Genomic DNA, 136,969 nt, shown 5'->3' on the forward strand with positions numbered 1-136,969 from the left:
CCACTAACATTTTGGCGTGTATCATTCCAGCCTTTTTCCTAAGAGCCTAATTTTATTTGTGTAAAATTGCGATCCAGTTCTGCAGCCTATTTTTAAATTTATTTTATAAAACACGTTTCTTTTTTTTTTTTTCAACATTTTTTATTTATTTTTGGGACAGAGAGACAGAGCATGAACGGGGGAGGGGCAGAGAGAGAGGGAGACACAGAATCGGAAACAGGCTCCAGGCTCCGAGCCATCAGCCCAGAGCCTGACGCGGGGCTCGAACTCACGGACCGCGAGATCGTGACCTGGCTGAAGTCGGACGCTTAACCGACTGCGCCACCCAGGCGCCCCTATAAAACACGTTTCAAATCACCATCAAATAATCTCCGAAAACATTGTTTTTAACTAATGCTTTTTCTTTGACCTTCTTTATCTTATTTCACTAATCCCCCCCCCTTTTATTTTCTTAATTTAGTTGCTTGTGTTATGAACAATGAAAGGGGCAGCAATATTCTTGTCCTTAATAATCAGTTCTCCGATGATTTCTTTAAAACATGTTGTTAATTTGGAACTACGGGCTGACGATACCCGTATCTTCAGGACCTAATACACGTCGCAAAAGTGTTTTGCATTCATTCATTCTGTGGATGCGTGTTATATGTGCCAACTGCTGCTAGGAGCTGTGGATAACACAGCACAGGTTGGGACAGGGGTACCCCACGCCCCTCTCGAAAATGCGGTATCATTTATTTCATCGCCTTTGGAGCCAGCTCCTGCACGCATGTCCCCAAGCCCCTCTATGAGCACAGGGCTCCTTGTGCAGAGAGGAGGGACCATATCTCCAACTCTAGGTGGGGGGAGGGGGGCTGCTCCAGGGTGTTTTCTGGGGGCCACTCCCGTGTGGGGACAGCTGGGGCCACACGATGCCCCATTCCCCTGGATTCCAACGGTGCTTGTCCTAGAGGCCCCGGGGACATCTGAGCATCTGTTCACAGAACCAGACACTGAGGACACCCAGGGCACCGTCCAGCTGGGGTGAGGGACGCTGAATAAAGCAACTACAAGTCATGAGAAATTTCGCTGGGGGTAACTTCTCCAAAGGGAAGAAGGGGATTCTGGGGCTCCTTTATATTTCATAGGAGACTGGAAATTCCCGGAGCACGGAGCACGCGATGATAATACACTTCTCAACAGCTTATTCCTGCCCATGTCCTATGCCAAGTGCCTTCCTGTACGTTTCCCATTTAATCTCCCCAACAGCTCTCTGAGTAAGGACCTTTGTGATCTCCATTTTAGTTATTTATTTATGTATTTATTTATTCATTTGCATGTTTATTTTTTTAATGTTTATTTATTTTTGAGAGTGAGAGAGACAGAGTGCGAGTGGGGGAGGGTCAGAGAGAGAGGGAGACACAGAATCCCAAGCAGGCTCCAGGCTCCGAGCTGTCAGCACCGAGCCCGACGCAGGGCTCGAACCCACAAACTGTGAGATCATAACCCGAGCCGAAGTCGGGAGCTTAACCGACTGAGCCCCCCAGGTGCCCCTGTTTATTTTACTTTTGAGAGAGACAAAGAGAGAGAACCGACAGGGGAGGGGCGGAGAGACGGGGGACAGTGGATCCAAAGCAGGCTCCACCCACACTGACAGCAGAGAGCCCGATGTGGGGCTCGAACCCACGAACCGTGAGATCACGACCTAAAATCGGACGCTCAACTGACTGAGCCACCCAGGTGGCCCGGTGGTCTCCATTTTAAGGAGGAGGTAACTGAGGCCCGGGGTCAGTAATGAACTTTCCCCATCAAGATCATGGCAGTAGAAATGGAAGGGTGCACTTGTCCGGCCTCAGTTTGGGGCCTGCAGAATTCAGTGTTTGGGGACTGGATCAAAGAGTAAGCGAGCTTCCCCAGAGGGCAACCTCTGTGATGACAGGGCCCAGCCTGTCTGGTCACCATGGGCTCCCGGGGCCTGGTGCCTGGCTGTCACATAGAACAGTCTGGGTGAAGCAGGTGCGAGGCCAGTCGTCCGCCCAGCCGCCAGCCAGGCACTCAGCCCTCCCGCCCTCCCTGTGACTAGCCTGGTGGCAGCCGCACATCCAGCCCCCTTCCATCGCCCCCTCAAAATCAGCGGCAGAGTGCGGCAGCCCAGCCTGGCCCCGAACGCCTTTTATGCCACCAAGAATCACTGTTTTACATTATTAATCACTCCTGACAACAGCACAGTTTATCCTTCACGAGAACAGAGACACAGAACACTTCTTCTCGGGTGTGTCTGGCCAGTAAAAACGGCTGGAACGACGCACAGTCCTTTCTGGAAGCGCGTTTCCGACGCGAGTTGAATACGTCTGAACGCGTTGAATCTCCTCTCAGCCTGTGAGAGAAAGGCCTGCATATTAAGTTATGGACGGTACCCAGAGACCCTGGACCTGAGCCTGGAGTCAAGAGCAGGATCCCGGCTCCCCTGGGCATTTTACCGGCAGCTTGACTTGGCCAAGTCTGGTCCTGGCCCGGGCCTCAGTTTACCCATCTGCCAGAAGCCAGGATTTGGCTCTAGTGTTTCCTTCTGTCCTTTCCTTCTGCCCACCCTTCTTCTCCCTGCCTGGGTCCCAAAGCCCTGTCTTCTCTGTGCGACCCAGTTCTCCTAGAACCCGGAAAGACGAAAGTGGATGGGAGAAAAGAGACGTCCGCCCTGGTGGGGGGGTGCTTCTACGGCCAGTTCAGCCAGCCGTCTTCGGCTTGCTGCGGGAGAGCTCAACCACGTGACATGGGTCCCGGAGCTAAGCTCCTGCGTCAACACCTAAGCACACACGACACGACCAACAAAACACACAGCCCGCGCGTACCTGCCCTCCCCCCAGCACGGGTATGTGCCCCACACATGAACCCACAACCCACAGCACACAGTCTACCCCGCCCCACCCCCAGTGCATCCTTATGGCTGGGACTTCTGGTTCCAGGCAAGGAGTTGTTCTCCTTGGCGGGCGCTGGCCCAGGCTTCTGGCTTCCGGATACTTAGCTAGAGGCTTGTCCAGGATGGGCATCCATCCACCTGAGAGGTGCAGGTGTGGGGGGTGCGAGCGAGCGGGGAAGAGACAGTTGTCGGCAGGTAAGTAACAGAGGCAGCCCCGAGGGTGACTTGCGGGTTGCGATGTGTGGGTGCCACTTACCCCACCGAGACTTGCCAAGTGCCCGCTGCCTGCCAGACCCTCGTCACTCACCCGCCAGGGGTGTAGACCCAACCGGTTCTCCAGAATCGTCACGTGGAGACAGGCCACGAATGCGCCACCACATGGGGCCGCTGCCACTCGTCCCTGGGCTGAGGACCTGACACGCACACCACCCCTCACTGTGAAATTCTGGGTCCACCCCTCACTGAGGGGTGGGGGGGGCAGGCTCAGCGAGGGGAGGCCGCCTGCCAAGGCCACCCATGCCGGGTTCTGGCAGCAGGTGTCCCTCTGAGTTCGGTCTTCCCCTCCCCCCACCTCCGCTAACTCCTGCCCCCTGCTCCCCACAAAAGTCAGCTGCTCCTCGGCTTCCGAGGGCAGGAGGAGCCCAGGGGAGCCTCCAGGAAGCCCAGGGAAGAGCCCAAAGCCCATTGGCGAAGGCCACGTGGCAGGGAAGAGCCCAGGCAGAGGTGGGAAGGGGGCTCAGGCTGGAGGAGAGGAGCGGAAAGCCTCTTCTGCTGAGGCTTAGACTTGGGCTCCGGGGCCCAAGGAGCTGTATCCACACCCTGCCCCGCCTCACCTGCGGGTTCCCACGCCTCCGTGCCCCCATCTGTCAAATGGAAATAATAATACTAGCTCAGACCTCCTGGGGCTGTTGTAGGGACCCAGGGAACTCACTGTGGATCCCCACACGTATTTGTGGCATGGCGACGAAGTGTCTAGGGCAGGGCCCGGTTCCCAGGCTGTGTCCAAAAAACATGAGCCCTGATTAGTGTTTGGAAACAAAACAAGACCCCCCGAGGCGGGAAAACACGAGGTCCAAAGACACTAAACTGGGAATATTGGAAGGCTGATTACTCCACACGCAGGATTTGGGGGAGAAGTGGCTCCAGCTGGAAGGAGTTTCCCAAGGCGGTTAGTCAAGAGGTGGGGTTGGTTGTTCAATCACTCGGGGGCTGCACTGAGCTGCTTCTGAGGAGGTGAGGGGCAGGGCTGGACCCGAGGAGGCTGGGATCTGCCTTGTCCCCACTGCCCACAGCCAGAGCAGGCCCCGCGCCGACTCAGCAGGGCACTTTGCACAATGCCCAGGGGACACAGGACACGGCCAGCCACCCTCGGCCCCACCAAAACCCACACAGGCTTCTCCCAGGCTTCCCGACTGGCTGCCAGGGCAGGCCTGGCCCCCAAGCGGCAGGGCCCCCTGGTTCCAAAATTATTCATTATTAAGAACTTCAAGACGGTGACAGGAGAGCATTAACCTAAGCTTGGGGCCCTTCTGTGAGAGGACCCCCCTCCCCCCCCGCCACCGGTACCTACACGGGTCACACTTGTGAAGCTGGCCACAGGCCCAAGCCCAGCCAGCAGGGATGTGCCTCTAGCAGGAGGGCCTCCTTGCTGGCGTGGACAGGACCTTTTCTCTCTAAAGAGCCCCTCTGGTGGTTCCAAAGCCACACTCAGGGCGGACCGCAGCACTGTCCTGTCTGGAGGCCCTGAAAGGCCCGTCCTGCCGGTCACCCGAGGACATACACCCATTTCACAATCCTACGCCCCGTAACCGGGCTGGGCACTGGCTGCTCCTGGCCTGGGACTCCCGTCTCGCTGTCCCACCTGCCCAGAGAGGCCACTTCTTGGGCTCCAGCTGCATCCAGACCAAGGCCCTTTGTATTCCTTTTTTTTTTTTTTTTTTTTTAACATTTATTCATTTTTGAAAGACAGAGAGAGACAGAGCGCAAACGGGGGAAGGCTAGAGAGAGGGAGACACAAAATCCGAAGCAGGCTCCAGGCTCCGAGCTGTCAGCACAGAGCCTGATGTGGGGCTCAAAGCCACGGACCACGAGATGGTGACCTGAGCCGAAGTCTGCCGACTGAGCCCCCCAGGCGCCCCAAGGCCCTTTGTATTCTTTCCAGCTTTGCAGTCAGCGCCTCTCTGAAACCAACACCCGGACTTCTGTGTTTCTCCATTTGTCGTCTGTTTCGCCTGCAAGAAAAGGAGCCCCAGGAGGGAAAGGGTTTGTTTGTACCTGGCTCTAGGAAGATTCCCAGTAACTGTGAATTGAATGAAATGCCACCTCCTCAGGGTGGGCTTCCCTGACCACCAACCTGGCCTCTAACTCATCATCACCGTATCTGAAGGGACCTAGTTTAACTATGAATTTGTCTGTGAGTCTGTAGCCTCTCCAGTCCTATCCCATGTGACCCCCCCATGTCGCATGAGGGTGGAGACTTTTTTTTTGAAGTTTATTTATTTTGAGAGGCGGGGGTAGGGGGATGGGGGGGGTGTGGAGAGACAGGCGGAGAGGGAGAGAGAGAGAGAATCCCAAGCGGGCTCTGCCCTGTCAGCACAGAGCCTGATGCAGGGCCCAATGTCACAAACCCAGAGATCACGATCTGAGAGGAAAACCAAGAATCAGACGCTTAACTGACTGAGCCACACAAGCGCCCCGAGGGTGGGGATTTTGTTTTGTTTCTTGCCCTGTGCCTGGTACACAGCAAAGAGCCTGGCACTGAATTGGAACGCAATATTTGCTGAATGAATGAATGAAATTTTTCCCCCTGATTTATGGCCTCCCTCCCACAGACTCTTGTCCAGCAGATTTGGTCCACCCTCCAGCACCCACACACCCCGTAGGGTGAGTGCTCCCACGCTGCACCATTCACACCTTGGCCCTGCAGCATGACCCTGGACAGAATCAGTGAGCTTTGAATTCTTCTTCCTGTGCCTGGTCTGGCAGTGGGCACTGTCCTCCTCCTCACCGAATTCCCAGGGCCACAGTGCCGGGCACGCACAGGGCAACCAGATTTAGCAAATAAAAACACAGGACGTCCAGTCAAATTTGAATTTCAGATAAGCAACACACGAATTTTTAGTATAAGTATATCCCAAATATTGAACAGGATATACTTATACTAAACGTTATTTGTGGTTTATCCGAAATTCACATTTATCTGGCAGCCCCAGGCACACACGAAGCTTCCCATGCGTGTGGCTTCTCGTTTATGCTTCTTCCAAAGGAATTCTGTCCTTTCCTAATACCCACCTTAGCCGAGGACCCCGTCATGGGGTGAAGCCTTCCCAGTTGACAATCCTCTCCTCTGTAAACAGGAAGACCCTAACCCTAACCCTGACCCTGACCCTGACCCTGGACCTTAACCCTAACCCTATCATCCCGGACAACGACATCATTCACGATGCCATTTTGCAGAGGAGGAAACTGAGGCAGTAGTGGTGAAGGTACTTGCCAAGGTCACGTGTCCCACTCATCTTTGGAGATGGCGGTTGTGACCACCATGCCTGACGCCCCACTTTTGGAACCAGGGCACAGACCACTAAACAGTCCCTCCCAGGTGCCACCATTAGAACAGCCATGTCACACTGTAGGCGCTCAATAAATGTGGCCACGGCCGTTGTCCCAGGAAGATCAACCAGAGGTCAACCTTGTGGGTAAGTTGTTGCCGTTGTTTTTAATTAATTGAATTCACTGGTTATTTTTTGCCTGCTGGTGGTTCAGCCTCAATTGTGTAAATACTGCTTCATTTCCAAGACAATCAGAGCGCCCTGATTTCTCACTGCCAGACAGCCCAGAGCCTCTGCAAGAGACTTAGAGGACAGGGTGGTTCCTGGTGTCCTGAATCCCCAGCACCTGGGGCTGGAGCTCCTGAGAGTTTGTGGATAGAGTGAAACAAGGAATAGCTGAAAGGGGAGGCTATGACAGTGGTCTTTTTTGGCCCAGGAGATGAGTGGGACCCATGGTTATCCCCAAGCCCAGCCTCCATTTTTAGGGTCCCCCAAGCAATGATCAGGACCCTCCAGCTTTTCCTCCAAGCTGCAGAAGCCAAATTATAACAATGGGGCACCTGGGTGCCTCAGTTGGTTGAGCACCCGACTTCGGCTCAGGTCATGATCTCACGGTTCGTGGGTTCAAGCCCCACGTCAGGCTCTGTGCTAATGGTTAAAAAAAAAAAAAGTCCAATGAAAACAAAGAAGATGAATTGGAGGAAGACGTCCCCCGACCCCAGATCTGCTGGCGAAGTCCATCCTGCCTCAAGGTCGGGGCTGAGACTGTCCAGCCCATTGCCGGGGAGCCCGCCATACAGGCCCTGAGCACTGCCTACCTCCCTGTCCCCAGGGTTGGGCACAGCTCCGAGAGTCAGCTTCTCTTCCCAAATGATGGTCAGTGCCTTTGAAACTCCTTCTGTGCTGGACACCCTTGGACTCCTCCATAAACCCCGAAACCCCCACTCACCCCTGAGCTGGGGTCTTCCACAAAGTTTTCTGCCTGCCCTCTTAAGAGAACAAGAGACATCACTGTGACCAGCTGCCCGGAGAGATGTCACCCACTCCCCGGGCTGGCTTTCTCAAAGTTCTGCAAGTCTCTGGGCGGGTTACCATCTATTAAAAGGAAATAATAATTTTTAAACACCTCTCCTACCCTCGCCCAATACAAAAGGAGCCTCTGCTCATGCCTAAACTCCAGCAATTGAAGGGATACGTAGAAATGTAAAGAAGAAGAAAAATATGGGGGGGGGGGGGGCGGGGGTGCAGCTACCCCAGGGACCTGGCTTGTGTAAGAGACTTGTGTCCTCCTTCGTATAGCCCTAAGCAACCAACTCCCCAGGCCAGGCCAGTTCCCACGTCTGGAAAATGGGGATAAACATTTCTGCCCGGGGGAATAGGTATCAGGTTGAGTTAATATTTGGTAAGTTTCTGGCACAAGGTAGGCGCTCCATAAGCGCACGTAAACCAGAGACTTAGGCAGCGGTCTAGGAGAGGGCACACCAAATTGTGGAGAGTTTGGAGACGTGCCAGGGAGAGGGCCTCTGACGTAATATTTTAATATCTTTTTAACCAGGAGAATGTGTTCTTGCAGCCCTCGTGTAATTAAAACTTAATGAAATAAAAGTACACCCCCGCACTTCCTCGCCCACCTTTGAACTCCGGAGGCGCCCCCCCCCCCCCCCCCCCCAGCCAGCGGCCCCTCGGGCAGCAGACAATGGGAGTGGATTCGCCCCGGGCCCTGCGGGCTGGGACAGTACACAAGTCCCCGACACGTATTTACATGACAAGGGCTCCCGGGCGTTTCTCCGGGCTGTCCGGGGCGTGTCTAAGCGAATTCCAGTCTTACCCAGTCGACCTCCTTGGGGTCGGGTTAAAGTGCGCAGGGGGCGCAGGGGGCTAGAGGCCCCGTGAGGCCGCAGACCTGGAGGCGGGGAGTTTCCTGCGAATCAGGTAGGGAGCCATCGGGAGGACTCCCCCCATCTTCTCCAGTTCTCCTACCCGGAGTCTCAGGGACCTCTCTGTGGCGGCGGGGGGTGGGGGGCAGGCTTCCCCCAAACCCGGGTCAAGAACCCCGGGGGCCCAGAACGCAGCCGCAACGGGCGGGGCCGGGGGGGGGGGGTTGGGGTGAGCCCGGGACGGAGTGTGTGCCGCGCGGGTGTTCCAAACTGACCCCGGTAGGGGCGGGGACGCTACGCCCCTCCTCCGCCCCGCCGGTCCCGGGTCTACGCGGGCCGCCAGGCTCTGGCCCTTTAAGAGCCCGCCCCCTTCCCTGTCACCCCCGCCCCGCGGCCCGGGGAGGGGGGTGCGGGGGAACCTCGGCGGGGATTGGCGCAGCGCGCGCCCCCTCCCCGGCCCCCGCGCGGTGGGAACCGGCAGCCCCGTCTAGCGCTGACGTCAGACCGTCTGCCTGCCTCCGACCGCGGTCTCGGAGCGAAACCCGATCTCCTTGGACTTGAATGAGGAGGAGGCGGCGGCGGCGGCGGCGGAGGCGCTCGGCTGCGGGAAGCCAGCAGCAGAGGCTCAGCCCAGGCGGCAGCGCGCGCCCCGGCTGCCGGCCCATTTCCCGGACGCCACCCGCGGGCACTGCCGACGCCCCCGGGGCTGCCGAGGGGCGGCCGGGGGGCCCAGACGAGCGCGGCCCCGCGCACTGAGTCCCGCGGCGCCCCGGGAACTTGGCGGCGCCCCGAGCCCGGCGAGCCGGGGTGCGCCTTCCCCGCCGCGCGCCTCCTGCATGCGGGGCCCGAGCGCCGGGCGCCGGCCGGAACCCCCCCCGGCCGCCCCCGTGCCCCCTGCGCCCCGCGCCGCGCCGCCGCGCCGTCCATGCACCGCTTGATGGGGGTCAACAGCACCGCCGCCCTCGCCGCCGGGCAGCCCAATGTCTCCTGCACGTGCAACTGCAAACGCTCTTTGTTCCAGAGCATGGAGATCAGTGAGTGACCCCGCGCCCCCCTCCCTTGGGGCCCCGTCGGGCTCGGACCCCGAGTCCCCGCGCAGCTGCGGGCGGGGGCCCGGGCCGTGCGCGCCCCCTCGGGCCGTGCGCCCTGCGCCCCGGGCGCGCCCTCCTGGCTCGCGGCAGCTGGCGGCCGGCCCGGCTTTGTCCCGCGGCGCGGCGAGCCTGGCACGGCCCCCGCTGCCCGCGCCCCGCCCGCTGGGACTCGGACCCGGGGTCGAGCGGCGCGGAGGGCGGCGGGGCGCCCGGCGCGGGAGGGCTGGGGCGGTCGGATCCGCGAAGTTTCCATTTTATTTCCCTCAGGGGCAGTCTCGATGGAGCAATGAGGCCGGCTCTTGATCAACTTTGGCCGGGGGAAGGGGGGGGTGGCGGGCGTGTGAGACACTGTCTGGCCTGCGGGGTGTCTGGGGCCCCGGGTGTGTGTCTGGAGTGTGCGCGGCGCTCACGTCTCGGTCTGTGTGAGTGGGTCTCCTTGCGTCTGTGTGCGTGTCTGTGTGTCTGTGTCTGGCGCGTCTCCGTGTCTGTGTGTCTGCGTTGCAGTCTGTCCCGGGAATATGAAGTCTTCCTGTGTCTCTGCCTGCGTCCGGCTCTGGGTGCGTCTTTTGCGTGCGTGCATCTGTCCGGGGGCTCGGGGGACCGTTTGTGTCCAGGTGTCTGAATCCAGGGCTCGGCGCTGGTGGGTCTGGCCGAAGGTGGATCTGGAGTGTGTGTCTCATTGTGTGAGTGTCTGTGTCCCCGACGCACCTATAAATAGCCTCTGTCTGGACAGCTTGGCTCAGCCTGGCTGGGACCGTGGTTACAAATGAGTCAAAGTTTGGGGCTGTCTGTGTTTGGGACTGCCTTGCCCTGAAAGGAGGACGGAGACGAGGGTGGGGAGGGGGTGTTCGAAGATTGGTACCAGCTCGCCCCACACGTCCAGAAGTTCAGACAAATAAGCCTCAGATTGCCCGTGCGTAGCCCACTCAGGTGGGGGTCGGGTTGGGTGGGGAATGGACTGCCGCTCCCTGGGGTCTGCCTTCTAACCGGTGCCCCGTCCCCCAGCCCATCCTCTGGGGGGGGACCTCTTGCCCCTCCGGGCTTCCCGTGTCTCCGCCCTCGCCTCTCAGCACCCCAGGCGAAGGGAGCACACTGCGCTTGTCAGCAAGGGCCAGCCTCCTTCCAGCTGGGACCTGGAGAGGCAGACACCACAGAGCAGGGCAGTCACCGGGTGACTCATAAGCCAGTTTCCGCAGGCGGCTGCCACAGTTGTGGCCCCTGAGCCTGTACAGTGAGGCACAAGAGGTAAAAATAGCCCGTGACCGGCCCTGCTGGGGCAAGCTGGCCAGTTGTGGTGGTGGGTCCTTCCACCCATGACTCCCCCACCCTCCCTCCAGTCCAGGAATTGAAAGCCTTGTCCCCCCCCCCCCCGCAAGGTGCCCCAACCCCCCCCCACCCCCCAGGTGCCCCAACGCGCCAGGCCAGCGAGGTGCCTGGAGAACCTGCCAGAGCCAGCGTTTGCGGAACTGAGTTGCATTAAACCAGATTGTTTCCCAAAGGCCCTTTGTGAACTCAGGAGGCTAATGAAATGCACGGGGATATTATTAAAATATGTTCGCACATGTTTGGAGAGAGCCTCGCCAGTGCTGAATGGATTGCTGCTTAAGTACCCTCAGTGCCTCATTTCTCCCTCTCTTCTGGAGAGCCGCCTTAGTGGACTCCCCACGGAGGGGTCCGCGCTGTTGTGTCTAACTTATCATTATGAGGCCTGGGCACAGGCGTTTCGCTCTTGTCCTTTGTGTGGAGGACTTTAGAAAACATCCATTCTTACTCCTGCCCCTTCTTGGGCTGTTCAGCCCTCATGATATTCTGGCTGACACCGAGGTGTTGTTCAGTCCCATCGCCTTCGACCTGTGCGCTTCCCACGGTGGGGCTTCTGAACGGGACCCTCGAGGGGAGCCCCTGGAACCCTGGCCTGCTCCAGCTGGCCCCAGGATGGGACATGAGTCACCGTGTTCTCCACACGGCCCCCTACTTACTGGAAGAAAGCCCAGGGCAGGAAAGGAAGTGATCTTTAAAATGCACGTATAGTATAACAGTTTGTTGGAAGTGCTAATCAGATCTCCCCCCCACCCCCCCCCACCCAAAGGGTCTCGGAGGAAGCTCTCAAGGCCTGGAGGTTCTTCATACAAGAAGATGGGGAGGAAAAATTCAAAGGTGGAAGGAAGGCCACATTTCACAGGACAGGAGTTCAAGATGGTTTGCAAGTAGGACGTTAAAGATGCATTTGGAGCTGGGCTGCACAGGGGCGTCCGGTGACTTCTTTGTAGAGGAGAGGAAATTGTTCTTGGTAACTTCCTCAAGCCACTCGAGTTTCCTCATCTGAAAAATGAGATCCTGATGGTTGAAATTTGGAATTCCACCATGTTTTAAGATGGGGCCTCTGCCTTCCAAAGCCTGGCTGGAGGCTTCAGGGTCAGCACTGGCTCCCCTCCCCTCTGATAGTGCTGGGTCGCTGCTGTGGGGGTCTGTTGCCCTAGATTTCAGAGCTGGGTGGAGCGTTGGCCAGCTCGGGCTTTATAGATGAGGGAAGGTGGCAGTGAAAAAGCTTTGCCCCGGGTCCCCAAGCCACGCCAGACCCAGACCCCGGAAGCACACACACACCGTCTTTGGAACTTAGAACTTGGGCCCCACGGTGGGTCTACCTTGAACTTGGGGGTTGGAAGAAATCAGCAGCATCCCCGTTGCACCTGGGAGGGTGGGAACCGGGCTGTGTCTGGGGAAGCCAGGTCTCTGGGATGGTCTCGACTTTCATAAGATACTGCCACCATACTCTGGGGTCCCCCATCCACCCTGAGAGTCAGGAGGTGAGGGATGCTTTCTGATGGGAATGCACTCTTCCCAAGACACCCCACAGAAGAATACGCTATTCTTTAAAAAAAAAAAAAAAAAAAAAAAAAAAGCCAGGGGTCTTGGGGTTAAAAACGGCCAGCTCAGGTGACAGCCCCCAGAGCCGACAGTAGGGAGTTGGCTGGGCGACTTTTCAGGAAAGGATTCCTCGCTGCACGCGTGTTTCTTGACATTCTTGTTGGCCTCTTTACAGGTCTGTGTCTCGTAGAAATTAGCCCCTGCCTTTCTCTTCCAGCTTCTGCTGCGGCTTTTGGGGGGCAGACGGATGCCTGCACAGACTGACTTGTGCCATGCAGCTGTTGGTGCCTGGGCAGCGTGTCTGGAGGGCCCTGCCCCGGACCCACCCTGGACCCCTGCCAGTCACTATGGTGGCAGCTTTGTTCCCTAACACCACCAACGTCACTGAGCCTCTGGTTCCTCTTCTCCAGCCAGTTCCCAACAGATATCCCCCAGACTGGAGACTTGGAGAAAGAAGTCGCCGGCCACCTGGTGTAGTGATGTCTCAGATCCAGGGTATCTCACTCTGGGCACTAGGACTGCCTTGGTGTGGCGGAGGGGGAGGGTGCGTTGTGTGCTGGGTATTGAGCAGCACCCTTGGCCTCTGCCCACTAGATGCCCATTGGAGTAGGATTCCGCCCCCCCCCCCCCGTCAAGTTGTAACACCCCAACAAGTCTCCAGGCTTCACCAGATGTCCCCTGGGGCGGTGGGGCAGGGGGGCACATTGCCCTAGCTGAGCACCTGCCATTTTAATCAATTATTAGTTTCTCCGAGGGGCTTGGGGGGGGGGGGGCGGGAGGGTAGACGTGAGTTGCCAGAAACGGAACCTCGGTCTCGTTCGGCGAGCGGCCCCTGGGGAGGCCGATGGTCTTGCTCGGAGTTGGCGCCCGCCAGTCATTCCCTTGGCCTTTACTGAGCGCCTGTTGTGTGCCTCGCACTTGGGATGGGGGCTCTGCTGGAGTTCCCGGTTTTCGTCTCGGATTTGCGTTCTTTAGGAGGAGAGACTCTGGCATCGTGCGAGCTTAGGTTTCCGGACTCGGTTCCGCCTGTGGCCGACTTCGTGCCAGCTACCCTGCGGGCCGCCTCAGCAGGGACTTTTACCCCACGTGTTTTCTGACTGTCCCGGGTTTAGGCTGAGGTGCACAGGGGTTGAGTTGAGACTGGATGTCAGGGCAGACGGTTGGCCGCGGCTCCCCGGAGCTCTGGGGCAAGCCAGCCGTGCCGGCCAGTGTGACCCCAGGTCAGGGCTGGGCTTCGTGACCGTGAAGGCACAGAGTACGTCATTGGTCCGGGATGCATGCACGCAGACCCGCACGCACGTGTCCGTGCATATCCGGTGCACCCACAGCCTTGTGCGTGCACACACGCGTGCACACACGCGTGCACACACAGGCCCAGCCGCGGCCTCTCTCCGGATTGGGAATGGTTTCCCCTTCTGGGCACGTAAGGAAAACGAGGGCAGGTGTGCTCGCCTGCGTAGCGTGCCCTCTGAGTTGTGCAAATTTATGCTCTCTGCCTTGGAGAGAGAAGGGGAGTGGATGGGTGTGTGCAGCTGCCCAGGAGAGGAGGCTGTTGGGGAGGATGGGGCGGCGGCAGCTTTTTTAGGACCTCAGGGGGTGGTCAGCCCGGACACCTGCTGTCTCCGTGTCCCGGCCCAGGGCCAGGCCGCGTCTGGTTCCGGTTTGGTGAGTTGTTAAAGTGGAAGAAAGTCTCCTAGAGGAGGTGCCTCGCGGTGGGGTCCGCAGCAGAGGGTGCGCGAGGCCTTGCTCCTCATCGGACTTTGTCATCCGGAGACTGAGCTCGCAGGCAACTCGGGGTCTGGAATCCTGCGCAGAGACAAGGAAGTCTTTCACGGGGAACTCGGGAGGCTCTCCTCCTGCCGGCCGTGGACGCGCCGAGGAGGCCGTCAAAGCCGAGGGCCCGTTTTGTGCCTTCTGAAAGGTGTCGTGTGCACACGTGCATGCACGTGTGTGTGCGTGCGCGTGCCGGGGCACGCTTAGGGGCACGTGTGGGGGCCCCGTGGGCCGGCATGCCCGCTCCTCTCGGTGCCTGGCAGCAGTGAGCATGGCTTCCCGAGGCTGGTGAAGCGCCTGGGAAACCCAGGTTTGTCCGGCGGGGAGGGGGCTGCAGAGCCCTGGGGGTGTGAGTCCCGCCCAGGGGGCAGCCCCGCCTTTCCATTTCGGGGAAACAGACGCTGGAATTTGATGTAAAACGCCTGGCGGTTCTTTTTTTCTCTCACCTCGAGGGCCCCACCGAACCTGCTCACAGGCCCGCTCTCCCCGCGGGGTGCAGTGGGGCTGAGGGTGCGACGGGGGCCAGAGGGACGGGCCTCACTCAGCGCTGCTCCAGAACCGACTGGCCGTCCTTTGGCCCGTCTGGAACGCGGGAAGAACAACAGGTCCTGCGTGCTGGGGCGTTGTGACGCCTGCGAGGTTACCGTCGGGGAGTGGGGTCCGGTGCCTGCACGGCTCGCTGTTCATGCGGGTTGGCGGTAACTGAGGGGGGGGTCAGTCTTCAGCTACCCACTCTGCCCTGTCCCCTGGCGGTCACTGCCTGATGAGGAGGCCTTCTCCCTCCTGGGGGCTGGGGTGCTGGCACTCGCTGGGATGTTGGAGTCAATGGGCGCAGGGCGGGGGGGGGCCGTGACCCTGAAGGTGGAGGTGCTTGAATGTTTCACTTTGCTTGTCCCTGCCAGGCCCACTGCAGAGCTGGCTGGGAAACCCCCAGCAGACCTGCGCCCCCAGAAGGAAGCCCCCCACCGTCTCCTAGGGACCCCCGTGGGTTCCTGAGATCTACTGGCAGCTTCGGAAGGGGGAGGGGCTGCGTGGGGCCGTGAGGTCAACAACACCGTGACATCCAGATGCCCCACCAGGTCCAGTGCAGAAGACGACCCCGGGAACTAGAGATGGCTTGGGGCTCCTCTTTTCCTTTTTGAAAATTAACTGCAGTTTTTAACAAGTGAGGGTAGACAGGCCGTGAGCCATCAAGATAGGAGCCTGATCTTTTCTCCCCCCTCCCCGCACGGCAGGTGGGGTGGGGTGGGGTGGGGACACGTCTTCTGCTTGACTTCTCCCAGCAAGTACACGTGACCTGTGCCTGCCCCCTCCCAGGTGAGCGGCGCCCCTCCGTGAAGTCGTGACAGTCAGTCTCCCTTTCCCTTCGGGTGACACGGCAGACGTCTCTGGGTCTCGTCAGGGCCTTGTCAGGTGCTGGTGGAAACGTCTGTCACCAAGCGGAGAAGAGTCCCAGAAGGACTTGCTATCGAGAGCGGGGCCTTCAGTGGCCCCCGGACGGGCCCGGGAAGGGTTGGGGCGTCCCCAGGCTTTGCGAGAGAGCCACAGAACGGCTGTGCCTTCAGTTTCCAGGGTGACTATTGGCCTTTTGCTTGCACTCCGTCTCTTAGTTGCATGTGGGGCACTTCTCATGTGCCGGGTGCTAGTGACGCGTGTTTCTCCGTCTTAGAAGCCGCTCCGTGACAGAGCCATTGCTGTCCCCACTTTCGCAGCTTCGAAAATGGGTTCAGAGAGGGTAAGGCACTTGCCACAGGTCCCAGAGCCAGGAACTGATGCTGTGGTGATTCAGACCTGAGCGCCTTGATCCTGATTTCACCCCCCCACCCCCCTCAACACCACGCCGACTCCCTGAGCCCCAGCGTCGTCTTTGCAAGGGTCGACACGGCAGCGGTGGCTTAGATGTTTTCGCAGGACCGCAAGCCCACGTGGGACCGTTCACGAGGCAGGAATGCTAACCAATCTCGGGTGCCCCGTCGAGTCTGTTCTCCCACTCTGGCGGCACATGGGCTGTCGTCCGTCGGCCAGGTGTCCACCATCCAGGTGTGTCCCTTATCAGGCTGCCCGAGGGGCTGGCGTCTCTGCGTCCCCAGTACAGCCCGTCCGATGTTGGGGCAGGAGACAGGAGATCGCTGAGGGGCCCAGGGCTGTTCCTGGAGGGACCCTCTCTGTTAACCCTCCCCTGAATTCCAGCCTGCTGGGTAGGTTATGAGAATGCAGGCCTGACGGGGGCAGGTGGGGCACACGCAGCCCCCTTTGGGGGCCTCGGTCACACCGTGCCGTCCCAGGCGCTGCAGACGTCAGGACAGCACAGACAAAACCCTGCCCTCCGGGAGCTGCCAGTCTAGGGAGCAGACAGAAAGGGAGTTTATTTCCAGAAACGAAAACGGGGGGCGGGGGGGGCACTCTCGAAGCCCCTCTCAGGAAGGCTCCCCCAGGATCCCAGACGCCCTGTTTGGGCTCCGAGCACCCTGGGGGGCCTCCCCTGTCACAACCGTCGTGTTGGGTTGGGTGGTGTGTAATCGGTTGTCCCCTGCGTTGTTTCTGGTCGCCACTGAAGGGTTGGGGACCCTGCCTGTTTTGCCCAGTGTATCTCCCGAGCCTGTAGAAACCCCGTATGTGTATGAGGGAGGGGAGCGAGCGTGGGAAGGGCGGGTGGGCGGACTGGAAGCTGAGTCCCAACTGGACAGGACGCAGTGAAGATAAAGATTCTGAAAACCATCGGGGCGAGCGCACAGTCGGTCCTGAGCCTCGACGGGCATCTTCGCAAGATGCAGGGAAGAGTAGCACCTACTTCGTAGGTTGGTAAGACGGTTGCTGAGTATGAAAGGCGCCGGCTCGGTATTATTTGGAATGCGGCAAGGAGGTTTCTGCTGTTTGGGGCAGGGACTGTGCCTTGGCCTCCTGGCTCCCGTCGCTCTGTCAAGGTCAAAGTCGCACCGAGGGGCAGGTGCAGCGATCCATTGCACACCTGCTTCCCCTGCTTCTGCCCCAGTTGTCCCGGGAGGTCGCCCCCGGGCTTAGAGTATCAGAAAGACAAAAATCCCTGGGGATTTGTAAAATGGGGCGGGGGACCCCCTGCCCCAGGAGAAGTCCCCTGCTTCAGACCTGGAGCGTTTGGGGGCCGCTCTCCCACCTGTCGTCACCCCCCAGTGTGGCTTGCGTTCGCTCTGGTTCCAGGTGAGGTGCCAGCTTGACGAAAAGAGTTGGGTGCTTCCTGTGCCACCTGTGGAGGTATCGGGGGTGGGGGGATCTTCCTGGTGTTCCAGCAAATTCTAACACGTGTTTGTTCTCCGGTGGGTCACTTGGCTGAGAGTCGGTGCCTGCAGCAGTGTCTTGGGAGAAGCCTCGGGAAACGTCGAGTCTGAGTTTCTTTCTTCGCCTTCCGGTGGATTGTAACTAACGTCAGCGAGCGTTGTGTCAGGGGGTTTGGGAAATAGCTCTACTTGCAGAAAAGAGCTTTAATTATGGGATCTGGATGCCGGATAACGTTTGCTTCTGGCCTCTAGGAGCCGGCTCTCAAAGTTCCCCTGTCCACCAGCCACACCTGCCAGAGCTCCGTGGCACACGGCGTCGGGCTCCCCCAGGCTGGACGGACGCGGCAGTAACCTCGAACGGTCGGTCGTGCGGGTTCACCACCTCGCCTTGTACGTTGGGAGAAGGTGTCCCAAGTCTTCTGTCCCTCGTGTGCACTTCGGTGGTGCTGGGGGCGGGGCAGCCTTGCCGACCCCGGTGAGGACCGATACAGCTTTTGCAGGCTCTTGGCCCGGAGTAGATGCTCGATACGCAGTGAAACAGATGGCAAATGAACGGATCTGTGGGGTTCCTCACGTGCCCCTGTGACTGCTGGCCGCGTGCGGTGATGTCTTCTGAACTGCTGACGTATGATGGGGTCTGTCTGGAGCAGCTCCCAGCCTTTACTGTCACCAGTGGGGAGTCATCGATTCCTGGCATGCAGGTCACATCCGCATGTGGGAGAGTCTCTGTTGGTCCTGAGGTCTCCAGGAGATGATGTTTCCATGCCTGGGCTTGGGGGAGGCGGTAAAAGTGACCTATCCAGCCGTGGATTTGTTTGAGTGCCTGTGGTTAAGAACACAGAAGTGTGGGGGCGCCTGGGGGGCTCAGTCGGTGGCGCGTCTGACTTCGGCTCAGGTCACGATCTCGCGGTTCGTGAGTTCGAGCCCCGCGTCGGGCTCTGTGCCGACAGCTCGGAGCCTGGAGCCTGCTTCGGATTCCGTGTCCCCCTCTCTCTCTGCCCCTACCCCGCTCACACTCTGTCTTTCTCTGCCTCTCAAAAGTAAAGAAATGTAATATAGAAAAGAAGAATACAGAAATGTGTGCTTTACTACATAAAAACACGTATTTTTACATATATAAAAGAGACCTATTTTATGATATAAAATATGCAGAATGTTTTCTGGCTGGGAGACTTTTTTGAGGTCCCTTGACTGGATGCCACAGTGGTGGCCCTGCCTCCCATGGGTCTGCTGAGGACTGAGCCCGAGCCTTCCCCTGGCTTTGCCCCAGGCTCTACCAGGCAGGTGAAGTCAGGGTTCCCCGGCTCCGTCTTCAGAAGCAAGAGAAGCAGGGAGCTGAGAGAAGTGTTCCGGTGCATTTGGGGGAAAGCAAACTGCCCTTGCCCCCGGGTCGTTTTGCCCACAAGGGTCTGACAGCCCTGATGGGGGATGCTTGAGTACTTTCCAGAAGCTGTCCGGGAAGCCTGGCCAACAAGGTTGAACCCGAGCCCTGTGTGTGTGGGTGTGGGTGTCGGGGGGGGGGGTGATCCGTCCTTTTTCAGGGAGGCCCAGGACTTGCACGGGACCCCCGCGCACGCTATCCCTTCATTACACCCTCCATTTGATAGTAGGTAAAATAGCTTCGCGCTGAACTGTCTGCGGTTGATGTCGGTGTAGAAATCGTGTGAGCGTTTGGTTCCTGTCGACGCCGTGTTGCAGGATCCTGGCCGCAGAAGAGAGAATCTCTGTTACGCGTGCAGAACAAAAAATAAAAGTTAAAACCAAGATCTTGACCGAGACTGTGGCTGTACGTGCTTACTTCCTGTGCCTCGCTTGCGCGGCTGCGCGTGTTAAGGATTTCGTTAAGGTCTTAAATAACCCGCCAGAAGCAAGTGGAAAGTGAGGTCCCTGGGAGCCCCCCGCCCCGTTTTACAAATTCCCGGGTCGATAGGCTGCCGTACAGGACCCGGTCACGGCCCTCGTTGCCTTCCTAAAAACAATTTAGTCGGTAATAATTCTGTAAACCTATGGATCAACTTTGCGCAAACACCCTGAGTAATTTCTTTGTTCTCTTCTTTCTACTTTCTAATTGGTGTCTGTAAAAGCCAAAGGTTTGGTCTTGCGGAAGGCATGATTCATTTATTGGTGTCTGTGCCGCCCCGTTATCATTCAGTCATTTCAGAATGCCGTCGCGGGGAGCCTGGAGTGATTCATACCAGGCTGAGCCTGGCAGCCGTCGGGGTCACGGCCATCGCAGGAAACGATTTTTCCTAATCTATTTATGGGAGGGGAGAAAGAGGTGGGTGTATTGAGATGATGGAGAGGGTGTCGATCACATCGGCGAACGGAACCGATTAAGTAACACCAACAGGCCCTTTGCTGCTGGTGATCGTTAACGCCGGAGCACAGCTAAGTGTGTTTGTATCTCAGGTGTATCTCGCCCGTGTTTACGGAGCCCTGTTCCCCAGCGGGCCGACACGCGGGGACGCCCCCATCGGTGTCCTGGAGCAGAGCGTCCTTTTAAAGGCACCAATACAGAGAATGTTGCCATTAAAAAAAAAACAAACATCCATCGACTGGGTCCACCCATGGAACAGTTTATACAGGTCTAGGCTTAAGGGTCAGAGGCCAGTCCCCACCCTCCCCTCCCGTCTTTTCTCGAACAATGGCAGTTGTTAGATGTTTGCAGTTGTGAAGTCTTTCGTGACTCTGCAAAGTTTGGGGACTCGTGCGTGAAGCTGCTGTTTTGCCTAATTTTATTACTTAACTTTTGGCCCTAAATAAAATTGTCACTACCCTCCCATCTAGAGGCTAATTAGAGTTGCTTGCTGCGTGGCCCAGAGGTGTAATTACGAGCCCAGCTTCCAGTTGTCCATGTAAATCCAGGCCCTGCCTGCCGGGTCATCATCGTGTAGTTGAGGAATATTCCTCCCCGCTTCTCTGGCGACTCTCCGTCTGCGTAACTCGCTCTGCTGGATCCTGCCCTCTGCATCACCGAATGAGGAGGGCCTGTCTCTCCAGTTTGGGAATCCCCAGCTCCTGTGACCCTTGAGCTGTGGGAGAACCCAGCCCATGTTCACTGAGCGGCTTTGTGACTTCAGGGTGTGGACAGGGACGAGTGCATGGTGGCCGGTCCCGCACTGCCCTTTCCTGCCTGTGACGTTGCTAACCCACAGCAGCCTCTGCTCCTGCTGGGTTCAGACTTTCCCCAGGGTGGTCCCCTGGCCACTCCAGTCGGGGCTCAGAGAGCTCGACCATGACGTCGATGATTCTGTGGAAGGAGGCTGGGAGTTGTCCGTGCAGAGAGGTGCGGCGGGGGAAGGGACAAGGGCTACAGGGCTCCCTCCGAAGTGCAAGACAAGTCCCGGGCAGCCCCTGCTGTGAGCTCTAGGAATGTGCACCCCCCACCCCCACCGCCCCCCGCCGCCACTGCCCTTGGGTTGCTGCAGCCCCTGCCTTCTGTTCTCAGGCTTGGGTCCGTCTCCAGGCTCGTGCTTGGCGAGACCCCATCCCTGTTACTCCTTAGCTCCCCGACAGCACTCCATTTGTCCCTCTTTAAAATCAGGGTCACGAGCCCGCATGTCACAGAAGCACCTCCACTTTGCCTCGACAGCCTCTCTCCCCTTGGACATCATAGCATTCCTTTACACTCTAGTGAGAATGAGCTCTGGACCCTTTCCCCAGAATAGACTCAGGCGAGGAGGGCTGGGGCTTGGGAAGAAGAACCAGAAAGAGGAGAGGCTGGGAGGCAGGGCAGTGCTTAGGGAGTGGGCACCTGGTGCCAGCAGCTGTGTCCATCTGATCGTTTTCTGAGTGTCTGCCCGCAGTGACGTTGTGGCTGCTCCTCGTGCCCTGCCTCACTGTCCTTGTGTCAGCCCTGGTTTGCCCCTGAGGAGGTGGAGCTAGGTTGTGTGCTACAGGTGGGAGATGGCTAGGAGCAGAACAGGATTTGAACTTGGGCAGCGGGGCTCCGATCATCATCCCCTTTGCCCACCATCCCCTAAATGTCAGAACCACCTGTCACCCACCCCAAGGGTGTGTCTTCTCTGTCTTTGCCCTCAGGATTCTCTCACTACCTTGTTCAGGCCTCTCCTCCACGTCGCTTCCTGGGGGGGTCACCTGGCCGCCGTCCCTGGGACTCAGGCCCAAGAGAGCAGGAATTTGTTCAGCGCTGAGCCGCAGCTGAAGGGAGAGAGGGTCACCGTGACCTGTGGGTGCTGGGCAGGGCCGGGGGCTCCTGAGACGGCGTGGAGTGAGCCTAGAGAACATCACGTTTGGAACGCCCCTCCTGCGGCCACCTGGGGGCTCGCGAACCTGACCCTCAGGTGCACCCCAGGCCGGGCAGCCGGGCAGCCGGGATGCAGAACCCTCTGGCTGGTTCCAGGGTGTGGCCGCAGGGAAGCTGAGGCCCAGCCAGGAGGAGGAGGAAACCAGGGCCGGTTTTCAGCCCAAAGCCCTTCTGCTAATTGGAGGCGTTCTTCTGTTACTGTTGTCCTCGCAAGGATGCCCCCCACCGACGGGAACTCCCTGCACCAGGACGGCGCTGCCTCTCGCGTGGGTCCCGCCTGGGGTCAGCAGCAGGATGCAGGGTGTTCTTGATGCCTGACACAGAGCAGACCCAGTGGTTGTGTTCTGGACCAGGCGCTTGGACCAGCTGAGGGACCCCTGAGGCCTCCACTCAGCCTCGGGGGCAGGGGCGTCGCCTGGGGTTGGGTGGGCATTCGGCGTCCTGGCCTCTTGTTCTGCTCCCCGTGGCTGGCCCCATGCGGCCCTGAACCTGGGCTCGGAGGGACCCGCCCGCAACCTTCGCCTTCTGGGCTCTCAGGGACCCGTGGGAGGCCTTCTCCTCCACCAGAGGTGGCACTCGCCTTTTTGAAAAGGTTTCTGGGGGCGCCTGGGGGTCTCGGTCAGTTGAGCGTCCGACCTCGGCTCGGGTCTTGATCTCGAGGTTCAGGAGTTCGAGCCCCGCCCTCCCCGTCGGCTCTGTGCTGACAGCTCGGAGCGTGGAGCCTGCTTCGGATTCTGTGTCTCCCTCTCTCTCTCTGCCCCTTCCCCCTCCTCTCTCAAAAATAAATAAACATTTTAAAAAAAAGAAAAGGTTTCTTGGCACAAGGGCTAGCGGTGGAGAAGACAGGCAGAGACAGGGCACTGGCGGGCCCCCGGTTTTGAAGGCAGAATGTTCTTTCTGGACAGGTTTCTTGTCCCTGACCTGCCCGATGAGCCCGTGCTCGGCTCTCTCCCCTACAGTCTCCTCGTCCGTGTTCTTCTCTGTAAAATGGGCGTGATCAAACCTACGCAAGAAAGAAGACCCCATCAGACCTCGTGCGCTCCTTGTCCCTTCTCTTCCCTTAAGTTGCTCAACTTCCTCTGGAACCTGTTTTCCCCGCTGTGACATGTTTATTGAGGCATAATTTACAGACACAAAGTGCACAGCCACGGCATACACTGTGATGAGTTGTGGCAATTGTGTGCATGGGACGCCTGTCCGGATTGAGACGCGGCTCCTTCCGTCTCTGGACAAGTGCCCCTTGCCCCTTTCCGGCCTGTGCCCCACCCCCTCCCCCAGGCAGTCGCTGTGGGTCAGTCTTTCTTCGTGGAGAGTTTTGCATAAATGAAGTCCCCCCCGTGTACATGTGTTCACTGTCTGTTCCGCTTTGCTCACTCCGTCTCCCGACTTTGGGGTCCGTTGCGTAGCATGGGTCGGTAGTGATGTCTTTTTATTTGCAAGTAGTGTTCCCTGTGTGGAGGAATCTCAGAGTTGCGGTGTGGACTGGGGCAAGGGGACTGGAGATGGGCCAAGCCGGACCCAGAGGAATCCTTGTTCACTGGTGGAGTGCCAGCCGCCTCCAGGGGGAAAAGGTTTTGTAACCTGAATCTGGGCCCCATAAATGAGTCCATGAGACCCGGACGTCCGTCCAGCCCCAGCCGGGGTGGGGTGGGGGTACTCGGGGTCACAGCCGAGTCCTTGGAGACTCTGCAGGCCACACCTCTGCCCCAGCCTGGCACGGTCCCGCCAGCCACCGATGCCAGCCCGCCTGCCCGCCTCACCTGGCCTGCATTCCTCTGCGGGGAGTGAGGATGTGGGTGACCCCAGACAGGTATGAATCATGTCTGGGGGAGGCGGTTACTCAGGCCGGAGCACCGAGGCCGCGTTCCTGCCGGCTGACAGATGGCTTGGGCCTCAGAATGCTGCTGTGGGTCCCCGGGCAGAGCATGCCTCCCTGGGGAGTGTGGGGCTGGCACGCTGGGGTCCCCCCCGGCCAGCCTTCTCTGCAGAGGGGACAGAACCCGCAGAGTGGCCTCAGATTCAGGGGCCGGCTCAGAACAGGGGTTGCATCGCGGTCGTGGGTCCCCACTTGGTCTGTAAAATGAGGGTGTTCGTGTTCTCGCTTCCTTGGGCTGTGAGCGGCAGTGGTGTTCGCTGCTGGCCTGCCGTGTGCCAGGCGCCGGGCCACGGGGAGCCCCAGGGGAGCCCCAGAGGCAGCCGTTGTTACTAGACCTGTTTTTCAGACAGGACGGGCTGACTGAGGTGTAGAGGAGAAGTCACTTGCCCCAGGGCACGCTCGTCCAGGGTTAATTGGCCGAGCTGCCCCTGGATCCCGCTGAAGCCACCTGTGTCGCAACTGTCCTGCCTCGTGAGTTTGGAGAACTCGACAGGCCCACGGCAAACCGGTAGCCTGTGCGAAAATTTCCGAAGGCAAGGGGATGGGCATTTCAGATTTCGTAGTTAAGTACTTGGGCTAATGCACGTTAAATGTGTTAGGAAAAATGGAACAAGCACATCGCTGATTTCATGAGTGTTGTTGAGGACCAGGCTAGGTAGTGAGTTGAATATTTTAAGAACTTGAATTTTATTTTATTTTTTTAGAAAGTTTATTTTATTTTGAGAGGGAGAGAGAGAGGAGGAGGGGCAGAGAGAGAGGGAGAGAGAGAACCCCAAGCAGGCCCTGCACTGTCAGCACAGAGCCCGCTTCGAACCCTTTGTCCTCCTCTCTCTGCCCCTCCCCCACTGCGTTTCTCCCTCTCTCTCTCTATTTCTTAACATTAAGTAAACTTAAAAAAAAAAAAGAATTTAAATTTTAAAATTAAAATATTTAGGAATTTTACTTCCTTGAACTGGTATCTGGAAATGGCAGAAATCTGGAAGCCTGGTTGAGAGTCCTGTTCTAAGAGGTTCCTGCCAAGGACTCCTCGGGGGGGGGGGGGGGGGTCCTGAATAGCTGACTCCCGGGGTCTCCTGCAGAATGGAAGCACCTTGCTCTTTGGTCTTCTGAGGTCACCCAGCTGTTCGAAGGTCAGGGTTAACTCAATTCTAATGAGATCAAGGTCACGGGGTTACGCCCCCCCCAACCCCGAACAGAGGGGGCCCAAAGGGCAAGTTCACAGGCAGAGAGTTAGGGGTGGAGGGGGTGGGGTCAGACACGGAGCAGCGTCAGGCAGGTGATGGGACTCCTGCCTTGTTCTCGGGATGGTGCTCGTGCCGGGGAAGCCAACCCGGTGCCCGTTTGGACTCTCGGGGCGCCCCACAAAGTGTGCGGGGGGGGGGGCTGCCTGTCATCGGATCCGTGTGTGTGTTTTAACCAAGATCTCTTAAGTTCTTTTTTTGTAGTGGAAAAAACCCCTCCCTAACCGAATCGCCCTCCGGTGCCTGAAACGGTTCCATGCTTTGCGGGGTAGATCTGTGATTTATCACCTAGCCCTCCTAACGCATGTTTTTGGCTCTGGGGAGCGGGAGACGCGTTGGGAGACCAGCGAAGCAAGGGGCCCCGGTGTGTCCAGCTGGGGGGCCCCGCAGGGGTGCGTGGGCTCCTGCCAGCACCTCTGCTGACGCTGTCCACACCGCGTCACCCCTCCATCACCTGGTCACTGCTGGGAAAGCCCCCGTGATGGAGGCCTTGGGGGACGTTCTCTGGCTTGGGGTCTGGCAGAGTTTGTGCTTATGTCTACCGTTTTCAAAACCGTTTGCGTGTGACCAGTGGGTGGAGGGAGCTCCTCGAAGACCCCCCCCCCCCCCGGCCCCAGTGAACCAGACTTGAGCCTCCTCAGAGGCCTGAGTCCCTCGAGGGACCCACCGCCGGCGGCTGCCGCAGAGACCTTTGCAAGGAAGGAAGAGGCCAGATGGCTACTCCCTCGGCCCACTGGCCTGACTGGTAGGGCCGAGAAGGGCACGTGGGTGCTCGCCTCCTTGCCCTCTCCCTGCTCATCCCGGGCCCGGCCTCCTACCTGACTACCTGTCTAGGAATTTTTATGGGCAACCCACAGAGGCATTGCAGCTCGGCTGGAATGTGTAAGGTCCTGGCCGCACCGGTGGGAATGCAGGGGCGGGGGCCTGCCTGGGCTTTGTGCTGTCTCTTTGTGCCCTGATTTTTGCCTGGTTAGTTCTGGCCAGATTTGGGGTTGACCGCTTTCCCGGAGACCTTGACCCACAGCAGGGACTGAATCAGCCGGGAAAATGGTCCTGACAGCTCCTGGGCACCCCCACTGTGTCCCTGGGAACATTGCCCAGCACTCTTCTGGTGGTTTGGAACCCTACCGGCCCCCAGAGATTTCCTGTCGATAGACCCATTGCAGGGATGTGCACACTGAGGTTTAGAGGGCGCCGGCCTTAGGTCGTACGGCTGGTGGGTAGCAAAGCCAGGACTCTAGCCCTAGCGGTCTGGCTCTCATGCCCACGAATATAGCCGAGTGTGGGCAGTGGGGTCCACCAAAGGAGAAGAATCATGGCCCCTCAGGGATCTGACCTTGCCCGTCAGCTTTCGGTCACTGGGAAGGATGGTAACTCAGGGCTCCTAGAGCTCTGCCTTTCGTCTCCGCCCTGAAGAGTGTCCAGGCGAGGCCGGGAGCCCCGGGTGGATTCCGACTTCCATGGGCCACCTCGCCAGTGGGGGCCGGGCCAGCAGCCCCAGCCGGCACGGGAGAGGCCTTTCTGCCTCTTCTGCATCTGGCAACCTCCGCCCCCAGGGAGTTCGCCCTGGAGCGAGAGTGGCCATTGGTGTGCCCATCCCCCACTGGCTGCCAGGCGATACAGGTTCCTCGGAAGGAACGAGGGTCTGAGCAGAGGAGGGGTCTTCCGGAGGAGGACCAGGTCCAGAGACACCTGGCCCCGGGGATGGCGAGGTTGGGGCCTCTGCCCTTCTCTCCTGGCCATCCGTGGTTTCCTGCTTCTGGGCCTGATGGCCCCATTACCTACCCCTGCACCCCCATGAGTTCCCGGGTACATCCTGATGCCTGCAGCCTGTCGACGTCCTTGAGAAGGCCAGACCCCGTGTGTCTGGAGTGAGCAGACACGGAGGACCCAGCCCCAAGAAGCGGGAGGCAGTGGGGCGCCCGCTGTGGAGCCAGACAGCCCCCATCACTAAGGGAGCGTGCCTGGGGTTGCTTCCCGACTCTGAGCCTCTGTTTCTTCATCTGTAAAATGGGCATCCTAAGAGTCACTTCCTAGGATCACAGTGGGGATCAGATGAGACAATATGTGCTTAGCTCAGTGCTCAGTGCCTTGTAAATGCTCCAGAAATGGCAGCGTGTTCTGTCATTAAGTCCTGGCAACTCCTTCACCCTTGCCACGACCTGCCTGGAGAGAGACCCTTTGTGACTCAGCCACGAGTTACAGCCCCTCCCCCTTCAGAGCCTGCTTTGGGGACCCCAGCCCAGCCCCTCTTGTGGGTGTGCTGATGAGGCAGAAGAGCCGGGAAAGGAGGGTCCCCTTGCCCCACACCAGAGGCTGGGGCGGGGTGCATCACCCGTGATTTCGTGTTCATTTAGCAACCTTTCGGATGGGTCACTTCCCTCAACATTTTACTCCTTCATCCATGAACTCATTCAACACATTTGTTGAGTACCTACCGTGGGTTGGGCTGAACGTCCTAGAAGTATACAGCCATGAAAAAGACAAACTCAAGTATGGCCGACGGAAACTAAACAAGAAAACCACTGAATGTATGGCACGGCTTGTGGGAAGTCCTACAGGACGCGACTCGACAGGGGCACAGGCGGGCTGGGTACGACGGGACCGTCTTTCTCTCTTGGTCCTGCTTTTCCATCAACCTTGTAAGTTGAGGGGAACCCGGATCCCGTGGTGTGGACGCATCCTAATTTATCAGGTGCCACGGTTCGCTTAGATATGGAACTTTCTGAAGAGGAGACGCTTCCCAGCTTTCCTGCCGGGGTGCTGATCGAGAAACTTGGGGAGTGAGCCGGGGACCTGCATTTCCGCAATTTTCTAGGAGGAGATGCAGATTCAGGAGCCCGGGTCCTGGATCCTAATCAGCCTTGGGCAGCAGGGACGGAGGCGGGCACTTTGGTTCCCTGAGTGCTTCCTAGGACGGATTCCTGGCCGGGGATCCCGGGGCTCACCTGTGGGCCTGCTTTTCTGGCTTCTGCTGTTTCCAAGGAGGATCCCCGAGGACGCCCAGGGCAGCGCGCAGCACCCGTGCAGGGGAGAATGTGTAAATGGCTCGGTGCTTCTGAAGGTAAAAGGAGGCTTGTGCTCCTTATTTAATAAAATTTCAAAGGACTTGGTAAATGACGAAGACACAAGTCCAAATGGCTGTCATCCCATCACGTGAAGGTGGGTTTAACTTGCGGAAAGTACCCTGCCGGCCGAGCTCCAGGCCTTTGCAAGGAAGGCTGATCAGAGAGCTGGTGGCAAAGGCTGGGGGAGATGCGCCCGCGTCCCCCGCCCCCAGCAGTTTTGGGAAGGGGAAGCACACGTCCCCTTCAGGCTGTCTGCTCTGTCACAGCTGCCCGGGATCTATTCCTTGGGACGGGGAGGCCCCGTGGGGACCTCCTGCCCATCCTCTGGCACGGCTCTCTGCCCCTCAGAGTCTCGAGCTCCTTGTCTGTCAAATGGGCTGATGCCAACCGTTTCTGTCTGAGAACCAAGGTGAGAAGGACACAAGTGTTGGGCGAGGCTCTGCCAGTGCCCGGCACATAGTAAGTGACCCATCAACCTCAGCCGCTGTGGATGCACAGCCTCACTCCCCCGGGCCGCGTGTCACTGCTCTGTAGTGCTGTTTGTGTCTGTGTAATACCTCGAGCTCCCAAGCCAGACTTTCGTACACAACAAAGGCTCCTGCTGGTAAGATAAGTCTGCAAAACCACAGATGGGATTCAAGCCTTTTTTTTCTTTTTTTTTTTTACAGACAAGGGTCCCTGAGTGAGACCCAGAGAGGGTGCATAGGGGCCTGGGGCCACACAGCCAGCAGCCATGGCCAGGTATCCAGGAGCATGTCCCCTCCCCCGGGCTTGGAGCAAGGCCTTCCAGACTCAGGAAGACCCTCGAGTCCCTGCGGGGGGTCTCTCTGTCCTTGTCACGTCCGCCCAGGCTACACGTGGGAGTTTTCTAAACTGGTCATCCTGATAAATGGCTTCTGTGTATGCTTGCTGCCTGGATCCAGGGCCTCCCGTGGATTTGTTCCTTTAGTGATGGGCCGAGGGATTCCCCACTTTTCGTTTGGAGACAGCGCGTCCAGCCTTGGCAGTGACCCAGCCCGGATTCCCGGCGCGGAGCCCTGGCCACATCTGTTTTCCAGGAGGGACAGGCAGTGCGTGGGACCGGAGAGGCAGGCCCGGCTAGAGCCACCCTCGCTTCGCCCCCGCGCCCCGACCTTTCCGCCTGGGAGGCCAGGCCTCCGTCCCGGTCGTACAATGCCCCCTTCTCACGTTCAGACTGGAGGTCTAGACGCTCATGCTCGCTTTTGTTCTGCGGGGGTCAGGGGTTGGGGAGGGGCCTCAGAGAGTGGGATTCGGGCCCAGGCAGGAAGAAACCTTCCCCGAATGAGGAAGGGGGGTGGGAGTGGGCGCAGGGACAACAGTTTCAAAGGAGGCAGCCCGTTGTCCCCGCCTGCCCGTCGAGTGAGCAGTCCTACCAGCAAAGCATGCCCCGATTTGTAATGATGGAGGCAGCTCCTGACAAATGCACTGTGAAACCCAGTCAAGCTGACGCCCCCTCAGGCCTGCTTAGCTGACATCGTCTAAATAAAACCCCACAGCCTGTGCCAGTAGGTCTGGGCCGGGCTGCCAGCGGGAACCCCAGGGCCAGAGGCAGCGCTCAGCCAGGCCTGAGCCCAGGAAACTGTGCGAAGAGTTGTAGCCAGGCCACGTCTCCCGGCCTCCGCCCACTTAGGGGCCGTCTGGGTGCTTCGTAAAGGGCAGGCAGACAGAAACCTCCCTGTGATGTGAACCTCCAAGCCATCCTGCCTGTGGCCACTGGTGGCAGAAAGCTCGGGGCCACGCTGGGAGCTGGCGCTGGCCCAGGAGGGACACACAGTCTCTGGCTCGATACTCTGCTTCCGGACCCAGTCTTGACTGGCAAGGCCTGTCACCTCTGAGAGCCTCATCTGTAAAATGGGCTTATGAGGGGGCACAGTAATTGCCCACAGGGCGAACCGGGGTGGGGATTTCGTGAGCGGATCCGCGTTCCCTGCGCCGTGCAGAGTGGGTGCCCTCGCCCCTGATGGCGACTGTGACGTTGATCGCTCTTGGGGTGGGGAGGGAACACGCAGGTGCCCCTTCCGGATCCGGAGCAGGTGGGGAGCGCGGCGGCCCCGGAGGGCGGGCTGATGGCGGGGGCAGCCGCAGACGGGGCTTGTCTTGCCCAGCACTTGCTGCTGTGTGAGGTGGCCCATCGCTTGCCTCTTCGAATGGCTTGTTCCTCTCCCAGCTCTGCGCTGCTGGGGACAAGCCCCCAGAATTGGGGTGGCCCGTGGCACCGATCGCCCACGCAAGCCACCGCACCTGCTGGCCCAGCCTCGGGGAAGGGAGAGGAAGGAGAGCTGTTTCCAGTCTCTCGGGAGCCGTTTGTAAGCTCTTGCGGGGTTGAGAGGAGGCTGGGGAAAGCAGAACGGGGTCGGGAAGGGCGGGCAGGGAGGGGGCCCCGGTGGGAGCGAAGGTGCCCAGAGGGGCGGGACGCTTTTGTGGGGATTTGCCCCGATCCTGCCCTGTAGGCCTTTTCTCATTCCCTTTCAGGCCTAGGACTCTCCACGGCTGTGTCTGGGGACGAGGTGGCAAAAACATTCCCTGTGCCGGCTTGGCCGACTTGCGGGGTGGCTGGGGAGAGGGAGCCCCGGGCGAGTGGGGTCGCTGATTCCGTCCGCCCTGGTTACCAGGTGAGAGTGACAGCAGGTGTGTGTTGGGGGCAGGGACTCACACGTGCAGGGAGGAACTGGGATCTTTCTAGTGCTGACTGGGTCACCTCGTCCCTGGCTGGGGGTCCCGCTGGTAAATGGCATGCAGCTCGGCTGGCCTCTGAAGGTCCAGCTCGGGGACCGTGAGGACCTCCATTTCCCACCGCTTCGTCCGAACCCCCTTGACCAGCGAGGACGCTGTTCTGACTCCCGGGGTCCTGTCCCCCCACAGCGGAGACGTCTTCCCGAACCTCCACCCCGTGTGTCCGGGGGACCCCAGAGGTTCCGTCCACAGACAGCCGTGCCCCGCAGACCGGAGTGGAGATGAGCAGCCTTGTAAGAGCAGTTATTAAAGTGAGCGTGTGGAAACCAAAAACCAAAAAGGGGGGACATGTAGCCTGTAATCCCCCCCCTTTATTTGAGTAGTTTTCAGTCACTATAACCCCCTGGGGAGGCATCAGGATTTATGGCACCTGCACAGTGACTCCTGGTGGACTGGTGTAGACGGCTTTTTTCTGGTGTAGGCGGCTTTTCTCTGGTGTAGACGGCTTTTCTCTGGTGTAGACGGCTTTTCTCTCGTGTAGACGGCTTTTCTCGGTAGGGATCCTCATCCTGTAGGGTTTTGTTTGCACCGTTTGCCGTGTGTCCAGGCCTGGGCTCAGCTTGGAGCATGTGAGCGAGGTGACCCCCACATCGCGGCCCCCCCCCCGGGGGCAGAGGCCAGCAGGGTCTGCCCTGGTGCTGGGTTGAGGGAGGGCAGGCGAGTCTCGGAAGTAGAGGCTGCCTCCGGCAGGGACAGGCACGTGGAGGAAGTGGCCGCTTGGCCAGCACCCCAGCAGAGAAGGCAGCGAAGGCTGGTGGAGAGAATCACCACGTTGGGCTCCTGGTGGCCCCCGGGCCTCGCTCCAGAAGCTGGCGGTCCTGAACGGAAGGGACCAGAGACCCGCATCTAGGGGACCCAGCCCTCTCGGGGCGCCCCAGGTGGTAGCACCGGGCCCACCGGCCCTTGGGGACAGCTTCTGCTCCCTTTGCCCGGCCCTGCCCTGGCTGCGTGGAGGCCCAGCCCCTGGTTTAGGCTATGTCTGGGTCACGGGGTGTGTCCCAGAGATGCACCCTGAGGCCAGCCGGCCGGGTCCTGTCCTCCTTTCCCGGGGAGGGGCGATGGCCGGTGTTGCGGCAGCCCTTTTGTAAAAGCTGGGGCAAGAACGTCCCACAAAACACCAAGTGGGAGGTGACGCCGACTTCCTGCCCTCCCATTTGTTCTCCGGGTCCCCAGAGGCAGGGGGCACAAGTTCCTGCCTCCCCGCCACAATGCGTTTTATTTTAACCCCATTGCCACCCTGTTTTTAAGTGCGCAAGAGACTGCCCACACTAGGCGCCGGGAGCGTGTTGGCGCTCGGCTTCTGAGAACAAGAGTGAGAATTATTCGCCGGCCAGCCGCGGACGGGCCTGGAGCGACCTGGAACGTAGCCCAATCAGAGATGATACGTTTTCGAATTCTCCAGAGCCGCCAGTCCCCCTGCCGTCCGCCCCCCCCCCCCCCGCCCCCAGCCCCGGCCACTGGCAGACCCCAAATCAGACCGATAACTTAGCGTTTTCATTTAAGCCCATCTGACAAATCGTTTCAGACGGAGAAAGCAATATTGCGTCTTTAAATGGCTACTTTGTCAGCGCGTCTCTGGGCGCTGTAAAAAGTCCTTTGTTATCTGTCTAGACAGCACACCAGCGGGGTATTTGGTCTGTGCGAGGGAGAGAGATCTGACAAGGTTGAATTCATTTACCGGCTTATTTAAAGCAGGATTTCAAAACACTTGCTCATAAACTGTTTTCGGCCCCAGACTGCCCCGGCCTCCCCCTTGAGCCCACACTGGCTTTTCTTGTTTTATATAATTTTTTCGCCTGTTCGGGCAGCTCTCGAGGGTTGCAGCCGCCACCCTTTCCGACCATTTTGACCACCCGCCCGCCCCCTTCCCCAAACTGTTCTCTGGCGACTCTTCCGATTCTTCCCTCCCTAAAATTAAGGCGCTTCGCCTCCCGGCAGTGTGTTTGTGTTTATAACACATTTACTTGACTGTGCTAATTTTATACCATCACCAAAAAAAAAGAGAGAGAGAGAGAGAAAAGTGACATTCCTGGCTTTCTCCCCTCCCCGTGCGGGTGGGCAGAAACCCCCTCCCATCCAGCCCCTTCCCAAAACTTTCCCCACTTCTTATCACTTTTGCCTTTTTTTTTTTCGTGGCACACATAGACATCAAACGTCAGAGGTTGGCTTTTTTAAGGATGACAATATCAGGGCACCTTGAATGGGTCCGAGGTTTTACTTCTATGAAATAGATGCATTAATTAACCTCGTTGCCATGGCGACTAGGTGATTGTTGCAGGGGTGGAAAGGGGGCGGGCAGTGGGAGCGGAGGGCCCGCTGGTGGGGGGGGGGGGGCAGCCACCATTGCTGTCCCTGCAGGAACTGAACCTGCAAATGGCATTGTCCTGCCGTCCACCAGGAAAGTGGGCCACTTTGGGTTTTCTCCCGACTGCTGTGGGGAGTGGGGGGGCTTCTCAACTCCGTCCCCTGTAGGCGGCCACAGAGCCAGTGCATTTAGGAAATGGAGTTGAGTTACGGTCCGGGTGTATGTTAGGGACACTAGAAGGGGGCGCTGCAGGATGGAGAGGCAGAGACACCACGTGCCTTGCTCCCCCCCGCCCCCACTGACCCCCTGAAAACTATTGTCCTGGCTGCAAAGCCATAAATTTCCACCCTCCAGCCAGCAGGCATCAATCTGCCTCGGGGGTTTTACATCTAGGGGGCACAAAAGGTGGGGAGACGGTTGGGGGTGGGGGGGAGGGGGGGCCTGACCGGATGTCTCCTGGGATCCCTAAACTGCGTTTCATTTCTGCCAGGCCAAGCAAATCCAGCCTATCGGTCTGCTTCCTTGGGGGGGCAGCGGGGGGGCACTGGGGGGCTGGGGATTGGGCGTTTCATCTGTAGGAGATAGGACACAGAGAAAATAACGTCCCAAAGCACTGGGCTTCTTGGCCCGATTCTTTCATTTCTCCTCCCAAAACAGAAACCACAGGCAGGAGCGAACCTTGCTACTCCCATTGTGCCCGTGTGGCTCTCTTGACTATTCCCGGCTTCGTGCGGGCGGCGAAACGATGAGCTGCCGGGAGAACTCGAACCTCTTCATGGTTTTTAGCCCGAAAACCTGTAATTCCCTTCTCCCTGGAAGACAGAGGTCGGGTGGCCGAGTTTGCTCTGTTTTGAGTTAATGCAGTCACTGAGGTGTCTTTCCACTCCCCCGAGGACCACAGTGTCCATCTTTAAGGAGGAAAGTCCAAAATGAAGAAAAAGGGGCCTTTCTTTAAGAGAGAGAACAAAACAGGGGCGCCTGGGTGGCTCAGTCGGTTAAGCGTCTGACTTCAGCTCAGGTCACGATCTCGCGGTGCGTGAGTTCGAGCCCCGCGTCGGGCTCTGGGCTGATGGCTCGGAGCCTGGAGCCCGCTTCTGATTCTGTGTCTCCCTCTCTCCCTCCTGCTCATGCTCTGTCTCTCTCTGTCTCAAAAATAAATAAACGTTAAAAAAAAAATTTAAAAAAGAGACCAAAACAGCATGACCAGGTTCATGATGCCTGCTGCTGGCCCTACTCCTTCCCCGAGGTGCTGGGGCGAGAACGGGGCAGAAGAAGGATGGGCTTTTCAGGATCACATCCACGGGCTGGCAGACGTGTCTGCACTGGGATTGGGTCTGTCTGGGAGTAATTAAAGGAGAAGGATGATATTAACCCAGTCACCCGGCCAGCGGGGCAGAGGAGTGGCACTGGCCTTGATGTTCCCCTCCAAAAATTAGCCTTTCTCAGCATGTTAGGAACATACTCTTGGCTTGAGTTTGGGGGGCTATTTTTTAGTTTTTTTGCATTAAAAAAAATTTTTTTTAAGCTTTAAATGTTTATTATCGGGAAAGAGAGACACAGAGTGCGAGTGGGAGAGGGGCAGAGAGAGAGGGAGACACAGAATCCGAAGCAGGTTCCGGGCTCTGAGCTGTCAGCACAGAGCCCGTCGTGGGGCTCGAGCTCACGAACCACCAGATCATGACCTGAGCTGAAGTCGGGCGCTTAACCGACCACCAGGCGCCCCCCCCTTTTGCGTTTTCACGTTTGTATAATTGATCATGTCTCCTGGTCTTTTAAAAGAGCAGCCAAAGATACCGTTCCTCCTAATGAGATCAGCTTCAGTTTGTGCGGGGAGACGTGAGCTTTGAAAGCCCAGCTGAAGCATGTAGGTGGCCCAGATGCCCCAAGAGCCCGCAGCTTGAGAGATGAGATTTTTAAAGTCTCCTTTTTGGAGCTCAAATCTGGGAGGCCTGGCCTTATTTGTTTCCCCTGTCTGAAGAGTTGGAGAGGCCGGGGTTTTGGGGCGGCCTTGGTGTGCTGCCTTATTTAGGAGGCGAACTGGTGCTCATTTGTCAGGCAAAACAGATGTGGGGAGACAACATCTATTTTCATAATTCGAAACAAATCTGGTGAGCCGCCTTCCTTTTCAGTGGGGCCCGCTCATGCAGAAAGCCCCACTCCCAGCAGCATTTAGCAGAAATATTTATAGCTCGTCAGTTGAACTTTTCTTTCCTCCAGGATGAGTTGGTTTCTGCTGGCGACTGGGGCTGTGAGCCCGGGGCCCTCGATGGGTAATAGGTGCTATTGCAGGGAGTTGTTTTTGCTTTTGGTTTTTTTAATTTTAAAAAGAAAGGGAGCAGGGGGTCCCAGCCAGAGTGATTGTGCTTCACCTCGTCAGTGGGTCCTCTGGTCTTCCGAGTGTGGGGGCTGTTGGCTAAGGTGCCCTGTTTTCCATCATTTGTTATGGAGCAGCACCCCCCCCCCCACCAGCCGGGCAAGCAGCTGGCTCCCCCACCCCTCCGGGAAGACTTTGCTTTGGTTCGCAAGGGAATGTGAGAGTCATTTCCCCCATTTTACAGATGCAGACACCAAGGCTGAGAGAGGAGCAGCCAGCCCCAAGGCTGCGGCAAATTGATGGTGGAGGTGGTCCCCTGCCTTGGAGGCGGGGTTCAGAAATGACTTGGGTTGTCCGGACAGCTGCTGCAGCCTCCCGCTAAATGTAGCTGTGGAAACACGATAGGCAGGTTGTATCACGACAGAGGGCAGGTCCCAGTGTTGGGAAGAGGCTCACCTGTTTGTTCATCCATCAGATGGCGGAGCTCCTTTGAGCCGCCGGAGGAGCTGGGGGCGGAAGGGGATGCCTGCCCTCATGGAGCTTAGACCCCAGTGGGGAGCAGACAAACGACGTGGTTTCCGATGCTGGTGATGCCAGGGAGGAGGAGAATCGGGGTCACGTCAGCATGCGGTGGTGGTGGTGGTGGTGGCGGGGGGTAGATGTTCGCAGGGGGTCCTGATTCCAAAGGCTCTGTGGGGGGCGAGGGGAGCTGGCACATGCACGAGGCTTTGAGGGGTGGGATGAAAACCATGGGAAGCTCTAGGGTGGAGAATTTCTCGGCGAGGGGGGTTGAGAGAGGCACAGCCCTGCTGGCTGGGGACCTGGGGCAGGTGCCCACCGGGCTTCCGTCCCCTGGTCTGTAAAACAAGACTAAACAGTGTGGGAGTTTCTGGGACAGCCACAGATGATGCAGTTTTGCAAGATGCTACTGCTGGGGAACGGGGTGTGGGGTATATGGAGATCTTCTTGTGCTATTTCTTACAATTTCTGTAGATGTACAGTTACCTGAGAATAACATTTCTTTTTAAAAAAGGGAAAGCTGCTCGTTGCTGGGACCGCCCTGGTGCAGATCGTATCCTCGTTGCCACCGTAGCTCAGGAAAGGAAAACCCCGGGTAGCTTCTTTGTTTTTGTTTTTGTTTTTATTTATTTTGAGAGAGACAGTGCAAGTGGGGGAGGGGCAGAGAGAGAGAAAGAGAGAATCCCAAGCAGGCTCCGTGCTGCCCGTGCAGAGCCCGACGCGGGGCTTGAACCCGCAAAGCCGTGAGATCATGACCTGAGCCAAAAACAAGAGTCGGAGGCTTAACCAACTGAGCTCCCCCCTCCCCCCGGGCACCCCAAGTTTCCCCCTCATTGTAACCTGCGCACTGTAAGCGTGGGGTCTGGGGGGCTCGGGGAAGCTTGCGTGCGGCCCTTTATTGCCCTGGCAGGAAGGAGGCCCGTGCCGGGGTCAGGGTGTCCTGGGGTCTCAGGTGGGTTGCTGGCTTGGAGGGCGGGGTGGATCCTGGGGGCAGAATGACGTCCGGAGGCTCGGGTTTCTCATCATGCCCTGTGATTGTTCACCAAGGATGGATGGACCGCACTGGGAAGTTGGAGGCGAACGCATCGCCCGTGTGCCCGCTGGACCCTGGGCGGATGTGACTGGCCGTGGGCAGCACGCTTTCTGGGCCTGTCTGTGGTGGAAGGTGGGGTGGACGGGTGGGGGCTCCCAGGTCCAGGGCTGGTGCAAAGCCTTCTAGCTGGAGAGCTGGCAGTGAAGGGTTTCCCGGCCGGTCAGAGGGCGCAGCTTGGCCATTAGGAGGCCCTTCCAGGACCATGCAGCTGGTCCCAGAGACTGCAGGCCCTTGGTCCCTTGGGGGGTCTCGGGCTTGCGGCCTCCTGTGTACTTGGGTGAACGGGCTCTCAGATAGTAACCCTTTACCCCCCCTTTCTCCTTGACCTGAACCCCACCGATGGTCGGTTTTCTTCTCCTTCCGCCAGACAGGGGCCCGTAAACGAGTTGTGCACGCGCACAGGGCTGCCGTTCCCCTCGCTCACGCGTGTTCTTGTTGTAAGCCTTCATGAAGCGCCTACTGTGTGCCTGGCGCAGGGGATGTTTCTGTGACCGGGGGTGGGGGGCCGAGGCAACCTCAACCCCCGGCCATATCCTGCCCAGGTGTTATATGGACAAGTGGCTTTCCCCAAATCGTGTGCTTTCGAATCCAGTTTTTGGACTGGGTGGTTTTATTATTCTTTGAACCAATCGTGTGTGAGTTAAATCTTGGCTGCTGTCTCTGTGTTGGGACCTAATTAGGATCTCTTGTTGCCTGGCCGTGTTTACTGAGCAGGTATTGTGTGCCAGACACTGGGCTTGAGGCCTCGCCCGCCGCCCTACTCAGTCCAGGGTTTCTCAGCCTCAGCACCACGGATATCTGGGCAGGATCGTTCTCTTCAGTGGGGTGTCCTGGGCACGGGGGGGCCGTTCAGCAGCGCCCCTGGCCCCTCTACCCATTAGATGCCAATAGGACCCCTTTCCAGTGGGGGACAGCCACCAGTGTCTGTGGGCACTGCCAGATGTCCCTGGTGGGCAGAATTGTCCCCAGTAAGAATCATTGCTTTCACCCTAAGTTCCTGCCCTTGAGGCCGCGGAGTGAGTGTGGGCAGGCCCGGCGTCTCTTTGTCAAAAGCAGGTGATGACAGGCCTCCCCACGGCCGCTGGTCGGGAGCCTCGAGTGATAGACCGCACTGCGCAGCCTGGCTAAGCCTCAGCGGCTGACGCTGTCCCCGCTGGTGTGTCTGATGGGCAGAGAAGTCACTCCATCCACCCGTCCGACCGGGTTCGCGGGGCTTAACGGTGGGCGCGAGCCAGGCTCCAATGCCGCCAGCTGGAACCACTTGCCGAGGATGGCCAGCCCTCTGGGGGAGCCGACCCCGGCCAGGTGCCCTAGTGTGGGTGCCAGGGCTATGCTAGAGCCCCCCAGAAGACCGGGAAGCTGGCACTGGCCCTTGGCTTTTCTCTGGTCCGTCCATGTTGCGTGTGACCCGAGCCAGGGGCTCCCGAGACCCGTTGTCCAGCGGGCTGGTTCTTTTCCTAGGTTCATTCGGGACCCCAGTTGCTTCAGGGATCTCTGAACCACCCAAGGCACCAGCTGCCCGCCCTCGTCCTCTCTCTCTTTTGTACCATAATCAGCTAAATCTCAGGCTCCCTCATTCGCTTTTGCATCCGGGACTTCAGCTAGGAGTTTGTTTGGACAAATGGTTCGCCCACTGAAGGAGAGAGAGCCTGACGGAGACCGGTTAGTCTGCTGCGGGGCGCTCGTAAAAAACCCAGAAGCCTGCAGGTCGTGGGCCCCCCTCGGAAAGACGGCGATTCAGTCCGTTGGACTCGGGGGACGTGGGGCTCTGCGTGCCACGGCAGCTCTGACGTGTGGCCTTGTTGGGAACACCACGCCGGAAGGTGACACCCGAACCCTTTTCCGACTCGCATTTTCTGTGCCGCCCCTGCCCAGGCACACGCCTGCAGCCGTCGCCAGGCCCCAGCAGCTGACCCCTCCTCCTACCCGCATTCCGTCTGTCTTGCCCTTGAATGTGACCGACGTTCGCACCTCAGGGCATTTGCACTGGTCATTCATTCAGCCAGGTGCGTTCTTCCCCCCAGCTTTCCTCACCTGTCACACCTCCGAGAGGCGGTCCTGACGCCCCATCCGAGGGACACTGTGGTCACCTCCTTCCCGGACACTGTGGTCACCACCCTCTCGTGGTCTCTGCCGAGCGCTGGTACGCGTTGCTGCTTGTTGGCATGTTTGCTGGCCCAGCATCGGTCCCCTCTGGTCGGCGTGAGCCCCGTGGGGCTAGACGGCTGCTTCCGCGGAGCTAGTTTGGGGCTGAGGTGGACCCATCTCAGATGTGAGGGGCCAGCGTCCCTTACAGACCAGCTCCAGCTGAGTTTCGGGTTTCTTGAGAAGACAGGTGAGCCTTCTTTGAAAGGAGGACACTCAGGTGTCTGCAGAGAGGCCCGTGTCCTCAGAAGGTCCCTGCAGCTCCCGCCTCTTCGGTGCCTGAGGTGACCCCGGACGGATTCCCTCCCTCCCACTGGCTCTACTTTGACACGTTCCCGGTGGTCCTTTACCTTGGGGATCCAGCGACCCTCTGAGACAGCGTATTGGGGACATTTGATTGTATCGGGGCTGACACTTTATGTCGGGGGGTGGGGGGCGGTGCGGGGACCCAAGCTGCTCTCCCCCCGCCCTCGGGAAAGAAGTTGCAGGTTCTTCGCCCCGTGCTGGGGGGGAAGCCACTAGCAGCCAGTGCTGAGACGTGACTGAACTTCTCCTTTCTCCGTTTCTAAATTTTAAGTGGCGTGTTTAGAATTGAATCTTCAAACCTGGGAGCCAGACCTGCAAGTTGAAAGATGACAGCCGAGAGACGGTTTCATTTGGCTGGCCGCGGCGGCCACATGGCAGATGCCGGGAGCGGGAGACGGGAGGGAGGCTGGGAGAGGGGGAGGCGGCTTCTGTTTCAGCTCTTACCCGCCCCCCCCCCACCCCTGCAGTAAAGCACCCTCCTAGTGCCAGCCCCGGGGATCGCTTGGGGCTGCAGGCATTGCCCTCCGCCAGGGCGATGCTAGGCACCCCCCCCCCCCCATATTTTTCCTTTTTTTTAAAAAAAAAAACTTTTTTGTTTTGATACAATTGTGGGTTTGCACCATTTGCAGACAGATGAAATAGACAGAGCTTGCTTCCCCCAGTGGTGAGGCCTTCGTAGCTGGAATACAAGTATCACCTCCCGCAGACCCAACATTTGGTACGAGCCGTCGACCTCGCCCACACACCCCCACTTGATGGGCACTCACTTGGGTGAGCGTGCATTTGTACACACACACGTGCGTGCATACGTACGTGTTCGGCTCTGTGGAATTCTGTCGCGTGCCTGTCCAGACACAAAACGATCCCATCGCGAGGACCCCCTCATGCCACCCTCTTGTGGCCACGCCCACCTCCCACCCACGCCTTCGCTAACCCCCCCCCCGGCGGCAACCTGTAATCTGTTCACCTCTCTGATTTTGTCAGTTTGGAAATGTTCTATAAATGGGAGCGTTCGAGGGCAGCCTTTTGAGACTGGCTTTTGTCACCCAGGTAATTCTCCGAGGGTCCGTCCAGGCTGTTCGTGTGTCCACGGTTGGTGCCTTTTCCTCGTGCGTAGCGTTCTGGAAGGTGCGGTGTGCCACAGTGGGATTAACGGGTCGCCTGTCGACGAGCGTCTGGGTTCCTTGGAGTTCGGGGCTCTCACAAAGGAGGCTTCTGTGAACAGCCATGCGCGGGGGTCCGTGTGAGCGCGAGTTTTCCGTTGTCTGGGATCGAAGCCCAGGAGCGCGGCTGGGTCACACGGTAGTTACGTATTTAGTTTTGTGAGAGACCCTTCGTTTTTGGTCAACACCCGTGTCTTCTCCGGCCTCCGGGGAGAGGTGCGAATCCTGGGAGAGTGAACACGTTCCTGCCTGGGATGCTCGTCGGGGGCCGTGCCAGGCAGGGATTAGCCACCAGGGATGCCGTGAGAACAAGATCCGCTAGGACCTTCTCTTGGTGCTCCCTTGCTAGTGACTTGAAATCAGCAACGAACAGGCAAGCGTGTCCCTAAAGGAGGTTAGTCGGTCATGGCAGCCAACACTTACCCACGTGCCACGTGGGTCCTGGGTTCCTTTCGATCCTCAGACAGGCCAGTGAGGTGGGGCTGTCATTCACCCCAGAAGATCAAGAGGCAGAGGCACGGAGAGCCGGAATGAGACAGAGCCCAGAAAAACCCATGGGGACCCCTGTCAGTACACTGCATTGCCCCTCGTGGCTGGCACGGGCCACCAGCAGATCCAGAGGTATTTGGAACGGGGCACCTGGGATGCCTCCTTGATGCGGTAACATGGAAAGCCATGCAAAGATCCCAGGGCAAAACCGCGTGTGCAAAGGTCCTGGGGTGGGAACAGGAAAGAGACCAGCATGCTGGAGTGTAGTGAGCACGGCCTCGTAGGGTTTTAATTGGAGCATGAGTCAGTGATTCAGTTGATGCCTCTAAAAATCGTTCCGGGGGCGCCTGGGTGGCTCAGTCGGTTAAGCGTCTGACTTCAGCTCAGGTCACGATCTCGCGGTCCGTGGGTTCGAGCCCCGCGTCGGGCCCTGGGCTGACGGCTCAGAGCCTGGAGCCTGCTTCAGATTCTGTGTCTCCCTCTCTCTCTGCCCCTCCCTCGTTCATGCTCTGTCTCTCTCTGCCTCAAAAATAAATAAACGTTAAAAAAAAAAAAATCGCTCTGTCTGCTGGGTGCAGAACAGACTGGGGTAGGGGGCATCCGTGTGCCACGGGGGAGGCAAGGATAGGGGAGGACATGTAGGTAAACTCTTTGGCCTCGAGGGATGACCCCCTACGTCTTCCCCAGCTCTGCCTTGCGAGGGCGGGACCCCAGCCAGCCACCCCCTTGGGTGTCTGCAGCCCGACCTTGGGCTCCATGTGGGTTTCTCTTGCTGTTTGTCATCTCCTTGTCTCCACGCCAGCTGTTATCACACAAATTCAATTTACGTGCTCAGTATCAGCCGCTCCAGATCATTTAATAAATGAACACCGACGTCTTCTTAGCCCTGATGCCTTGCCTGGTCATGTGAGTTGCCCACTTTTTTCTTTAATGTTTTTTTCTTTTTTTTGTTGTTGTTGTTGTTTTTTTTTTGAGAGAGAAAGAGACAGCACAAGTGGGGGAGGAGCTGAGAGAGAGGGGGCCGGGGGAAACACAGAATCCGAAGCAGGCTCCAGGCCCCGAGCTGTCAGCACAGAGCCCGACGCGGGGCTCGAACTCAACCCCGCGAGGTCATGACCTGAGCCGAAGTCAGACGCCCCACTGACTGAGCCACCCAGGCGCCCGCCCACTTTTTTTTTTAATCTAACGATAGCCACCAGTTACTATTCCCTTGCTGGGTACCCGCTAGTGTTGAGGGAACTTAGTATACCTCTGCTAGCTCGCTTAGTCTCCGCGGTCCTGGAAAGTTGCACATTATGGACCCATCTTTATTTCTGATGGGGAAAATCTAAGGCAGGTGGGCCAGATGACTGCTTGAGGCCACACATACGGGATTTGAATCCAGAGCTGGACCACTCGCCTCCCACGGCTCTGCCGCGTCCCCGTCTCCGTGCAGAAAAGGCGCCTCTGTGGGCCTCTCCTTCCTTCCGAGAACAGTTGGTTAGAACCTGGGTCTTGCCAGCCGTTGGGAGTTTCTGCTTCTGGAAGATGCTGTTTCAAAAGGCAACGATACTAAGGGCTGGAATAGCCTTGCCTACGGGGTGGGGAGCGGAAGAGGCGGCTGGTGTCTGGGAGGCTCGTAACTGCCCGCTGGGACTTTGTTTTGACTGTCACCTGAAAAGAGGAAGCGCTCGTGCAGAGTCATAGGGAAAGATTTGGCAGATTTAGACCCCAGACAGTCTCTCTCTTCTCTCTCTCTCTCTCTCTCTCTCACACACACACACATGCACAGAAAACACCCAGAAACACAGACAAATACTCTGAGACACAAGCACCCAGATGATCGTAGATGGGAGACAGATACACAGACACCCCAGACTCCCGGACCCTCAGAGAGAAGCGGAGAGGGGCCATTCGCTTTCCCACGGGCTGAGGGCGTGGGTGGGGCTGCTCCAGCCGGGATGCCACTCTCCCCACCTGTGCTCCCCCCTGTCCCGGACCCTGCCCAGCCTGGGGGTCCACGCGTGGCCCGCTGCCCGTGTGTCCAGCCTTGTTTCCTGGATCCTCCCCACGAGGCTGTGAGACAGTCTGGCCGCAAGGAATGCTTCGTCGCAAGGGATCCTTCCAGCGACCGGCAAGGTGGCACTTGTGTGACCTACTCCGGTCTCTGCCGCCTCACCCCTCCTTCTCAGAGATGAGCGGAGGCTCGTGGCAAGTTAGCCGTCGGGGCTTTCGGGGGGGGGGGGGGTTGTCGATGTGGCTCGTTTGCCGAGCTTCCTGTCCACTCTGGCGCGAGAACCGTGGTTCAGATACCAGTCCCCGTGTCCCAGGCCCTGCTGCCTGCACCTGTGTGACCTGGCCGTGTTGTTCTGTATCTCCCAGCCTCAGATTCCGTGTCCCTAAAATGGGGACGCAGGAGCAGGGCCGTCCCGGAGAGCTGCGGGGAAGGTTCAGGGAGACCACAGAGGACGTGCTGGCGTCTGCTCGCGGTTCGAAGGGCCTTAGATTTCCGATCGTCGTTCGCCTGTCCCACAAACAAACCCGGCCAGGTTTCCGGGAGCACAGATTTGACTCGTTCTGCCACAGAAGGGACAAATCAGGGTAGGGTTTCAGGTGACTCACTGCCCTGGAAAGCCTCAGCTCTGTGGCCGGGCCGGGCACACAGCAGGTGCACAGGAAGTGGTGGGGTGCATCTGTGTCTCCCAGGGTCGTGCCCTTCACAACCGATGGCTGAATTCCTTACACGCAGCTGCTCTCCCTGGGCCAGGTATCATAGTCAGCTGGGAAACACCGCAGCCTGGAGGCTTGAGGAAGAGAAATTTATTTTCTTTCAGTTCTGGAGGCTGGAAGTCCAAGTTCAAGGTGCCGGCAGATTCAGTTTCTGGGGGGAGCTCTCTCTTCCTGGCTGGTAGACGGTCACCTTCCCCGAGCCATCACATGGCCTCCTCGATGTGTGGGTGCAGAGAAAGTGAGCTTTCCTGCACCTCTTCTGTTTTGTGTTTTAATTTTTTTTTTAATGTTTATTTATTGCTGAGACAGGGAGAGACAGAGCATGAGTGGGGGAGGGGCGGGGGGGGGGACTCAGAATCCGAAGCAGGCTCCAGGCTCCGAGCTGTCAGCACAGAGCCCGACGCGGGGCTCGAACCCACAAACCGTGAGATCGTGACCTGAGCCCATTGAGCCACCCACGTGCCCCCGGCGTCTCTCCTTATACGGACACCGATCCTATAAGCTCGAGGCCCCACCCTTCTGACTTCCTTCAACCTTCCTTACTTCCTTAGAGACTCCTCTCCAAATACAGCCACGCTGGGAGTTAAGGCTTCAGCATGGGCAAAGGGGTGGGGGGCACGGTCATTCAGTCCGGAGCCTGAGGCCTCCCCGCCCCGTCTGATCCAAACAGAGGATTTGGGAAAGCTGCTGACAACTGTGGGCTCTGCGGCCCTGTCCCCTGCAGGGTCTGCTCTGAGCCTGACGCCACAGGAGCCGTGTTTCCGGGGGATTCAGTCCTCGGGTCGGTTCCGCCGGTGAGGTCCCACGTGCCGGTGAGGTCGGGAGGTGGGGGAAAGAGCCCAGAGACGTGTGTGATGCATCTGGGTCGACACCTGGAGCCCCTGCCTGGCTCCTTGGTGCTTGGCTGCTAGTTGTCTTGCTGCCTGAGCACCTGTGGGGGCCCAGACACTAGGGAGAAACCGGGGGGGGGGGCACTCTGTCCCTTGGAGCCGGGAGTCCCACATGACAGTGGCCTGGACTTGGCATCATAGTCCATTGCTCTGGGGCAGCCAGGGCTGGGCTTGACCTTGGCCATCAGGCTGTCTCCCTCCCTGGCCCTGGGTGAGCCCCACAATAGCTGGGCCCCCCTCAGTCCTGCAAGGAGGAGGCCGCCCGGGGCAGCCCCGAGGCCGCGTCGGATGGATCCTCGGAGGCTCTCCAGCACGAGGCCCTCGTCACAGTGACTGAAGAGCGTGGACAAGTGGCTTTATACGACTCGCATTGTGGCTGCCGTTCCCGAGTGGCGCTGGTGGTCCAAGAGGCTTGGAAAGGGAGCCTGGGCTCACCCCCCCCCCCCCGGGGGGTTGGCGTCCCAGCTCCTGTCGGGAAACACCAGGCTCTTGAAAATCGGTAAATCAGAGAAACATCTGTGGTTTTCGAGGAGCACAGGGGCCTCCCGAGTGGCCAGGACAAGCACGAGTGGCCTTGTCGGCCACACTCGGAAACACACACACAAGCACACACACGTGCCCGAATTGTTTCCGTAAAGGTTTCAAGAATTAAAGCTACCGAGGTTTGCCGTGAAAACGCAGACAGCACAGAAAGACAGAAGGTAAGAGGCACCGGCCCCCTCTTCCAGAAGTAGTCGTGCTAACAAGTTTTCACTCTTTCTGCTCGAGAATAATTGCTAACCTCCGTCCAACGTCAGGCCTCGACCAGTAGTTCTCAGCGGGGGCCAGTTCTGCCCCCCGAGGGGACACTGGGCCACGTCAGGAGACATGTTTACTTGTCACGACTTGGGGGCAAGGGTGCTCCTGGCATCCAGTGGGTCCAGGCTGGGGAAGCCGCCAGCATGCTGTGACGCCCAGGACGGCCCCCACATTAGAGAACGACCCGGCTCAAAAAGTCGGTGATGAAACCCGGGGTAGTCGTATGTACCTTTTGAGCGGCCCCACTGGACAGCATGATGCCACGTTCCAGGCTTTCTTTAGGGGGATTTGGATGACTTCTGATTGTTCTAAGTTTTTATTTGAAATCGGGGGGGGGGGGGGGGGACGAGTGGGGGAGGGGCAGAGAGAGAAAGAAACCGAGGATTCAGCTGTGCTGAGAGCAGAGAGCCCGACGCGGGGCTCAAACTCACGAACCGCCAGATCACGACCTGAGCCGAAGCAGGACGCTTAACCGATTGAGCCACCCAGGCACCAAAATGCCCTCCCAGAAGATGATGGCCGTCGGCCCTGCCACCGGCCGACAGGTTCCCCCATGCGACCCACTCCCCATTTGTTCCCTGTTCTCCTCAATTAACGAAATGCCTGTGATTTATTTTAAAGAACTTTCCGTGGCACCTCCAATGTGACCATTGGCAGGAACGGTTCTCTTCACCGTGAATTTACTCCGTGCTGCCAATAACTCTCCAACGGTGATTGATATTTTGCTGACAGCGGGTGTTTAAAGAAGTTCGATGTCAGTAACAATAGAAAGGAAAAAAAATCTCATTAGTTCTTTCCATTTGGATAATAGCAAGAGAGAGAGAAGGCTCGGCTTTTGTCTTTCCCGAGGGAAGGGGCGTTGGGTCCCGAGGCTGTGCTGTCCCTGGGGCCTCAGCTTGCCGTGCTGGTCCCACTCACGCTTCCAGCCCTGAGCTCACCTACGGGGCAGCTGCAGCCTCTCCGAGGCCACCCCCGAAGGTGACCTCAGGACGCGTGGGTGAAGCCCCAGAAACGAATGAGCCTCCGCACCCTGCTACCCCCAGGGTGTAAAAGGCATTTTACCCACTAGCCAGAGTGACCCTTCATGAGCTAGGACAGGGCGTCTTAGCAGTTAGAAGGAGACACACGCACAGCATGGAGTGTGTCCAATCCACGAAGGAGGGTGTCGTGTCCTCTTGGCATCTCGGCATCCGAACTGCTGTGGAACAAACAGGACAAGAGAGGTGGTCGTGACACCTGCCTTCCCCTCTGCCTGGAGGCCTTTTCTAGCCTTCCCTCATCTGCCTGGCTGACTCTCTCTCTCTCTCTCTCTCTCTCTCTCTCCTCTCCTCTCTCTCTCCCTTTCGGTCACAGGCACACGCACACCTGCACACGCTTCCCTACTGGGCATCCTCTCCACCCCTCCCCCCCCACCCCGCAGCTGTTACTCACTGACTTCTGCCTAGAAGTTTGGGTTTGCGGGTGGCCCGCTGGTCCCTGGTCTGTGCAGACACAGTCACCCACAGACATAGGTGTGCATTCTGAGATTCACTTAAAAAATACACACACACACACACACACACACACACACACACACACGTTTTCTTCTAAACAAAAACAGACTCGTCCTATCTGGTGGCTTCTCTTTCTGTCTTCGGGGTGTCTTTGGTGCCAGTGCTGTGGCTTCTGGGTTGTGTCGGCCCCTCTGGGGGACGTGTAAGTGGCTCCTGGGGATTTGAGCCCTCTGGTGCAAACCGGCAGTGCCCCCTCTGGACCCTCATCTGCGCACGCGACATGCTTCATGCACGTGCTGTCAGGGGAAGGTGCTGGTCCGGGTGCGGGGGACGCACAATAAGCAAAAAGTCACCTTTGGTGACACGGGCATTCTAGTAGGGAGAGGCAGGGAATAAATGGTTAGACAGGTCACGTTAGCACTACAGAGTAGTGCTTCAGTGAAGAGGAAAGCCGGCACGGGGCACAGGGTCCTCGGGCTTGGGGCAGAGCCCTGTTCCAGGCACGGTGCTCGGGGATGCTTCTTGAGGAAGGGGCACTGCCACAGAGACCGGAAGGAAGGGAGCAAGCACGTGTACTTGGGGGACGATCATTCCAGGCAGAAATAAGGGCATGTGCAAAGGCCCTGAGGTGGGGCTTGTGCTTGGCCCTTTTACGGAACACGTGGTTAGAGCACTGTGGGCGAGTGGGAGAGAGTCCCAGGAGAAAGAACATGTGGAGAGAAAGGCCCAGAAGTTGATTTGCAAGGTCAGGTGGGCATACTTGCGTGTTTTGAGAGCTTGTTCGTTTCGCTGTCCAGAAGCGCTCCCGATGTATCCCGTCCCTGAGCTACAGCGCTGGCAGTGGGGACCCGCTTAGGGAAGCCGTGGCCAGCTGGCTGCGGATTCGGACAGCCCCAGCCCAGGTCTGTGTGAGGAGGGCGGGCAGGCGATGTCCAGAGCCTGTAAGCCTTGGTTCCAGGGCTTCCCTCCTGGAAATGTTGGCTCCAGGTTAGCCGGTGCGGCTCGTAACCACAACCGTGTGAAGAGGGGTGCGGTTCCCCCTCTTTTTTTCCCTAGATGCGGACACAGAGTCATGTGCCTGGCCAGGGTCGTGGTGAGCGGCAAAGCTACGATTCGAACCCGGGAGCCTTGGGGCCAGATGCGTCCTTAACCTGTACCCTGGGATCTTACCGTGACCAGCGGTGCGGAGAGCCTCAGTCCCCGCCCCCTCGCCAGCCAGCCTGTGGCTTCTTCCTTGAGGCTCCCCAGACAACGCCAGACAGTATCTCAGGGCTACGTGTTCAGGTAACGGGTGCCAGTCGCCCAGCTGTGTGCTTGGCACTGAGTGAGCGCTCGGTAAGCGGTTCGGTCTGTTTTTAAAAATGAGAATACTGGCCTAGATTTGCTGCCCACCTCTCAAGCCTCCAAAGAAAGACAGATTCATTTCCCACCCCCCCATATAAATGGTCTTGCCCTAAGAAATAAATGTGCCGTTGGGGGGTGTTTGAAATGGCACCAGGAATGATCAGAAAGTGATTCCTTTGACGTCTGGTTCAATTCTATTTGACATTCTAGGTGGGGAGGGAGCCGGGTTCTTATTCAAATGCAGGGAGGGGGTGGGTGGGGGGAGGGGGGGGCAGTAATGAAGTGGCTGGAACCCCAGGCAGGCTGGGGCTCTGCTGAATGACAATGAAGCCCGCCCCAGTGGGTCTCATCCAGGCAGGTCTAACAAGATTAGATTTTCATAAATTTCAGACAGGGCCAATTCCTAATTCCTTGGTGTGCGGCCGGGAGGCCAGACAGGGCCGCCTGCACGGGCTGCTTGTTAACCAGGAAGCAAACCAGCTGCCCCCTCCGCTGGGAGCAGACACAAGGGGTGGGGGGGGGTTGGCCGTGGGGGGTCGTCTGGTCTGGAAACCTCCTGTGGGCTGGCGGGAGCCGGGTGGACTCCAGCCCAGGAAAGACAGAATGAGCTCCAGTACCCAACGGCCAACCCCGGTGATTAACCGAACGCGTGGGGACAGTCACCCTCGCTTACCTGCACCGGGCAGGTGCGTCGTCCTACTGAACACGTATATACCCGCGTATAGCGAATAGCGCGTGTTAGCACAGTTCTGCACCGGCCCGCACCCCCATTGACAGCTGGGAACCGGCCGAACGGGGGTTGGAACCCGGGTTCCTGAGCTTGGTTCCGATCGAGGCTCCGTCCCCAAGAACAGGGGGCCGTGAGCTCGGAGGCGGAAGAACTCGTTGCATTTTTACCTTCACCCACCCGATCAGGAACACGGGCTCCAAACCACGGAGCCGTCAGCAGCACCTGCCACGTGGTCACCAGTGGAAACCGCGGATTTCGCATCACGTCGAAAACCTGCCAGGTCCTGTTTAATGCGATACTATCCTTGCGTCACAAAAATAATTCTGGGTGTTCTTTCCATATCACGCATCTGGTTGAGAGTTTGATAACTGCCTTAATATAGTTGGCTTCCTTTTTAAGCCACGGTTTTATTTAATTTTCATTTAAAAGCCGCATTCCGAGAGAGAGAGAGAGAGCGAGCATCCTTCCTGGCTTCCCCGGGTTGCCAGGGCCCCACCGCAGGGAAGAGGGGAATCGGGCTTGGCCTGGATTCACGACTGCTCTCTGGGCCCATGCTGCACCCCCAGGGCTGTTGTGGGAATTCAGAGAGGGAGGTCCTGTCCTGGCTGGCGCTCCGTGTTCCACAGCAGAGGGACGGTCGCCGTTCGTATCTCTCCGCAGTGCCCTGAGAGGTGCCCAGAGCTCCCCCGGAGCGCCTGGGATGACCTTCCTGACCGTCCTGTGATTTTCCTCCACCGTGGGCGGGAGGCGGGTGCCACCCGCCACGAATACCGGCTGCATGGACCGCACGGCCGGGAGGAAGGAACGGCCCTGGGTCTGTGGGTGGTGTGGTCTTCGGCCAGCCATCCCCTCCGTCAGCCCCCTCTTCCTCGTCCGCAGAGCAGGTGTAGGGGGCGGTGGGCATGTTCGTATCGGCTGCACAGAAGGAAGGTGAGGACTCGGTAAGGCGACGCTTCTGAGCGTGTGGGCCGTGCCTGGCATTTTGGGGGGCCCTGGGCACACGCCACCTCTCTCTACTGTCGGGCCAGCTGGGAAAGGACCAGAGATGGGCGTGCACACATCTCAAAGTGACTGTGTCTGTCTCCGGAGGAGAAGACAAAAGGGAGGGTCAGGCCGCTCCGATGAGGCAGACGAGCCTGTTAATTTGAAATTATTCACCAGGAAAGAAGACGCTAAATTAAATTAGAGTGACCTTACTTTGCATGCCGAAGATGGGCTTGGCCACCCCCGAGAGCCTACGGCATCCATCGCCCACCCCAAGGGGGAAATTAGGGAGAGAAATGGCACAGCCGCTCCCCCGCCCTCCCCACGGTGAGCGGACCTGACGCCCGGAACGAGATGAGGGAAACGTGTTTCTCTCCCGAAGGCTCCTGTTGGAGCTGTGCCCTCGGCACAGAAGCGGGACGAGTGTCTGTACGTCCCTCATGGCCTTGCATCCAGCTGCCAGCCGGGGTGAGCAATTTGGATCGACCTCGCCACAGATCCCCAACCCTGGGGCACCCCCCAGCCAGGCGCACCTCGGCGTCTCGAGGGCATCCGCCTGAATGAGGGTGTCAGGAATTGGGACGTGGGGACGGCGGAGTCCGCTGAGCTCTTACATTTCCCCCACGCTGGGTCGTAACGGGGACTCCACAGAGGCCTGCGTGGCCGGGGTCCCACAGCGTGTAGCTGGCAGATGCAGGGAGGCAGGACCAGGTGCTCCGGGCGTGGGGAGGGGAAACTAAGAACTTCTCAGAACAGGACTCTCAGGGAGGCTCTGGGTTGCAGACCCAGCCCTGCTCTTTCTGGGTGCACCTTCACCCTGGGCCTCAGCGTCCCCATCTGCAAAGTGCCGGTGGCGATGGCTCCCGCCTCACAGACTTAGGGGAGGTGGGCTCTGTGTGGACGTCGCGGCTGTTGGGGTCATGATAACGGCTGCAGTGACCATGGTGACCCGGGGCTATCGACCGACCCGCCCACTCCTCCCGCTCCTTGTCGGGAGCCTTTGGCTGTGGGTCCTGTGGTCACGGGAGACTTGAAAGCCAGGGAAGGGGGTGGGCAGGGGTAGGACCCGCCCCTGCGTGCACCACGCTGGGCACTTGGCCTACGGCCCCGCTGAAGGGGAGGGCTGTCAGATTGAGGAAACCAGGCAGGATCGCTGTGGCCCCGTCCCCGCCATCCGAGGCAGGTCGGTGACTTGGGCTTGTCTCCGGGCTGGAAATCCCCAGCTTGCCCGCCCTGCAGGCTTCGGTCTGCCCGGTGCTTTCAAGCCTCTTGAACGTGCTGCCAGCCGAAGGCCGGGCAGCTTCACAGGTGGTTTCTGGGTTCTGGGGAGAGCAGAGGTGTGACCGCACTGGGCCGGCCTGCCCCGGGCGCCGGCCTCTGGGGCGGCTGGGGTTCCAAGGAGTAGTGCCCGGCTAGGGGGAGCGGGCCCACGCTCCAGTCACCATGCCTGCCTGCGCGCGGGAGAGGGAAGTCGGGGTGCCGGAGCCCAGGCCACCCCCCTGAGCCCCGGGGCCCGGCAGGTGATGTCACCCAGAGCGGTGCTTGGGGCCAAGCAGAGGGCGCAGGCCTGTGCAAAGAAGGCAGCCGCGTGCAGCTGTTCCTTTGCCGGGAGGGGGGAGGGGGGAGGCTGTTGATGCACGTGGTCTCCAGTTTGCCGCCTCTCCAGCAGGTGCTGTCCTGGTTCGTTTCCTGGAGAAGCGGGCTCTGTCCCCTGAAGGCGGTGCCTCCTGGAAGGAGGCCCCCGAGTGGAAGCGTGTGGACTGCCAAGGCCAGAGCACTCAGCCCAGCGGTCGGTGCTCTGTCTTAGGGGTTGGTGCGAACCAGCTGCTGGCCGGGTCCTCTTCTGGACCCCTGAGCGCCCCCACCCGCTCGTGCCGCCGGGCCTGGGCCTGGCCTGGAACATCCAGAGCGGCCCTGCTTAACCCTCTCTTTGCCGGCTTGTGGGCATACCTTGTTTCGCTCTACCGAGGCGGTGGGGAGCCCCCCCCCCCCCCGTTAATCATGGTCCTGAGGGAGCGGCTCCCCGAGTGCTGAGCACATTGTCCACGCACAGTGCTGCCCCCAGGTGCACTTAGCCTCCTTTTACGTCGGGGGGCTGGGATGGACTCCTAGGTGAGGTCCAGGGTCACACTGGGGCCTAGGGACCTTGACGGACCTGTAACAGAGCTTAGGAACCCTTAGGAGTCTCTCTCCTCTTCTGAGCCTAGACCCAGGCCTTTGGCTTCCAGAATGTAATCAGTCACGGCTTCTCTTTTTTCTGAGAGTTTTTCCCTCTCCTCACCCGTGTGGATTTCCGGGGTCCCGGCCGTACTGGGATCACGGCCTAGGGAGACAGCAAAGGCCTAGGGTGCTCACGTAGGTGATTTTGGGAGCCCTGTGCTCATTTCTGGGGCTGATTGTCTCACTCTGGACCCCAGCTTCCGGCCCTTTTGGCCCGGCCTGGCGGGGTCAGGAGAGCCGTGGAGGGCTTGTTCACGCCCACAGGCCTGCCAGCTCTTCATCCACTGTCCCCTGGCCGCCCTGCCTCGGAAGCTGTCTCACCTTAACGTTCTGGGGCCTGGAAAACGCCAGGAGGAGGGCCAGGGCCTGGGACAAAGGCAGACCGGAGGCACGCGTCCCTTCCTTCGGGCCAGCGTGGGCAGGGCCCCTGGAGACGGCAGGGGGAGGGGGCAGAGGGGAACCCACCGCCGTGGTCCCAGCGAGGGTGAAGAGTGCACCGGGCTGGGGGAGGGGAATTGTAGGCCCCTCTGAGGAAGGAGGGCGTGGGGGTTGCACAAAGCAAGCCTGTATGTTCCCTGAATGGGCGGCTTTATCCTGGGCCCTCATAGACAGGACCCTGCCCTTAGGGAGTCAGAACAGGCTGCCGAGGCCCGACCAGCCTGTCTGGGGAGGCAGGAGGTGTGGCCACGGTTACTGGATCCCAGCAGGAAAGTGAGGGTGACCCTCCGCCGGTTCCAGGCTTGCCTAATCTTCCGGGCAGGGCCCCAGCCTTCTGGGCACTCGGGACAGTCTCCCTAAAGTCCCTGGCCAGCTCGTCCTCCCTCCTGGGCCCTCCAGGGCACGATGGGACGCAGCCCCGCCTGGGAACCAGAGCCACGGCCCGAGCGTGGACCCGTCCTTCCTTGTCGAGGGGCATCCCCATGCAATGTAGGGGGCCCCCGTCCAATTGTGACAGCCACTGATGTGCCCAGAAATTGTCACATGTCCCCTGGTGGGCAGGCTCCCTCGACTTAATAACAGCAGCAGGCATTGTAGGTGCAGCTGGGCACCCCTGTAAGGCAGCATGAGAAGGGGGGTGTCCTGGAGAGCCTGCGTGGGAGGAAGGGGGTGGCCAGGGCTTTGGAGAGGGTGTTGGGGGCTGGGGTTCTGTGTGGAGAAGTGCCCAGTGTTCTGTAAACGGTAACGTTCCCACCTAGGACGCATCGCTTTCCTGCTGGAAGCCGCAGGGAAACTGAGGCAGGAAGGAGTGGCCTCCGCAGGGCTAGAGTCCGGGTGGGCCCAGAGCCCTTGACCCGGGGCACCTCCTGCTGCCTGTTGCTTCCCGCTTCCCACCTGCCACCCGCCCCCACGCCTCCAGCGTCAGTTTGTCTCGGAGGTGGGAGAGCTGAGTCAGTGGCCCTGAGCTTGAACCTGTGCCCTGGGGAGCCCTCAGCGAATCGCTTGTTAGCGCCGGGCGTCAGGGTGCTCTGCCCCCCAGTGGGCGGCCGTGGGCTGGAGGAGGCCGGCCCAGCTGGGCCCCGGAGCTGTCCCTCGCCTGCCGTGTCACCACCCGTCACCACCCGGGTCCCCGGCTCGACCGGTGCTGGCGTCCCGCCCGTTGCTGGGGGCTCTGCTTGCACCCGGCACGGCCAGCTGCCGAGCCGCCTCGACTCGGACCCGCTTGAGTCAGCAGAAACCGCCCCGGCTCTGGCAGGATCAAAATAACCTCCTTCCTTTTCCAGTACTTGAGGGTTTTTCCGCCTTCGAGGGGAAAAACAAAACAACACTGGATGTGGTTTTTCTGAGGCCTCTCTCCCGAGAGCTGGGGGGGCCGGGGGGTCGGGTCTTCTCACACATTCCTGTCCCGTCCAGGGTGGGGAGTGCTTGGGATAGACGTGCCTGTGTGGGTGCACGTGTGTGTGTGCATGTGAGTGTGCAGTGGGGAGGGTGTGTGTGTGTGTGTGTGTGTGTGTGTGAGTGTTGGGGTGTTGCAGGGAGGTGAGTGAATGCTCGGAAGGGCTCGGCCCCCAGCCCCGGGCCTGCGTTGGGGTCCCCTCGGAAGGGCTGGGCCGGCGTCGGGGTCCCCTCGGAAGGGCTGGGCCGGTGTCGGGTCCCCTCGGAAGAGCTGGGCCGGTGTCGGGGCCCCCTCGGAAGGGCTGGGCCCCCAGCCCCGGGCCGGCGTCGGGGTCCCCTCGGAAGGGCTGGGCCGGCGTCGGGGTCCCCTCGGAAGGGCTGGGCCGGCGTCGGGGTCCCCTCGGAAGGGCTGGGCCGGCGTCGGGGTCCCCTCGGAAGGGCTGGGCCGGCGTCGGGGTCCCCTCGGAAGGGCTGGGCCGGCGTCGGGGTCCCCTCGGAAGGGCTGGGCCGGCGTCGGGGTCCCCGTGGGCTCACGTGTCCCCCTTGGTCCTGCAGCAGAACTGGAGTTCGTTGAGATCACCATCATCGTGGTGGTGGTGATGGTGATGGTGGTGGTGATCACGTGCCTGCTGAGCCACTACAAGCTGTCGGCGCGCTCCTTCATCGGCCGGCACGGCCAGGGCAGGAGGAGAGAAGACGCCCTGTCCTCGGTAAGCGTCTGGCGTCCCGCCTCGGGGTGCGCTCACGGGAACGGTAGGGAGGTAGTCGGCGGCCACAGGGGACACTGCTGGGCAGGCGATGGAGGAGGGCATTCGGGGTACAGGCCGAGGCCGGAAGGGACGGGCTGGTGGGGAAGGCGCCCGCGGTCCTGCCGCCTTAGCCCAGACAGAAGGGAGGCGGCCCTTCCCTCTCTTCTGTACCCTGCAGGCGTCTGGGCCGGGGGCTCGGTGTCTTGGGGACAACAGGTCACCCTGGAAAGGGCCTTCCCAGCTCCACTGGTCCTGGCCGCGCGCCCTCGGACCAGTCCCGATTCCTGAGATGGGGCTGCCGTTTACCGTGAGCGGGGTTCACGCCCCTCCGCAGAGGAGTCGGGCTCAGCGCCGAATCACGGCTGGGGCGCTGCTGGCCAGGGCGGCCCAGACACTCCCGTCCACTCCGTCGCCCACCCACCCATTCATGCATTCACTGCACAGACGCCTACGGAGCAGAGGGCCTAGAACCTCCCAGACACTGGCGGGGGGGGGGGGCGGGGGGAATGGCTGTGGACAAGCCCCTGTGATTGCTGCCTGGTGGCTGGATCCACACAGACAGGGACACGTAAATCAGATGATACTGAGGGGCGCTCGGAAGGAAGCCAGAGTGACTGTCCCCGAGGATCCCAGCGTGGTGTGTTTGGGCCAGGAGAGTCAGGACGAGCCTCTTAGGCCGAGCTCTGAAGGAGGAGAGTGACGATGGTCCCGGAAGGCGAGGACGAACGCTGCTCTGGAGGGGTCCCGGCCGTTCACAGAATACGGCGTTTTGACGTGACGTTAGGATTACGAGCGTCACGGGGCATTCTGGAAGCCCCACCAGTATCCCTTCGACTCCACAACGTGGGGGGTGCCCTGCAGGCCCGGAACTTGGCCCTTCTGCGGCTCTGAGCGTCCAGGGCCGCCTGGCCCCCTGCACCTGTGGGGCTCAACTGTGCCCTGCCCGCTGGCCGCTCTTCAGCAGGCGGGCCGCAGGGACTGCCGGGTTCATCCCCAAGTATGTCTGTCCCCGTGCGTGCGATGTGTGATTTCACAACCTGGGCAGAAGCGGGCGGCCTGGCCTGATGGACAGGCTGGGATTTGCAGGGAGAAGGTGGCACGTGGGTGGCCCGGGGCTATGCGCCCGAGCACGTCTCTGAGCCCGTGAGGACAGCCATGGAACAACCCGGCCTCCCGGTTCTGGGGGGCGCCTGCGGTTGGCGGTGGGGCCGAGCCAGGGGTGGCTGGCAGTCCTGTCCCCGGCAGGGTCAGGCATCTCCTCCTGCATCCGGCTGCCGCCGCAGCACGTCCACAGGTAGCCGGGGCAAGGAGATCCACCCCCTTGGTCCCTCTGACGGGAACACCGCGCGCCCCAGACCTGAGGCTCGGCGTGTCCGGGGGGGGCACCCGGGCTGCTGCTCTGAAGGAATCCTCTGCGGCTAAGGCCCGGGCTCACCTGTGTCTGTTTGCTGTGACTGTTGCCCGAGTGACGGCGTTGCCAGCTGCACTGTGGCGAGCACGCACCTGCCTCCCCTGCGCCCGGTGCTTTCCCGCCCGCGGCAGCCTGGAAACCCCACTCCGTGGGGGGGACCCTGGGGCCCGCAGAGGTGGGAGCATTTGCCTGAAGCCTCTCAGCCTGTAAGTGGCAGTTTGAAGAGCCCAGGCCCGTTTGTCCTCCCTCGGATGCTGGGGCAAGGGAGGGCACTTGGAACAAACGAGAAGGCACTAGCTGGGGGGGGGGGGGGGGTGCCCAGGGTGGGCCACCTGGGCCCCTCTGAGCCTCAGTCTCCCTCAGACGGGTGGAGCTAGCCTTTCTGCAGCCTGCCCCATAGGTACAGTCACGGGGAGGATGACGTTTGCCCAGAGAGCTGGGGAAATGACACAGGTTCCGGTGGGAGGGATCCCTGCTGCCACCGGGGGCGGGGAGACCGCCCTGTGGGTAGCACCTGGGACTTTGTGCCCAGACAGAGGTGAAGATTCGGGCCCCGGTTCCTGGACACCCGAAGCCAAAGGAGAGTCGCCTCCCCCATCTACCCAGCCACCTGCGTGGACCCCTGGGGCTGCCTGGCGGGGTAAACACAGAGCTTCGTTAGGCCTGAACTGAGTGTGGCAGCTCCCTTGGGGACCCCCCGCCAGACAGGGCGAGTCAGAGGAGTCTCAGGGCCCCGTGACCTCCCACAGGGGCCCAAACATGGCCACTGTCAGCCTGGGGCTGGCCCTACCCCTGGCGTGGCTGTCCTGCCCCGGGTCCTTTTCAGGGTGAGCCCGTTTCATTCGCTTGAATGAGGCCCACATTTAGGTAAGCCTGTGGCCCCAGAATGTCACTTCCCTGTCTGGTGCTGATCCCAGGCAAGCCAGGGTCTAGCGCATGATGGTAACAACAGTGATGATCCAGCCACCACGGTGGCACCGACTGTGGGTCTGAAGGGTCTTGCGCTGGGGTTGGCAGGTGAGGGGAATGTTACCTGTGAAGGCAGGTACCGTCCCACCCGGGCACCTTTGAGCAGGTGGACAGGTGCAGCCAGGCCCCACCCAGGAAGCGTCCTGTTTTCATTTCTGAGCTGCTCCCGGGTCTCTGAACTTTGCTTTCAGACACCGCTTTGGACAAACATTCCCCGCTTTGAATTCCTCTCCTTAGCGGCCTTCATTGTTCCCGCAAAGTTTATGTAACGTGAACAGCGATGGTCACTTCACCCGTAGCCCCCACCCCCGGAAGATGGTTTGTGCACAGGGCCTGCTCAGCGTGGGGCAGGGATGCATTCAGACTAGGGCTCAGCCAGGGCTTTGGATGGGGCAACCCTTTGTTCTCTTTGTCCCCAGATCAGCCCTGGCGTGGGTCTCCTGCCTCCCACATGGCTTCTGTGGGCACAAGGCTTCTGATCGGGGCCAGTGCAGCCAGCTGGACATTCGATCACCATACAAATGGGCCAGGCTGCTAGAGGGGCTGAGTTGCTATGGGAGCCAGGGAGGCAGTGGAGTGGGGGGAGGGGGGTGGTGGGTGGTTCCTGGGAGGCTCCCTGGAGGAGGAAATGACTCCTAGGTGCACAAGCTGGAGGCGGTCAGGTGATGAGGCTGGTGGGTGATTTGGGAGTCTGTGGTGGGGCTCCTGGGGCAGCGACAGGTGCTGGGTGGTGCCACTGTGCAGCCGGGTAGATACTCCCTGTGCTAGGGCTGGGAGTCGGGGGAGTGGTGGGCAGAGGTCCTGGGCGGCCACGTCATGCAGAGCCTGGGACAGAGGGACTCGTAGGAGGGTTTTAGGCAGGAGTTTATCTGGGTCACATTTCATCCTTGGCTGCGTGCATCACGCCCCGGGACTCCTGACCCTACTGAGGAGCAGGCAGATGTCCCCATCTGCTTCCTGGCACATATGGACTGTGCCAGTGGCCCGACGGGGGGCTGCGGAGCCTGCCAGGACCAGCCTGAGCCCGGGTGGCTCCGGAGGCAGGCAGGTCAGGGTTTGGATCCTAGCACTGCCTTTCACCAGCTAGGCCTACTCAGCTCGGCTAGCCGACCTCAGCCTGCCTTGTAGGTTTGTCGGGAGAAATGAGATAGTGCTTTATTTATTTATTTTTGAGAGACCATGGCGGGGGGAGGGGGGCAGGGGTTGCGGGCAGAGAGATAGGGAGACAGAATCCCAAGCAGGCTCCGCACTGACAGTTTGATGCGGGGCTCGAACTCACGAACTGTGAGGTCAGGACCGGAGCCAAAATTGAGTCGGATGCTTAACTGACTGAGCCGCCCAGGTGCCCAGGAGAGTGCTTAGTGCAGTTTCTGCCACCAAGGCAGTGACTGATACGTTACTGATATCAGTAACAAAACGGCCTTCGGTGACCACATGAAGGGGCAAGGTCGTATGTCTGCTTGCATCCTAACACCTGGAACATACTAGAGAGAGACTCCAATGAGTCTGTGTGCGGGCTGAGTGCTTTCCTGGTGGGACGGTTTTGAGAGCCATAGAGCCCCCTAGTGGCCATGTCGGTAACTGCAAGCCTCGGCCTACCCGCCCCCTCCAATTCCTGCTCCAGCCCCAGCCGGTGGGTGAGAATGTCTTAGGTGGGGCCCCTCGGGAAAACGTGCCCCCAAGGAAACTTTGGGGGTGATAATGTTATTTCGATGGTAGAGATGGGTCTCTGGTATACACACATGCCAAAACTTAGCCAAATTGCATACCCTGGATATGCGCAGTTTATTATCTATCAGTTACGCCTAGAGAAAGCTGTAAAATTCTAACAAGACATCCCTCCCCCCGCCCCCAGGCTCAGGGCTGTCTAGCATCATGTGACCAGCATTGGCTGGGTTTGCCTCCTGGTACGGGGTCCCCCCTCCCTGACCCTTGGGTCTCTCCCCCAGACCTGAAACCACACGTGGCCAGCTGTCCCCCACTCCCATGCAGCCTGTCCCCGGGTCGGGTGGAGGGCACGGGCCCGTGTGCAGAAGCCGCGGGCTTCGTGAGGTGGCACTTACCCCTTTGGCAAGAAGCGGTGCCTCGTTCCACCGTCGCTGACCGACCGGATCACGATTTGGTGACAGAGCAGCTCCGTGGGTGCAAGCGAGGGAGGGAGGGGCAGAGAGAGAGGGAGACACGGAATCGGCAGCAGGCTCTCCGGGCTCTGAGCTCTTGAGACAGTGGTGTTCGAGAAAGTCTGCAGACCTGACCACGCAGTGGGGCGGCCAGTGCCAAGGCCCGCGGGTGCGTGCGCTTTGCACTAGATGGTGGGTGGGCGTGGCCCCCAGCACTTCCATATACTCGCTCAGGGCCACAGGCACTCCAAGCATATTCCACCCGTCGAAAGTTCCAGAAGTTAAGTAACTTGCCGAGGTCACCCTGCAAGCAAGTGGTGGTCGAGGCCAGGAGGGCTGGATGAGGCCCGCTTCCTTATCAGCCATTTCACAAGAGAACTTGGGTTCGTGCTAAGGTGCCTGGGAAAAGCTGCTGGAGAGTTCTGAGAAGGAGGGGCCCACCAATTAGATGTAGCTTTTGGAAAGCGTGAGCGTGGAGGGTGAATTTTCGGGGGACAGCCGGGACAAGGCGGGTGGCCGCGAGGCTTGCAGTTACCCACGTGGCCACGAGGGGGCTCTACGGCTCTCAAAACTGTCCCACCCGGAAAGCCCTCACCCCGCGCAGACTCATTGGAGTCTCTAGAGTGTTCCAGGTGTTAGGGTGCAAGCGGACATGCGACCTCGCCGCTTCATGTGGTCACCGAAGGCCGTTTGGTTACTGCCGGAACCGCCCAGGGCCCAGGGTGCGGATGGGGAGCCGTGGCCGGGTGCTGCATCTGATGGCACATGCAAGATCGCAGGGTCAAAGCCAGTCGACCCGTTTGCTCTCTCCCCTCTGTTCATCCTGCTGACCCCGCCCCTCTCCTCCCCGCACAGGAAGGATGCCTCTGGCCCTCGGAGAGCACCGTGTCGGGCAACGGAATCCCAGAGGTGAGACCCTGTGCTGCCACCCCCCCCTCCCTGCCTGTCCCCCAAGGCAGCTGTTGTGGACGCCTGAAGGCCATCCTCCCAGCAGGTCCCCCTTTCCAAGCCAGGGGCGCCTCCCTTGGCCGGAACGGCGTGGCTGCTGGCCCACACCTCTGCCCTTTTCCAAAGAGTCGTCGTCCGCGGCTGCTGGGATCACCCAAGCCGGGACGTAACGCTCTACCCGCAGGGAGTGGCCCACAGCATCTGCAACACGCGCGGACAAAAGTTGCCCCGATTTCAGCCCTGGGATGATGCTCCCAGCCCGGGGGGGCCCCGGCGTCAGTGCGCCGCCGGACTCCGCGCGCTGGGCGCCGCCACCTGCCGTCCCGTCCCCCGGAGAGCAGGGCCCCGCGCCTCGGGTCCTGCTTCGGGGGCGCGGAGGGACCCTCACTCCGCTCCGCTCCCCCCCTCCTCCTTCCAGCCGCAGGTCTATGCACCTCCGAGGCCCACCGACCGCCTGGCCGTGCCCCCCTTCACCCAGCGGGACCGCTGCCTCCGCTTCCAGCCCACCTACCCGTACCTGCAGCACGAGATCGACCTGCCGCCCACCATCTCGCTGTCGGACGGGGAGGAGCCCCCGCCCTACCAGGGCCCCTGCACCCTCCAGCTGCGAGACCCCGAGCAGCAGCTGGAGCTGAACCGCGAGTCCGTGCGCGCGCCCCCGAACAGAACCATATTCGACAGCGACCTGATGGACAGTGCCATGTTGGGCGGCCCCTGCCCCCCCAGCAGTAACTCGGGCATCAGCGCCACGTGCTACGGGGGCGGCGGGCGCATGGAGGGGCCGCCCCCCACCTACAGCGAGGTCATCGGGCACTACCCCGGGTCCCCCTCGTTCCAGCACCAGCAGAGCAGCGGGCCGCCCTCCTTGCTGGAGGGGACCCGGCTCCCCCACGCACACCTCGCCCCCCTGGAGAGCTCACCCGCCTGGAGCAAAGAGAAAGATAAACAGAAAGGACACCCTCTCTAGGAATCCCGGGGCCGGGGCCGGGCAGCAGTGAGTATAGGAAAAAAAAAGAAAGGCAAAACACTCCGCACTTCCGAAACCAGAAGACAGAGGAGGACCGGGCGGCACCCAGAAAATGTGGCGCGTATCCATCCTTTCCCCCTCTCTCTGTGTATAAATATTTACATGTTCTGTCTGGTCTGAATGCACAAGCTAAGAAAGCTTGCAAAAAACAAAACAAAAAAAAAAAAAAAAAAACCAACCACGTTTCTTTGTCGAGCTGTGTCTTGAAGGCAAAAGAGAAAAAAGAAAAAAAAAAAAACCTACCCTAGTCTTTTCTGTTCCTAGTTGAGCTGCGTGCGTGAATGCTTATTTCCTTTCGTTTGTTTATGATGATTTCACTTAACTTTAAAGACCTATTTGCACAAAACCTTTGTTTAAAGATCTGCAATATTATATATATAAATATATATAAACTAAGAGAAACTGTATTGTGAGGGCAGGAGTATTTTTGTATTAGAAGAGGCCTATTAAAAAAAAAAAAGTTGTTTTCTGAACTAGAAGAGGAAAAAAAAAAATGGCAATTTTTGAGTGCCAGGTCAGAAAGCGTGTATTACCTTGTAAAGAAGAAGAAGAAGAAGAGAAAAAAAAAACTACAAAGCAGGGGTTTAGAGTTATTTATATAAATGTTGAGCTTTTGCACTATTTTTTAATATAACTATGTCAGTGCTTGTTTGATGGAAACTTCTATCGTGTGTGTCGAGACTTTTAAGGGAGAAGCGGCGGAATTTGGCAGCGGCTGGCAGAGGGCGGGCTCTGCACGGAGTTGGGGGAGGCTTCCGGAGGGGGCGCTCTTCCTGCGTAAGTGGAAGCTTCTGTCTAGCGATCGGTTGTTACCGCCTCATACATTCCCCACCGAAGGAGACGCATTTCCCCCTCCGGGCCGGCACAGCCTTTGGATGGCAGACGAGATGGGGGAAATCGGTCACCCAGTGCCCGGGTGGTGGCTCTGCCTTTCCCCAGATGAAAATAAACTGTTCCTGAAGGATCGTAGTTTTTCCTCCTGTTTTTTAAGCATGAGCCCCCTCCCCCTCCCCCCAGGAAGGGGCCGAGGCGCCCCCTTTGCCGCCGCTGCCGCTCCCGGAGCACGTTGCCGGGACCCGCCGGAGAGGTTGGGGTGGCTGCTTTCTGTGCGGACGATCCGGCGGGTCCAGGACTTCTCAGCTGAGGCTGGTGGAGGCCACCGGCAGGTTGGAAAGGCCCCCGAGGAATCCGACCTCATCCCTGGCTTTCTCTTTACGTAGCAGTTCTCACCGAACAAACAGGACACCAGAGAGAAAAAGTGACACGCGCAGGTGTCTCCCGGGACACGACAAAGGGTTAAAGCGAAGAAAAACCGCACCAACAACGGGGAAACCGGTGTAAACCTGTGCTTTATGTTTTCAAATCAGAATTGAATTCTTTACCTCCTCTCCCACACGTCCATTCCTCTCCCCGTGGAAACAGTCGTGTTTGGCGTGTTCGTGTGTCTGTGTTTTCCCAGCATCTGTATCAGATACGAGTCTCGTTTGCCAGGATTTTGCCGAGTGGATTTCGGGCTGGCAGGATCCCTTGGTGGCGCTGTGCAGGCGAGGGCGCGGGAGTGGGCACACGTGTGTGACAGTGGCAGGCCGGCCAGCGGTGGGGGGGGGGGGGGCGCCCCTTGGGATCTACTGGTTCACATTCCAGGGGGTGACCCGCCCCCCCCCCCCCCCCAGTCCCTTCCTCCCCGAGCTGTCTTTTCCTTCTGGAAGAATGCTAACTGTCAGACTAACACAAGAGAAGGCATATGGGCAATAACTCGTTTCTAAGCAACTTTTTTATTACTTAAACACCTCTGAACAGTTTTGAAGTTCTGACCATTTGAACTCTATTTATATACACATTTTAAGAGCGTGGTGACCAACAGATAAACGCGGACTCTGGGCGTTCGCTGCTGACCAGCCTGGCAGAAGGTTCTTGTACTTTGACAGTAAAAAGCTGCCTCTCCGTGGGGTCCTCGGCCTAAACTTCGCTCCTCTCTCAGAGAGGATGCCTTTCGCAAGTCGTGCTGAGAACTCGGTGTAATTTGTCCTAAAAGGTACAGGGACACGTTTATAGATTAAAAAAAAAAAAACAAAACTAAACTAAAATTTTTTAAGCTGTATCTTTCCTTTCCGTGAAGAGTCAGTCTCCCTAGTGCCTTACTGAGGAAGCAGTGTCCTCTCATCACCGGTTGGGGGGCATCCCTGGGCAGTGTCTCAGTCACCCCCCCGGGGACTGGCCTTTCCACTCGAGGGCTGCGGCTGCTTCTCGAACACCCCCATAGCCCTCTCGGTGCCCGGTCCCGCCCGCCCTCCACCGTGGAGGCGCCTGGCCCAGCCAGGCGACCCCCTCCTGCTCCTCCTTCTTGTCACCTACTGGGTCCAGTCCTGTGCCGACTCCCAGGCGCGTTGTGAGCCCGGACGCCGACCTCGTCTGCCCGGGCAACGTCGGGCCCAGGCGTGGCCCCGGTCTCGGTGTGGATCCTGTTGCCTGGCGGTGTGGTCTGTGTAGGAGGAAGCAGGAGTGTGGCCTTCTGACCTCAGCGGGCTTGAGGGCAGAGCGCGTCTCCGCGATCACATCCCGGGACCGCTGGGCCGCAGGGCCCCGGGGTTTCGTGCCCAGCACAGGCCCCTTGCAGAGGCTCCCGGCAGAGAGGCCGGGGGAAGTCGGGGGGCATCCCGAGAAAACCGGAGGGGGGGGGGTGTTTCTGGAAACTACTGCTAGCGCTAAGCTCTTGGTCTCTGGGGGTGCACTCGTTCCCTCCAGATGCTGGCCGCCATGCCCTTGTCGCTGAAAAGGCTCTGAGCACCCCTCGGGAGGCCCCCTTTTGCCAGTAAAAAGTTTGGGGTCCTTGGCAGTGGCTGGTTGGAGGGGGACCGGGTGGGGCTTTCTCTTGTCCTCGTTTCCCTGCTTCTCAACCACATTTCCTCCCGAGGAAGAGCATTCCCCCCCACCCCCCCCCCCCCCCATAAAGCCCGGGTCTCCGCAGGCCGACTTGGCAGGGGCCCTAAGAGCCACCCGTGTCCCCCACAAAGTCTTCTTTGCAAGGAGCCGAGACTCCCCTCGCCCCCCACGTCTAGTGAACACCAGGCCAGGGCCAGAACCGAGTCTGTCCCCTGTCCTTGTCTCCTCTGTGAATGGTATGTTTCAGAAATTGTTCCCTACGTGCCCACACAGCTTCCAGATCCATACGACATCCCAGCGATCAGGAAAACTACGCGGGTCGTGTCGTTTTGTTTTGTTTGTCCTGGAAGCCGCGCTTCGAATTTTGCTGTACTATAGAGCCCAGAAGGACACGCCTTCTCGTTTGCCTGCCCGACTCCACGGCGGTGTGCTGATGGCACGCTTTTACGTTGCGTTCTTGGCGTTGAAACCGCTCTCCTTTGCAGCCCTGTTTCCCGAGTTCTGTTCAAGTTAAACTCATGTAAATTCCCCGTGGCACGCTGGGTGCGGCGCCCACGTTGCTGCCACGTGAGACTCTGTATTTGGATGCCAATCCACAGGCCTGATGAAATCGCTTCTTGTGTATCAATAATCATTAGTGGCAATGATGACTTTCTGAAAAGCTGCAATACTTATACAATAAATTTTACAATTCTTTGGAATGAGGCTTTCTGACTTCTTTGGTCACATTCACCTACCCCCCGCCCCCACGCCCTTCACCGCCCTGGGCAACAGTCCCAGGGCCCATTTAGTGGGGTGCGGGAGAGCCCGCTGAACTTCTGTGGGCCCTTGAGCCATCTCTTGGACCTCTGTTCCAGTTCAGGCAGCCTCCGGGGAGCCCGGTGAAGACACCAGCTCAGGCAGGGGGTTGTAATAAAAGGGGTTACGATTAGCCCACCGCTTTTGTTAATTGGGGCGGAAAGAGTTTGCAAGACACTGGCTACTTTTCCTCCCTCTTAGAACATCATCCTTCTCTGTAGCGTGCCAAAAGCTCTGATAAGGTCTGCAAGAAAGAAACTACCTGAGGTGGGTCCCTTCCAGAGGTAAACCCTGAGGCATGGGTTTGTGCTAGGGGATGGGTCAGGGGCGCTCCTAGGGGAGACGGTTAAGGGGATTGGGAAGAAGACCGAGAAGGAGGAGAAACAAAGCAAGGTGGGGACGGTTTTGGACACAGTCCGTCTCAGCCTGATCCCAAAGGTCCCAAAGGGACCTGTGGGGACCTCTAGGGGGTAAGTTGCTTCCGGATGAGAGGTAGACTCTCAGATGCTCCTGGCTCTTTGGTGAGGCGTTTCACAAGCCCCGGGGCGGCCCTGAGGGGATGTTCCCAGATACCGACCATTAGACCATTAGAAACACGTGGAAGCCAGAGAGGGGGAGACAGGACCTTAAAAGGGATCGCAGGGAGTCTGAGTGAGCTACCCACAGTGCCCCTCACAGAAACTCGTGTTTCTTTCTCTAAATAGAGCCATCTTTAACCTTGACCAGATGGTCAAGGTTTTTTAAAAATCAGCCCTAACTGTTGACTCCCCAGGGATGACCGTTGTTCGGGCCTCAACCCCAGGGTTCTGTAAGCTTCTGGAGCACAGAGCCCTACAGTCAGGGCAGAGCTTGGGGCATACATCTATCTTACTTGTTTCCTTTCTGTGGTGGAGGAAAACCTCAGATTACAAAAAATAACAATAAATAAATAAAATAAAATTTTTTTTGAGTAAAAAAACCCCAAAAAGCTCTCTACTCTTCGGTATTGTATGGTAGAGGGACACCACGGTGTTGTGTGTGCCCCAGCCTGGCTCCGGGGCCTGAGTCCTCTCATTAGCGGTCACTCTCCTTGCCGGCCCTCAGTCACCTCGTCTGCAGAAGGGGGTGAGGGCAGAGCCTGTGAGCTGGTTGAGAAGGGCGTCTCGGGTTCTAAACGAAAAGGACACCCTCCCCACACCTTGCCTTCAGCTCAAGCAGATAGAGCTGAATCGGTCCAGAATAAAGGTAGAGATCAGAATGCCTACTACCTACTGGGTGAAAGCCCTGTGCCAAGTTCTTGACTGAAATTGGCTGCTTGTTTGGGGAGGTCTCATCTCTCAATCATCTGACTTCTTTTTTTTTTTTTTTTTTTTTTTTTTTTTAGCACAGCCGCATGCTGGGTGCTGCTCGGGGGTGCCAGCACACAAGGCTCAACCTCTGACCTCAAGGAACCCACCTTCTGGTTCTAGAGACGGACTGGCACCACAGCGCCATCCGGTGAGGGCAGGAGAGTGTGCTGTTAGGGTGAGGGGAGGCTGGACTTCAAGCCCGGAGATGTTAGGGGGGGAAGGAGGGGAGAGAGCGAACCAGGTGCCTGCGTGGGCAAAGTCCAGGAGGAGACTTAGCAGGGCCCCTGTACGGCCCGGCAGAGCGCTGCCTTGGAATCTGTTAATTCTTTCTGTAATGAGTGAGCCAAACCCAACTCAGGCTGGCTTTAGCAGAAGAGGGAATCGTTGACTCTTGTAACCCAAAAGCACCAGGGAGAGCGGGGCGAGATTATTTGCCGCCAGATCCAGACGTGCACACTGTGACGTTAGGAAGATGTCTGTCTCCACCATCAAAGGGCGCTCCCCCTTACTGATGTCCCTTTCAAGTAGGTTCTCCCCTCCCGGTACCCAGCTTCTCCCCCGGCTCCTTTTCTCACTGCTCTGAATCAAGTGGGAAGAAATTCCTTTCTAATTCTTCCAGCCAAAGTCCCAGAACTGGATCCCATTGGCCTGGCTGCGATCATGTGCCCCAAGCTGAGCCAATCGGTGCAGCCCCTCTGCCTTGCTCTGATTGGCCAGGGAAAGCATGCTCTGATTGGCCAGGTTTCAGTCACACGCCCTGGAGGCGGGGCCGGCTCTCTGCACTCCACCTGCGCGGAGGAGGGAGAGCGAGCGCCGTCCGGAGGAAAACTGGGGTGATTTCGCCCAAGATGGTGGGGGGGGGGGGGGTCTGGGTGCCAGGGTGCCCAGGCGGCGGGAACCAGCAGCTGCCGGGTCGCCGGACAGGCGAATGCACGGACCCTCGAGGAAGAAGGCTTTGGATGAGCGTCGCGCAGCCCGTGCGGTCAGCTCGGCACCAGGCGAGGCGGGGGGACGCAGCCCCAACCAGCCCTGCCTTTTTCGGCTGCTTCAAGTTGGTTTTGAGTTGATATTTGTTGAAATTATTTCAGCATGTGTGTCTGGCTTCCTGTCTCAGTCGCAGGCATAGACGGAACGTTCGCAGCGAGGAAGGCTGGGCGCGCCAACAGGGGAGACAGAACACACAGGAAGCCCGTGCCAAAGCGGCATCGCGTTTTCTTTAACACTTTGTACAGTTGTACCGAAGGAAAAGAACTGCGGCTAAAAATAAAACAAAACATTATAAGCTTCACAAATAATTTGGAACAAGTGATGGATTTAAATGTGCGAATACATTTTTAAAATAAATACCCGCCCCCTCTCCCCCACCCACCCCCTGCCCCCGCCCCGGCCCGTTCCCCACCCCCCCCCCCCCCCCGCCTTCCCGGGGTGCGTGTGCCCCTCTCCCCGTGCCCTCGCCCCCTCTTCCCTCCCTCCCTCTCTGTCCCCACCTTGCATGACTGATAGCCTTGAAAGTGGAGGCCTGAAATCATGATGTTCATCTTATTAAAAGGCTTTTATTGAACTCAAAATAATTAAATTTGTCTTTAAAAGCATCCAACTCAATTGAGTGAACAAGTTTAAAGATGAATTTTTAAAATGCATGGACTTCGTTAGACTCCTGCCTGCTGTTTGCAGCCATGGGCAGACGCAGAGGAGGGGAGCAAAGCGTAGGGAACCTGTGGCCATTTGATCTGGATTCAAATCCCCCCCCCGCCCCCCCCCCCGACCCCCGACCCCCGTCCCTTTCCAGCTAGTTAACCCTTCGGGCTTCTGTTTCCAAGAGGAGTAACTTGTGCAGAGAACCGTGGTCCGTGTCATCGATGCCTCCCCCGTGTCCCCCTGGCCCTTTCCCTTTCTGTCCACACGGGCCCACCCTCCAGCCGGTTCACTGGAGTTCTGCCGTCTGAGGCTTTCTCTGGCTTCTGAAAGCTTCTCGGCCCGTCACGCCGCGCACCAGAGGTGCCGGGGAATGGATGCTATGGGAGCGGCCTCTCCCGGGGATGCGACTAGGGGACAAACACCCCAGCTCCTTGACCCTCAGGCGGGGGGGGGGGGGGGGGGGGGGATCACCACGGACGATACTCCGCATGCTCCCAGTGTTTCCAGCGAGCTTGAGGCACTGGGCACCAGGAGCGCACTGACGTCACCTGCCTGGTGGCACAGCCCTGATCGGGCGCCGTCCTTCCCCTGGCCCCCCTCCCCCACCGCCTCCCAGTATTTGCTGGTATCTCCTGGTATCTCCTTCCACCGGAAAGTGGAAGTCAGCAAAGGAGGGAAAAGGGTTCGCCGAGCAGAAGGCCCAGAGGGGCTCGCGCGCCCGCGCACGTGTGTGCAGGGCCGTGGGCGCCTGTTCAGTTGTGGACACGCAGACACCAAGTCTTTTTTTTAAGCCCATGTATCCAAAATAGCATTTCGACGTGGAATCGGCATAAAAACTGTTCATGCAAAAAAAAAAAAAAAACCTTAAGTGTTAGACTGTCTTCGAACTTGGCGGGTTTCCGTGCCTCTGAGCGCTTGGCCCAGTGCTCTGCTCGCATGGGCCCCGGTACGGCCCGGATGTTTGTGCCCCCTAAATCCATGCCCTGACACCCTATGCACCCAACAGGACGGTGTTAGGAGGCGGGGCCTTTGGGAGGTGACTAGGGTCTACGGGAGTCACGAGGGTGGATTAGCGCCCTCAGAACAGTCACAGGGTTTCCTGGGCCCCCTCCGTCGCCACGTGAGGGCGCAGCCGGAAGACGGCCCTCTGGGAGCTAGGAAGCGGGTCTCACCGGATGTTGGGTCCCCGGGCGCGTCGACCTTGGACTTCCCAGCCTCCAGAACAGTGTTGTTGAAGCCCTCCGGTCTGTGCTGTTTTGTTATAGCCGCTGAACTGGTTATAGGCAACTGATCGAGGCACCCCCGGTTAAAGCAAGCTTGCAAAACAATCAAGTATCAACTCTCCTGTCTCTGATAGGCTCCATGAGTCATGCTCGGCGGCGCAAATGTTTAGCAGAGAAAGGAATGCTCCTTACCCCTCACAGCCCTACGGCCACATACCTGCTCACAGCGCTGGAAATAACTGCCAAGAGCTTAGATTCTAGAGCCTGCCGGTCTGGGCTGGAGCTCCATCTGAACCACTCACGAGCTCTGTGATCTTGACCGCTTTACTCAGTAATCTCTCTGTCTTGTCTGTAAAATGCAGGTTTAATATTACTTACCCCTCCCTTGCAGGATTGCCAAGGGTTCGGTGAAATAATGGAAATGGGGTCTCTAGCAAGCTCTAAGTAAATACGGTTGAACCTTGAACAACACGGGGGTTGGAGGCACCAAACATCCTGTGAAATCAAAAATCCATGTATAGGGGCACCTGGGTGGTTCAGTCGGTTAAACACCTGACCTCAGCTCAGGTCACCATCTCGCGGTTCCGTGAGTTCGAGCCCCGCACCGGGCTCTGTGCTGACAGTTCAGAGCCTGGAGCCTGCTTCAGATTTTCTGTCTCTCTCTCCCTCTGCCCCTCCCCTACTTGTGCTCTCGCTCTCTCTCTCTCTCTCTCTCTCAAAAATAAATAAACATTTTTAAAAAATTCATGTATAGCTCCGACTCCCTAAAAACATAACCAGTGACCAGGGTGCCTGGGTGGCTCAGTCGGTTAAGCGTCCAACTCTTGATTTTGGCTCAGGTCATGATCTCAGTTTGTGGGTCCGAGCCCTGTGTCGGCCTCTGTGCTGACAGTACAGAGCTTGCTTGGGATTCTCTCTCTCTGCTCCTCCTCCGCTCGCACTTTGTCTCTCAAAATAAATAAATAAACTTCAAAAAAACCCACAAAAACCCACCAGAACTAGTGACCAGAAGGCTTACTGATACCATGAACAGTCAGTTAACATGTTTTGTATGTTAAACAGACACGTTTGTTTGTGTATAGTATTATATACTGCATCCTTACAACAAAGTAAGTTGAGGAAAGAGAATGTTCCAGAGAAAATCACAAGAAAGAGACAACAGATTTACCGTACTGGATCGCATTTACCAAAAAGAAATCTGGGTATAAGTGGATCTGCACAGTTCAAACCCTTGTTGTTCATTAGGTCAAGTCTTGGAACAGGAAATCCTTTTTCAAAAAAGAAAGAGGGGCGCCTGGGTGGCTCAGTCGGTGAAGCGTCCGACTTCGGCTCGGGTCATGATCTCACGGTTTGCGGGTTCAAGACCCGCATCAGGCTCTGCTGACAGCTCAGAGTCTGGAGTCTGCTTCCAATTCTGTGTCTCCTTCTCTCTCTCTCTGCTCCTCCCCTGCTCACGTGCTCGCGCTCTCTCTCTCTCTCTGTCTCAAATAAATAAATAAATAGACATTTAAAAAATTTTTAATAAAAAGTTACACATTAACATGTAAAACTGTTCTATTCTCGACGCAGCCCCTGTCCCCCTCGCCACACCCCCCATCCACAACCCAGGACGGGCCACAAGTCCCAGAAGGGCAGGACTCCTGCCCCTATGATGTGCGTCTCTGCAATTCCCCCATCATACTTTCTGGGCATAGAAGTCTCAGCATCTCAGGCCTATGGATGTTTCAAGAGCCTTTGAACATGTTTGAGCCCCAAAATATGGGGTGGGGGAAGGGAAGGGCCACACACTGCAAGGTCAGGATCCATAAATGTTTAATTAAATGTCCAGGAAACCTAGCGTTACGTCCAGCTCATTAATCGCTTCCTCTACTCATCATAAAAATGTCATTACGCTTCATTATATTTGAAACGAATTTATAGGTGAAATCTTCTCATGTTGCCAGAAATCCCAAGAACACTGGACGCCCAGTGAAGAAATCATGGCCAACTGTAATTAATGAATTACTTGTAGGCAAATAATTTTGGTAGTCACATCATCGAAATCTCTTTTGATTATCAAAATAAACGTTAGATGTGAATTCATTCCAGTACACTTGTTGGGATGTCGGGAAGGGCTTTCTGCAGAGAGGTGGGGGTGGGGAGGAAGCGAGAACAGCCTGGTCGTGGCCTCACCTCCCTCCCCTTGCCCGTCGCTCGCCAACCTTCCTCAAGCACCACGGCTACCTTTCCCCAACTCACCTTGGAGGAAAATCTCCCAGTGGCCTTTTCTTTGTTCCCAGCGAAAAATCTCAAGTTTCTACCATGGCCATTGATGCCCCCGGCCCCTGCCTGCCCCCCCCCCCCACTCCACCCCGGCTCACCTTCCTGACCAGCACAGCTGGGAAAGGTGGGATACCCTGGACTCGGCCTGAGCCACTCGTCAATCTTGAATTGGGCAGTGTGGCCTCTTCTACGGCTGGAGCGAGAAGCAGATCCAGGAACCAGCGAGGGGAGGCCTTCTTCCTCCCCCACTGTGGGCCCCAGCTCCAGGGCTGGGGTGAAGAAAGCACAAAGCATTAGTTGCTGAAAGACCAGAAGAAATGGGGACAGCTCTGTCAGGGCAGAGAAGGAAGCTGGGGATCACAGAATGATGATATGAGTGGCTTCTGTTTACGGAGCTCGTACCATGCGCCCAGAGCTCCGGGAGGCCCGGATGTGTGACTGAAGTAATCGAACTTCGGCAATAACCTCAGAAAGGTAGTTGCTGCTTTGATCCCCTTTTCCAGCAGGAGAAACTGAGGCCGGGAAAGAGTAGCGACTTGCCCCAGGCCCTCCTCTAGAAGGTAGGGGTGCCAGAGCCCGAGCCCCAGGTCTGTCCAGCTCCGGTGGGCGCCGACGATAAATAGAAACCCACTGAGCTCTGCCCTGAAGGGCGGCGAACAGAGTCAAGGCCGATCCGGACGGGGGGTGCCACGGAGAACCCACTGCCTTTGAAGAACGGCTTCCCCTGGTCTGGTCCGCAGCCTCTGCTCATAGCGCCTGTAACCGTGTGCAGTCCCTGTCTGCCCTGGCCACCTCTGGATCTCCGGCCTTTGCCCCCGACCGAAGTCGCATCATTACCCACATTTGGTGCCTTCGGACCTTTCCACTCCCTCCCCCGAGGCGAAGTCACAGCGAAAATGTGAAAATAACATCCAAGCTGCCTGGTAGAAGGGAGACTGGGTTTTGCCAACACAATGTGCAGTAAAAATATCTCTTAAAAGAGAGAGAGAGAGAGAAATTTAAAGACTGGAGATCAGTAACATGTAATTATCATCTGGTTTGGGCGGAGAGTTCTAATAGTTTCCAGAAAAACACAAACCATGAAAAAGGAATGTGCTTTCCAAGGCAAAAAGAGATTTGGGCTCCGGCATGTAGTGGCCCCATCTTGGAACTCCTGTGGCCTCTGGGGCCCTTCCCACGCAGAGGAGGGAGGCACCTATTCCCTTCCTCTCCTGGTTTGCCTTCCGCACTGCACAGGAGGCTCTGAAAATGTGCAGATTGCCCTTGAACTCAGCCTCGAGTCTGCTCAGTAGATAGGCCTTTGTGAGTGGCCATACCTACAGGCGCAGAGGGAGTATCCAAGCTCCTTCCTTGGGGGAACAACAGAGCCTCGAAATGGCAGGGACAGCTTGCTTTCCTCCAATACCTGTTGTCTCCTATTTTGAAATCATAACCCCCCCCCCCCAATTTTAGCTCAGTGCATTGTGACCCAGAAAAAGCACCATCTCTCCTTGCCTTCCTTGCTGGGCCATGGTACTAACGGGATGTCAGTTTCACGTGTGTGCAACTTAAGATACTTATCCTTCTTCTTTTTCTTCTTTCCTGCTGGAAGGAATGAAAATGTGATGGCTGGAGCTTCAGCAGCCATCCTAGATCATGAGGCCAACCTGGGAATGGAGGCCACAGAGGGCAGAACAACGAGATAGCGAGGCCAGAGACCCAACACCATGGTGTGCCACGCCAAACCGGGACCGCCTACCCTACTGTTATGGGAGAAAGAAAGAAGCATCCGCATTGTGTAAGCCACTGATATTTGGGTCAAAGACAATCTTTAGAGTTAAAATTACCTTGACCCAGCAATTGCACTACTAGGCATTTATCCAAGGGATACAGGTGTGCCGTTTCGAAGGGGCGCATGCACCCCCATGTTTATAGCAGCACGATCAACAGTAGCCAAAGTATGGAAAGAGCCCAAATGTCCATCGATGGATGAATGGAGAAAGAAGATGTGGTCTATATATACAATGGAGTATCACTCGGCAGTCAAAAAGAATGAAATCTTGCCATTGGCAACTTCGTGGATGGAACTGGAGGGTATTATGCTAAGTGAAATTAGTCAGAGAAAGACAAAAATCCTATGACTTCACTCATATGAGGACTTTAAGAAACAAAACAGGGACATAAGGGAAGGGAAACAAAAATAATCTAAAAACAGGGAGGGGGACAAAACAGAAGAGACTCACAAATATGGAGAACAAACTGAGGGTTGCTGGAGGGGTTGTGGGAGGGGGATGGGCTAAATGGGGAAGGGGCATTAAGGAATCTACTGAAATCATTGCTTCACTGTATACTAACTAATTTGGATGTAAATTTTAAAAAATAAAAAATAAAGTTAAATCAAAAAAAAAACCAACAACCACCACAGCAAAATTACCTTGAAAACCTCTTAAACTGAGAAACGCAGTTCAAGACAATCCAGATCTTTTAAGTGAGAGCCCCACCCCACGCGCTGAGACACCCCCAAATTCCAGACATGTGATGGAATGCTAGGGAATGCCTTGGGTGTTTGTTTGTTTGTTTGTTTGCTTGTTTGTTTGTTTCTGGTGCCTAAAGTTATATTGCAAAGATGCATTGTGTCACATTTTCCAACTTTGGCCGCCCTTGAGAGCACCGAGTGTTAGATGGGATGTGCTTTATCTTATTTATCTTATTTATTGTCTCTGTTTTATCATTAAAGAAACCAAGGCCCAGTGAGGCAAGGGCCCAGAGCTAGGGAAGGACAGGGCTGTAGCTGACCCGCCCCGGAGAAGAAGGCACAATCCTTGTCTGGGTGCACCTCCCAGGGGTGCTTGGCTTTCCTACTGGTTCCTGCTGCTCCAGAGCCAGTGTGCAAGCCCCACGTGGCTTCAGGATGGGGCAGGGAGGGATGGGGACACAGGGGGACAGGGGCGTGAAGGGACAGAAAGGGGCCATCCAGGGGCACCTGGGTGGCTCAGTCGGTTAAGCATCCGACTTCAGCTCAGGTCATGATCTCACGGTCTGTGGGTTTGAGCCCCGCGTCGGGCTCTGGGCTGACCGCTCGGAGCCTGGTGCCTGCTTGGGATTTTGTGTCTCCCTCCCTCTGCCCCACCCCTGTTCATGCTCTGTCTCTCTCTGTCTCAAAAATAAATAAAAAACATTTTAAAAAATTAAAAAAAAAAAAAAAAAAGAAAGGGGCCATCCAAACACTGTCCAGACAGACACAGGCCATGAGGGTGCCAGCCTCCACCACTGAAGCACAGCTCGACCTTCCAGAAGCGAATCTGACCCTCAGGATTCAGCCTGACCTGCAACCCTACATAGGCGCCCGGCTCGAGGCTGGGGTCTCAGGCCTCTACCCTGAGAGGTCAGCAGCATGCAGGGAAGGAGCCAAAGAGCCCGGGTAAGAGAGGCCAGGGAGGATGGGCGGGAAGCCCGGAGCGGGACCAGAGTGGGACCAGACGGAGTCGGGGTTTCCCTGGGAGATGGTGACGGGTGGGAGGTCCCCCTACATCAATGAGACCACGAGCGGCCCCGGGGTCCAGGTTGGTGATCGAGCGCCACCTGGTGGCCCGTAGCGGCACGGCGCCCCCCCAACCTCCCAATGGGGGCTTCCCCAGAGCCTCCTCCCTGAGGGCGCCTCCGCAATCACCCTCCACACCCCCGTTACCCCGCATTTAAAGTCAATATTGCCGATTCCTAGGCAGAAACAAGTTTTCGGTTTTACCCCAAAGAAGAACAAAGCACCATTGCAATTTCCTGTTGCTACTGAGCGTGTCCCACGAGGCAGGGGCAGGGCGCAACCTCCCCTGGGACGCACGCCCGGCCCCCAGCGCAAGGCTGTGAGTGATCTGGGTGCCCTGTGGGCGTGGGGACTGTCCCCAGCTTGCTCTGCAGACACCGCTCCAGGTTGCTGGGGCAAAGTCCCCCGAGGGCAGGGCTAGACCCTCCCCAAGCCTCTGCCGCTGGGACCCAGAGCCCAGAGACTTCCAGGGCTGAGTTCTTGCCCCTCCTGGCCGCCTGGCGACTGCAGGTCCCGGTTTTCCTTTCTACTTCCTGGTGAAGAACAGTGGCTCGGAATTACCTGGGAATCAGTGGCCCCTTTGAAATAAATGAAAGTGATGGGTCCCTTGCCCCGGTATGTGGGTGCCTAGCTGGGCTCATGAACGGAGACGGCCCCCGAGGAATCTGGCCAAACTGTTCAACTGGCTCATCCCCTTCAGTCCTCGCTAGGACTTCCTGATGCAGCTACGTTTTCATTTAGCCCCATTTTACAGATGAGGCAACCGAGGGACAACTAGGTTCAGTAACTTGTCCAAAGTCGTACGGCCAGTAAATCGTGGGGCTGGATCAGAACCCAGCCTTGCACAAGTGACCCCCTCTGACCTAAGCCTCAGTCTCCCCTCTGGGAAAAGAGATCAGGATTGGCCCCTCCCCTGGGGCAGTGAGAGGGGCATACAAGATTGGAAAGCGTGTGGCAGATGCTCATTAAAAAGAGCCGTCATTGTGATACACAGACGAATGGTTCCAGGTGCCTCGGCCCATGTGTGGGCGCCAGGGTGGGCCGCGGTGGGCGCCCAGAAGGTCCGGAAAGCCCCGTGTTTCCGGAGAATGCGCCAGGCTCGCCAGTCTCAGCTCCCTCCTTCCAGCATGTAGCCGGAGGCCTTGCTCAGCAACTCTCCTTTCAATTTTGTTTCTTTCGAAAGCCACACACAGGAGTTTCGTTTTCTTTTTCACCAGAAAGCCGATCGGGGTGACTAGGCCTGTTTCTGGAGCGTGGACAGCAAACACCCGGCCAGCTGACGTGTCATCCCTTCACAGCGGCGGACGCACGGAGTTCAGCCACGCAAGCACCCCTCGCCTCGACCCGGCCCCCCCCCTCCGAGCCCCCCGCTGTCCCCAGGTCTCCGGGCGTCTCGCGGCGGCCACCAGCATGGCCCGGGCCCCCGAGGACCCTGGCGAAACAGGTACTTTCTTCCTTCTAAGGCATAGTGGGGGTTCCCAGCGGGACTTGTACTTCTCTTTCTGGCTCCTTTCCTTGGCCAGATCACCGCAACGGTAGCCGACCACACATCCCTAAGCGCAGGGGTCGGGAGAGAAGAGGCGGGCCCAGGGACCGGTCGGGGAGGACCTGCTCTGCCCCGGTTAGTACCGTCCGCGCGCATGTCAGGAGCCCTCAGGGGCCAGCGCTGTGAAGTTTGCGTTTCATACAGGAGATCACTGCAACCCGCCACCACAGCCGACACTGGGCTCTGAACTCGTGTTCGTTTTAAGAAATAGCGAGTTGCTCTGAGAAGAGGCGTCCGGGGACACCTGTGGTCCCCTTCTTCCTCAGATACCCCTTCACTCCTGGAAGAACAGACCAAGGAACCGCACGCTGAGCAAGTGTTGTGTGCTGAAGGGCTTGTGGGCTGTGGGCTGTGGGCGGTTTTTTCGTTTTGTTATCATTAGCTCATTTACTCCTCACTACAATCTTGGAGGTAGCTGCCCTTTTTTTTTTTTTTTTTAATTTAAAAACATTTTTTTTTTTTTTTTACATTTATTTATTTTTGAGAGACGGAGAGAGACAGAGCATGAGCAGGGGAGGGGCAGGGAGAGAAGGAGACACAGAATCCGAAGCCGGCTCCGGGCTCCGAGCCGTCCGCACAGAGCCCGACGCGGGCTTGAACCCGCGAGCCGTGAGATCGTGACCTGAGCCGAAGTCGGACGCTTCACCGACTGAGCCACCCAGGCGCCCCTGGGGCAGCTGCTCTTAGCCCCACTTTACAGATGGAAAAAGTGAGGCACAGAGAGGCCACATAGCCAGCGGATCGCAGAGCTGGGGCTCAAACCCAGGAAACCAGCCGTCAGGGCACCAAAAAGAGGAAAAGCGGTGTGCTGGGGAGGGGTGCCACCACGGTGCAGCCCAGGGCCGGGGCTGCTTTCCAGGTTTCTGTTGTATGTCCCCCCAGGGGACACGCAGGTACTCAGCACTCAGTAGCTGCACTTAACTTCTCCCTTCCAGGTGTTTCTTTCCTTACCAACTTGTCACTTACACCTCATCCGTTTTGCAACTTCCCATGTACAGATTCACCAGCCGGAAGGCCCAGCACAAGAGGCCAGCCAGCCCTGCGGACTTGGCCTTCACTTTGACCTGCTTGGGGTGGAGGTGGAGGGAGGCGAGGAGGCCTACGCAGGGGCAGGCTTTTCAAGAATCAGAACTCTTTTCAAGACAAGGCAGAGTCAGGCTTGCTGTTGACTGGCTGGGGCTCTCCGGCCGCTGGAGGCAGAACTTGGCAGGTGAAGGGGGGTGGGTGTCCCCAGGTGTCCCGGCTGCACTTCACCTGCGGCCGGCAAGGACGGACATGTCTGACCACAGGGCAAGCCTCACGGCCCAGCTGCGGAGGCAGCAAATGCATCACCCCTTCCCTGACCAGTGTTGCCACCAAGGAACCCGGGAAAAACCCAGAAGGCAGATGGGGCTGTTGCAAAGGGCCCCGGGTCTTCCCTGGGAGGGTCTTGCTTTGCATTTCTCTTGGGCACTTGGGGGACAGATGTTTCCTGGCAAAAGCTGAGGCTGCTGCCCACAGGGCTCCCTCCAGCTCACCGGGCATTGCGTGTGCCCTGCTTTCCTCTGCCCACAGAGCAACCGGCTTGGGTTTGTGGGAGCCTGTCTGAAAGCAACAGGGGCCATTCAGAGCCCCTGGGGTTCTGCTTAGGGTCGCTAAGCTCAGAAGGGGAAACAGAGACCCGGGAGGGATCTGCCCGTGCCCTGCCCTGGGTCCTCTGGGCGGACATTTGTCCCAGCGGTGGGTGGAGCCACTGGGTCACTCGTTTATTCAAATGCTGTTTCCCGAGCACCTGCTGTGTGCCCGGTGCTGTGCTGGACACCAGAGGTGCTACAGTGGCCCAGCAATCACAGCAGGGGGTCCCCGGAGCCATTCTGCAAGGGCCCCACCCCGCATACACAGCACCCCACTCCCCCGGGCATCCAGGACGGCTCCCCACAAGAGATGGTGTTTGAGCGAGACCCGGAGGCGGAGTGGATGTTGGGGGGCGTAGAGAGGCGGGAGGGTGTTTCTGGCAGAGCGGGCACTACGTGCAAAGGCCCGGGGGTGAGTAGGCTGGAAGGAGCACGAGGGCTGCTGAGTGAAGGGTCCGGCTGCCGGTGGTGGAATTGCCATCCTCTGGGAGACGGAGGTGAGGGATGGGCGGGGGTGGGGGGCACAGAGGGAGAGAAGGGATTCGAGAGAGCGGGGAACAGTGTTTCTAGGCCTCTCTGGACCTGGGCTTTGGGGAGAAAGATCCGTTTCCGAGCGTCTTTAGCTTTCTGGCTTGGACGACCACCCCCACTGACGTGGAAGGGGAGCCCCCGAGGACGGACAGAGGGTGCAGGGGGTGGTGACAACAGGCCTCCCAGGAGGGACTTTGCCTCCCTCCCCACTTCTTCCTGCTCCTCTGCCCTCAATCTACCCCACCCTGCCACCTTCCGCTCCCCTGTGCTCTGAGGATGTCTGAGGGCTGAGTGCTCCCCTCCCCCCACACCCCGCCCCTTGCCCTCAGGCGCCCACACCAGGCAGAGGATGTTCAGAAGGCTGGGGCACCTCCTCTGGCCATCAGCCTGTCTGGCCAAGGTCCTTTCTTTCTTTCTTTCTTTCTTTCTTTCTTTCTTTCTTTCTTTCTTGTTTTATTTGTTTTAATGTTTATTTTTGAGAGAGAGAGAGAGAGGGAACACACGAGCAGGGGAGGGGCAGAGAGAGAGGGAGACACAGAATCCGAAGCAGGCTCTAGCGCCGGGGCCATCAGCACAGAGCCCGACGCGGGGCTCCAACTCACGGACTGTGAGATCATGACCTGAGCCGAAGTCGGACGCTTACCTGACTGAGCCACTCAAGTGCCCCTGGCCAAGGTCATTTCTGAGCAGCCCATCTGCCCGTCACCGAACAGAGGCGTTGTTAGTGAATGTCTGCTCGGGTCTCCGCCCCTCCCTCTGCCCTGGACCCCTTGCACGGGGACACCCCCGCCCCGAGCTTCCGGCCCCGGCTTGATCCAAGGGAGGCTCCGTTCTCTCTCTGCCCCCCTCTCCTTCTCCCAGACCTCGAGCAGAGGATCCTGCGGGTGCTGAGGGACGCTGGCTCCCCTGTGAAGTCCGTCCAGCTGGCAAAGGAATGCCAAGTGCCCAAGAAGAAGCTCAACCAACTCCTCTACCGGATGGAGAAGGAGTCGAAAGTCTCCCTGGCGGGCCTGGCGATGTGGCGCCTGGGCGAGGGAGGGACCGGAGAAGTGGTCCCCACAGAGCCGGCCCAGCTCAGCCAGGGTAACCTGCCCCCCGGGGGTTGGGGTGGGCCCAGCGCGAGCAGTCCCGGCAGCGGACGAGCGAGGTCCGGGCCTGGGTTCAAATACGGGCCCTGCCCCTCGAAGGTGCGTGGCATCCCCTGGCCGTGCCTTGATTTCCTTTTCGGACCACCGGACGTGACAGCAGGCCTGCTGCACGGGGTTGCCAGGGGGCGAGGCGGAAAGGGCCCAGCCTCCTGACCGCGCGAGGCAGGCACTCAGCAGAGCCTGAATAGTGACGATATGGGCACGACGACGATAAGAATAGAACAGACTTAGCTCCTCCGTAGTTTTGCGGGGCAGAGACCAACAGGGCCGGCTTTCGTCAGGCGCCCACAGCGGCTGACGGTGGAGACGGGTAGAGGGCACTCCTGCTCTCCGCCCAGAGAGGTGGGTCGGCCCAGGAGAGGCAGGGCGGGTCTGGAGGCAGACTTGTTCGGCCCTGGACGCGGAGGCCGGCTCTCCCTCGTGCGGAGGCCGCCTTGGTCCCGTGGAGTCCCCGTCCCCTCTCCTGCCCCTCCACCCCCCACCCACCTTTCTTTCTCCAGCGGCGAGGCCCCAGCAGGACGCAGCCGCGGTTCCAGAGGAACCTGACCCTCAGCTCAGCAAACAGCGTAAGCACCCCCGTTTCCTTTCAGCTGCCGGGCCCCGGGGCCCCTGACCCCAAACCCTCCTGGGCCCCTCGAGATGTTACTCGTGCCCCACCCACCGAGGGGTCCCCACGCGGTATCCGGGGGGGAGGTTCAGCCCGCACAGCGGAGGACGCGCGTGGCCCAGGCACCATCTCTCCGATCAGTGGCCGACATCCACTGCCCGTCGGCCCCCGAGCCACAGAACGACCTCCGTGCTGTGATATTACCACGTCCTGCAGACGGGAAACTGGGCACAGGGGGTCCGGGGCTCCCCCACGTCTGCACGGCCAGCAGACAGTGGAGCAGATAGATTCAAGCTCCGGGGTCCCCCTTAACCACCCACCGCCCTGCCTTGCAGAGAAAGCCATCTACAGGTTTCTGGAAGGCGCTGGGCCCTGTAAGGCCCTGATCATCGCCCGGGCCCTGGGAATGAAAACAGCAAAAGAAGTCAACCCAGACTTGTATGATATGAGAAACAGGCACCTTCTGAGTCTTGATGAGAAATCAAGTCTGTGGTCGATTTATCGACCAGGTAGGTCCTTACCTGCTGCGCCCAGGTAGGCGGGGCAGGGTGGTGGAGAGAGAGCGTAACATCCGACGCTTGGTCCTTGCCTGGGCGCCCTGCCAGCCCCACCTTCCTTGCCAGACCTTCACAGAGGCTTGCAGGGGTCTTGCGGATGGATCACTAGAAGGCGGCGCCAGGAGGGCGGGTGTGCTGGTGGGAGTGACCAAGGAGGGCTTCCTGGAGGAGTGGCCCGAGGTTGCAGCTGCAGAAAGCAAGGGGCCAGGAAGGGAGGTGGCCCGCTCCTAACTGTCTCAGCCCCGGGATGTGGGGCTCACCCTGACTTAGCTAACAGTTTGCTAACAGTTTTCTCTCAGCACTTTGCCCAACGTGCAGTTTCGAAGCTCCTGGAAGGGAAGGCTGGGCTCAGACACCCACAGGGTGTGGCAGGCGCGGGGCCCCGCGTTCGGGGTCCACGAGGATGTTCTAATTTCTCTTACCATCAGAAGAAAAGCTGAATATTGTATAATAATAAATGGTGAATCACGACCCCAGCTTAGATTATATCTGTCTCTCATCCCAACACAGTCGTGAAATGTAATTTTGAATATTTTTTATGGAGAAAGGGACCCACAGAGACACAAGAGCTGAGGGGCCGCAAAGGTGGGACGTGACCCTGTGTGCGGAGGCGGCAGAGGCCCCGGCAGGTGCCCACCTGGCCCCCATGGGACTGACACCCAGCTCACGGCCCCCAAAGGGGGTCTCAGCGTCCCTGGCATGGTCGCATGTGACAGGGCCAGATCTTAAACACTGGTGAAAACTCTGAATGCTTAAAAATGTCCGGTGAGCCAAACAAAGCTTATCCAGTGGCCAGAAACAGCCCGTAGATGGCCACCTTGCGGCCTTCTCTAAAGGGAGAGGGGTCCTGGGGCTCAGGGGATGCCCGCAGAGGAGGAGGTGGGCAGTGAGGCTCCCGGGAGCCTCCTGAGGTCGGCAGAAGACGCACAGATAGGGTGACCCGCTGTGGTGACGTCCAAGCAAGGCTCATCTGGGACCCCTGCGGGGCTTGTTAAACACGACGGCTCCTGGGTCCCACCTTGGACCTACTGACTCGGGACCCCCGGGGGCTGGGGACATGGGGGAACCTGTGTTTTAACAAGCTCCACAGGAGATTTTGTTGCGGCCATCGGTATTTGGAACCCCTGGAGAGATGCAGAGGGCTTGGGTGGAATATTATTTTGCAGATTGTGGAGGAAGAAGCGAGTCCCCTGCGATTATTTACCAGCAAAATCCAATCAACATGATCTGTCAGAATGGACCAAATAACTATATTTCCATTGAGAACTCGGAAGACATCCAGATTGGACACGGGAACGTCATAGTGAAGCCGACCGCCTCTGGGGAGAATGGTGAGTCCTCTCAGAGGCACCTTCAGAGGGACCCGTAGGGGCACCTGCTCCCTCTGGGTGGGGGCCGAGAGGGGGACAGTCAACCTTTTTTATTTTTTAATTTTTTTTAATGTTTATTTATTATTGAGAGAGAGCATGAGTGGGGGGAGGAGCAGAGAGAGAGGGAGACACAGAATCCGAAGCGGGCTCCAGGCTCTGAGCTGTCAGCACAGAGCCCGACGCGGGGCTCGAACCCCCAAACCACGAGATCATGACCTGAGCTGAAGTAGGACGCTTCACCGACTGAGCCACCCAGGCGCCCCCGGGGACATTCAACCTTTGAGGAGAAAGGGCAGCTTTCACATCTCCAAGGTCATCCCTTACGGCCTTCCTGAACATGAGGAAGTCTTCCTGCACACCTGGATCAAACCTCTCCTGCTTTCCCTTCATCCCGATAACCTTTTGCCTCCGTTTCAATGGGATCTGATATTTTTCCACGAGACATAGCTTGGTTCACTCTCCTCCAGTAGAATGTCACAAGGGGTCATTGTAGTATTTTGTTTGTTCTAAGACACCCTTTCCCCCCACATTTTAACGGCTTAGAAACTGGGATGCACCTGGCCAGTGGCATCCTAGTTTTGATAAAATACAATCCCGCAGAAGAGTGTTTATTCCATGCCAGGCCCTGGGGTGAGAGGGGACGGGGCCACCTCTTGGACCAGCCGTGGAACACGAGGGACAGCATCAGCCCGAAAGCTGGAATACTCCCTGTGACCTCAAGACAGCCCTTCCCCACTCTGGGCCTTGGTTTCCCCAACTGTGAAATGAGGAACTTTGTTTTAGAATCTGGGTCAATGGTTCCCCAACCTTAGTCCTCCCAGTTTGGGCCATGCCCGTGTCGGATTATTTTCTTCATGTTGTTAAATGGTTTCCCTTTTTATCTACTCAAATTTATTTTATGATTTTATCTTAAATCTTTTAAAAAATGTTTAGTTTTGAGAGAGAGAGAGACAGACAGACAGACAAAGGATCCAAAGTGGGCTCTGTGCTGACAGCAGAGAGCCCGAAGCGGGGCTCGAACTCAAGGGCCGTGAGATCGGGACCTGAGCCGAAGTCGGATGCTCAACCGACTGAGCCACCCAGGCGCCCCACTCGAATTTATTCTAAAGTGAACTTTTATAGCATTACCTGAAGTTAAAAACCAGGCAGTTTACCATGAAAATAAATACTGAGAAAATAAAGTAATGTCAGGGCTCTAAATGCTCAGTGTTGAGGGGGCGGTAAAGATATGCCAGCACCTGAGGACACCTGCCCCGGTGGGGTCAGAGGGTGGAGGGCACTAGGGGGCAGAGGCTGTGCTCACTGACTGGGTTTTCGAGTGCCCGGGTGACGCGAGGCCCCAGTCATAAAAACCCGGGGACCCCCACACTGACTGTTCTGCTGGGCCCCCCTGCTCTCCATCAATAGCCTGAAATGCTCATTCCCAGTCTGGCAGCGGCCACAAAGAATTCAGAGGCCTGTCTTCTCCGTCCAGCCAGGACTTTGTATGTATGTGTGTTAGGGAGGTGTGGGCAGAGGGTGGGTGTCAGAAGTCATGTTGCTGTGTCCCCTGCTAGGTTCCGTGGCTCCCCTCCACCTCCCTCCAATGGCACCAGCTGATCCCCCGACGCAGAGTTCCCCGGCTGCAGCCTGGGCGCCCCAGGACATCCGCTTGGAGAAGTCTGTGCTCAGGCGGGTGCTGCTGGGACATGGCAACAAGATGAGCCTTACCAGTGCCCCGGCCGAAGGCCCGGCTGCCTGCAGCCCCTCTGGCAGCCCCCCAGGTAACCCATCCCGCCCCCACCCCACCCCATTCAGCCCCTCGCTGCACGGAACATGAGCCAGTCTTTGCGGGGAGAGAGGCATGATGGGAAACTCCTTTCCTTCCACCAGGAGGCTGTCCCACAGAGTAGAGCAGGTGGGGTTTTTAGAGCTCGCACTCAGGATCCCATTCCCCACCACCACCCCCGCGCAGGAAACCTCAGTTTCTTCATCTGTACAACAGACACAGGGCAGCAGAGGCCAGACCAGCTGAGGCAGAGTCAGAGGAGATGGCCAGACTGGAATGGCATCTAAGGAGGGTAGACAGGAGTCATCTGAGTACCAGATGCCCTACTAAGCACTGTCGATGGTGACCAGAGAGCCCAGGCTAAGTCGTCCCCAGCCCTGGTAGTCCAGAGACAGGCCAGGGATGAAAGACAGCAAAGAGGCCGGGGAACACCAGGAGGAGAGTTTCCAGAAGTGGGCAGGCCGATGAGGTCGGGGAGCTCCATGGGGACCGGCAGCAGCGGCCGCACCGGGGAGCTCGGTGGTGACCTGAGGACACAGAGGAGGTGGGAGTAGGAGGAGGGGAGACCGTGAGCAAGTCTTGTCCAAAGTTTGGATAGGAAAGGGGCCCGGTGGGGGCTGGGGGAGGCTGGGGACAGGCTATGGTTGCATGAAGGTTTTAACCAAAGGTGGAGGCGGCATTCCGGAGCTGTGGGGAAGCCAGCAGCAGAGACGGGAGCAGGCGGCAGGAGGGGGCCGAGTCCCAGGGGAAGGGTGCAGGTGGCACCTGGGGGGCAGTGACCGCCAGCAGTCCAGGCTGTGTGTAGAGGCACCGAGGGAGGCAGGGTCTCTGCTGTGGACCAAGCCTGGTCTGGCCCACCGGGGGGACCTTCAGGGAGGCGAGCGGGCCAGGGAGGACTTGAAAGCCAGGCTGGGGGGTCAGGGCTCGGGGGCCACCATCCAGCTGCTTGTGCAGCCCTCCTGACATCTCTGTCTCTGACCCACAGTCTCTGCCACCACTGTTGGCTCAGGAGCTTCGTTCAAAATTCCAGGGTCCAAACCAGGACCTGACTGCAAGGCGGATGGGACCCAGAGAGTCCACATCAGTTCGTGCTTCCTTGAGGACACTGCCATTGGCAACAGCAACAGAATGACTGTCATCTCAGGGACAGCTGGTCCAGGAGGAGGTGCAGAGCCTGAGGACAGCAGAAGGGGCCCTGAGGAGCTGGACAAGGATGCAGGTGAGCCTGGGACAAGGTGGGCCCTGTGTTCTCTCTCTCTCTCTTTCTCCCATCCATCCATCCATCCATCCACCCACCCATCTGTCCATCCATCCACCCATCATCCACCCACCCACCTATCCATCCATCCATCCATCCATCATCCATCCATCCATCTATCCATCCACCCACACATCCACCCACCCATCCATCTACCCACCCATCCATCCATCCATCATCCATCCATCCATCCATCCATCCATCACCCATCCATCCATCCATCCATCCACTCATCTGTCCATCCATCCATCCATCATCTACCTATCCATCCATCCATCCACCCACCTATCCATCCATCCATCCACCCACCCACCTATCCATCCATCCATCCATCCATCCATCCATCCATCCATTTATCCATCTGCCCATCCATCTATCCATCCATCCACCTATCCATCCACCCATCCATCCATCCATCCATCCACCCATCCACCCACCTATCCATCCACCCACCTACCCACCCATCTGTCCATCCATCCACCTGTCCATCCACCCATCCACCCACCCACCTACCCATCCATCTATCCACCGACCCACCCACCCACCCACCTATCCATCCACCCACCCATCTGTCCATCCATCCATCCAGCCAGCCAGCCAGCCACCCACCCACCCACCCACCTGTCCATCCATCCACCCATCTGTCCATCTATCTATCCATCCATCCATCTATCCATCCATCCACCCGCCCATCCATCCACCCATCATCCATCCATCCATCCATCCATCCATCATCCATCCACCCATCCACCCACCCACCTACCCATCCATCTATCCACCCATCTGCCCATCCAGCCAGCCAGCCAGCCACCCACCCACCCACCCTCCTGTCTGTCCATCCATCCATCCATCCATCCATCCATCCATCCACCCATCCATCCACCCATCCATCCACCCATCCATCCACCCACCCACCCATCCATCCATCCATCATCCAGCCAGCCAGCCAGCCAGCCACCCACCCACCCACCCACCTGTCCATCCATCCACCCACCTGTCCATCCATCCATCCATCCATCCATCTATCCATCCATCCACGCATCCATCCATCCACCCACCCATGCATCCACCCATCATCCATCCATCCATCATCCATCCACCCACCCACCCACCCACCTACCCATCCATCTATCCACCCACCCACCCACCCACCTATCCATCCATCCACCCATCTGTCCATCCATCCAGCCAGCCAGCCACCCACCCACCCACCTGTCCATCCATCCACCCATCCATCCACCCATCCATCCACCCACGCATCCATCCATCCATCCATCATCCATCCATCCATCTACCCATCCATCCCTCATTCATCCACCCACACACCCATCCATCCATCCACTCATCTGTCCATCCATCCATCCATCCATCCATCCATCATCCACCTATCCACCCAGACACCCATCCATCTCATCCGTCCATCCACCCACAGTCATTCTCAAGTCTCCCATTTCCTGGTGTCTGGAAGGCAGTAGAGGTCATAGCAGAGAGCAGCTCTGGAATCAGTGTATGCAGTGAAATCTTTTTAGCCAAGCGACCTAGCCCAGCACTTAGCTCTGGCCTGTTTCCCATCTGTGACATGAGGATGGTAATTGCCTGTGGCTTCTGGTTGTGGCGAGCACGGGGTGAGCTCTGTAGGCAAAGCCTCAGCCCTGTGCCTGGCCCTGCACGTGCCTTCAGGCAGCGTCCAATATCATTACCATTGGTGTTATTTTAGGCCTCATGGGAAGCACTGGGGTGCCACGGTGAGTGAAGCTCTGTCTCAGAGAGAGGTTAACCTCTCCCTGCAGGGTGGCCGCCACCTGCTGGAGGCTCAGCACACGTGCAAGGTGGGGGGGGGGGATGTCCTGGCTGGCGGGAGGCACAGACCCTGGTTTCTTCCACCTCGGTGCTGTCCTTGTCTGTGGGCAGAGAGGCTATAGAGGGCCAGCCATTCCCCTTCGACCAAGCACACCCACGCTCCTGGTCTCAGTCCGACGGCCTGCCCTTGGCCTCAAGAGGGGCTGGGAGGTGTCACCTGCGCCCCGCTGAGACTCAGAGGAGGGGGCTCCACGGCCAACAGGACGACACGGCTGCAGTTAGCCGCCTAGCCACAGCTCCGGCCCCGGTTGTGGGGCCAGGTGACTTCGACTCTGCTGCACAGGCAGGAGCAAGGTGGTGGCGGCAGGGGGAGGGTGTCCCGGTCGGGGGACGAGCGTGGGCAACAGGTGAGAACAGGATGGCGGGTGAACCGGAGCGTCAGTGTGACCCGTGCACGCTTCGTGGGGGGCAGAGGCCAGGGCACAGCTCCAGGCCCCAGGGAGACGTTGGCACTCCTTCAGGGCCACGGGGAGCCACGAAGGAGCTCTGAGCAGGAGAGGGTATGGCAGGATTTCTGCCTTCAGTGTGAAGGAAGGATCAGGAAGGAGATTGCAGCTCTTGGCTCTCTGGGATTGGGACAAAGGCGTCTTACTGTCCCTGTCGTGGTCGGAAACCCTAGACTGGCTGGTGACTGGTGCCCTAGCTGGCATCCACCTGCCCGGGGGGCATCTGTGCTGGATGCGAGAGGGTCCTGCCATCCTGATGGCCGGGACCTTGAGCTCCCAACAAGGAGGGGAGTCAGTAGGGAGAGGGCACCCTCTTCCTCACTTCCTGGAAACCTCCATAGAGGCACACAGGAGCCCCAGGGGTCGTGGACCACCCCCACGTGGTCTTAGGACTGGCCAAGACCCTCTTGATGGAAGGAAATTCAACCCTCCGTGTTTGAAAAATTTTGTCCCTCCCCAAGGGCTAAGCAGTGGCGCTGACGAGGCCTTATTCACTCTGCACCCCTACCCACCCTCCTCGCTGGCCTGAAGAAGGTCTAACGTCTCACTCAGGTGATGGGCAGGATCCCGTCCTGAGAAGTGTAACGTCTGGCAGGTTTTCCTTTTCGGGGGGTGGGGGGTGGGGGATGGTTAATCACAGACCGTCAGTGCCGTGGACTGTGGCGCCCTCTTTGGGGTGTCTGTGAGCTGAGGCGCCTGGATGGGCCGTCAGCAGGGGCGCGGGGGGCTCTTGGCTGCCCGCCTGCCCGGCTCGCTGCTGTGACGCCCGGATGGGTGACATGATCTGGGGACCCCGGTGCGACGTGGAAAAGTGGAGCTCCTTGTTCAACGTCCGAATCTCAAGACACAATGGAGCTTTTTTTTTCATTTTTTTTTAATCTTTATTTATTTTGAGAGAGAGAGAGACAGAGCACGAACGGGGGAGAGGCAGAGAGGGAGACACAGAATCGGAAGCAGGCTCCAGGCTCCGAGGCATCAGCACAGAGCCCGACACGGGGCTCGAACCCACGGACCGCGAGATCGTGACCTGAGCCGAAGTCGGACGCTCCACCGACGGAGCCACCCGGGCGCCCCAAGACACAATGGAGCTTTAAACTGAGTGAGCACTGGGTCCCTCTGAACGCAGGCCCAGGCCACGTGGCTGTGAAGCTGGCCCTCCTCGGAGCCTTCTGGAAGACGACCCCTCCTCTGTGCGGTACTCCTCGGTCGCTCAGACCACTGGGTCTTTCCAAGAAATGATGCTGCAGCCGCCTGAAAGCTTCTTCCGTCTTTCCAGTGTTAGGAGGAAGCAACTCACTCCCTCATTCAGCACTTCTGCCCCTGTCCCCGCTCTGAAACGCTCGCTCACCTGGACTTCCAGCCAGGAGCAAACCAGATAAATAGTCCAGGAAGGACCGGAGACAGCTCACAAAGCAAGAAAGACTGTGGCACTGTGGGCAAACCAACAGTGAAACCCGGGGAGGGGCGGGCAGTGCCCTGGTCCCCAGCGAGCCAGATCGCTCCGGTTATTTGAGGTGAGGGGGCCCGGGTGTCCCTTTGGCAACAGTTTCTGTCTTCCCCAGGACCCCTCTCCGAAGGTGCGGAGCCCAGAAGGGAGTTCCCTCCGGACCCGGCTTCCTCCCTCGGCACCAACGTCTCGAAGCTCATCTCCCACCTAGAAGCCGTGACTCTTGAAAGCAGGGATCCCCACAACGCGGAAGACGGCGGCTGGGTGGACAGAACCCCAGACGTGGCGTCCCAGGGGGAGGTCGAGCCCAGAACAGACAGCCAGCCTCTCTCGGAAAGAGCAGGCGAACACCAGTGAACCTCCGGTACCATGCTTTCTGGGCTCCGTAAATGTCCTTTTCCGCCTTCTTGCCTCCTGACACGCGAGCGGCGAGGGTCAGCGTTTGGGCTGGGCCTGGCCTGGGGCTGGGTCACCTCTGTCCCTACCACCACCTTAGCCTGCCTTCCATCATGGCTACCCACTCTCCTCTCACTCAAGAGCTGACTTCCTCAAGGCCTGTTATGGCTGCCTGACCTCTTTCCAACTCGACCTTTCTAGAACTTCCCTACCTTGACTTTGATCTCTCGGCCCTTCTTAGCTGAACTTCCAGAAAACAGGTCCCTCCCGTCCGGGCCCCAGTGGGAGTCACTGGCCAGCCCACGGGCCAGGGGACCTCTGCTGGCCAATCATCAAGGAATGTTTGTCTTACGCCAGCATGGTGCTCGCGGGTGGACGGGGTTCCCTTGGAGGGGTTGTGGGCGCAGTGGCATTTCCAGAACAAAGGAACGGAGTGGGGTTGGTTCAGAGGACACTCGCGGAGGGATGATGGGAGGAAGACAGAGAAGGGTAGAAGAAGGTGGCGGTCAGCCGGGCAGGGCCACTGTGGACTCGTGTGTTCCACTTGTTACGCCCACGACGTACACAGCTACACGTGCACTGCCCCTCCCGATGCCACGCCCGTACGTCACTCTCTGTTGTGTTAACTCTACTGGACCACGACTGTCCAACTCCCAGGAGCCACGTCCCCTGGGGCTAGCATCCGCCTGGGTGGAGGAGGGGCTGGCTCATCACAGAGACTCAGTCAAGGAGGTCACTGACCAGGGGTGCCTGGGTGGCTCGTCGGTTAAGCGTCCAACTCGATTTCGGCTCAGGGCATGATCTCAGGGTTTGTGGATTTGAGCCTTGCGTCGGGCTCTGCGCTGACAGCCGCTTCGGGTTCTCTCTCTCCCTCTCTCTCTGCCCCTCCCCGACATGCTCTCTCTTTCTCTGTCTCCTTCTCTCTCAAAATAAATATATATATATTTTTTAATGTCACGGAACAAACCTTTATGCCTTTTCAACTTGGCTGGAAAGATCTTGAGTTCCTCGACACGTTGATCGGTGCCCGGACCAATACATAGCACTTCCGGTATGTCCCCTAAAGGGGACGCGTCCTAAGGCATTGTTTGAGCCCCTGGATCCAGCCATTCCTGAAGCAGGCTCTATCTTTGCTCCTGTCCATTAGATGAGCCCATGTGTCTGTCTCCTTAGTGTGGAAGTCCGCTCCAGGCGGATTTCAGTTTCCCAGCGTGGTATGTCCCTCTCACCTCTTGGCTATTGGAAAGCTCAGGGTGGGGGCCAGGAGCACCGCTTTCCAATAGCCAAGGCCAAGGTGGATGGCTTTGGTCATGTGACCACCTCCCAGCTGAGGTCATTAGCCGGAGCAACGGGATGCTGTGATTGGCCGACTGGTGTCACATGATCTATCCCTGGCACCACGATGGGGGTCGGTCAGCCACCCCCAAGTCACCTGGCTTGAGGGCGTGGCCAGTGCTCTAAAGTCACAGAAAAGGGACAGGCGCGGAGCTCAGAAGTCCACCGCATCTCCCCCGGCATCGGCCGGTGAATTCCCTGGGCACGGGGGCCTGGTCTCTCCCCTCTGCACCCCCGGTGAATGCTGGACAGACCCCCTTCCCTGTGCGCCATGCGGCCCGGCCCTGGGCCTGCCGGCGGAGGGCGACCCAGCCCTGACCGCGGTGAGCACTTCGCAGCCTGCGGGAGAGGCGGGCATCGCCATGGGTCCCGAGCAGCACTAAGCACAGGGGGGTGGGGGAGGGCGGAACCCCCCCAACACACTGTCTGGAAGGTCCCCCAGGCTCCGTGAGCCCATTCTCCCACCCCTGGCGGAGCGAGGTCGGGTGGGGCGGGACCACGGGCGGGGCAGATGCCCGGGACCGGAACATGGGACCTCGTGCAGAGCTCCACCGGGGGTTGGGTGCTGGAAAGCACGATGCAGAGGAAACGTGCAGGAGGTTGGCTGGAGGGAATCAGGTGCCCGACCACGTGTGCCTGGGCCTTTGGGCTCGACCCTGAGCGCTGTACAAGCCCCGCCCTACCTGTCTCCCAGGGACGACCTGGCGTCCCACGGGCTGGAATTGCCCGGCCTGCTGGGGGACAGTTCTCTCTGCCACCGTGCTGACCTGGGGCCCCCAGATCATTCCCCCCGCCCCCGGGATATCCGCTTTGCCCACATGCCACGGGGTCTAAGGGGCTGGAGATCGGGTTTGGCTCGCTGCTTCCGGCATCTTCTTTCGTCTGTGGCGAGCTGAAAACGGCTCGCCTCCAAGTCTGCCGCAGGTCTGCGGTTAACCGGGCCCTGTCAGCGGAGGATCCAGGATCCTCAGTCCGCACCGCCAGCCCCCGGCCGGAGCGCTCCGGTTCCTGCGAGATCTCCCCTCTCTGTAGAATTAATTCGCCCGTAAACACGCTGACAAAGCACTGCCAGCGGTTAATGGGGCTGGAGGTGAAGGTCAACGCTGGGCTCTTCAGGAGAGAAATTAACTAGCTACCATTACTTGGCCGGAAATGATGAAGTCCGCGCAGCCCCCGCCTTTTGTTCTCACCAGCTCTCCACCCACGCAGCCTCCCTTCCTCCCTGAGCGGGGCAGACAGAGTTTGCAGTCCCCGGACGTGAATGGGGGGCAGTCTGCTGCGTGAGTCAGAGGTGGTCTTGCCGAACCACCGCAAACTGCTCACAAATGCAATTCTGTTTTCTCGTCCAGCTTCCCTGCTTGTCTCGGGATGAGCCCAGGTGGGACCCCTCACCTGGGGGGGCGTCAGCCGACAGCCCAGGTGGGGGACTCTGAGCAGCCAGCAGTCTAGGGAGTCGTTCGGGAGCATCTTGGCTGTGACAGAAACGTGGCTCACCTAGACTTACCAAAGAATCTGTTTGCTCGTGCCACTGGGAAATCAAGAGATAGGCAGCTTCAGGAATGGCTAGATCCAGGGACTCAAGCATTACACTGAGGCCTCTCTCTCTCTCCGTCTCTCCGAGAGACTCTCTCCATGTGTCTACCTGCTGCTCAAGGCTTAGGGCCTGCGAGTTTGGCAACTCCAGCAGAAAAGGGATTCTTCAAGCCAGATACTGCGGGGAGGATGTCCCGGAGAGGGTTCGGATTGGTCAAGCACCGGTAACAGGCCTGGGGCGGCTTGTTAAGTGGAGCCCACACCCCGGGGCAGAGCCTTCCAGATTCTGAGTCGGAAGGTTAGCCAATTGCCCAAGGTTAGGAAGGTTAGACAGTTGCCCAAAAGGTAGAGACGGGATTTGACCCCAGGCCCCTGGGCTCCTAAGCCAGTGCTCTGACACCTGCTCCTGGAGAAGCAGTTTGGGCCACAGCCACCGCCTGGCTCTCACGGCCCGGCTTCACTTTTTGTGACACGGGATTCCCTCCCTCTCTTCCCCACCCCCACCCGGGACCCTATGGCTTTCGTTGCCCTCAGTGGGCTCTCCACGAGCGGCTGGAGGAGCGGCCGGCTAGGAGGGGGGACGGAGGTCTGGCTGCCACCCGTTTGGGCCTTGAAGCCCCCAGAAGGCCCGGCATCATCTGGGGGCAGTACAGCCAGGCCCGTCTCCCGGTGGGAGGTGCAGGGGTGCACAGACACAATCTGGAACGGAGGCCCTCCCTGTCTGTGCGACCTCGCCCTCAGGTGCCCCTGTAACGGCCCGGAGCCTCAGCCTTCTCCTCTGCAGAATGGGCCGGGGAGGCAATCGAGGCACGTTTGCTAGAGGGTCAGACGAGATGGTGCCGAGTCACAGCCAGCCGGGCCACACGCGCACGGAACTCAGCACGGATGGTTCCCCCTCAGGGCCCGTGTCACCCACATCTCCCCTCTGCCAGGGACACGTGGCAAAAGTCTGCAGACATGTTTGGTTGCCCCAGAGACAGAGGGTGGGGTGGTTTCCTGTTACTGCTGTAACAAATCGCCATGAAGGGGTTCAAAAGAACCCGGGCTTCCTATCCGACAGGGCGGAGGGCCAGAAGTCCCGCATGGGCCCCGCTGACAGGTCAGGGTGTCGCAGGGCGGCTCCCTCTGGAGGCTCCAGGGAGAATCCGTCTCCCGGCCTTTCCGGCTTCCCGAGGCCACTTGCGTTCCCTGCTGGTGGCCCGTCCTCCACCCCCGACTCAAGCATCATCGCACCTTCCGCTCTCCCTCTCTTTCTCACCCTCTGTCCTCCTCCAAGGACCCTTGGGATCCCACGGGCCCCACCTGGCAAGCCGGGACCATGCCCCCCCCCCCCCCCATCTGCACGAAGTCTGCTTCACGGGGTCGCAGCTTCTGGGGATTAGGGCAGGGACATCACTGGGGGGCATCATGCAGCCCCTCCCCCCACAGCAAAGAGCCACCAAGCCCCAATGCATGCGGAGCCACACCGAGAAAGCCCGCCATAGGTGACATTGTTGTTTCCATCATTAACATCATGAAGACAGAACCATGAGTGGGGTGTGGCATTGCGGTGCTAGGAGTAACCTGAGTGTAACCTCAGGTAAACCCCGGCGGCTCTCGGCCTCGGTTTTCTCCTCTGTAAAATGGGCAGGAGTAAGGACAGCACCTTATCCACAGAGTTTATGCCGAGGTCTTACACTGTGACTCAGCTCAGGGCGCATCTAACAAATGCTGGTGTCCGGGCTCACCCCAGACCGACCCAGTGTCTGGGGCAGGGGTGGGGGGTGGGCAGGCGTATTGTTAAAAGCTTGTCCTGTGGTCCCACGGAGCCCTCCCTTCCCCCCATCCCCTGACGCTGAGCTGTCCAGGGCTGACCCCAGGTGGGCACACCCAAGATACCAATGGGTCACGGCCGTAGTTGTGACCCCGGCAGCCCCCTCGCCCAGCGTCACGCTCTGTCCGGTCTCTGTGACAAGAGGGCATCTGGGAGGACAGGAGCCAGAGCCCAGAGGGCCCAGCCGGCCAGCGCAGCAAAGCTGGTGCCCCGCTTTTCACAGCTTTGGGCCGAGCGCCCTCTGGTGGCCGCGAGCTGGCTGCAGCACGCGCTGGGCTCGGGAATTGCCAGGGTCCCAGCTGGGGACCAGGCCGGGGGTGGATATGCGGACCCATTCCCTCCCCCAAAAGTGGCCAGACACACAACGTTCTGCCTGCGACTCTGGGGGGGCTCACGGCGCCCTAAGCCCCTCTGCAGGTCCCCGGTTAAATTCCTGCTCTGCCTTCTCATCAGGGTCTCCCTTCCCACTTAGAGCCCCAAAGGCAAAACCCGTGTCGGGCAAGGGCTGATGGTCTCTCGTGGGGAACGTTCCTGCAAGCTGGGACCCCTGGAAATCCCCAGCCCAGCTTCTGCAGGGGCCCCAGGGATCTCACCTGAGACCACGCCTGTGGCCTTGCAGCCCCGAGTCCCTACAACAGCTGCCTTTTCCAGATTCCCGCTCGTACGGACTCACTCAATCCTTCCGTGTCGCCCATGACGAAGGGGATTCTTACCCCTTTCACGTGGTAAAAACACTGAGGCACAGAGAGGTCAAGCTACTCTCCCAAGGTCACACAGCCCGGGAAGAGCCTGCTGGGATTTTAAACCTAGGAGGCAAAGTGAGTGAAGACAGCCCAAATGGGGGCGGAAGGAATCGTTCGTACATGGAGGGCCACGTGACGCTTGGGAGGCGGGGAGGTGGCGCTGGGGGTGACAACCTCTCGGAGCACACAGCCCACAGGTCCTCACGTTGGCCCACCACGCAGGTGGACCCCCCCCCCCCCCGCAATGTCACTGGGTCTATGTACAGGGCGGGGCTCAAGTGAACAAGCTCGGGGCCACCCTGGGGTCAAAGTTCAGCCCCACACGTCAGTGTGTAAAAGGGGATCGTCGTTCCTTCCTTTCAAATTTGTTTTCAGGATGACATCAACATCTGGCTCACAGGAGACCCCGCGTCAGTGTTGTGCACTGCACATTTCTGAGCCACCCACACCTCGGAGCTCCCTCCCCACCTTGCCCTCCTAGACGGCTTCTTCCTTCTCTGACTCCCGGCATCGCCCCTAGTTTTACCTGACAGTCGGCTGGGCCGGGTCGGAATCGGGATCTGCCTGCCCCTGGCGATGCCTGTCCAGGCCTGGAGGACAGCAAGCCTCCCGCTCTGGGCCTGTAAGGCAGTGCTTTAAGAGGTCACATGTTTAACCCTGACGATGACCCCATGAAGTGGACAAACTGGGATTTTGCCCATTTTACAGATGAGCAAACTGAGGCTCAGAGGAGCAAGCTCACCGCCCAAGATTAAAGGCAGATCTGACTGGTCCCCTCTGTGCGTCCACTCCCTGAGTGTCCCTTACGGGCACCCAGGACCCTCTGACTCCAAAAGGATCCTGGGGCAGGTCACGGAATGGCTATCGAGCAGACATTGGGAGGCCGGGGTGGGCCCGGTCCCCAGCGCCAGGATGTTTGGCCCCCAAGGTGGGTTTCTCAAGACCCCCCTTTGCGTCACGGCACCAAAGACTCTGAAGTTTCGATCTTCCTCAAGGGAAGCAAAAGCAAAACCAAGAAATTCTGGAAAACTCACTCGGCTCTTCTAAACGCAACCGCCCAGCCCCGGACCACTTCCGAAAGTGTGTGCTGCTGCTCCGATTACGTGGTTCGAGAATGTTCCCTGACGCAGAACGAGATCCACACCCAGCGGCGCGTGGGGAACGAGCCCGGGGGCCACAGAGCTCCCTGTGGGGCGTGATTCACTTTTCCGATGAAAGAACGTGTGCCTGCAGGTGTGGGGCTGTGAGGTCCCAGGTGGTCAGTTTCTTTCGGCTTTTTCTGGATCTTCGACTTTATCTGCGGGGCACGTGTGCTAACTGGGTAGCTACAAACACCTACAAGAGTGGAGATGATGGGCGGGGACAGGCACAGGGTGGCCTGGACACTGTGGGCCGTGACCTGGGCCGTGGCCCTGCCCCTGGCCACCAGGTGGCGCTCCAGAACTACTTTTGCAAACGGAGCCCCAGCTGGGAACTAACTGGGCAGTGGGACAAGGGGTCACGGGGTTCCACTTCTCTGCCTCAGTTCAGCCCAGGACCCCTGGGGCGGGGGCTGGCGCTGGAGGTCCTTTCCAGGGCCGGAACTCTGCATTTTAAGACCCCCCCCCCGTCCCTACCCTGTCTCTGTGGACCGTGTGGCTGTTCCTCTGCCGAGCGGGGGTGACCACTCCGTTCATCTGTTGCCCCCTGCCCGGAAGTGTGTGTCCTTGGGTGCCTTTTTGTCCAGTCGCTGCGGGGGTCACGGGGGTCTATCTGTCCTGGCCCAGGACCTTTGCACATGCTCTCCCTGCAGCTTCCTTTCCTTGTCTTTTCTGGCTGGCTCGTTTCCAGGGTCTCATTTCACAGGTCTGAATGAACGAATGAATGAATGAACGAACGAACTCCCACAGGGGACTGATGTCCAGTGGGGGCTGGAAACCTGGACGATTAGCCTACCGTTCAGACCCTTTCAAGATCTGGCTTCGCCACTTGTCCTCACTGCCTTATACCTCGCCCCCCCATTCGCTCCCCAGACCTGACCAGTCCAGAAACATCCCTTTCCAGCCTCTGGGCCTTAGCTTGGGCCGTGGCCTCCTCCTTTCAACTCTCACCGTTCAGGCCCCACCCAGCCTCCACCCTCACCACGGAGGCTTCCTGGTCCCTTCGCTGAGTCCACAGTGACTTCTCTGTCCTATGAATTCCATGCCACAGTTTGTGGGGCCCTCCGCCTTCAGCCCAAGGCACTGGCCGTCTCCTCAAGTCGGGCCGTGCTGGGGCCCAGCCCGTACTGCCCATCCTCCGATGCCAGAGTGGACTCATAGAAATGCCGGCTCCGGGGCCCCGGGCCCAGAGGTGCCGTGCAGATAGGCCGGGGGGTGGCCTGGGAATCAGCGTTCTGAGGCCCCTTCCCCGAGGGCTGATGCCCGCTATAGTTGGCGGACTCTGTGACTCACGTCGCACGAAGCCCGGGGGCCCAGAAACGAGAAGGAGCAGCTCCTGGCCCGGTGCCGCAGGGTAAATCGAGGCCTCCTGGTCCACTTGTCCTACAGGCAGAGGCTTTGCCCCAGAGCGGCCTCGGTGGTTCAGACCCTCCCCCAGGCTGTGCGGCTGTGGGCGAGCGTGCGCCTTCTCTGTGCCCGGTTTCCCACCCGCCCCGGCCTCGCGGGTCCTGGTCCGTGACGGGGGGTCATCGCCCACCTGGCCTCACACCTGGGCAGAGGTGGGGCTTGGCTCACGGCTTGCTCCTCCCTCCGAACTGTGACAGCGGCCGTTCCCTCACCCTCCCTGCCCCCCCCCAGCCCCCAGTCCCTGCGCCCATCCCGATGGTCCTGTCCGCTTCCTCGTGTGAGAGGGGACTGTGATCCCCCTGGTGAGGCCCCCACAGCCAGGCTGCTTCTTCGACCCCCCCAAAGACTGCACTCGGGCCCCCAAAAGATGGGGGTGCCTGTGAACGTCTCGTGGTCTTTGACTACTTCCCTCAGGCTCACTGCCCCTCGCGTGGAGACAAGCACACGAACTTGCGTGTGGACGGGCGGGCGGCTTTGGGCGGGGACTTCACTCCCTGCTGGGGTATTTACAAAGACCCAGGTCTCAGTCCACATGCTGACGTGGTGGCCAATGTCCCTGTGGGAGTCACCAGGTTAAGCATTGATTTTTCTGGCTGATTCTGGCTTCGGGCCAGGCCCGGAGATTTTCCTGCCTGAGCTGGGGGCTGGCTCCGGCCCCTGCCCCTGCCCCGCCCTGTCCCCTGCTGACACTCCAGGAACGTCCTCTCTGCCCTCGGCCCCCAGGCCCCGATCCCAGCCCCGCCCGCCTGCACACCCCAAGCGTGCCCCCCCACCCTGAGCCCGCCCGGCCCCCCTCCAGCTGGCCCTTCTGGCCGCCCTGAGGCGGACTCCCCCCTCCTGGGTGAGAGGGGTTCCTCAGAACCAGGTCTGGGGGCTCGGCCCCCTCCCGGTGCCCCAGGAGCAGGGGCGGGCCTGGCCTGGTGGTTCTCCGTGTCCCCAACCCCTGCTCATCCCATCCTCCTCAGGACCCACGTAGATCTCTCTAGAGAAGTCTCCTGGGGAAGGTCCTGGCAACATTCACTTGCTAGCGCCTTCGAAGCTGCCCGTTCCCTCACTTCCAAAGCCAGCCCTGGCCCAGCCATGCCCCTCCAGCAGCCTTCCCCCTGACTTTCTTGTTGCCCCTCGATCTGTTCTCCACCCAGCATCCAAGGGACTGGGGGAAATGTGGCTGCTGGCACTCCCTGCCACATCCCTCAGTGGCTCACCATGGACCCCGGGATCAGCCAGACGTGGGCCTCCACCCTTTCCCTCACCTCCCTGCTCCCTCCATGCCCCCAGCTCTGCACGCCAGACCCCGCGGCTGCCTCCATGCAGGGCACGCTTTGGCCTTACACTTGCCTCAGCACCTCTACATGACCTTCCGCCTCATGGGACGCCCTTCCTGCTTCCTCAGGTGGCGCCAGGACTCGACTCAGGTGTCCCTCCTCCAGGCGGGAGGCTCGTGTCTCTCACCCCCACGGAGGGACCATGTTGGTGTTGCCTGTGGCTTTGGAATTGGCATTCACCTGCTGGTCGGTCCCCGTCGGAGACAGCCTTGTTGGGCCGTCGTCGTCGTGGGTCTGGGGTGACAAGGCGGTGTGGTGGGCGGGTCCAGCTCCCCACCCGGGCCTCGTACCCCATCCTCTGCCCAGTCGCCTCCCAGGGAAGCCCCCTCGCCTCCCCCCCAGCTGCTATTAATGGGTCTGGGTCCTGGCCACCAGTGGTCTCCAGGACCTGCACGTCCCCAGGAGTCCCCAGCCGTCCCATGCACCACATCATGGGAAACTGGTCATCGGACTGGGGTCGTTCTCGATCTCCCTCCCAGGACAGTTCCCACGGCGGCTCAGAAGTGGCCCAGGGGCTCAGGGTTCAGGCCCTGGAGCTGGACGCCCGGTTCAAACTTGTCAGCGTGGGAACCCTGGCCGCGGGGCCAACCTTGCTGAGCCACAAAGTGGAGGCAGGGACCGCTCCGCCCATTTCTGGGCCACGCGGGCGGGTGGGGGGCACGCAGGACGGGGCCTGAGGGGTGGTAAGTGCTCCGTGAACACGGCCTTTCTTTCTTTGTCTTACCGGCCTTGACCATGGTTTTCTTTCTTCATCATGTCTGCAGCCAACACATCCCTTCCCACCGGGCGCTCGGGGAGTGTTGGGTTAATAAACAGAGGCACCCCGGTCTCCGCGGGGACCCCTGCCCAGCTTGGATGCACTTGCCCATTTCTTGTCTGGTCTCAACCCACCCCATCGTGGCTCTCGGCCGTGTGAGGCAGGGGGTGTGTGTGACCCCAGGCACGGGAGGGAGCTCACTCCTTCCCCACTGACCTCGAACCCCCTCCTCCCTTGGGGCCGTCACCGAAACGCCCCCACTGTAATGCTCACAGCTAGGGCCTGGGCTCTCCTGTGGCCTGGAGAATTCACCAGGTCAAGTCTACAGGGAATGATTAATGGAACCAGCTCAGGCTGGATCTCTTGCTAGAAACTTCCAAGCTGTCAGAGACACTGGCTTTGGGTTAGCTGGGGACAGCACCCGCACCCTGTCTAAGCTCTGCCCACACTGCTCGGGACTTGGGTGAAAAAAAAAAAAAGAAAAAAAAAAAAAGCAAGGCCTTGCAAAGCCCTGTCTAAGCGAGGAGGGAGGCAGCGAGGGGGAAACTGGGTGGACCTCATCGCCACCTGCCAGGACAGCAAAACTCCCCAAAACTCCCCAAGGCCAAGGGTGGGGCAATGCTCTTCGGCTTCATCTGTGGCTTGGCTTTGCCCCTCGGCTAGTTTGAACCTGGAGGCTTTCCTGGGGACAGAGCTGCTCCCTCGAAGCCTGGGAGCCCAGTGGGCCAGAAACTCGCTTAGGGCAACGGCCCCAGCGTGGACCCCTGCCCTAGACAGGCCTCCTCTGCACTGAAGCTCTCACCCGGGTCCAGGCCCCGGTGGGAACACAGCCAGTCCGAAAGTGCATCTTCCGGCGGCCATGGCGGCGGGGAGGAGCCGCGACACCGGCTGGGTTCATTCCCACCTGTGCCACGGTGTTCTCGGCGAAACAGGCACAGTAATCCAATTCGGGGAGCTGCGCTCAGAGCAGGGAGGCAACTGGCCGCAGGTGCCCAGCTGAGGGCCTCACTGCAGGGTTTGAGCCCACGTATTTCCCTGTGACTCCCTTTGGCCACCAAAGGTAGCCCTGCCCTTCCTGGTGATGTCGCATGAGCTACAGCCACCTCTGGGCATGCCGTGGGGTGTCACCGCAAAGGGTGCTGCCTTAGGGTAGAGCCTGCCTGTTCTGCCCACGAGGAAGTAGCAGTAAGGACAGTACTGTGTGGTTGTTTGAGAGACCTGAGTTCAAGTCCTGCCTCCCCGTTTGGCCTCAGGCCAGGTCTAGTCTCCCCAGTCATAGTGTCCCCAGAGAGAACAACGATAGCCACTCATTAATGGACGGTACTCAGAAAGCGTCTCTCCGGAACGGCCTCCGGAAGCATCTCATTTTTATCATCTGTATCATGCACCTGATTGCCCGAGGGGTCTGGGCTAGCGTCCAGGGTTTTAACATCCAGGATGCAGACCAGGGCTCAGGAGGCCCCATCGTATTCCTGGCTTGATTGCTTAGCCTCCCTGGCCTCGATTTCCCCATCTGTTAAATGGGACTGTTCACCGGCTGCATTTCTCAGGTGTTTGCCAGGCCTCGTTCCAAGCTCTTTGTGTGTGTTTTCTCATTCAGTCCTCCCCATATCCCCACGGGTCAGGTGCACGTGTGGGGCAGCCGGTCCTCACCTCCCTGGGCAGCTTCGGAGAGGCTCAGACACACGTGGCCCACGGCGAGTGCCATGTATGGGCCGCTTTGTCACCACTCCCAAGCAGGCAGAACTCCCCCCCCCCCCCGCCCCCCAGCCTCTTCGGGACACACTGGCATCCACAGAGCCGGCTCAAGGGTCCGGGCCCGTTGGAGTGAGTGCCCTTTGAGAGACGAATGCTTCTCCCTTCTTTTTACTCCTTGCTTAATATCGAACGAAGTCCGGAATTCTGTAAACCCCAGAGGATGCCTTCCTCCCCGAGGTCCGTTTCAGGCACTGGGTCGGGTGAACACGAGTGGAGTCACCCACAGCAGAGCAGCGGGATCGAGGGAGGAGTGTCTGGACCCACGAAGGGCTGTCTTTATCACAGCGAGGGTGACTTCGAGTGTTTTCTGAGACAAACCTGGAGCCCTTGAGGACTCAGAGAGGGGCTCATCACTGTTGGCACTGTTGGGTACAGAGGTGTTCTGCTGCCGCGTGAGGAACGGGGAGTGAGCTCCCCATCCCTGGAAGAAATCAAGCAGGAATGCGCGTCCCCTCATCTGTGGGTCCTGCGGTGGCTTGCCCTGGGCGGGAGGGTGGACAGTTTGACAAGAGGGTGGGGAGTAAATGAGCTCCGGTCAAACATTTAGAACAACGTCTGGCTCACAGAGCCCGACAGGGGCTGGTTATTCTTTAAAGGTCCCTTCCGGTCCCAAACTGTAGAAGTCCCTGGCTTTGTCTGTATGCCCATGTGCACAGCCTGAAGGAAAAACACCGGGCAAGAAATCGCTGAAGGGTTAAGAATTAAGTTAGGGACCAATTAAGGAGTGGGTCTCGCATCCCTGAGCCCCAGCTGCTCAAGTGCTAGAACATCCGTGGAACAAACAAATTGGAGAAATTCATATTTATTAGAGCTCCTCGCAGGTCCAGTGTGTCTGTAATCGTAAGAAATCTCAGGACAAACCACCTGCTCGGTGGGGAGGGGACGTCTTGCGCACAGATGTGCTTGCGTGATGGGGGAGCCCCCTTCGGGCCTTCCGAGGAGGTGCAGCCTTGCTCCAAAGGACTCGGGTCCAACTGAGCATGCTCAGCTGGACCTGAATTGCTCAGGACAAAGAAGAGGTTAAATCCTGACAGCTGCCTTCTGCTCACGGGACACATGCAGAGGGACACCCAAGCTGCCCGGGGGCCCTCTGTCCTCGTCCCAAACTGAGGAACCCCTTTCTGGATGGAGACAGATGGCAGACGAGCAGGTTCCTCAAGGCAGCAAGAATGTGCCTGTCTACCTTCCAGAACAACCCACGGGACTGAGGGCAGTCCGCTCCCCAGGTTTCAGCCTGCTCCCCGGAAGGGCCTGCCCAAGGGTGGCCTCACACGATGGTCTCTTAGCTGCCCCACTAGAGCGGGTGCCCCCTGGGCAGGGGCCACGTCTGTCTGGCTCCCCATCGTGTCTTCATGAAGTTCTTGTACGTGGCGGGGCCTCAGTGGCAACGTGTTGGATCAGATTAAATAAAACCAAAGCCCCTCTGAGAGAGAAGCGTCAGTTTTCACGCCCCACCTGTCATTCCTGAGGGGTCACACTGCTCCGTTCGGTGAACCCGTAACTCCTTTCCCAGCCTGATCAGCCTCCACCCTGGCCCACGCCCCGGCATCTTCGAGAAGGGCTCAGAGAGCCACCCTACCGGCCACGACCAAACACGGTCAGTCGTTTTTCTGCCTCCTGTCCTTTGTCTCCGTCGGTCCCCTGCCTGGCGTGCTGTCTCTCCAAACTCTTTCCTTTCTCACAGCCCCCGCTTCGTTCCCAATTTCTGCAAGTCCTAAACATCCCCCTTTCTCCCCGCCCCCCTCCTGCACAAACACCCTTGAACCATGTTGAGGATTGCTTTCCTGAGCAGCCAAAAACTGCATGCACACAATGGAATTACTTTAAAATGCTTTTAAAAAATGGTCACCCGTTTTTTTTTTTAACATTTATTTATTTTTGAGACAGAGAGAGACAGAGCATGAGTGGGGGAGGAGCAGAGAGAGAGGGAGACACAGAATCCGAAGCAGGCTCCGGGCTCCGAGCCATCAGCACAGAGCCCGATGCGGGGCTCGAACCCACGAACCGCGAGATCGTGACCTGAGCCGAAGCCGGACGCTTAACCGACCGACTGAGCCCCCCAGGCGCCCCCACACGGGCATCCCTTTAAAAGTCAGCTTCCGATGTTAGGGTGGCTCTGTGCTCCCGCGTGGGCACTCGCGGTGAGCCCGCCCGTGTCACAGCCGAGCCTCCTTGGTGCTGCTAGGAGGTGGCCATCCTCGGAAAGCCCACTCCCGGGGGAGCAGCCATTGTGTTAAAGCGTTGGGCGCGACTGTGGAACACGGCTCGTGATTTTCCTCCGTGAGCAGGATGTCGGAACCAAGAAGGGGTTTGGAAACTGCGTTTCCAGTCTGTCGGCTCAACCCCCAAACGTGGCCAGAATCTGACACCTCCTCTCCTCTCTCTTACCCAAACCCAGCCCTCGTGACAAAGTCCCCAGGTGCTTGTCACAGCTGAAGGACGGGGTCTACCCTGAGCTTGGCGGGGCCTTCAAGTCAAAATCAGAACCAAGTAGGACCTATGCCACAGGGCAGGGTGTCAACACACAGCCTCTCCGATCCAAGTCCTGGCTGCCACTTCCTGTGTGTCGTTGATCAAATGACTTAGCTTCCCTGGGCTTCAGTTCGATTTTCCTCCTGGTGAAATGGGCCCAATAAAATGGGTTGAGAGCCGCGCCCGGTGGGGGCGTGGGGGGGGAGGTGGACAACCTGCCCCACATGCGGGAGGAGCCGCTCGAGTGGTCTGAGAAAGGCCTCCAGCTCCCGGAGTCACGGGCAGGTGCCCAGGGCACCCAAGGGGCTGCGGAGAAAACCAGCCCCAGCGTGCAAAGCCCCGGGCGGGTGCTTATGTGGTTCCAGCCCCCCTGGATAATTCCCTGACGGGGGTCCCCTGGACCTGAGCCCCTAACTGAATCGCCTTCAAGGCTGCCCCCCCCCAGTCCAGCCTTCTGGCCGCCTATCATCCCGCCCCTGCAACACTCCCCGTTCACGAGCCTTTGCACAGGTTGGTCCCTCTGCCGACGCCATGGCGGCTCCCTGTGGCCCTCCTTCCGCACCTGTCACCTCCCACGGCATGTTTCCGGTCTCTTCCACCCGCAGCTGCCCCTGCTCAGACACCCTCAACTGCGCCTCCCCTCATTCCCAGCCAAGCAGGCCACTCTAACCCCCGGTCCCCTTCCCCGTTCGCTGCTTCGTGTTCTGTCTCCCCCGACTAGCTGGCTTTGCTCCAGGATTCCAGAAGCTGTAATCCTTATCATCCAGGCTCCAGGCCCCGGCCTCCGGCAGGCTTAGCGTGGCATTCATTGCATGAATGCACGAGTGAATGAATGGAGTACTTGAGTGGAAGTCAGAGAAGCAGTAATGACAAGTAAGAAACATTGGCTCTCGAGTGGGCATCTCAAGGCTGGAAGCCCGGCCCATTTCTCACTCCTGTGTCCTGCCTCTGCTCCTCAGCACGTTGCCTCTTTCCCGGGACCTCAGATTCCCCTCTGACCTTGGGAGCTCGGGGGGACCTGACTTGACAGTGTAGGTGGGAACTCTTTCTGACTGCCAGGCCCCATGCCACCCATTGATGTGGGAGCAGCCCGAACAGAAAGAAACAACATTTGCTCCCTCCTCCGTCCTGGCCACTCCCCGAAGCCTAGAACATCGGTTAGGATTCAGTGTGGTATGTGGAACGGACAAATCAAGCCAGAAGTCACCAGCGCCCAGGTCCCTTCGACTTCGTTGCCCCTCCATCCTCAACACAGAGCTTCTACTTCACAGACCAAGGTGGCTGCTTGTGCTCCAGCCCTCACGTCCTCATTCCAGCCATCAAGAAAGAGAAAGGAGCGAGGAAGGACTTGTTCCCTCTCTGTGAGGAAACTTCCTGGAAGGCCACACACCAGACTTCCACTTACATGTCATTGGCCAGCACTCAGTCGCACATCCATGTGCCCAGGAGCTAAAAATCGGGGTCCTCGTTCCTGGAGAAGATGGGGAAAGTAGATGATGTGGGGCAGTCAGCGGCTCTGCCTTGGCAACCGTTCAGGGGAGCCATTCTATCATTCTTTGATTCATCGACACCGTGCCAAGAGCTGGTGAAACAGCAGGGGCCAGGACGGCGGAAGCCAGGAGGGGCGACTCACAGGGTCCCCATCCCAGCAGGAGACAGTCGGTGAAGTCCCGGCAAGAGAGCAGCGGTGCCGGGAGAGAGCAGGGGAGACGGAGGGGCGGAAAGCTCCCCTGGCTGACGGAGGCGGAGCAGAAGCCCTCGACCATTCCAAGAAGCAGGACACGGCTTGCACCCCCCAGCTCAGCGGGCGCTGGCTGAATGCCCCTGGGCGAGTCCTTGCTCGTCCCTGAGCCCTCGTGGGCAGCAGCCACGCTCTCACTGCGCTGCAGAAGCGGGGCCTCTGGGAAGAAACTGAGGCTCAGAGGGTCTGAGAGCCTTGCTGTTTGCCGGTAGTTCCCAACGGGGGGAAATCGTGCCCCCGCCCCCAGGGAACACGGGCCCGTTTCTGGAGACATCAGTGATCACCACAACTGGGGCTGCCGCTCATGGCATCTGGTGGGTGGGGGCCAGGGATGTTGCCAGAAACATCCTCTGAGGCCCAGAACAGCCCCCTCCCCGTGACAGAGAACCATCCAGCCCCAAAGGTCAGCAGTGCCGAGAACCCCGTCCTCCGCGGTCACCCGGCGAGGAGGAGCACGGCCGGGGTCTACACGCAGGGTCCCTCCACCCAGAGCCCACTCTGGCTTCTCCAAGTGTGTTTCAGAGCCCCCACCCCAGACCCCCGTCCGCGTACCCCAGACGACGGGCTTGAGATGTCTGCTTTCTTAACAAACACCCACAATGACTCAGACATTTGCTGAAGTTTAAGGAGAACAAAGTACCAGGCACGTAGTCACCCCCCCACCCACACCAAAATCCATTACAAGTTTAAAGTACAGCTATTATTTTTACAGCATTGCTTAAATGGCTTGCAATCTCTAATTTGCTAAATTGATGTGTATATTGACTAAATAAATATTCGGCACGAAGCCCGAGTCCCCCTCCACACCTATTAATCCTCAGGAAATGGAAACACAAGACACGAAATGAGCTTTTGCTCAGAGCTGCAGACAGGAATACATTATGTTGTTTTTCAAGCGTTCGGGGGCCTGGCTGGCTGCAGCAGAGATGTCCCAATCACCAGCCTCCAAGTTTTCCATGACGCACATGTCTGCCCGTGGACGTGCCTGTGTTGCTAAGGTTCTTTCTTGGACTTTGAAAGTCTAGGAAGAGAAACTTTTCCCTCGGTGGGGAGAAAGCTGGGGTGACTGCCTTTTGGGGAGCTGGTCCGAGGGCTTGGTGGATGGCACCGGGGTTCATGCATAGAAATCGCGGCTGCTGGAAGGGCCGGGGAGGGGTAACCCGGGACATTTCCCCTCCCCGGGCACTACGGTGTTAGTGCCTGCAGCCCTGGGGAGAGATTGCAGGGGCGGGGGTGGTGGGGAGGGGGTCCTCTGTCAACACGCCCACCCCAGGACAGAACAGCAGGGGGAGGGCGTTGCTGCGGACAAAGTGAGTGTTGGCTTTCCCCGCCCTGGGGCGGTGGGGGGGCTCTGGCCTCTGGGATGCCGACGGGTCCTTCCAAAGTATGAACTTCATATCTGCCTGTGGTGCCAGCTGATACCAATGAAATAATAGAGCCCAGAATTAGCAGAGAAGTTCATCTTGGCAGCCGGGGAGCGGGGAAATGTTCTCCAGAAGAGGAAATGGCAAGAGCCTTCCTTTTGCCTTACTGGGAGGGTGTGAATCCCCAGAGGGAGGCATTTCAAGGAGGCTGGCCTCTGCCCGAAGCCGGCCCAGGGCTCCCTTACCAGGCAAGATGCCAGACCATTCAGGGTTTCCAGTCCTCAGAGAGGCTGGAGACTGGGAAGGGCGGGGGGGGGGGGGGGAGGGGGGGTCTTTGGCATTACGGTGACCTCAGTTTCTGGGTGAGGATCACGGTGGGGGCAGCGACGGCACACGGCACCTAACCCACAGCCAGCAAGCTGACTGCTGCAGGAGGCGACGGTGACCCCTCCCAGGGCCCCCCATCCCCCCCATCCCACCCCCCCTCCCCCCCCCCCCCCCCCGTCTACAGACAGATAGGACCGGCAGATGGCAGGGCAGCAGGGCTCTCTGAAGCCTCTACGCCCTCAGGGGTTCCCTGAAAACAAGGCTGTGGGACCCCAAAGTGGGGCAGGGGTGAAAACGCAGACCCCACCTCTACGACTCTCCAGGCAGAAGGAGCAGCCAGTGCACTTGCCCCGAGCCAGAAGGCCGCAGCCGGCTTGGCAGGAGGGACTGTGGCCTGAGTTGAGGGCAGAGGGGTGGCCAGGGTGGGATCCCCCAGGGCCTTGCAGCCAAGCACAGGAGGAGTCGGGGTTGTATCCTGGGTGCAGTGGACAGCCGGGGGACAGCTTTGTAAGGACCCGTCTGAGCTGGGCCTCAGCGGCCCCCGGGAAGAAGCTTCAGCCTCGCGTGGAAGGTGGAGCCTAGGCGTTGAGCCCCTGAACTCAGCCGGAGCCGAACTGCGTCCCCATGGGCTGGTCAGGGGAGGGGAAAGCCTGCCTCCCGCAGGACCAGTGGAGACTCACGGAGGGCGGTCCCGTGCCGATGCCCCCACACACCTGCGGCCGGGGGTCCAACAACAGACCGCCAAGCGCGGTGAGACGCTGGTCTGGGCCGGCGGGCACCAACATCTCACGCACTTGGAAATCCGTGGGGCGCTTCCCTGCACAGGTCAGCAGACATGTGCCCCTGGGCCCAGCAGCGCCACCTCCAAGCGGAGGTCCCCAGAGAGCCGAGTACGGGCATCCAGTCGCCTTGCCCCACACGGGCAGAGCTGGGAACAGGCCAGGCGGCCACGCTGGGCGAACGGTTCAACCCGCCATGGCCAAGGCTTCCAGGGGGCCACGCAGCCATGCACGAGAGGGTCCCAGTAATGCATTCCGCCCCCCCACAAGGCTGAGCAGAACACTAACCTGGACCCGGAGAAGGAACCCAGGTGGGCAATGAGCCCACCCCTGGGCAGGGACCCCACAAGTCTGTCCGCCTTGGATAAGGCACAACCTTCCAGCAGTGACAGAAAGAAGATCAGTGGTTGCCTGGGGGCTCGGGGAGGTGGGATATGCACAGCGTCGGGCCCAAGGGAACTTTCTGGGGGGTGATGATGGAATGTTCTAGATCACACACAGGTGCCCGAACTCAGCCCACTTTCCCCTTAAGACCTGTGTATTTCACTGCATGTAAAGACCTTAGTAATTAAAAACAAACCAAAACCACATCTGTAAAAAGGGGTCTGCTTTTGGGGGTTGGGGCCCACGATCTCCTCTGTGTTTCCAGCCGCCCAAGCTCCCCAGGCAAAGCAGAAGTTCTGTGCAAGTGGAAAGAGCCTCGCGCGGGGCTCCTGAGGCCACCGCGCCCGCCTTCCTGCGGCATATCCGTCTTGTTATTGCCAGAGCTGGAGAATTGCTCCCGAGGCGGAATCTTGAATATTCATCTGATTTACGGCTGCCGAAAGCTTTATGAATCCGCCCACCAATACCTGCAGCCGGTCATCAATCTTCCCCCGAGATTGTGCCTTTGCCAGTAACTCATGAATTAAAGAGGCCCCCGGCGGCCCCCACGCCTCCCTCCCCTCGCGGCGCGGCGGGATGGAAGGAGGGCCTGACCCGAAGTCAAAACACTGTTGTCTTGCGGCGGAGGCTCTGGGTGACCTTGGATGACTCACCCAGACTGTCTGCAGCGCGAGCAAGAGAAAACTTGGGAGCCTCGGGTCTGCCTCTTCCCAGCTCTGAGCCTCAGTTTCCCCGCCTGGAGAGACGGGGTGCAGCGCCCCGTCTGCCTGCCTGCCTGGGTGGGAGGCGGGGGGAGCGGAGGCAGGAGGGACGTGGCATCACCTGGGGATGTCTGCAGGAAGGACGGAGAAGGTGGTCCTCCCGGCCGACTCCCCTCTGTCTTTCGTGAGGACGACGGCACATTTGACTTTCCGGGGGACCCACGGGGGCGCTGAGGGGAACCAGCACAGCGCTGTGCCCCTGGCAAGCACCCGACAGGGGGCAGGTGTTAGGCTTGCTATCCAGGAAGGGACAGATGTTTCAGGCTTAGCTCTGGGCTCGGGAAGCAGTTCCAAGGCATCTTCAGAGTCCACCCCTGGGCAGGGACCCCCGACGGAAACTGCTGCCCAAAGCCCAGGGCCGCACGGCGGGCTTGCCCAGGAGCCCCGGAGCCTGCCCTGGGGCTAACACTCAGCAAGCGGTGGCCGGGCGCTCAGACTGTCCCCAACCATTGGAAGCATCTGCGAAGCGCTGGGGGGACCCACGCCTGTCTCCCCCGGGGTCCGCAGACGGCTGGAAGGCAGAGAGCCCCCCTGGGCTCAGACACACCGGGGTTCAAACGCGGCCCTGCTCTTGGCATCCGGGGACCTTGGCAAGTCCCCCCCCCCCCCAAGCCCCATAAGCTGGACACTGATGTCACGGCTGCGGCGGAGGGGAGCCTGGGGGGCCCAGAGAGGCGGCCTGCTGTACGGGATGTGACGACGGGTGGCACTGAATGTCTGCCTGACACAGGGCACCGCGCGGGTCACTGGTGGCGGGGAGCTGGCTCAGATCAGCCCTCTTCTTCAGTGGTTCCCTCAACAAATGTTCATCAGTCCCTTCAGACCACGTAGAGCTCCTAACACCTGTTCCCAAAGACACGCCGAGGGGCGTCCCCTCCCCGGGTCCCGGCTCCCACCAGGGTCTGCAACATGGCAGTGTCCCCTGGGACTGTGGCTTGCCACGTCGGCTCAGGGTGCCCTTCCCAGATCTACACGACCGCAGGCCGACCCTCTCCTCTGCAAGGTGCCGGTGCTCAGCGGGCCCCCGGGCCGCCTACAGCGTGCAACAGCAGCCCCGCAGCCGGACCCAACGGCTGGGCCCCTCTGTCCAACACGCTCTCCCCTGCAGGCCTGCAGTGAACAGAGGAGGCCATCGCCATAAAGAGCTGACATTTATTCGGCGCCTACTGTGTGCCAAGCTCATTCGGAACACCTGACGTGCGCCCCTTCTGTGAACTCCCACTAAGAGGTGTACAAAAGAGGGAGCCGAGGCACAGAGAAGTGAATGAGCATGAGAACGGTGAGCCCCCTCCCAGTGGAACGCTGGCTGGACCGACCCTCCCCACTCTGGCGTGGCCCCGGGCCCCCTGGTACTTAGGAAGTCCTCCAACAAGCAGCCCCGCTCTGGGGGAAAGGTACCTTGGAAGGCGGTGAAGGGGGAGGCAGAGGCCAAGGCTGGGGACACCAGCTCGCCTACTTGGCATTCCCTGGGAAGGGGTGGAGGGACTAGCCGGAAGCTGACTGGGGAAAAGGTCTCAGCTTCTGAGAACAACATTTCCCGGGGGCTTGGCCTCCACCATGAGGGTTTGTAATCTATGGACTTTTCACCTTGGCACCAGCTCCCTGACCACGTTGGCAGTATTTACCCTGAGGGAGGGGGAGGGGGCCGGGTGGGTGGTGTTCATATGTGTGCAGGCGCACTGGAGGGGAGGGTCAGAGCCAGCCAGCTGGATCCTGGTCTTTGAGAGCCTCTGGCTCCTGGAACCTCGGACGGAGGTCTCCCTCCTGGTCTTCCATTCTTGCTCTCCGTCCCCGCCCTCCTTCACCTCTTGCTCTGAGGGTTGTAAAGCTGGTGGATGGATGATCCCAAACCCATGCCCCCCCCCTAGGGATTTGCACCCAGGGTGGAGACAAGGGCTAAAATCCAAGCTCCCACCCTTGCCAGCGCTAAGAACACCCCTACTGCCTCATCTGTAGAATGAGGATCATAATAACACCCAAGGCTGCTAACGTAGCATGCCTGGAAAGTGCCTGTCACGCTGTAAGCACTCACTGAGTGGCAGCCGTTGTCACCAGCCATATGGGTGCTCAGTATATGTTTACTAACTAGATGGAGGGAGGGAGGAAAGGGTAAATGGATGGATGGGTGGAGGACAGATGGATGAATGTATAAATGAACAGATACCTACACAAGTAAATAAAGGTAGGTGGATAGATGGATAGTGGATGTTCAGTCATTCATTAATGAGTATCTATCCATCATCCATCCATCCAACCATCCATCCATCTATCCACCCATCCGTCCATCTGTCCATCCATCCATCTGTCCATTGATCCATCCATCTGTCCATTGATCCATCCATCTGTCCATTGATCCATCTATCTGTCCATTGATCCATCCATCTAACCATCCATCCATCCATCCATCCATCCATCCATCCATCCATCCTTCCATCTGTCTGTCCTTCCATCCATCCACTTATCCATCTATCCACCCACTCACCTGCCCACCCATCCACCCATCCACTTACCCATCCATCCACCCACCCACCCACACACCCACCCATCCTTCTACCCATCTCTCCATCCCCCATCCACTCACCCATCCATTTACCCATCCATCCATTCATCCATCCACCCACCCACCCATCTGTCCATCCAACCATCCATCTGTCCATTCATCCATCCATCCAACCATCCATCTGTCCATCAATCCATCCATCCATCTATCTATCTTCTGTTTGTCCATCCATTATCCATGCATCCATCCATCCATCCATCCATTCATCTGTCCATTGATCCATGTATCCATCCATCCATCCATCCATCCTTCCATCCATCCGTCCGTCCATCTGTCCATCCATCCATCCAACCATTTATCCATCCATCCATCCATCCATCCATCCATCCATCCATCCATCCTTCCATCCATCTGTCCATCCATCTGTCCATCCGTCCATCCAACCATTTATCCATCCATCCATCTATGCATCCATCCATCCATCCATCCATCCATCCATCCTTCCATCCATCCGTCCATCTGTCCATCCATCCATCCAACCATTTATCCATCCATCCACCCATCCATCCATCCATCCATCCTTCCTTCCATCCGTCCATCCTTCCTTCCATCCATTCTTCCTTCCTACCATCTCTGTTGGATGTGTGCATGTGCACATGGCTGGGTGGATGGTGAGTGGGACAGACAGGAAGACAGACACACAGACGGATGGGTAGATGAATGAATAAATGGGTGGCTGGCGGGCCTGATGGGTGGATGGATGGTGGGTGGATGGACCTTCCGACGGACAACTGGATGAATGGACAGATGGAGGGTTAGATGAATGGACAGATGGATTGCTGGATGGCTGGGACCAAAAACTAAATGCTAAATTGCCTCCCTCCCGAAGGTGGCAGATAACAATTGCTTCAGCTCCTGCCTGGTACCACATACATTAACACAGCCACAGGGGGCCGGAACACTGCGGCCTTCACAATCTGCTCATTAGCTGACTCACGGAGCTTTTCACCTATTCGAAGCCAACGGGGTAGCAGCATGACATTTAAGATTTCCTTTCAGCAATCACTTGCTTGGCCTTTCACAGAACACAGCGTGCAGCTGTTCCCTGGCTTATATTCTCCTCCAAAGGTGCCATCAAGCCCCCTGTGTGCAGTAATGAGCCCAGCTTCCCCAGGGCTCAGGGGTGTGTGTGCCCTAAAAAGTTGGGGGCCCCTTTCCCCCCCCCCCCAACTGCTGTGCCACATTCTCTCTCTGCAAGCAGCGTTACCAATTACCTTAATTACCCTTCAGTTAGGGGGTTTCATTTATAACATAGTGGCAAGGAAGTATTGGAGAAAGAGTTTCCCTGGCAACCAAGTTTTTAAACACAAGATTCTCTGAGTTTTAAAAGACACTTCTCCCCTAATTTCCCCCCTGAAAATTAGCTTGGAACTTTCGGATGCTGAAATTTTTAGCATAGCAGCAGGCCAGCACTTATGTCTGAAACCATAAAAGACCTAGATTTCTCCCCTGCCAGAGGCAAGACCCTGGGAAGCTATTCAATTTCCTGTGCCATTTTGTTCTTGGTGGATGTAGGCAGGGACTGCAATGACCATTATGGAATGACCACGGACAGCGGCATTTTGCAAGCCCACGGTCAGTCCCGCTCCCGACGCCAACCCATGTTCTGGACTCGGGTCGTTCAAGATCCCTGTTGGCCGAGTTCTGCCATGTGGGCTTGATGGGGAGAGCCCTGGGCCAGCAGATGGGTCTGGGCCCATCTCCCCAGGCCGAGGAGGATGGCACCAGCCAGCACCCCAAAGCAAATAAGTTCAAGGTCTGCTCCGGGTCATGGCTTCTCCCACTGCAAACTTTCTATCATCAGCTTCCCGTCTCCCCCCTGCACTAACAAAATGAACCCCAGCTCAGGTGCACGACCTGGCTTTCCATAATCTGCTCCAGCCTGGGGGCGGCCCTCTTCCCACCATCCACACGCTTTGCTCTGACCAAGCCACACTTCCATCCGCTCAGCCCCCGACCGTCTAGACGGCACCTACCCCCTAGTCGCAGTGCACCCGTCCCCCAACATTCCACCCTCCACCCACCTTGACCCTTGTCCACACCCTCCCCCCACCGAGTCCCTCTGGAACCCCTCTATTTTGCCCTTTAGATCCCGGCTTTCCAAATTTGACTTCATGTCGTGAGCACTGCTCAAATGCTGCTTCCTCTGAACCTTTATGGCAATGTGTCCACACCTCTGGGAGCCATCCAGTGTTTCTGCTCTGTGAGGCTTAGCCATTACTTTGTCTTGGAGGTGCAGGGTAGAGTGGAAACATGAGGCAGAGCTCATTCAGATTCTGGCCCTCACAGCTTGGTGGCTGCGTTACCTTGAGAAGATGGAAGGATGGATCGAGGGCGGCTGCAGAGTTTGTGTCTAATGGACCCTACGGAGGCCAGATGAGCCCCTAAGTGGAGGGTGGGTGGTCCATTGGGTGGATGAGGACATGTGGAGGCCTAGATGGTTGGAGGGCGTAGGAACAGATAGTTAAGCAGAAGGATAAGGGGCTGGGTTGATGGATGGAAGAAAGGAGGCAGGAGGGAGGGAGGCAAATGCAAACGTGCCCGGCTGCCCAGGCAGAATTACAAAGTCTGGGGGGTGGACCAGGAGGCTGGCCATCCAGGAATTCTGGACGGGGCGAAAAGCACGCCTGTGGATTCTTGGTCACAGGAAACAGCGCTCCTGATAACTGGAGGCTTGAAGTTTTTCAGTGACCCTGGGAAAAGGACAGAGGCTCCTGTGGGACCAATTCATTAGGAAGGACAGTCCTGATCAGCTCACCTAAGCACTTGGGCCGGCTCTAAATGTGAGGCAGTCAGAGGGCGTTCAATAACTATTCATTGGAAAGTGACGGATTGATTTTGGAAGCCTGCCATTCTAGGGAGGCCTGGCCAGCTGGGAGCTGCATAGGCATTTCGCTCATCGGGAGTACGGTCTCTCATATTCGACAGCAGGAAAAACCGACCCTCCGGTGAGCAGTGAGCAGCCCAGCCTCCGGCCTCCGGTCTCGCTCCCATGTTTGCGCCGTGACAGAACCCACACCATAGAGGGGCCCGGGGCACATGCCTCCCTACGAGAACCAGCACCCATGGCCCAGGGGAGGCTGAACTTCCTCTGACCCATCTGGGTTCGGGAAGTGAAGGACCTCAGATTGGAGCAAGTCAACCCAAGGCAACTTGAGTGATAAGCCTGTCCTGGGGATCAATCCGCCCCCGAATCCAGGAAGGCCCTATAGATCAGGGACCTACCCCAAGGGGCTGTTGGGGGGGGGGGTGGCGGTGAGGGACAGCGCGAAGCTAGAAGGACATGCGAATACCGTCTCTTTCCAGGAAGGACCAATCCTGCGAGATGCCCGTCACAGACACACCCAGAGGCCACGGGAAGGTGCCAACATCTCCAGCTTGCCGGCTGTCTTCACCCCAGCCTGCGAGGGCTATTCTGACTTGGACAGCCATGCAGACTCTCGCGGGCAGCCGGGAGAGAGGACGGTGCAAACCCCAGGGAGGGCCCTTCACACACACCGGGGGGAGGGCAGTGGGCTTCCGGCAGCTGGCAGCTTGGTTGCCAGACGGGACTTTGGGGCCTCTCATTCCTGAGCAGTGCGTCTGAAAAACTAACAAATTTCCTAACAAAACTCGGGGAGCCTTGATTGTTAATAAAACCGTCTCTTTACTTCTTCCCTCCAGCTGCCTCCCCACGAGGGATACGGGCGGCGGTGGGGGGGGGGGGCGGGAGGGAATCAGGAAGCGGGGGCAAGGGGAAGACAGATTCACTCTGCCTTATCTCCAAAGCGTTCAGCTAAGTGCCAGAACATAATAAGTGCTCAATAAATAACCACTATTCGAGGAGGAAGAGACGGAGGAAACCAGACAGGTCAGAATTTAATTCTGCCACGCAGGTCTATTGTGCTTCTGTCCAGGGAAAAAGAGCGAAAGAGTATCTCCACTTTCCATCTCCCTCTGCCTCCGAGGCTGACTTTGCGGTAGTGTCCTCCTGTCCCCTTTTGCCTGCAGCCTGTTGAAAAAAAAAAGAAAAGAAAAGAAAAGAAAAACCGAAAGCCAACCTGGCATGCTTGGCTGGGCCTCTGCCTCCCCAGCCCACAGCCCCTCCGACTTGATGTTTAATTTCCCTGGGTCGAGAGGAAGCGTTCTGATGATCCAAGTTAATTCAAAATGTAAATTTCATCTCCTATCGGCTAATGGCTCTGAGCTCTGCTTTACGTAACGGGACAGCAGCTGCCTGATGAGTCACCGGGGCCTCTGGTGCCCCTGGTCTCTGCTCTTGGTGGTGACGCAGCCCTCGCTGAGGCCTGAGACCGCCGCAGCCTCTGTGCCCGCCGAGGCCAGACTGGAGTTCATCTGGGGGGGGGGGGGCGCAGGGGGAGCAGCAGGGAGTTTTACTCACTGAGGGGAGGAAGGTTTATGTTAACCCCGGGGGCCGTGCTCAGCCTGGAGGCTCAAACCTGGAGAGACCCGTCCCCCGGGGCCATTTTGGGCGGCCGGGGGGGTGCGTGCCCCTCAGCCCCTGGCAGAGAGAACTCCACGGTGAGCCAGGGGCTCCCACTGGGTAGGGCGAGCTGTGTTCACCCAGACCCAAAGAGCAGCCTTGAACCCTGCAGGGGTCAGTGCTTGGATGGCAGCCAAGGCTTCCAGCCGCTGGGTGGTTTGTAGCTGCTGTGGTCCTGGAGCCGCCCCTGGGCCCCTGAGTGGGTCCCCTTCGTCTTCCCGGGGGATGCCGAGGGCTCCTCTCAACTCCCCGCCTCGGCTTTTGCCCGTGTCCTCGAAGACGAAACCAGCTACAGGCTGGGAGTTCCCGCCCCCCTTCCGTGGCCCGCGGGGAGACGGAGGGGGGAAGGGGGCTGGGGGTGGCGCCAGTGAGTTTGAGTGCCTGGTGTCACTCCATCCTTCCCGGGGACTTGGCATCGGCCGCGTTGAGCAGCATGTGAGGGGCGGATGGTGCGATCGAGCGTGAACAGGGAGCGGGGGGCGTTCCCGGGGTGGGACCGCAGGCCAGCTCAGGGGCTTCGGGTGAACTCTCTGTGGGCCGACCGTGTTCTTCATGCCCCCCAGGGCCTCTCGTCCTCTCCGCCTTGTCCTTCTCCCCACACCTGGACCTGGGCTCCCTAAACCCCAAGTTTAGGGTCCCTCCGAAGAGCCACCAGGCCCCAGCTCCAGGACAGGTTGGAGGAGGAAAGGCTTCCAGGGGGCAAGGCAGGGCCCTCCTGTGCGGGGTGGGGGGGGAGCTGTCAGAGAGGAAGGGACCGTCCCAGGATTCTAGTGGCTGCGGCGGGTACTGGTTTCGTGACCCCCTTCTGCTACAGGGGGTGGCGGGGGGGAGGGGGGAGGAAAGTGGACCCTCCTGCAGGGCTGGAGCCCTAGGTGTTCAGAGGAACACCTGTGCCTAGACCCTCCCTGATATGGTGACATGAGCCAAACCCTCCCTCCCATTGCCAAGCCAGTTTGGGTGGGTTTCCTGATCCGCTCTCAGAGCTGGGATGGTCTCGGGTCTCCTGACTCCGGGGTTCTTCTCTGTGCCAAAGTTTGTGGTCAAGGCCTTGGACTCAATGCCAACGTAAGCCGGCCTGGAATCCGAGGCTCCCGGTGGTCCCAGCACTGCCACCTGCTGGCCTCATGGCTTTGTCAGGCTTCTGTCCTCTGGCCCTCTCTCCTGGAAGTCGGTGAAAGAAACGATTCTTATGGTGCTCGTGATAACTGGGAGAGGTTCACGGGCCTGGCATTAAATGACATTGAACCCCATAATAAAAACAGTCTGTCCTTTTTTTCCCAATTTCTCGGAATCCGCCCGGGCTGCTCCTGCCACCCTGCCTCCCTCTTCCTCGTTCGTGTCCCCTTTTGACAAGGTGAGCGTGGGCCTCCGACTCAGAGCCTCTGGCAGACAACACGTTTCTAAGGTGAGTTAAGAGACACCTCTGTTTTCGTTGAGTGTATTCTTTTTTTAAAAAAAACCACTTTTTGAGCTGTAACTCACGTACCAGAAAATGCGTCCACTTGAAACGTACAATTCCACGGTTTTTAACATAGTCACGGGATCTGCAACCTTCGTGGAAATCTCATTTGAGAATCTTCGGCACCCCGAAAACAAAGCCCGTACCTGTTAGCAATCCCTTCTCGTTCCTCGATGCCTCCCCCTGCCTGGCCCCAGGCAAACACAAACCTAATTTCTATCCCTGTGGATTCGCCTGTGCTGGACATTTGCTATAAACAGAATCAATCACTGGCCATGTCTTTCGTGGGGGGCATCTTTCACTTAGCGTTGAATTGATGTGGTTACTTTAGCAAAGAATGCTGGGTTTTCATCAGTGGTTGGGAGGCACTATTTTCTTCTAGAACAAACTTCTTTCAGTCTGCTTATTTTTTTTCCAATTAAGTGACTCAATCATTTGCTCGAGTTACCAGCTTTCCGTGGGAGGTGGGATGCTCACTCGAACTTTTGGAAAACACAGTGCACTTCCTGTCCGGGGGGCCTGGGGGTACCTTCGCTGTTGGTTCTCTGATTTGGGGAACTTTTCCTCTCGCTCCTCTCTCCAACAGCCTCCAAGCCCCTTCCTTCATCCACCCTGACTGTTCTCAAAACCCCCATCGCATGAAGGAGCGGGGTGTGGGGGGGGGTGTGCAGAGCCAAATGTTTGCAAACCGACGTTTAGTCCCTGTCTTCAACACACTCAGAGGGACAGCTGTGGTCTCAGCTTCTCCCCAGTCGTTTTGTCCGGAAGAAGCACCTACCACGAGTTTAATTATGCAATTAAAGTCATTTTCCTGGGCTGAGCAAATATTTACAGCATATTTTGCTGCAAATTGCCTCGCCTGGAGAAAGGTTCTGCCGAGCAGGCTGACGAGCCCGGCATGCATTCACACATTTACATGCCCCATTACCAGGGGGCCGCACGGCACCGAGCAGGTGGCAGACAAGCAAGCCCCCAGGAACGAGCGTCCGTGCAGACACGGTGACAGGTGTCAGCAAAGCCAACGTGTTCGTGGCCCCGCCACGGTGCTACTGTGCGGACCGGTGACGTCCGTTGGTGATCTGCGGCAGCCCCAAATCCCAGCTCTGTGGCACCAGAGAAACCTCGGGGCTCTGTCCCACTGCTGGGGGGGGGGGGCACGGATGGCAGAGAGAACACTGTGCGGGGACGAGCCCTGTAAGGATCAGAGCCACGTCCATAGTGCACCCGTCACATCCTGTCATCCGCAGAGCCGTCCTGAAAGAACCGTGTGTGGCACCTCTCTCAAGGGGCCCCCTGTGCTCAGCTTGCTGTCCGAGTCCGGGTGGGAAAACACGAGGCGAAACTTGAGAAAAAGCAGAAAAAAGTCACGTTCTTTATTTTACTCCCTCTGGACTTCGTCTCCGTCTCAAGTTCCCTTTTCACCCCGAGGAGGAAGCTTTCTGGTAGTTCACTGGGATGGGGTCAGCTGACTCAGGGTTTTCTCAGCTCGAGGGGATCCTCTGCCCCTGCCCCGCTCCCGGCCAGCAGCAGAGCTCTGGGGGAGAGTTTGTGTAGCATTAGGGCGTCAGCACTGGGGGAGGACGGGTCCCACCGGCGGGGGCAATGACCAGAGAGAAATCCAGACCCAGGTCTGGGAGCCCCTCGGCGGGGTGGGAAGGTCTGGGGGTCGCACCATCCCAGGGTGGGTGAGCCGGAGGCAGTCAAGGGGCCGGGTGGGGTGATTTCAGCTTCTAGGCTCCAGCCCGGCTGTGTTGAAGGTCAGCCCTGAGGGCAGTGTAGGGCTAATCCTCTCTCCACCTTGGTCGGGTGACTGCATGTTCTTGACCTTGTGTGAGGGCTGCTCGGGTCACTGTGCGCTCCCCCATCCTGCCCCCCAGCTGCCCTGTGTTCCTCCCAGAGATAGCTCTGCCCGGAGCCAGCCCAGGGCTGGGCATCAGGGGCCAGCTGCCGTGGGGGGCAGTGAGCTCCCTGCCCACCTGTTGTGCCAACACAGCCTCACGGAAGGCCCGGGACAGAGCAAACGTGTCCCCGCTGGGTGCCAGATGCCTTGCTCACAGCATCCCGTCTGACCTTCCCAACCCCCTGAGAAGTTACGGTTATTATGCCCATTTAACAGCTGGGGAAACTGAGGCTCAGCGTTTTGTGCAATCACTTGAGAGTACGCTGCTAGGAAGGGGTGTAGTGGGGACTCACATCCAGACTCTCTGGACCCCCGAGTCCGGAGCTGGGCTATTTTGTCTTATCCTCATCGGCCCCCAGAGGGGGTGCTATTGTCCCATGACACAGGTGAGGGTCACTTTGGGTGACACTGCTGGCCAGAGGCGGAGCTGGGACGGGTCCAAGGTCATCAGTGTTTACTACCCCCGGGCGGGAAGGTGGGAGGGTGGGGCGGCCGTGGCGGAGGCAGGCCCTTTCCCATGGATGAGGGAACCTGGTGCCCTATTTACTGCAACTGCTGACCGTGACGGCCAAGGTCACTGATCCGCTGCCCTCTGCAGGGGAGCGGGCCAAGGGAGCCCTCTGGGGCCTGTGCCTGGTGGTCTTAAAGCTCTGGAAGGGACAGGCCGCGTGGCACCCCGGGGGCTCCGGGTTAGGGTGGGCCTGAGGGGAGAAAGCAAGAAGAACGAGACCTGTAACCACCGACCCCCAAATGTGCCCCTGCCTAGCACCCCAGCCCCCGCCCACCTGCCACGTGGTCCTCGGGTGCCTCCAGGGAGCTCAAAGGCAGGTCTGTTGTCCCACCTCAGTGTTTGCTGTGTACCTACCGTGTTCCGGTCTTTAACCCAGACTCCAGCACAGCCCCCGAGACGCGTGCCAGTCGGGGGACAGCCCCTGTGGTAGATTCCGGCGGAAGACATCGGCCCCAGCGGGGGTCTGGGCTCCTGCGTGCCGGGGGAGGACTGAGCAGGAATCAGCACCTCGAAACCGACTTGGCCCGGTCTGCCTGTCTTTCCGCCCCGCGGGGACTGGGGGACCGCAAGATGACATTGGCAAGTAAGGTCACAGCATCCTGACCACGACAGCCAGAGCTCCCGGCCCAGAAACCAGGACCTGGGGGTGGACGCAGCACTTGCCTGGCCGTTTGGGGAAAACAAGTCAAGGGCCAGTGGCAACTGTTGAGTCCTTGTGGTCCCCTGAAAACCTCTATTCTCTTTAAGGCATTTCCTCTAGGCTGATCCCCAGGCTTCCAGGGCCTGGCGGGAACAGGTTCACATGCCAGTCCCCAGGGCACGTGGGTGATGCCGTGCAGGAGCGTAAAAGCTTCCAGGAGGGCCAGCTTGGCCACAAAACCAGAGGCCTGCTGGGGGCCTAGGACAGGACCCTGGGGCCCAGGACACACCTTCACAAAGACGCCCCCCTGTACGTGTCAGCCCCTCTCGGGGGTCCAGGCAACTGCCTCAGAGGCCACCAGGCGGGCAGGGAAACAGAAGCCGGGAACCTGGGTCCCAGCTTCCCCCCCCACCCCCAACCCGGGGGTGGACGCTCCCTTGCTTTGTCTCCCTCCGGCGCTCGGGGTCTGAGTCAGAGCGCGCGTCAAGCAAGGGTTCTGTAGCGAAAAGAAAAAACAAGCTTGAAAGCCACTGATTTAAATGAATACAGCAGATGACACTTAATTCCATGAAGTGGGGTTTTTTTTCCCCATCCGTGGCTTTGGTATTGCAATATGACACTTTGTCGGGAGGGCCGGGCCAGCTCTCAGCTCTTTAAAGGGAAAGAAAACTCTGGTTGCCATCTCCCAGCTCCGACGGACGCTCAGAGGGGTGAAGTCACTCCAACCAGCTGCGCCCTGGGAGGGGGACGGCAGGTGCAGGGTGCTGCGTTTGCCTGCACAACGCACGTGTGCTGTGCAGGTGCCAATCCAGCTTCGGGTCTGCATCGTTCCTGACCCCCCAGGAAATGCCGCCAACCCCGAGTCTGGGGGGGGGGGGAGGGGGGGGCGGGGAGGCGCTTGAGGCCAAACCACACCACCCGCTCTCCTCAGGGTGGCCCGCTGTGGGCACGCTGCTCGGTATACAGAAGGTGCTCAATTAACGCTTGTGCCACAGAGCTCCCCTCGGCTTTCTCTCTACTCTCCTCCCTCGTGGATGACAGTTGAGAAAAGTGTTGGTCGACAGGAGCGTAGCGACAAAAGTGCGTGAAATTGGCCTCAGTGTAACGGGGAAGGCTGAACCCCCAGACCCAAAGTTTTGCCAGGAAGCACGTTTTAAACTCTCCCACTCAGTTACACAAGGCCTACCATTCACTCCAAGGCTTGCAGTGTTGAAACCCACTGGTCAGTGGCTCCTAGATACTATCTGGGGGTTAATTCAGAAAGCCCCAAGCGTGATACTCTGCCACCTGTGGGTGACTTCTTCTTTGCTCATCTCTCCTAACTGGTTCCTTTCTGTCCCCTCCCTCCCCCCGCCCCCAGCTCCCTCCCTCCCCAGGGATGATCCTGATGTCCCCACCTCCTTTGGAGGGGATTCGGACCCCAACGTGTTTCACCAGAGAGTCCTCGCTTCTTGGTCGTTCAGATCAGAAACACCAAGTGAATGAATCCATCTTTTCTATAAAAGTTTATTTTGTGATTTTTCCAAGAAGTGTTAGGGGAAAACATTGAAATCACGTGAAGGTACGTAACCAGGGGTATATAAAAATAATTTAACCGTGCATATTAATAACAAAGCAGCATTTCTTTCTAGCCACAACTAGTAGGTAATCTTGCCCGCGATTTTTCCAAAGGTATTATATACATCTCAGATAACAAGAAATACACACACACACACACACACACACACACACACACACAGCTCAAGTAGTTTTCTCCATGCATTCCAGCTAACTGACACAGCTAAAGAGATAAAAACAGGAAAGACTGAATGCCTGGTGTCCTCAGGGTTGAACCAACGTGCACTGGATAGTGAATTTTGGAGACCTGCTGAGATTTCCCTTCCCGATCCCACAGTTACCAGCCCGTACTTTGTGGTCTTATCTGAAAAATTACAGTGTGTCTTTTGAATCGGCCCGTCGGCGTGGTCATGGCAGTGGTACGGGCGGTGCCCACTGAGAAAATCCCACTCTCTCTTGCTCCCGGTTGCATTGGAAAGGGGGCTGCTCTCAAAAGGAAAGCTCTCGGGTCTGATTACATCTGGCTGATCCTTTGCTTCAGGGCAAGGACCTCTCTCTCGATCTCGTAGGGCAGGTCGGTGTTAACTTGGTCCTCCAAGTACTTCTGGAGGTCCTTCACCTCCTTCTCCCAGAACCCCTTGGGGATGTCGAAGAGCTCCTTCACGTTGACGTCCCCCAGGCCTTTCAGGTTCAGGGCGCCCTCCTCAGGGATGTAGCCTATGGGCGTGAGCTTGGCACCCGCTTCCCCGTTGATCCGGTTGAACATCCATTCCAGCACCCTGGAGTTCTCCCCGAAGCCCGGCCAGAGAAATTTGCCTTCGTTGTCTTTCCGGAACCAGTTGACGTGGAAGATCTTGGGCAGCTTGGCTGCTGGGCGCTGGGCCATGCTGAGCCAGTGGGCCAGGTATTTGCCAAAGTTGTAGCCAAAGAAAGGCCGCATGGCAAAGGGGTCGTGCATGATGACCTTGCCTATGAACAGAGAGGGGGATCCCGCTGGTCAATCATGCTCTTATGGGACAATACTGGCACCATTTATCGTTGGCCTGAGCACGTGGAGACAGGGACCACACCAGTCCCTCTGGTCTGCGGTTTGAGTTGTTCACTCAGATTTACCTTTGTGTTCCGCGGCTGCTGTGGCCTCTGATCGCATCGCCGCCCCCACAAACACTCCATGCTGCCAGGTGAGAGCTTCGTAGACCAGAGGGACCCCTGTAGCAGGAGACAAGGAACACCCCGTAAAGGCTTTGACACAGACCCCTGGGCTGGCGATGGCATCTCCCGAAATGGAAAGACACAGAGGAACGGTATCTTTCTACTTGAGCTGCTTTCGTCCTCCCAAAGCCAACGTGCACAAAACCGCTGTCAAAGTTACACCACCGAGGCCACGCAGCGGGAAGCTTAATTAGATAGAGCCACAGCCCGTCAAGGATGCAGCCTTGCCAATTATCCTGGATTTTTGGAAGCTGGAGATCTTTGGTGCCCTCTGGCGAGGTCACGAAAAAGGAGAGATTCCATGGACGCTTTCTGGAAGCCAACACACCCATGCTCCCGGCCTGAACGAAGGAGAGACTCACCGGCAGGTCGGCGGCCTCCGAAGATGATGCCCTCGATGGGCACCCCTTCCGGAGACTCCCAGGCAGGGTCGATGATGGGACACTGGCTGGCAGGGGTGCAGAAGCGTGAGTTGGGATGGGCGCAAGGTTCCCCTGCGACAGCAAGAGAGGAGGCGCCCCTTAGCATCTGGCCCAAACCAGTAGTGCTTAGAGGCTGGGGCCCTGGGGTCTCCAGGAGGGGGCTCACCGTCCTGGGGGGACCATTCCTTGTTCTTCCACGAGGTGAGCCTGATGCCCGGGGCCAGCGGCTGGTCGATACCTTCCCAATAAAAGCCCCCGTCGCTGGTCTCGCCCACGTTAGTGAAGATGGTGTTCTTCTGGATGGTCTTGATGGCGTTGGGGTTGGTCTTCACAGAGGTTCCAGGAGCCACCCCGAAAAAGCCATTTTCTGGGTTGATAGCCCTTAGGTTACCTGGAAGGTTGTCAACCAGAAAGGTAGACATTAACGCCAAACAAAACGTGACAGATCTTTGCACCGAATCCTCAAATCTTTTTTTTTTTTTTCCTCCTCCCTGGAAGAGATTCCTCTTTTCTCATCCGAGCATGATTTTCCGCTTTGACACTTTTACAACCCTTCCTTCCTCGTCGGTTTTCCACCGAGAGTGTTTTAACACATTTATTGTATAAACAAGCAGCGGCATATGGGGCCCCATTTCAACCCAGATCCTATATTAAATTAAAGAATGCCCGCAGAATACATATTCCTAGGGCTTTGCGAGATCTGAAAGAACAGACTCAAAAAGCCCAATGCCGTGGACTTGGGAGAATTTGGCACGCTTTGAAAGCCAAAAGTTCACCTAGGTGCAATCATCGTCGTCAACGGTTAGGTCTAAGAGAGTCACCTTCTCGGTCAAATTTCATCCAGGCAATGTCATCTCCCACACACTCTATCTTCCACCCTGGGAGGCTGGGGTTCATCATGGCCAGGTTGGTCTTCCCACAGGCACTGGGAAAGGCTGCTGCGAAATACTTCTTCTGGCCCTTGGGGTTGGTGATGCCCAGGATCTGTTGGGGACAAGATTCCTCCTTAATCTGCTTCTTCCGGTCCCTCCCGGTGGCCAGTGGTTCAGCCTGGGAGAGTGCCCAGAAGCCCCAAAAGGGTAGGTTCCCAAAACCTATGTCTTCAGCTGTCAAAGCGAACATTTTAAATAAGAAAGTCTAGGGGCGCCTGGGTGGCTTGGTCCGTTAAGCATCCGACTTCAGCTCAGGTCGTGATCTCACGGTCTGTGAGTTCAAGCCCTGCGTTGGGCTCTGTGCTGACCGCTCAGAGCCTGGAGCCTGTTTCAGATTCTGTGTCTCCCTCTCTCTCTGCCCCTCCCCTGTTCATGCTCTGTCTCTGTCTCAAAAATAAATAAACGTTTAAAAAATAAATAAATAAATAAATAAATAAGAAAGTCTAAGGGAGCAAAAGTCTAAGGGAGCTCTGGTTTGAAGTGATTCAAAAGAGGCATTAACAATCCTCGGTGGGGCTTTTAAACCTGTCCTCGGGGCACACTGGTCTTGCCTGATGGGAACTGCACATGCGTGGGCATTTGGACCTCCTCACGCGCCCCCGCCCCCAGGTCCCCGCCGTGCGGGTGCACGACTTCCTGCAACTTACCAGCATGTGTTCTGCCAGCCACCCCTCTTCCTTAGCCAGCCGGCTGGCTATCCTGAGGGCGAAGCACTTCTTCCCGAGGAGCGAGTTCCCGCCGTACCCACTCCCGAAGGAGATGATTTCCCTGCGGTCGGGCAGGTGGGCGATGAGGGTCATCTCTGGGTTGCAAGGCCAGTTGTTCACCAGGGGCTCTGCGCAGGAGGACACAGCCCGGGTGAGCGCGCTGCCTCCCCACCCGGGGGTCCCCGGGGCAAAGGCCCAGGGCTCGAGGCGAGGCTGATTTGCCGTCGCAACTTCGGACCCGGAAAGGGTACACTTACTTTTTAAAGGCAGAGGGCATCCCACGGAATGGAGGCACTTGACGAAGTCCCCGTCACCCAGCGCTTCCAGGACCGGGGTGCCCATCCTCGTCATGATGCGCATGCTGGCCACCACGTAGGGGGAGTCTGTCAGCTCGATGCCGATCTTCGACAGAGGGGAGCCCAGCGGCCCCATGCTGAATGGGATGATGTACATGGTGCGACCTGGAGGGGCCGGTGGGGGGGGGGAGGGGTGAGAAATGAGCCCGGCATCACAGACGACAGCACGGCGACATCGCCCTTCCTACCGGCACCCGCCCTCTGCTTCTGTTTGATTTTTCCCAGTCAAGCAACTGTCTCCTTCACCTTTCATGCACCCTGGGAATCGGGCATTGAATGCTTTCTCGAAGTCCTCCTCGGACATCCAGCGACCTAGTTGGCTAGGGCCGGTTTTGGGGATGGGCACGGTATCTCTTTGCTCTTGGGTAATGATGACCGTCTTGCTTTCAATTCTGGCCACATCCCTGGGGTCAGTGAGAGCCAGCCAGCTGCAAAAATTTTGAAAAAATTGGTTAGGAACGGAGGGGGCAGTGTCGCCCTCCCCCGCTGCCTCTGCGCACGGGATTCCCTTCCGCCAGGCGTCAGGGGGTTACGGACCAGTCCCGTGCAGCACCGTGCCCTTCCCGCACCTCACAGGTGCCCAGCGCACGGACGGTGCCCCACACGTGTGGACAACCGCACCAACCAGGGCGGAGCCGAGGAGATGTTACTAGACTGAGCTTGTCTCTCAGGAGAGGGCGGGTCTGGCTGTCGTCCTCGTCAGGGATGGAGTTCGCAGGGAGTGTCCCTACGTTGCTATCTCACGGCCGACCTGAGCCGCTCTATGAATGTCATTAAACTGCAGTCTCTAGGTGGGAACGGGGCTGGGGGCCGGCTTACCAGTTGTGGTATTTCCGCAGCCTCTTGATCACCCCCTGGGCCTCCATCTGGTCCAGCAGCTTCCGGTTCTCGCCGTCGGAGCCATCACAGATGTGGATATGGTCGGGCTGGCACAGCTTGGCGCTACTCTCCACGAATGCTCTCACCGCCTGGGGCAGGCTGTCTAGGGTGCCCTGGACGACCTTGGCCGAGAAATTGAGGCTGCTGGGGAGCTGAGGAGGCATTTCTGCAGGGCTTCGCTAAGGGCCACGGACGCTTCCCTGAAATAGAAAGCACAGGCCCCTTGAACAACCTAACAGACGCCCCCAGGGAAACTCAACGCGTCTCTTTGGTGGCACCTCACCAGACAGTCGAAGCGCTGGGGAGAAAAGGAAACGAGTTTGCGTCGGCTCCGCAACCTTTAGACACGCAAATTAAAAAGCTCTACCTACCTTTCTCCGTCTCAGATGATCTCGATGAGAGATCCAAGGGTTTCCCACGAGGTGCTTCCGGCCGGTGGACAACCGTTCCCAATGGGAAGGCCGTGTTGGCTGTTTGGAGGCCGGACCTCCCGGCCTTAAATCCCATTGAGGAGAAGGGCCCCGCCCCTCGGCTACACCCGGGGAGGCTCGTCTCTGACGTCAGGGGCAGGACTTTGGATCGCGGCCCCAGTCCGTTGTGCTTCTGGACGGGCTTACCACCACAACCCCCAAGGGAGATAATCATTGAACAGATAGCTGTTAATGAGTGCTGGGCGGCCTAGAGTCGCAGACCGGCCGCGACAAGTCCTTGCACAACTTGTGATTGACTAAACTTTGACCCAGTTCACTCTGCTGATGTAAAACAGTCCGTCCTTCCACTGACGGGCAGGTGGGATCCTGCAGGCCTGGCGGGAGCTCCTCCCGGACACCCAGGGCTCCGGGCAGCACATTCCGTGTACCGATGGCCTCTGGCTGGCAGAACGCCGCCACGGTGAGGTGTCACCCCACAGTCAAAACCTATGGGAAGAGAGCACCCAAGTATAAGCAAACGCGTGGCTCATTGGGAAAAGTCAGACCTAACGGGGGGCAAATAACCTTCCAGAGAGTCCCCTGTAGGCCCCCCGCCCAAAATATAAACTTGTGAGGGCAGGGATTTCCGCCTCTTTTGTTAATTTTTGTAGGTACGGTTCCTAGTATATAGTAGGCACTGAATGAGTGAATGCCAAGCGTTGTTCTAAACGCTTTGCATCAACGGACTCATTGCCACCCTCTGAGCTGGTGCCTACGAACTGACAAGGAGACCGAGGCCCAGAGAGGCCCAGCGGCTGTCCCCAGCTCCTGGCTGTAGGGCGAGAGAGGGCAGATTGGAGCCTAAGCACGCGGGGCTCTGGAGTACCACCCCGTACCGCCCCTTGTGAGGTGCCATTCCCTTTTCTGGAACTTTCCGCGTACTCTCCAAGCAGGTCCGGGCTGGATGCAGTTACTCGTGGAGATGACTACATGCTTCTCATTGCCCTTGCCATTCTGAGCGCCTGGGGAGTGAAGGGGGCTTGGTGGTTTCGCTAGATTACCCTTGAGCAATGAGACCTTTATAACAGCTGTAAAGAATGTGCTTTGCAAGCTGCAGGAGCTTCGGCCCAACTTAATGAACTCTGAAGCCGCTTGCTGGCATTTCGAGATCACTGGGTGAGAAGTCGGGAGCACGGAGCCAGGCCCCGACTCTCCACAGGGGACCCACCGGCACGGTCAGGGGGTGCCCTGTCCCTCGCATGAGGGTGGGTAGGGATTTACCTGCCTCCACCATGGGGGGTACAGAGATAATTCCGTGACTGGGTCTGAAAGGGACTGTAGAAATACAAGACTTTGAGATGGGCCGCCGGGGTGGCTCAGTCGGTTGGGATTCGACTTCGGCTCAGGTCACGATCTCCAGGTTCGTGAGTTCGAGCCCCGCGTCGGGCTCTGTGCTGACAGCTCGGAGCCTGGAGCCTGCTTCGGATTCTGTGTCTCCCCCTCCCTCTGCCCCTCCCCCGCTCGTGTTCTGTCTCTCCCTGTCTCTTAATAATAAATAAACATTTAGGAAAAAAAGGTTTTCATTTATTTAAAATTATTTCCTGTTTGGGTCACTGGAATTCGTTCCTAGAGGTGCGGTCAGCCGTCTAAGTTTGTGTCATATCTAAATTCAAGCACGAGTAGTGCTCAGCGACCAAGGGACACTTTCTGAGCATGTGACACCGGTAAGATTGGCCATTCAAATGCCCAACCATAAACACGCAACACGCACATTTATGCCAGTGCGGTTCCTCTCACCAAACGGGTAGAGATTCCCATTTTGCTGGTAAAACCGGAACAGGTTTGATTCCCTCAAAGAGCACGTAGGTTGAACACAAACTTGAGAAACCAGAACTTACCCGCATTTCTAAATGCTCCCCGTAAATTCAAGGTGTTTATGCTCTGAGTCTTCCTGGAGAGAAGTAGCTAGCTCAATTAAAATGTAGGAGCAGCGGTCACCGCCGCCCTCCAGCCCGTTGTCGAATTACCCACATTTGCCTCAGGGAAGGCTGGCATTATCCCTTTGCAAGGCTGGCATTATCCCTTTGCAACCGTCTGTCATCAAGATGTGAAAAGGCAAACTGGGTTGCGGGTTTCCCTGAAAGCACTGGGTTTGTTAGGAGACAGTGTTGCGGACAGAAGCTGGGGTGTTGAGGACACAGCAGAAGTAAGGACAAACTTCATTTACCCCTCTGTTGATGGGGCCCCGCCTTGTCTCTCTCCCTGGAGGATGCCTGCCCCGTAGGGGACTCATTAAGCAATAATCTCAAGGGGCTGGGCCAGAGACATCTGGATTTCTCCCCATTTCCCCGTAGGCTAAGTTGTAAGGAAGACCACTGGCTGGTCCACCCCCTGCAAGGAGTTTTCATGCTCCCGGTGTGGCTGGGGACGGTGGACGGCGCCCTCTGCTGGGCTCACGATGCGAATTGCATCTGTCATCTCTGGAGTAAACGCCATAGGGATCCCTGACTTTTCGGGGGTGGCTTGGCCCCCTGTGTCCTAAGATACAAGACTGGTCCTCTTTTTAACAACAAATAAAATGTTGATCCCAGACAGAACTGGTTTTTGTTGCAAGAAGGAGAAGGAACCAGGAGGCACTGGGGAAAACAAAGCTTCAGACCCCAGAGTGACTTCTCCACTTCTCCTCGTGGGGTTCCACACCCACTTGGTGGTGGCGGTTAAGCGGCAGGCTGGGTCTGAGGGTCTGAGGAGGGAGGGCGCAGGCCTCCGGAATGCCCGAGCAGAGCAGAGCGGCGAAGACAGCACGGAGACAGGGGCAGGGCCTGCCAGAACTCAAAAGGCATGGGCAGGTGAGCGTGGGGGCGGGGAACGGCCGACTTCCGGGTCAACAGTGGGAGAGGAAGCCCTGAACTTGGGTAGGATCTCACAAAGGATGCTGGGAACAGTTTGAAGGAGACAGGCATGGGTGGTTTCTTGGTTACCTGAGGGCTGATAAAAAAAAACAAACCAAAAACCCAGAGACTCCAAAGACCGTCCCCACCAGTGCTTGGATTTCCTGCGAGTCTAGATGGGTGATGTCCACACTGTGCTCTGAGGGACGTGGAAGGATTCCACTGAGCCTCCTCACAGCACAGGGGAGGAGGGCCCCGTGGGACGCGCTCAGGCCCTCCTCACAGGCAGCCCTTCTGACTTCATCGGTGGCACCTACTGGGCGTCCAGATTGGATCTTTGTTTGAACCAGAAACTCAGCCAGAGCACATTCAAAATCCACCAATCACAAGCAACTCTCTTCTTGGCGACGTAAAACAGGGGAGGCTCCAAGGCTGCAAACAGGACATCCTCCCAAGCTGAGGCTCTTAACGGCACGATCGTGGCCTCCCCTCACTACCCCGCCCCCTCCCCCACCGATCGGGGTGACCGCAAAAATGCCCCTCGGTTCAGGAATCTGAACTCGGAGGAAACCATGACCCTTCCTGGGTAAAGATGAAAAGGGACAACCGTTTTCCAGAAGGTGATGTGAAACTAGCAGTGTGAATCCCACGCCTCGTCCTGGACCCAAAGGTATGTGTGCAAGTCAATTCGGGCCTCTGTGGCCTCCAAGGGCGCTGACTGGCCCAGCCATGGAGGCTTCCAAACAGCAGGAAAACATGTTCAGCTGTGCAACGATCTCCCACGAAATCATCTGCCAGGGCAATCCCAGCGGTCCACCCCAGTTGTGTTTGTTCAGGACAAATATTTACCTGTTTTACCTTTATGGAGTAATCCTAATGCCTTCGCAGTCTGGAGGGTATTTTTACAGAGCTGAATGAGTTGAGTTTCTATTTTGGAGCCATAGGATCACGTAGTTGAAAAAGCCCTGAAAATAGTATGTTAATCCCGCTTAACGGGGAGAGGGGGTCTCCTTCGGGGAGGGGATTCAAGGTGTCGGAAACCAGACAGAGACTGCCACCGAATTGTATGCTTTAAGATGGGTTGGGTTGTTTTTTTTTTATTTTTAATGTTTATTCATTTTAGAGAGAGACAGACAGACAGACAGACAGAGTGAGTGAATAGGGGAGGGGCAGAGAGAGAGGGAGACACCGAATCCGAAGCAGGCTCCAGGCTCCGAGCTGTCAGCGCCGAGCCCGACGCGGGGCTCGAACTCACGAACCTCGAGATCGTGACCTGAGCCGAAGTCGGACGCTTAACCGACTGGGCCACCCAGGCGCCCCGTAAGACGGGTTGGTCTTATGTGTATTTTCCCTCAGTTAAGAAACAAAGACGATTCTGAGGTCCAGTCTTCTATTTTGAAGGTGTGCGAACAATGGCTGGGTGTAGGGAGCAGATGTACAGCAGAGGCTTCTCAGAAGCCCTCCCTAGGATGTGGGCAGGTGTCCGACACCCTCCACCCACCCACCACCCTGTGACCTAACCCTTTTTGCTTCTCTCCACAGCCTGGCAACGTCCGAAGACCGTAATCTTGGACTGAATGTGCACTCACCCAGCAGAGACAGCAAATTATATCCTTAGGGAATCTTCCCTCAGGAGGGCCACGGTTTTGTGGGCAGATTCTTTCCACGGTGAAGAAATAAAGGTGAATCTAGGGGTAAACCACTTTGCTTGGTGCACATTCACAAAGCCTGATTTCTGCCTCGAATATGGGCACGTAAGGCTTGTTAAGTGAATGTTAATAACCAGGTGTTCAGACCTTCGTAGAAGGCTGGTTATCTCCCGTTTCAGTCATTAGTGGCCCGTGGAAATAGTGGCTCCATAAAACCTTGTGTATTTTCTTTCGAGATTTCTCTGTCATGCTTATGGCAAGGCATACGAGGGGCTCTCGCCACCCAGAAATGATGCACGTGGGGGACTTCGACATCACAGGCCACATCCGTCCCGGGAATGGCCTCGCCCTTCAGTGTCACCTCCGCGGGATGCCGGCTGCTTATGCAGAGGCTGTGGCACGAGGAGATGGCAGGAGACTCACCCTCAACGTCGGGACAAGCAGATTCTAGAACCGCTCCCACTCCGTGCCCAGCGTTGCTCTACTCTGGGCAGCGTGAGACAGCGACACCACTTTGCCTGAGCCATTTGGATCGGGCGGCCTGTGGCTTGCGGCCAAATACGTCCTCAGGGAGACAAGGATTACGTGCCCAGGCAACCCAGAACCCAGACTCAGGAGACCTGAGTTGATTCCAGTCCCAGCATCCCCGGAAATTTAACCCGATGTCACTCTCTTCGCCTGCACAGCGGGGAGGTGGGTAAGATACATACCAAGGCCATTTCCATCCATAAAGTCCCGCTGGGGTATCTCTGTCCACATTCACTGGCACGGAGCCTGAGGTCCGTGGTGGCTTTGGTTTTGCCTTCTCTCCCTCTCTCCTCCTTTGGAAAACTGGCCACACTGTGCCCGCTGAGTCTCTCTTCTTGTTGGAAGCCGGGGCGGTCTTTGTTTCCGTGAGGCATGGACGTATCCACGTGGGAAGTCGAAGCCACAGGCCAGGTAGCATATGTGCACAACTACATTGGGTGGAAAGCGACAGCTCATCGGGAGAAGACAAAACTAGGGTCTGTCCTGGTATCCTACAACCCCCGCCTTAGTTCTCTGCCTCAAGCTGTATGTTATAGACGGAGCAGACCCGGGTTGTGGCCCGAATCACTCGTGTCTCAACATTCCCTCGGTTCCAAAGTTTTGTTTGCGTGGGACTTTTAGTGTTGATGGGGGGCTGGGGGCTGGCGGTGCGCAGGGCCCCGTGTGTGTGTGTGTGTGTGTGTGTGTGTGTGGACTCTCGTACATCCCCCAGGATGTCCCACGTAGGAGCTCATTCTAGACGACCGGAGAAACAGATGTCCCCAGGGCTGGCATGGAACGTCCCTGGACGGGTCACTTATCCTCTCCGATCTCGGCTTCCTCACCTCTACACTGACTCACGGGGGCCCTTGAGTTCAGGTACCACAGAGTCAGCCAGCATATCCTCTGACTTTGCAACAGAGAGCAGATTTGCCGTGAAATGCTGTTGTAAACGCACTCGCAGAGAAAAGACGGCAGCACCCGGCAAAGCACGGGGCGAAAAGAACTAATTGCACGGTTACCGCAAAGACAATCCAACGCCCTTATTTTGCAGCGAGAAAATGGATCCGCTTTGCCGCGGTTAACTCTATGGGAAGCAACGATAATTGCTCTGGAACCGAACACCAGCCTCCCCTTGCGCTCACTGATAACTATGCAAATTCTCCCGCTTGCCTATAATGTGGCTCAGAACAAAAATGCCTTTTCTGGTCCGTGCTGGGAATAATTCCTGAAACTCAGTAAGTCTTAACACGCCCCCAGCTCCTCTCACCAGGGGGGGAGATTTCATCCCACGGAGACTCGGTGACGACAGCCCCCCCGGGGTGGGGGTCCAGCCAGCAGGTCTCATCGGGGGCTGGGGCTTCTAACTTAGCTGCGGAACCCTGAAATGTTTCCAAGTTGAATTATATAGAAATCGAGGCCCCTCAGGACTGTTGTTCTCCTAGTCTGGTACAGAAGCAAAGGCCGCTTCCTGGGTAGACGTGTCTCCTTTGGGGGTGAATCAACGTCCTCAAAACACGCAGAAAACCCCGTTTGTCTGAACAAGGACCACAGAGTCTGGTGAAAAAAGATGCCTGCCCACAAGCCCCCCTCCCCAAACTGGCCTTCGTTGCCTTGAAGAGATAACCAAGTAAGATAAGTGCTAAAGGGGAAAAGAAGTCTTGGTCTCGTGTTTCGGGTATTCGGAGACAAAGTGCAATTGTCAGAGGCATGAGACACCGGCCGTGGGTGCGGGGAATCACAAGCCAAACGGGGGTGGGGACGATTTATCTTGTCAGGAAGTCGGCATGTGAAGCAGGAGCAGGGCAAGGGGCGGACGGGGGTCCCTCTGGACCCTCATACGTAGCAGACCCCGGGATTCTTTCATTCCCAACCAGGTTGACTTCGGTCCTGCCATTCTGCAGAAAGCCGGCCAGATCAGGTCCAGTTTCTTTCCCTGGCTCGCACAAGGAAGCTGTGAGGTAAGAGTCCTCTCTCCGAGCCCCTCTCTGCCTCGTCCAGAGCGGGCACGGCCAGGACCGGCAGGGTCTAGGGCAAGGGCACGTCTCCGGGGCTGGCCTCAGCTCCCGAGCCCCGTGGGCTCACTCTCCAGCTAGCAGGCCAACTGTTCCAGGCTGGGGAGCAGTGGGCAGGTCTGGGCTTCCAGAGACCGACTTCTCGAGAGGCGGGACAACCTCGCCGAGCGATTGATCCTATCTGGCTGTGAAGGTCATCAGAAACAGGGACTGGCTCCGCGCTTTGACCTGCAGGTTGGGCCCGTGGTGTCCTTTGGGGAGGCAGTAAGAACGTAGCCAACGGCACGCAGGAGGCAGAGACCTGCCTTCTCTCTTGACCGTGTGGCCTCAGTCAACTTCTGATAGGGCAAAGATAGGATAAATTTGGCAGAGAGGGAAAGGTTAGGACCTGAGGTCCCCGGGTGGGGAAAAACACATATTTTGGAACAATGCTGGGAGTGTCCGACCACAGCAAGCCCCCTTAGGCCTTGCGCTTCCTCTTGAGAATGTAACAGGCACGACCCACCCCCCCTCGGGTTTCCCTCAGGAATCCGACCATCAAAATACCTGACTAAAATAGGTAAACCATAAAACTCACATTACAGGAGGGACAGTATGACCACCGGCCGGTTTCTCACACAATGGAGCCGAGCCAATCAGGAGTGGATGACCCAGCACCGAGAGCGATCCAGCCAAGAAGGTTGGACCTGAGAAGGAACGAGGCGAAGGCAAGCGGGGGTGACCAGAACCCTAGAAAACAAAGACCCTTGCCTACAGTCGGGGGCGTTCACCTTTGAACGCCCCCTCTCTGCAAAGAGAGAGCTTTCCCACTATTCTTACTTTCGTATTTTCCGATTAACCTCTGCCTGCTGCTCATTTAATTCTGTCCTCTTCTTCACTCTTCGACGCGGAGAGACAACAAACCCAGGGTATTGAGGTAAAAAAAAAAAAAATCCTTCAACAAACTCCTACCCTCTCTTCGCTCCCTCAGTTTCCTCTTCTGTTCGTCGAGGATAATCCCAGTACTCGCTTCATGGGGTAGTTCCAAGGATCGGGTCTGGTAAGTCGACAGCAGGATCGGCGCGGTTGAGCAAAACGCTCCTAAGTAGCTGGAAAGAACAGAGCAGCGATGCCACGGGCGCGAATTCTTTCATTCGTGGACCAGGGGAACCCTCTGGGGTGCTGGACGTGGCGGGGAGGGGACAAAAAGGCCAAGGCCAAGTCCCCAACTTCTGGGTCCGTGTTCTCCCTTCTTTCGACAACCTCCACACCGCAAACCCCGCCTGGCGCATAGTAGGTGCACAGCAAACGCCCACTCGGTAAGCCCAGCTGGGGAGCCCAGTTCGACCCGCAGATGACTAAGCACCAAGTGCTCTGTGCTGGCAGTAAATACACCCAATAAATGTACCCACTCGCTAATAAATCCCCGCCCATAGAGTAATGGTGCTATCACCTCGGGTTTCTATTTAACTTCTTCCATCTGCTTTCCTGTCTCCCCTTCTTCTCGCTCATTTCCCTGAGTCAGATTTACGTTATTACACGTGCAGAATAACCTGCTCACTTCTCGCTGCTCACGCTGCCGCTCCCCTGCTCATCAGCTCCCCGGAGCACGTAGCGCTCGGACTTATTCGAAGCCGCCCCGAGCAGACATTTTTCTGAGCTGTGTTGTTTACTTTTCTGGAAGTCCCACGGCGCGCTCTCATAATGGCAAAGCATCAAGAGCCGCGAGACGGACGCGCGTTCAATGAAACAGGTGCACTAAACAGCCCGAGCCGTTTTCCAGGTCCTGAGTCACGGCCGAACTGGCTCCGATTAGCAGAACGTGGGAGCTCCCGGGGCATGGTGGCACAACTTCTGGTGGGGGACGGGTCTCGACAGCCTTGACGAATGGCTGGAATCATTTTCCACCTGCCCGACTCATTCCAACCACAAGCTGCCGAAAATACCCTCTCTCCGCTTGCCCTTTGCTAAGTGCTGAGGCACGAACCAAAGTCCGTTCCCGAGCTGGGCACCTAATTTTTGTTAATAATATCTTCACTCTATCAATCATTGTTAACTAACGGGAACATCTGAAGAAATTAATTTGAGCCCGGCGAGAGGAACCATCACAGCTCATTATAAGTCTCCTCCCCAATGAACTCAGCAGCACTGACTGCATCACAAAGACGCACGGTGACTCAGCCTCGCCCGACTTGAGTTCCTCCCACAGAGGACACTTTGTCCTTCAGAGAGCCGCTTCCTATCCCGGGGCTGTGCTAAAGGCTTCTTAATTAAGGTTTAATGAGGGTTTCTCGATAGTCCACCTCATTCTCCCGAAGCATCGCGGTGGCCACAGACCCCTGATGATGTGGGTGCCGGTGGGGGGGGGGGGAGGGGCGTCTAAAATTCACCTGACACCCAGGTCGGCCTTTTGCAAGGTGGCCTCTACATTTCTGCCCAAGGGTAGGGAGCAAAGAAAGAGGCAGATGCTGTAGAAGGAAAGGCCATGGAGCCCCTCGTGCCCCCCGTACCCTGCCCATAGGCCCGTTACCCCAAGCCAACCTGAACGTTGCCAACTGAAAAGCCCGCCGTTAGTCTCCCCGGGCCTGTAGCATCTTGGGAACGAGATGGCTGGCCGTGGGGCAGCCCTTGCGGAAGATCACGTTAACTTCCGCTCAGCAAACCACAACCTCGGGATGCAAGTTCAAAGAGCGGCAGAAGCATTCTGAGCATTGAGCATTTTTCAACAGAAATCGTAAGGAGCCAGGAGCAAGCGAGATTGGGTTTGTAGTGAACTGTCCTGTGGTGGTCCGTGAGAGACTCGGGTGCTTTGGGTCAAAACCTGTTTTTAAAATGTGTGTGTCTGATGATTTTTTTTTTAAGTTTATTTTATTTATTTTGAGAGAGAGCATGCGCACGCGTGCGAGGAAGCACGGGAGGGGCAGAGAGAGACCGTAGAGAGAGCATCCCAAGCAGGCTCCACACTGTCAGCGCAGAGCTCGACGCGGGGCTCGA

General features: G+C 58.3%; 3 protein-coding genes and 4 long non-coding RNA genes across 18 annotated transcripts in view; 5 read left to right on the top strand and 2 right to left on the bottom strand.

Annotated features, from left to right (window-relative positions):
- Nucleotides 1–8,299: 8,299 nt before the first annotated feature.
- Nucleotides 8,300–64,653, top strand: PMEPA1 (prostate transmembrane protein, androgen induced 1). Of its 3 annotated transcripts, none has more exons than XM_019426444.2 (4): nucleotides 8,300–8,373; nucleotides 54,401–54,555; nucleotides 59,950–60,003; nucleotides 60,461–64,653. In XM_019426444.2, exons 2-4 carry the CDS (start codon nucleotides 54,445–54,447, stop codon nucleotides 61,007–61,009), a joined length of 714 nt encoding a protein of 237 aa, XP_019281989.1. In that variant the 5' UTR covers nucleotides 8,300–8,373; nucleotides 54,401–54,444; the 3' UTR covers nucleotides 61,010–64,653. The 3 variants fall into 3 exon arrangements, with proteins under 3 accessions (XP_019281989.1, XP_019281988.1, XP_019281987.1); XM_019426443.2 differs by lacking the exon at nucleotides 8,300–8,373 and adding an exon at nucleotides 8,766–9,352 and having other exon boundaries at nucleotides 54,404–54,555; XM_019426442.2 differs by lacking the exon at nucleotides 8,300–8,373 and adding an exon at nucleotides 8,769–9,352.
- Nucleotides 64,654–76,068: 11,415 nt separating this feature from the next.
- On the top strand, nucleotides 76,069–90,234 carry ZBP1 (Z-DNA binding protein 1). 5 transcript variants are annotated; one of them, XM_019426447.2, is made up of 8 exons: nucleotides 76,069–76,165; nucleotides 79,273–79,494; nucleotides 80,060–80,125; nucleotides 80,502–80,675; nucleotides 81,890–82,054; nucleotides 83,650–83,856; nucleotides 84,847–85,080; nucleotides 88,988–90,234. In XM_019426447.2, the coding sequence occupies exons 1-8, from the start codon at nucleotides 76,132–76,134 to the stop codon at nucleotides 89,227–89,229; spliced, it is 1,344 nt and encodes a 447-aa protein (XP_019281992.2). In that variant the 5' UTR covers nucleotides 76,069–76,131; the 3' UTR covers nucleotides 89,230–90,234. The 5 variants fall into 5 exon arrangements, 4 of the variants coding, with proteins under 4 accessions (XP_019281992.2, XP_053746086.1, XP_019281997.2 ...); XR_002074407.2 differs by lacking the exon at nucleotides 76,069–76,165 and adding an exon at nucleotides 88,702–88,857 and having other exon boundaries at nucleotides 78,869–79,494; nucleotides 88,988–89,102; XM_053890112.1 differs by lacking the exon at nucleotides 76,069–76,165 and adding an exon at nucleotides 78,872–79,131.
- Nucleotides 90,235–106,281: 16,047 nt separating this feature from the next.
- Nucleotides 106,282–115,115, top strand: LOC109253483 (uncharacterized). 3 transcript variants are annotated; one of them, XR_002074417.2, is made up of 3 exons: nucleotides 106,282–106,601; nucleotides 110,015–110,134; nucleotides 114,773–115,115. It is a non-coding gene; the product is annotated as an uncharacterized LOC109253483 (long non-coding RNA). The 3 variants fall into 3 exon arrangements; XR_002074418.2 differs by lacking the exon at nucleotides 106,282–106,601 and adding an exon at nucleotides 107,666–107,807; XR_002074416.2 differs by lacking the exon at nucleotides 106,282–106,601 and adding an exon at nucleotides 108,259–108,843.
- Nucleotides 115,116–118,761: 3,646 nt separating this feature from the next.
- On the bottom strand, nucleotides 118,762–120,951 carry LOC109253484 (uncharacterized). The gene is made up of 2 exons (XR_002074419.2): nucleotides 120,773–120,951; nucleotides 118,762–120,009 (listed from the first exon to the last, which is right to left on the bottom strand). It is a non-coding gene; the product is annotated as an uncharacterized LOC109253484 (long non-coding RNA).
- A 994-nt stretch (nucleotides 120,952–121,945) lies between these two features.
- Nucleotides 121,946–127,016, bottom strand: PCK1 (phosphoenolpyruvate carboxykinase 1). Its single transcript, XM_053890110.1, has 10 exons — nucleotides 126,892–127,016; nucleotides 126,465–126,719; nucleotides 125,892–126,073; nucleotides 125,547–125,750; nucleotides 125,230–125,417; nucleotides 124,472–124,634; nucleotides 123,817–124,041; nucleotides 123,591–123,722; nucleotides 123,130–123,225; nucleotides 121,946–122,985 (listed from the first exon to the last, which is right to left on the bottom strand). The coding sequence occupies exons 2-10, from the start codon at nucleotides 126,686–126,688 to the stop codon at nucleotides 122,531–122,533; spliced, it is 1,869 nt and encodes a 622-aa protein (XP_053746085.1). The 5' UTR covers nucleotides 126,689–126,719; nucleotides 126,892–127,016; the 3' UTR covers nucleotides 121,946–122,530.
- A 2,981-nt stretch (nucleotides 127,017–129,997) lies between these two features.
- Nucleotides 129,998–134,778, top strand: LOC109253482 (uncharacterized). Of its 4 annotated transcripts, XR_002074412.2 has the most exons (4): nucleotides 130,985–131,154; nucleotides 131,368–132,167; nucleotides 133,036–133,219; nucleotides 133,427–134,778. It is a non-coding gene; the product is annotated as an uncharacterized LOC109253482 (long non-coding RNA). The 4 variants fall into 4 exon arrangements; XR_002074410.2 differs by lacking the exon at nucleotides 130,985–131,154 and adding an exon at nucleotides 129,998–130,495 and having other exon boundaries at nucleotides 133,036–134,778; XR_002074409.2 differs by having other exon boundaries at nucleotides 130,986–131,154; nucleotides 133,036–134,778.
- A 325-nt stretch (nucleotides 134,779–135,103) lies between these two features.
- LOC128773444 (uncharacterized) overlaps nucleotides 135,104–136,969 on the top strand; it is a 3,432-nt gene continuing 1,566 nt past the window's right edge. The window contains exon 1 of the long non-coding RNA XR_008417681.1: nucleotides 135,104–136,969. This exon is cut by the window's right edge and continues 87 nt beyond it. This is a non-coding gene — a long non-coding RNA (uncharacterized LOC128773444).

This window comes from Panthera pardus, unplaced genomic scaffold (assembly GCF_024362965.1).
Source record: "Panthera pardus isolate Hobbes unplaced genomic scaffold, ASM2436296v1 HiC_scaffold_25, whole genome shotgun sequence".
In the NCBI taxonomy this organism is placed as follows: domain Eukaryota; kingdom Metazoa; phylum Chordata; class Mammalia; order Carnivora; family Felidae; genus Panthera; species Panthera pardus.

What these genes read in the sequence shown, in the direction of transcription:
- PMEPA1 (XM_019426442.2), top strand. Translation starts at nt 9,244, where the DNA reads ATGCACCGCTTGATGGGGGTCAACAGCACCGCCGCCCTCGCCGCCGGG. An exon ending in GTTCCAGAGCATGGAGATCA is followed by an intron (nt 9,353 to 54,400) that starts GTGAGTGACCCC and finishes TTGGTCCTGCAG; the next exon opens with CAGAACTGGAGTTCGTTGAG. An exon ending in CGGGCAACGGAATCCCAGAG is followed by an intron (nt 60,004 to 60,460) that starts GTGAGACCCTGT and finishes TCCTCCTTCCAG; the next exon opens with CCGCAGGTCTATGCACCTCC.
- ZBP1 (XM_053890111.1), top strand. Translation starts at nt 79,140, where the DNA reads ATGTCTGCTCGGGTCTCCGCCCCTCCCTCTGCCCTGGACCCCTTGCAC. An exon ending in GCCGGCCCAGCTCAGCCAGG is followed by an intron (nt 79,495 to 80,059) that starts GTAACCTGCCCC and finishes TTCTTTCTCCAG; the next exon opens with CGGCGAGGCCCCAGCAGGAC. An exon ending in CCCCTCTGGCAGCCCCCCAG is followed by an intron (nt 83,857 to 84,846) that starts GTAACCCATCCC and finishes TCTGACCCACAG; the next exon opens with TCTCTGCCACCACTGTTGGC.
- PCK1 (XM_053890110.1), bottom strand. Translation starts at nt 126,688, where the DNA reads ATGCCTCCTCAGCTCCCCAGCAGCCTCAATTTCTCGGCCAAGGTCGTC. An exon ending in ATGCCCTCTGCCTTTAAAAA is followed by an intron (nt 125,418 to 125,546) that starts GTAAGTGTACCC and finishes CCTCCTGCGCAG; the next exon opens with AGCCCCTGGTGAACAACTGG. An exon ending in AGCAGCCGCGGAACACAAAG is followed by an intron (nt 122,986 to 123,129) that starts GTAAATCTGAGT and finishes CTCTGTTCATAG; the next exon opens with GCAAGGTCATCATGCACGAC.